The following is a 144,179-nucleotide window of genomic DNA, read 5'->3' as shown; positions in this document are numbered from 1 at the left end:
CCCCGGGGCTGTAGCTAGCATCAGCTTTTTTGCTCCACAAACAGAAACCTCTAAAAATTAGTTTCTGTTTGCAGTGCAAAAAAGCTGATACTAGCTTCAGCCCTGGGGCAGATAGCGTGAAATCAGAAGGAAGCCCTGCTGAGAAGAGGAAAGTGAAAGAGGTGTAAGGTGAGTGGGAGTCCAGTGGGAGGTGTAAGGAGGTGTAAGGTGAGTCCAGGTGCTACTGGACTCCAACTTTGTTCTATTTCTTCAGACCAATATGGCTGCCCATCTGGACTTTTTTCACAGACTGAAACTGATCCCCAGCTTTTGTTAGACCTGGAAGGGGAGAAAGGCAGGCAATGAAAGAGTGCCTTTCTTTTGTTCCCTCTACAGGTAATAGGAAGAAGAAGAAGAAGAAGAAGAAGAAGAAGAAGAAGAAGAAGAAGAAGAAGAAGAAGAAGAAGAAGAAGAAGAAGAAGAAGAAGAAGAAGAAGAAAGTTTGAGTCCAGTGGCATCTGTAACACCAGCTTCAAGTTTAATGCTGTGTATAAGCTTTCATGTGCATGTATACTTCATTAGATATCAGAAGAAGGGTTAGTTTTCATGAAAGGGGAAGAATATGACCACCACCACCCTTGTACTGTGGTCCCAAGTGCAATTGTTGGTTAACTGCCTTTTGAAAATATTGAAGAGACCCATTCATTGATTTCCTAGCTTTGCACTTAGCTTGGTCCACAGTAGGGCTACCAGGTCTTCCGTGGCTGCTGGCAGGTGACTGCAATCCTCTTCCTGAGAGTCTTCAGTGTGTCATTGCACTGGGCATATTGTGCAGAGGATAATCTATTATTTAGTAAAACTCTATGGTAACCATAGAGTTTTACCCAAATATTGGAGCATCCCCCATATGACATGTCTGGCATGAAGACATCATCTCTGGGTGATGTCATTGTGCAGGGCACATCTGGCCAGTTCTGTGGTGGAGGACTGGAGGCTCTGAAAGCAGCAGAACCCTCACCGCAGCAGTCCTCAGTCAAAGAAATATTCAACTTTTTAATTATCACCTCAAATAATTACTGCAATGAGGAATAAAAGAAGGGGAGGAGGTGATTACCCCTGTCTCAACTAGCCATTTCCTCCTCTCAAACACCCTTCCCCAGCTGCTTTTTCATTCCAGAGGAAAAGGTAGAAGTCTCTACTCCTGACTGTAGCTCCAACAGCTGCTTTGGGCTCAAAAACAAATGTTGGGGAAAATAGTCGAAGAACTGAGTGTCATGTGTAGTTGATACCTGCATATTTATTACACAGTGTAAATTAAAGATTAAAAATGAGATAGATACATAGAAATGCTAAAATCCAGTTGCACGTCAACTGAACATGAATCACATAACAGAATATCTCATTAAAAGCCACTAGACCAGACACATTTTGGCTCTGAGAGCCTTCTTCAATGGCCTAAAACCAAACAGCATACATTCAACACAAATAGCACAAAGTCAGGCCTGTATATAATTCTGAGCCAACCCACAAAGAGGACAGTGTCTCTCTCCAGTTATTCTGACTCCAGTTATTCTGTCTCTATCCATCATCTCCATGTATGTTGTGTAAATCAAGAGTGAGGAACTGCTAGCTAAGATCAGAATTATACATAGGGCTGACTTTCATGTGGAACCACCCTCATATAGAAATACTACAAACCTGCCTGACCCTTAATTTTTACAATTTGTTTTAAGTGCTTTCTATCTGGTATTGAATCATGTTACATGATTCATGTTCAGTTGATGTGCAATATCAATAGGTTGGATTTTAGTATTTCTATGTCTCTATCTTGTTTTTAATTGTTAATTGTTACACTTTGTAATAAACACTTTGCTATATTTTTAAGTTTGTTATACTCAACCTTCAGAGTATCCACCCTGTTTCCAGGCTGGGTTTCTTCCCCCTTTGTTTTTTCTTCCTAGTTTGTACCTGCAACATGTGAAAACATGATGAATAAAAATATGGGAAGAGGTTTTTTTCCCTTTGTTGAGCTGAGGTTCAAGACATTTCACACAGTTATTCTTTTGGGCTCTGCTGTCTATTCTGTATGACTTAACTACCAACGAGAAACAAATTGGCCAGGATTTGATGGTTCACTGCACCAGCAACTGTGATACAGTAATTGTCTTTTTTTTTAAAAAAAAAAACCCCAAAAGAAATAGAAACTTTAGACTTTCCAACAGTTTTGAAAAGATAATTGTGTGTTTTAACTTTTGTTGAGCTGTCCCTTAAAATTGTTTGTTTGTTAATCTGTAAAATGCCACCTTGATGTTATACTTGGCTGTTAGTAGCCCATGATTGACACTTGTGTTCTTTAATGCCCCCCTCACACAGTTTCCTAAACCAAATAATGTTACTTTCCCCCTTTTTGAAATCTGCAATAAACAAAACTAATTTGTACCTAATACTCCCTTTGTGGCTTCCTTAATTACTTCGTAGATTTCTCTCTGTGTGTCTCTAAATGAGACACACATGTGGCTGTTTCTAAACCAGCATTATTTCTGTTTTGTGTTACTCAGTATGGCAGGCTGACAATGCACATAGTTATCTTTGTGTGGATCCTATATATGAGAAGGAAGACACAAGTGAGAGAGAACAGGTGAGAGCACAAGAGTTGACAAATATCTTCAGCAGAGCTTCCTGTGTTACTAGTTCGGTTTCAGCTGCTTTAAATGTTCAGCCACAAAACCTGTTAGGACAAAAGAGGCATGGTAACCAATAGAAGTGAACAATACAGTTTGGTGGATCAGTTGGGCACATCATAATATACTGAGAGTCTCAAACATCAGATAGTATAAAACCAGTATTTCAGCAGAGGTGGTATTGCAGCCTAGGGTCAGCCGATAGAATAGAACGCCTGCTGTAGTACCAGGGGCAAGTTTTACAGAGTGGTAAAGCTGCAATACTGCAGTCAAACTCTTTGCTCATGACCTGAGTTCTATCCCGACAGAAGTTCAGCAAGTCATCAGGAGGCACAAACTAAGAGAAAAACTCTCATTTTCTAAGGCACCAGCCTCTAACTGGCCCTCAGGGACTGATACCTTGCAGCTGATAGCTCCACCCTGTGGCTTACAGCAGAAGGGAAGGGATCCTGTGAAACTTAAAAAGAAAAAAAGGTAAAGGTAGTCCCCTGTGCAAGCAGCAGTCGTTTTTGTTGCTTTCACAACGTTTTCACAGAAGACTTTTTTACAGGGATGGTTTGCCATTGCCTTTCCCAGTCATCTACACAGCGAGCTGGGTACTCATTTTACTGATCTGACTTCCTCAGGATGGGGGGTGGGGATGTATATAATCACTGGAGGTGCATTCCTGTCCTCTGTGTCTGGGTTTTGCGAGTCTTGTTCTTTTTGTGCATGAAAGAATATCTTTTGGTGGACTGGGAGGGGGAGGGGGGATTACTGGGGTGGGTGGAGAAACCTGTTGAATCTCCTGGCCTCTATACAAACTGCCAGAGTAAAAGCATCACCTCTCTCTTTTTCCTCCTTTCTTTGCATTCAGAGCTACATTTCTCTCCCCCTCTCCCATCTTTTTCTTTGCTGTGAGGAGTGGGAAACATGTATAGATTTTTTTTTTCATTTAAAACATGTTTTTGATTTGATTTGGGGGTGGACTGTTCACTTTTGTGGGTTCTGAAAACTGCCCTTTTCTCTGCATGCTGGCTGTGGGGTCCCCTTTCTGCTCCTCCAAAAAGCACCCCATTTCTTCCTGCATTGCTTGAGTTTCTGCCTGGGTTGAGTTTCTGCCTCTTTTCTCCCACTCAGGCACCCAAACTGCCTACTGATTTCTGGGGGGCTTGGCTAACTGTCCTCTTCCCTGGCTGTGAGGTCCCCTTTCTGCTCCTCCAAAAAGCACCCCATTTCTTCCTACGTTGCCCGAGTCTTTGCCTGGGGGGTTGCCTCTCTCCTCTCCCACCCAGGCAGCCAAACTACCTACTGATTTCTGGGGGGCTTGGCTAACTGTCCTCTTCCCTGGCTGTGGGGTTTCCTTTCTGCTCCTCCAAAAAGCACCCAATTTCTTCCTATGTTGCCTGAGTCTCTGCCTGGGGGGTTTTCTCTCTCCTCTCCCACTCAGGCACCCAAACTCCCTACAGATTTCTGGGGGGCTTGGCTAACTGCCCTCTTCCTCGGTTGTGGGGTACCCTTTCTGCTCCTCCAAAAAGGCATCCTTTCTCCTCTGCCACATATTCCCACACATTCCCTTAGCTAGTCCACCAGTGCCCCCTCCCACAGCTGTACAGTGAGTCCTGATTACCAGGCTTGGTTGTCCCTGTCACCTTCCCAGGTAGAATGGAAGGCTTGGCCCCAATCAGTCATCATGTTACCAGGGCTGGGTGGCTGGTCCCAGGAAGACACAGCCACCTGCAGCCTTGTGGGGGGTCCCTGAGGAAGTACTCTGGGAGTCTAACGCCTGTAGCTTAACCAGGTCCACACTGTAGTGTCTCAAAATGGTACTGGACAACTCCCCCAAAAACAGTTTCCTGGAGGCACCTTGCTTGGTGGTCTGTTACTTGGATCCCCCCAAATCTGACATGCATGTAACATGTGGGCTATGTGGAGGGTCACTCCAGGGAGGAACTGTGTGTGTTGAAGTCCTCTAGCTCACCCAGGTCAGTTTTTGTCACTCCTGAACCAACAGAGGTGACATCCTATTGAAAAGCATTGCACTGAATGACCTTTTTAGGGGTCTGTAACTCAGCCCTCCAAAGTCCAATGTGGACCAAACTTGGTGGGTGCATTGAGGAGAATGATCTGGAGACAGCCTGCCATTTTGGAGCCTCAAAGCCCAGGCTGTGGTTTGGCTTGTGAACTGGTCTGGGAACTGGTCCAGTTCTGTTCATGAACTGAACCAGCATTTTCTGGTCTGTTCCCATCCCTAGTAAAAGCCATAACCAGCTTTTGGTTAGCTGGAGACAGTTGAGCCCTTAGGGGGAGAATTAGGGTGGATTGGGCCCTGTAAAATAAACCAGTCTGGTCGCAGTAATCTGGGGGAAGATGGAAGTTCTTGGGCTCCCCCCTGTTATTAGATATAAGTGTTCTGGGAGTAAGCCTAGGCTGTCCTTCTCACAAAGAGCTGGGAGGTGGCTAGAGGGACCCCTGGGCACTACACCTGCTGCCTCAACCAAAAGCCTGGTGTAATAGCTCTGTCTTGCAGGCCCTATGAAAAGGTAACAGTTAGTAAGGGCCCGGATCTCTAAGGAGAGCTGATGTCCTGGTCAAGGCTAGTTGGACATCCTTTGGTCCAGGGAAGGTCATCATATTTTGGGTGCCAGATTGTAGTGTTCTCCAGGGCATGTATGGGGAAAGGTGGTCCCGTAGATATGTTGGTCCCAGGCCATGTATGGCTTTAAAAGTTAAGACTAAAACTTTGAAACAGATCCGGTACTCAACTGGTAGCCAGTGCAGTTCATGCAGAGCTGGCTGGATGTGTGCCTGGCTAAGCACTGGTATCAACAGCTGAGCTGCTGCATTCTGCACCAACTGGAGTTTCCAGATCAGTCTAAAAAGTAAGCCTGTGTAGAGCGAGTTACAGTAATCCAACCTGGAAGTGACCATTGCATGGATCACTGTAGCTAGGTCCTGGGGGGGGGGGGGGGATAGGTAGGGTGCTAGCTGCCTGGCCTGTTGAAGATGATAAAAGGCAGACTGAGCAACCACTGTGACCTATGCCTCCATTGAAAGTGAGGCATCCAGTGTCACTCCCAAGCTCTTCACCTTCTGAGCCAGCACTAAAGATGCACTCTCCAGTTCCCAACCTAACCCTCCCTGGCCCAGGTACAGGACCTCCTTCTTAGCTGGATTAAGCTTCAATCGACTTTGCCTCAACCATCCCACCACAGCTTCTAAGGCCAAAGGTCAGATGTCCTGGGGTGGAGTCTGGGTGGCCGTCCATCAACAGATAGAGCTGGTATATAGAACTAAAGTGGAAAGAAAAGATAGGCCCCTCACTGACTTTGCAGACACTAACATCTGCATATCTAGAGTGAAGAGGCCTGAATGTTAAGATACCTTATGGCATATGGGAATTAGATATGCAAATAGAACAGTCTGAGATCTCATAGGCTCCAGACGGATCTCCTTTTGACAGAACATTATTAATTAAATCAAGCGTTTCACTATTAATAGTGCTTTAAATTTTTTGTGTAGGAAGTATCAAATTTATAAAGGGTGGTTTATGTTCCCCTTCCCATTACCTGCTCATCTAGACTCCCCCCCCCCATTATTCCATTTTGTTTAAATCCCAAGGGACTGTCATTCCAAGCAGACTCACCAAACAGGCCGTAAAACTTTTGTTCCATCTGATAACAAGTACTAAGCTTTAAAAGGTCAATAAACTCAAAAATTTGTTAGATTTTTATTTATTTTTATTTCAGATGTTTCTAAACCACCTTTCCCACCCAAATAGGACCCCTGAAGTGGAGAACATTAAACCATTTCAGCATTAAACCAGTGTTAAAGGTAATGTCTATATAACATAATTCAGTAAATATACAAACGCACATAACACCAAAACCAAGAAGGAGGCCCAATAACAGGTTTTGGGAGTATGCCAATATTTTGTCATGATGTGCCCCTGAGTCTGATTCACCAGGATCCTTGAATGGCCCATCAAAGTATGGTTCTGCTTTACTCTGTAACCCTGCATAGAAGACTTTTTAAAATTATTATTTAACAAAAAATTAAAGTTGGCAGCCCTACTTTTGAACTGCAATCCAGTGAATTCTTACCCTAGCATGAAGAGGGCCCTTTATATCTAGTGAAAACAACTGCCATGTTTCCAGAATTCTACTGTCCTATTAACAGGAAGTGTAATAAACAGGGAATCCAACAACTGCATTCTGCTAAGATGGATCCTACTTCCTTCCTTGGACCTTACTTTGAGAAAGAAAGATCAGAACCTTCTCAATGCTGCTCTGCCCAAAGCCACCAATGAACAAAGGACAATGGGGGAAGAAAGTATTTCTTCAATGAAGGGAAAGAATCATCAATGAATGGGAGCCATAAGAGACAACTCACTGACTTCTTCACTATCACCACAATTATTCAGTTTAGTTTTTATTGTCTAGTAGGTGCTGCTATAACTATGACATGGGTGGCCCAGACTAGCCTGATCTCATCAGGTCTTGGAAGGTGATCTTGGAAGCTAAGCAGGGTTGGCCCTGTTTAGTATTTGGATGGCAGGCCACCAAGTAAGTCTGGAGTTGCTAAACAGAGGCTGGCAATTGTAATGGGTTGCCATAGGTCGACTGTGACATGACAGCACGTTCCACCACCACAGATGCCATTATTGATCTGAATCTAAAGAGGAAGTAGCTTGATTTGCTTTGAGTTGTAGTACAGTAGAGTAAGATTGGTACAAAATAGGTAAGGGGTTTTTTGCTATTAACAATCAATACATTAATTCCTATAGGTGAAATGCTTATTTAAGCTTGATCCAAGCATTGGAATTTAATATATTTCTAATGCTATGTTCATTAGCATCTTCCCATCCGTGAATTTTCTTTTCTGGGGTATCAAATATTTTCATGTGGATGAGGTCAAATGCCTTCTAAGGATACTCCATAATGCAGTTCTCTGTCTCGCCCCACCATCCCAAATGATAACTTGTAGAATAGCTGTACAAAGGCCCAGATGCTATACCTTTGTGCAGGGGTGGAATTCTAGCAGGAGCTCCTTTGCATATTAGGCCACATACCCCTGATGTAGCCAATCCTCCAAGAGCTTTCAAGGCTCTTTTTTGTAAGCTCTTGGTGGATTGGCTACATCAGGGATGTGTGGCCTAATATGCAAAGGAGCTCCTGCTAGAATTCCACCCCTGCCTTTGTGTATCATTTTTGTGCTTCCAGAAAGCAGAGAATATGCAGATGAAGGTACTAAATCATCACTAGATCCATCCGTGTGGAACATAAAGGGTGTGATTTAAGGCAACATAAACCATCATTCTCCCCAGAAGAATTGCAAAGGCAATTGTTTGTACAATCATTATGATTCACATGAATACAGCAACATTGCTGATGCCTAACATTGTTGTTTCTTTCTCCATTTTATCCTCACAACAACAGTCCTGTGAGGGAGGTTAGACAGTGACTGGCAGAAGTTATTGAGCAAGCTTTGATGGCACATTGGGGATTTGAACCTGGTTTCTCCAAGCCTGATCCCACACTCTAACCAATATGCTGCATTGACTGTCAACGTTGCAGAACTGGAAAGAGACCTTCCATTTTCAATCCTGATTCCTTGCACTCTCTCAGCACAGAACAAAGTATCTGTGTGGTGGAAATTTTGGCTTTGATTAGAGAATAACCACTTGGAACTTTGCCTCTGAGTAAAGGAACAATAGCCTTAATGTTTTAAAAATCGTTTGAGCAATCATGCCAAGTAGAGTAATACTAATGGTCGAAGCTTATTATTTTATATCAGGTTATAAGACAAATGACTGTTTCTGTGTCAAACAGAGGTCATTCTGACCACTGATGTCTTTTGGGATAATTTTAGGGAAGTGGGTTTTATTGGGGTTTTTTTGTTCCAGTTTCAGTTCAGTGGAATGAAAAATGGTGTGTGCTAAACCCAGAGAAACCACCTAAAGAGCAGAGAATCAAGTTAATGCATTACAGCAGAAACTTAAAAAGCTCATTAGGTTACATGTGTGTCTGATTATGTACTTCTATATGAATACACAGCCAGTTTGGAAGAAGCCAGGTCACTGCTCAGCTTCCACTGAAAGAGACTGTTGAGAGCCTGGAACTCTTGTTAGATTGTGGTCTCTTGTTGGAGAAACTGGTGTCTATGACAGTAAAAAATGTATTTTCCAACTTCATTGAGTTAACAGGCTGGCTCCCTGTTTGCAAATGCCCGCTGTGTCCACACTAATCTGACTAAGCAGAGCCAAGAAGGGCAGAATGTGCTGGGGTGACCAGCCTTGCTGTTTATCAAGCTTTTATGTTTGAAACATGGAGCCCTATCAGTGAATCTTTTTTCTTTTTTGTATTTGTGTGTGCGTGTGTGCATGCATGTGTGTGCACCTGGAAGTCATGGCAACCTCTGGTGACTGACCCCTACTGGGGGTATGAAGGATATTCAGAGAGGTGGCTGAATAAAGTCTGCCCCCACCTCCCAACTCCTGGTATTCCAAGGAGGTCTCCCATCCCAGTACTTGCCAGAATTGACCCTGCTTAACTTCCGAGATTTGATGAGATCAGGCTTGCCTGGGCTATCCAGGTCAAGACTCCTATCTGCTAATCTTAATACAGTGGGGGAAAGTCCTCTGAAGTTGCAGCTGACTTATGGAGACTCCATATGGTTTTCAATGCAGGAGACATTCAGAAGTGGTTTGCCATTGCCTGCCTCCAAGTCACAACTGCATGAATTTCCCTAATTTCATTGTAAGTCCATCTAAATGAGTGACTGTCACCATATCCCATGACAATAAGCTCCACAAGATATTCATGTGTTGCTACAGATGAATGCCTCTTTCATACCCATACTATCAGCCCAGCACAAATAAAAGTTTTAACACAAACCTGCAGTGTAAGGTTATATTGTGGAAAAGTGTCTGTGTGAGAGTGAAAGAGAGGGAGGGAGGGTGTATAAGAGAGTGAATAAGCAGATGTATATATTTTGTATCAGGAACTCTTTTGCATATTAGGCCACAACCCCTGATGTATCAATCCCCCAAGAGTTTAGTAAAGGTAAAAGTAGTCCCCTGTGCAAGCACCAGTTGTTTTTGACTCTGGAGTGACGTTGCTTTCACAACGTTTTTACAGCAGACTTTTTACAGGGTGGTTCGCCATTGCCTTCCCCAGTCAGCTACACTTTCCCCCCAGCAAACTGGGTACTCATTTTACTGACCTCAGAAGGATGGAAGGCTGACCTTGGAAGGAGCCGGCTACCTGAACCAGCTTCCGCTGGGATCGAACTTAAGTTGTGAGCAGAGGGCTCCGACTGCAGTACTGCAGCTTTACCACTTTGAACCATGGGGCTCTTTCCTCCAAGAGCTTACAGGGCTCTTATTACAGGGTGTAATGTAAGCTCTTGGAAGATTGGCTACATCGGGGAGGGGTGGCCTAATATACAAAGGAGTTTCTGCTACAAAAAAACAACAACCATGCTCATGGGGGAGAATGTGCAACACTACAGACTGGCGCTCTTGCACAAGTGGAAATGCAAGAAAAAAGACCACAACAGATGCTTGCAACTGTCAAACTTGTTGCATCCACACTTGCATCTCCACTTGTGGATGATCTTATACAACCAGTTTCTGGGAACTATAATATATAGACCCTGACTTGGATAGCCAAGGCTAGCCCAATCTTAGGTCTCAGAAGCTAAGCAGGGTTGGCCCTGATTAGCATTTGGATAGATGATCAAGTACTATCAGGGATGTCACACATAGGCAGGCACTGACAAACTACCTCTGAACATCTCTAGCCTTGAAAACCCTACTGGGTCGCCATAAGTCAGCTGTGAATAACAACAGCAACAAGAAGAAACAACAACAATAATAGTGCTAGGTGTTGAGCAACATCTTGTGCAAGTGTAGCTGTGCACTAAGTCTGTTTATGTTTCCACTTGTGTGTCTCTGGTTCCAGGGTCTGTAAACCAGGAACAGTTCCATTGCTGACCACAGGTCAAGAGGGCTCTCTAGCTTTATTACACGCATTCATTACACTGCGTCCCAATCTCATCCAGAGCCACTCTACGTGTCTGCCACTATGCAATCGTTATACTAGCATTTCTCTATCTGAGTAAGCAAACTTCTTTGGGGTTGTAAAGTAGATCCACAAATAGAAAAAGGAAAGTAGTCAAAATGACTTACATGTAAGTAGTAGTTAGGAACAGAAATAGACTGCAGATATTATCTTATCTATAATAGCCTTCCCCACCGAAAAAAGAATCCATCTTGAAAGTCTATGTCTTATTGTGCATTCCAAAAATAAGGATCCTCTTTCATAGCCAAACCACTTGAGAGTAATTGCATCTCCTGTTTAATTCCTGCTCAATAATTTTTATCTTTCATTTCCTTCCATTGTATTCCACCTGGCAACTGTCCCATCTGTTACAAGTCCCAGATATCATATAGTATTTTTTAAAAGATTTATGAAGAAGGAAAGAAAATAAGAATCAGGTGGTTTGAGACTAAGGAGGTTTGTAATTGGTAGATATTTGAGAAAAACAGCATAAAATTTGCAAAAATATAATGATCTCTCTGTGAAACAAAGTTTGAGACAAGAGGAAGGGATTGCATTTTTCTCTATTAACTGTATTGATGCCAAGTCTGAGATCTTTCTTGAGTTTCCACAAGTTTGTGAAGAATGGAGATTTATAAAAATTAATAGAGTTTGGATCAGTACTATTCCTATTATTACAGCATCCAGAAATATCAATGAAGATAGTAGTGGTGACAGCCAATCTTTCAACAATAGGGCTTCTGTACTTTAATTAGTTTTAAAAGAGGAAATTTCACCAGGTGAAACTTTTCAGCCCTCCTGAAACCTCGTAACATGACAAATGTCATCCTGCCAATTTGCAGGAGCTGCTGCTATTCTGTTGTAGCTGAAATAACAAAGCGGAAACTTGAAGACTATCAGATCTATTGTTAGATCTGAAAAAGTGGGCTGTGTCTCATGAAAGCTTGGACCATGATAAATTTGTTTGTCATCTGTAAGGTGACACAAGACTCTTGATTTCTTCTCTCCCAGACCAAAAGGAAAACTAAAGTAGAACCGATGGGGTAAAGTGTATTTATCTCTTTCAAGATATAAGGCCTTCTTTTCATGTGAAATATGTGTCACACAGCATGAATCTGGAATCATTCACAAGAGGTACATGTATTGTTGGAAATGGCTAACTCATTAATCTAGATTCCAGTCAGACTAATGATCATTGACCTTCCAAAGAGGTTTGGCTACTATATCATGGATCTGATGGGAAGCAATGTCCAGTAATAAAACGCCAAATTAATATTGGATGACCTCATCGGATACCATGGCTTTCAGTAACACAACTATACCAGTGAAGTACAGCTTTTTTTTTTATCTACTCCTGAACAACCCCACCATTATTGCCATATTTCCAACTGCCATTTCACTTGCAGTCTCATGGCCATCTCAAACACCAGCTAATGCCACTTACAACACTGCAAAAATGAAGACTTTCCTTCTCATTGGAAATTCTGGTTCATGCTCTGTCCATTTCCCATATTGTCTACTATAACTGCACACTTCCTTCATTATACTTGTACTACCCTGTTTTCAAGATCATTCACTTCTGTCATTGCTCTGACCATGTTGCATATCTCCATTTCTACAGTCTTTCTGTTGATTCCCAGACTGAGCACAAACTGTTTATCCATGCCTTCAGAGCTTTCAAAAGTCTTGCCTCATCTTATCTTTGATTCTTATACCCCGCGCAAAGCAGTTTTCAACAGAATGTTATCCTTCTAAGGCCACAGAATTCAATGGAAGTGTGTAACTCTTGCTTAAGACAGCACTTAGTCATCTTCACTTGCTGAAAGTCAGCCTCAGTGTGTGTAAAAGAAATGTACATATGCTCTCCCCCTATTTATCCCTAGATCTACTTTTCTGTCCTATTTTTGCAGATTGGACGTTTCTTGCATTCTGAAGGGTTCCATGCAGTTAACATTGAACTACAGTGATCCGTTCACTTGGAGAAAATGTGGCTTTGAAGGATCAGCCCTGGCGCTACAAGTTCTGCACCCCCCCAGCAGAACCCCATGCTGCCACCCCCCGTGGACTGTAATTCCGTGTGCAAAGCGTGCACAGTGCAATGATGTCACCCGGAGAGTGAAGAAAGAACAATGTGGAGTGTCAGGGTCAGCACGAGCAGGGACAGGGAGGGGGTGGCCTCCCCTCACTCCTGTTGTGGGGTGGCACCCTAGGTAGCTGCCTACCTCACCTACTCCCATGCACCGGCCCTGTGAAGGATGCCCTTTATGGCAGTATACTTCACTGAGGTCCCTCCCCTCTCCCTCTCTTCCCAGGCTCCATCTCCAAATCTCTGGGAATTTCCTGACATGGAACTGGCAATCCTAGCCACTGATGAAGCAGTGTATGTAGTTGTTAGAGCATGATCTGGGCACCTTGGTTCAAATCTCTATTCCCTCAGTTTAACCTATCTCACAGGGTTGTATGGATAAACATTGGGAAGACAGAACTATGTTTGCCACCCTGAGCTCCTTGAAGGATGGGTGGGATCAAAAGATACTAAATGATAGATTAGATAAGATAGGTAGGTGATAGATAGATAGATAGATAGATAGATAGATAGATAGATAGATAGATAGATAGATAGATAGATAGATAATGATGATGATGATGAAGAAGAAGAAGAAGAAGAAGAAGAAGAAGAAGATAGATAGATAGATAGATAGATAGATAGATAGATAGATAGATAGATAGATAGATAGATAGATAGATAGATAGATAGATAGATAGATAGATAGATAGATAGCCCCAGCCATCGCATTCTGATTTTGTAGTGACTTAAAGCAACCCTGGACTTCATTTAGAGCAAGAGGTACTATGTCAGATCTGTCACTGAACTCTAGTTTTGCAGCCTCAGGCTCTCTTCGCCCTCTAAACCACTTCTGTTTAAGTTCAGTGATCTTGAGGTCAGAAGTCAAAATTTTACAGCCCATTGCTGTTCTCAGAATTATGTCCCACTGAGTTTAATGGTACTCACTCCCACTTTAGATATACATCAGCTTTCAACCTTAATCTTTGATTTATGGCCACAGCCACTCATTCTTTTACACACAGAGTAACTTATTCTTCCTGTATATACTGTAGAACAGGCCTCCATGACATTTAAGGATGCTACAGATTTTTGCAAGGTTGCTGGTTTGGTCTAAATATTCCTGTTTCTCCCTTGGGCAAATGTTCTGTTTCCTAATGCTCAACTCTTCCTGCAAAATGTACACATTTCCAAATATTATTTGTGTATCCATAACTCAGCATTATACATACATACTATTCATATCAATGACATTGATTTTATATGTATATACCACAAACTGCAAATAAATTCCTTAATGATAAAAGAAGTAAACCAATACCATCCAAGAAAATGGGCAATTTGACACCATTCACAATGACAACAATTTATGGAATTTATGACATTGTATTGCTTAGTTGTCACAAGTTGTGTGATGGGCTGTTGTGATGTCAGGTGTAGCAATTTTGTGCTGTTGTAGTGAGTGATGCTTGAAGCATTTCTTTTCTGAAAAATGAAGGCTTAGGATAGATGGTTCAGGCAGTGAACTATATCTCCCAAATGTTGGATAAAACCATCACTTTAAATGGCAAAGTGGTTGGATTGGGAGTAAGAGCATAAAAACCTTGGAAAATCTAGTAGTTAACATTCTCAGGGAGCTCCCAGAGCAGCCTGATATGAAGATTAATGCCAACTAATCTGACATCATCCTTATAAATCTCCTGGCAAGCCAAACTTGCTTAATAGATGTCTTGATTCCATCAGAATATAACATCGGTCACAGAGAAGAACATAAATTGCAACATTAGCATCAGCTCTGGAATGGGTCCAAAAGACTCTGGAAAGTATCTGTTGAAGTAATTCCCATAGTCTTCAGGGCCACTGAGGTTACTACTGTAACCATTAAACACAGTATGTTCAAAAGCTGTCCCAACTATTAGTTCCTATATTCATAAGAAACGAACCATGATACTCATGGTATCAGATATCATGAACCTTTAGCAATGTGCTTGTTGGATCCTGATGATAATTGCCATACCCCAGTATTCTACCAGAAAATTACCAACAATCTAAGTTAAAAATCATTAGAATAACAGAGGAAGGAATATGTTTTGGCTGCAACCCAAAGATCTACATGGCTCCAGTGTCCACATGGAACACCATGGATTGGATCCAACCATTTTTTCTACAGTTTTCCTACAGACAAGCACCAAAAAGTCTATAGTGGAGATCATGAAACACAAAAACATGTGGGATGAGAGCTGTAGTAAGAAGAGGAATTGGATGAGGCTGTGTGAAAATCTGACTGTGTCCAACCCCATGGGACTCCCAGTTTTCATTCCTCACTATGATAATATGTGAGAAAATGCAAAGGTGATTTATGTAAAGTAATATACCCTCAATGTATATTTAGACTAAGCACAAAAGCAGAGATGCGAAGGGAGCTGCCTTCAATATTTTTAAAGAGCATAAAAACTTCAGAATCATCTTCTTTGTTGATGCATCATTGAGGTAGCAGCAAGTCATATCTGAAACGGCCATCACAAATTGAACATGACGAATGAAGTTTTCATATGGCCTCATATAATCGCAAGCATTTTTTAAACTGGATGACTATCAGAGAGCAACAGTTCACTAAGTGTTAAGATACTGAATAATGTACATGAAGGTGTGAATACACCTTGAAAAGAATATAGAAATATGTCTCTTAAAGTTAAAACTTAACACACTTGAATCCAATGTTCACGAGTAATTTTTTGTTGGGTATGTGCACATTAAACGAAGTAATTGTTCCAGATGAAATAAGATCACACAAATCTTTTGCTAGAGCCCCTATTCTGAACCTTCCAAAATGTCTTTAGCTTCCAGATGGTTTCCTCAGTTTATAATCTATTGCACAGGTCCAGAATGATATGCAGTCAGTTGCATCTGCACAATCAAAAGCATTTGAACCCACCTTTAAAAGATCTGTCTTTTTAGTTTTCCATTTACATATGGGAAATGATATGGGTTTAGTGGCTTGTGTTACTCTCTTGCATATATATATATATATATATATATATATGAAAAAACTGTATCACATCCTTCATGTTCCTCCATTACACACAAACACTTATTTGATGTTCACAAATGGAGATTCTCTCTCAAATATAGTGATCTGCAAAAACAGTTATGAGCCTGTAATGCATATTCCATTTCAGGGAAAAGCATTATCTTTTATTGTGATTATTTTGGGGGATTGTGAAATTCTCCTGAGACAAATCAGGTGCTTTATTACATAGTACTGGAATATGACTGCACAGCTAAGCTAAATCTTTGGAAGTTTTGGTATTTGCATCATAATTTGTCCCTTTGATGAAGGGAGAATCTTTTCCTTTAACAGGTAAGTGAAATACACAAATAGCATTTGTCTCCTTTTTGTCCCAGTCCTAGACTCTAATGCCAGCTCAGGCAGAACTGTACAAAGACTGTTTTTTAATGCTTGAGGAACTGTATAGTCTCTAAGGTGGCCCCATGCATGCAGTTTGAAGAAGCTCCTCAAGATTTCCTCAAGAAATCTCTCCCACATGACTGAGTGAAGTGCTCAAGCACTGCACTTTTATGTGCTCTCCTAAAGCTCTCCCTTAACCCATGCAGCCGGCAGAACAAATTTTAAATCCAGTGGCACCTTTAAGACCAATGAAGTTTTATTCTGGGTATAAAGGGCAACTAGAATGATTAAAGGGCTGGAACACCTTCCTTATGAAGAAAGGTTGAAACGCTTAGGGCTCTTTAGCTTGGAGAAACGTCGACTGAGGGGTGACATGATAGAGGTTTACAAGATAATGCATGGGATGGAGAAAGTAGAGAAAGAAGTACTTTTCTCCCTTTCTCACAATACGAGAACTCGTGGGCATTCGATGAAATTGCTGAGCAGACAGGTTAAAACGGATAAAAGGAAGTACTTCTTCACCCAAAGGGTGATTAACATGTGGAATTCACTGCCACAAGAGGTGGTGGCGGCCACAAGCATGGCCACCTTCAAGAGGGAGTTAGATAAAAATATGGAGCAGAGGTCCATCAGTGGCTATTAGCCACAGTGTGTATGTGTGTGTATATATATATATATATATATATATATATATATATATATATATATATATATATATATATATATATATATATATATATATATATATATATATATATATATATATTTGGCCGCTGTGTAACACAGAATGTTGGACTGGATGGGCCATTGGCCTGATCTAACATGGCTTCTCTTATGTTCTTATGTTCTTATAAAGCTTTCATGTGCATGCACGCTTCCCTGAGCTTGCTGAGAAAAGCTCTGCCCTGTAGGATAACTCAAAAATAGGATGTGCTTTCTGAATGCACCTTAGGGCTGCCAGGCCCACTGTGGAGGGAGATCTTTCAGTGGCAGCCTTCTTTGCCTGCCACTCCTCTGAGTTGCAGCGGGAGAAAAATTAAAAGCAACAGCAACAACACAGCAAGTTGAGCCACTTGTGGGAAGGGCGGGATACAAATCATAAATAAATAAATAAATAAATAAATAAAGTTATGCTGCTTGTGATTAGGGCAGCCTTTCAGTAAAACCATATGGTTTTCTCATGGTTTCCAATGATTCCTACAGTTACCCCATGTCACTTCTGGGTAAAACCCAGAAGTGACATAGTGATGTTGCTGATGTGCATCCACCATGTCCCCACCAGTGTCACCTCCAAGCTGAGTTAGCGTGAGCCAGCTCACACTCTTTTAGCCTCTGGGTCACACATTTTTGTCTTAGCTCAGGGAAAATGGCCCAAGAGCAAACTAATTTATGCAGTAGCTCACAACTTTAATGCCAGTAGCTCATGGAATAAAATTTTTGCTCACAAGACTCCACAGCTTAGTGGGAATATTGGTCCCCACCCCTCCTCCTAGTTGCCAGCATCCCCAAGGCACAATGAACCCACAACTTGGACCTTCTCTAATATTGCCTCTCTTAATAGGCTGAAGACAGGGCTTTTTTTTTTTTTTAGCAGGAATGCAGTTCCAGCTGGCTTGGCACCAGGGGGTGTGGCCTAATATACAAATGAGTTCCTGATGGACTTGTTCTACAGAAAAGCCCTATGTGAAACAATAATGATGTTGGGGTTTGGCCTAATATGCAAAAGAGTTTCTGCTGGGCTTCTTTTTTTAAAAAAAGTCCTGACTTAATGTCGATGGAAGAAGAAGCCTTTGCCTTGGGTCCATATGCATTGACATTTTTTGTCTTCAGAAATGAATTGCTTATGTAATGTGTCATACATAGGAAAGGGTCACAAGGAGCAGAGTACCAGCAAGATTGCAGAGCACTGTGCTTCAGCCCAGCTTGAGCTTCTGACTTGGTCCTGACTTTATTTCCAACTGGAGATTTGGATTTCTTACCCTTGAAAGGCTTTTAAAAAGCAATATTTCTACATAACTTTTGTAGGGAAGTTAAGCGAGTTGTTTTATACTGCTCAGCTGCTACTGAGATCCTTTTGTTCCCCAGTTCTGTTTGAAGGAGTGCCACATTTTTTTTAAAGCATAGATGGTAAGGATTTGCCTTTGTGTGAGTGAATTCTTTATTCCCACACTCCTCCTGAAACATATAGATTTCCTTTGTAGCTCCCTGTAATGAGCTTGCCATGATGCTACCTTGCTGTGATGCATTATGCATTGTGAATGTGAGAATTTCCAATGATTCCCTGGGAGAAAGTTAGATGGTTTGTGGTTTTTTGAGCGCACAGTTCTGCTTCTCTTGCAACATTCTAAACCCTACAAAGCTTCGACGGGAATCAGAGGCATGTTTTAAAGGATCGAAGGCTCATTCCTACCTTTGTGTTAAGCAGTGGTGAGGCTTATGTGAAGTTCAACACTTTTGAATGTGAATTAAGAGCTAAGGATACTAACCAGATTCACATTGACCTTGGCCTTGGTAAAGCATCAAGGGGCTGTACCTACTGCAGTTAGCTAGTGGGGAGTCCTCCAGAATAAACCCAGAAGGAAAAATCCTGGTGCAATCAGCTAGATGTAGCCATACTGCTCAGCCTAGTCTGAAGCCTTCATCTGGGTTATTAAATTGACCGCCTCATTCTCATCTTCCCCATCATCTTTAAGGTGCCTTTCTGCCCCATCAGGGCCACCAAGGCAGCTAACAATTAAAACAGCATAATAAAATAATCATAAAACCAATTAAAAACAGTGCTAAAATACATTTATAAACCAGAGGACAAGAAATTAAAATACAAGGCTACTAATATTCTCATACCTCATCTGCATCTCTATGGGGAAATATCCCAAATAAGGTTATTCTTGGGCCACAAGGAATATTATTACCTATTCTTTCTTTAATTACCCTGAACACCTTATACTAGAAAGATATGGCAATAGAGTATAGGACTCCACAAAAGGGACAAAGTTCCCCTCTGCTTTCTGCCTTGCCAACATTATCTTTCTCTAATGGGAGAGCCACTTGAGCAGGAGGAAGGCTGCATCCACTCTAGTGTCTCACCAAAAGCTCTAAAAAGGCCAGAGGACTATTAGGAAATTCCATTAATTTCATCGGCAGACCTTTGCTATAAAAGGTCCTCCTTGCTGCAGACATTGACATTTTGTTGTTCAGTTGCACAGTTGAATCTGACTCTTTGCGACCCCATGGGCCAGGTCACGCCAGGCCCTCCTGTCTTCCACCATCCTCCAAAGTCTGCTCAAATTTGTGTTAATTACGTCAGTAATGCTGTCCAGCCATCTTATCTTTTGTCATCCCCTTTTGCTTTTGCTTTCCCAGCATCAGGGTTTTCTCCAGTGAGTGCTCCCTCCTCATTTGGTGGCCAAAGTATTTGAGCTTCAGCTTCAGCACTGACATTATCCTGCTGTTTATCACTTGTTTAGGCCCTGCTGTTTATCACTTGGCAGGACCTTTAAAACCCTATGAAGTAAGCTGTCCCCAGGCTTGTCCCCCAAATCTCCAGGAATTTCTGAATCCAGAGCTGGCACCCCTACTTGGGAAGATTTGAATCATGGTTTCCTCAATCCTAGTCTAAAACCCTAACTATTACTCTGCACCAACTTGTATAATATGGTTTAATTGACATTATTGAGCTGGGGAAACTGAAAGAGCAAACAACTTAAAATGATTTCCTGGTTAATGTTCAGTCTTCTAGTACTTAGGGATCTGTGAATTTTTAAATTTTTGGTGCTTATTAATAGCTCAGTATCGCAATTGATTTGGGGCAGTTATTAGCATTTCCACTGCTTATCCTCACAATGCACCTTGACAAACAGACAAGTGTTGCTTAGCATTACAGCTGTGTAACTGACATCCAGAGCTGCCCAGCTACAGTGTGGTCTGGTGGACAGAGCTGGATCTATAATATTCATCTGAAAAATCTGGATTTCATGGAGGGCTCAGTCACCCCAGCCTCTCTTTCTCATCAGTAAAGTGAGACTCAGATTGACTTATCAAACATGGCTGTCAGGAGGACAAAGCCCAATGAAAATTCTTAAATCCTTTGAAAATTATAAAAAATGATCAATAGTATACTGTCTTAGTACAGTAGTCACATTATAGCTGATCCATATGAATTCATACTTGTATAATAATATTCTTTACACTACAGTGTGTCCAGTTCTTGCAATAACCTTCTCTCACCCTACTTCCACAGATATTTAGTTTTCTACCCATTTTCCTACAAGAAAAGTTCTTTTCAATTATTACATTTTCAATTATTACATTCTGGAACAAGAGGGAGCTGTACAAAAAAGATGGTTTCCACTTGTCCCCAGAAGGAACCAGGCTGCTGGCACTTAAAATCAAAAAGGTGGCAGAGCAGTTTTTAAACTAAATCTTGGGGAAAAGCTGACAGGAGATGAAATGTCTCTGGTTTGGGAGGACTCATCTCAAAGAGATGAAGGGTTAACTGTTACTTTTCTACCGGGTAATGGATCAGAGTTGTCCACTGACATGGTGACAAACAGTATGCACTGTCTGCCAAAGTCTCGAGGCAGCAGGAGGAAGGTTGTGGGCCTAACTTGCCTGAGAAATTATAGATGTTCGTATACAAATGCTAGAAGTGTTCAAAGTAAAATTGGTGAGTTGGAATGTTAAGTGTTGGGGGAAAACATAGACATTGTGGGAATTTCAGAATCTCAGTGGAATGAAAAGAATCAGTGGGACACGGTGATTCCTGGATATAAGTTATATCGGAAGGATAGGGAGGGAAGGGTTGGAGGTGGGGTGGCTCTGTATGTCAGGGAGTGTATACAGTCCAGTAAGACTGAGGTCAGAGAATTAGATTCCCTTTTAGAAATGCTTTGGGTCGAAATAGAGGGCCCAAAAAGAAATTTAACTATGGAAGTTTGTTATCGCCCACCAAATCAAAAGATAGAAGATTATTATAATATGATAGAAGGATTAAAGATAGTGGCTAAACATAAAAACCGTGTCATAATAGGTGATTTTAACTACCCACAGATTGATTGGGTCAATATGTGTTCTGGTCGAGAAAAAGAGACTGAGTTTCTAGATAGTCTCAATGACTGTGCTATGGAGCAGATGGTCACAGAACCTACCAGGGGTGAGGCGATCCTGGATTTTGTCCTAAGTAATGCCCAAGACCTAGTGAGAGATGTAAAAATGATTGCACCGCTTGGGAGCAGTGACCATAACGTTATTGATTTCACCATTTGTATAAATAGGGAGTTGCCCCAAAAGACCAGCACAACCACTTTAAAAGGGGTAAATTCTCTGAGATGAGAAGGCATGTGAAGAGGAAACTGAAAGGAAAGGTAAATACAGTCAAAACCCTTGGGGAAGCCTGGAGGCTATTTAAAACTACAATCCTAGATGCTCAGATAAAATATATACCACAAGTTAGGAAAGTCACAAACAGGTATAAGAAAAGGCCTGCATGGTTAACAAACAAAGTTACAGAAGCTGTAAAAGGTAAGAAGGATTCCTTTAAGCAGTGGAAAGCTAGTCCAAGTGAGATTAATAAAAGGGAACACAGGCTGTGGCAAATCAAATGCAAGACTGTGATCAGGCAGGCAAAAAGGAACCATGAGGAGCATATTGCAAAAAACATAAAGACCAACAATAAAAATTTCTTCAAATATATTAGAAGCAGGAAACCAATCAGGGAGGCAGTGGGGCCCTTGGATGACCAAGGGGTAAAAGGATTACTGAAGGAGGATAGGGAAATGGCTGAGAAGCTGAATGCATTTTTTGCCTCCGTCTTCACTGTGGAAGATGAGAACTGTTTGCCTGCTCCAGAACCGCTAATTTTGGAAGGGGTGTTGAAAGATCTGAGTCAGATTGAGGTGACAAGAGAGGAGGTCCTACAACTGATAGACGAATCCCCATATGAGCCCCAGAGAGCGCTGTCTCTCCCCATATGAGCCCCAGAGAGCGCTGAGGTCAGCTGGAAAAAATCAGCTGAATGTCCCTGGGCCAAGGGAGGCCAGATTGAAGGCCACCCGGGATTGGGCCTTCTCTGTCGCAGCTCCACTGCTGTGGAATCAACTCCCTGAGGAGGTGGCGGGCCCTACGATGCTTAGATCAATTCCGTAGGGCCTGTAAGACCCACCTTTTCAAGATAGCCTTCAATTAATGATAAGCTAGGAAATGCTGCTGAAAATGCTTTTAGTACTGAATTCCACTGAAGATCTAATGTTTATAACGCCACATTGTTAATGTTAATTTTAATAATCTGTAATTTGTTTTAACCATGATTTTATAAGTATAATTTGATGTACAGTGTATTTTATGTTGTGAGCCGCCCTGAGCCTGCCTCGGCAGGGAGGGCAGGATAGAAATAAAAAATTATTATTATTATTATAAAAACTAATAAGTCACCAGGTCAGGATGGCATGCATGCAAGAGTTCTGAAAGAATTAAAAGTTGAACTTGTGGATCTCCTGACAAAAATATGTAATCTTTCATTGAAATCTGACTCTGTTCCCGAGGACTGGAAGGTAGCAAATGTCACCCCCATCTTTAAAAAGGGTTCCAGAGGAGATCCGGGAAATTACAGGCCAGTCAGTCTGACTTCAATACCAGCAAAGTTGGTAGAAAGCATTATCAAGGATAGAATGAGTAGGCACATTGATGAACACGAGTTATTGAGAAAGACTCAGCATGGATTCTGTAAGGGAAGATCTTGCCTCACTAACTGTTACATTTCTTTGAGGGGGTGAACAAACATGTGGACAAAGGGGACCCAATAGATGTTGTTTACCTTGAGTTCCAGAAAGCTTTTGATAAAGTTCCTCACCAAAGGCTCCTTAGTAAGCTCGAGAATCATGGACTAAAAGGACAAGTACTCTTGTGGATCAAAAACCAGCTAATTAATAGGAAACAGAGAGTGTGTATAAATGGGCAATCTTCACAGTGGAAGATGGTAAGCAGTGGGGTGCCGCAAGGCTCAGTATTGGGACCCATGCTCTTTAACTTGTTTATTAATGATTTGGAGTTGAGAGTAAGCAGTGAAGTGGCTAAGTTTGCAGATGACACTAAATTGTTTAGGGTGGTAAGAACCAGAGAGGATTGTGAGGCACTCCAAAGGGATCTGTTGAGGCTGGGTGAGGGGGCGTCAACATGGCAGATGAGGTTCAATGTGGACAAGTGCAAAGTAATGCACATTGGGGCCAAAAATCCCAGCTACAAATACAAATTGATGGGGTGTGAACTGGCAGAGACTGACCAAGAGAGAGATCTTGGGGTCGTGGTAGATAACTCACTGAAAATGTCAAGACAGTGTGCGATTGCAATAAAAAAGGCCAACGCCATGCTGGGAATTATTAGGAAGGGAACTGAAAACAAATCAGTCAATATCATAATGCCCCTGTATAAATTGATGATGCGGTCTCATTTGGAATACTGTGTACAATTCTGGTCACCACACCTCAAAAAAGATAGTATAGCATTGGCAAAAGTCCAGAAAAGGGCAACTAGAATGATTAAAGGTTTGGAACACCTTCCCTATGATGAAAGGTTAAAATGCTTGGGGCTCTTTAGTTTGGAGAAACATCGACTGCAGGGTGACTTGATAGAGGTTTATAAGATTATGCATGGGATGGAGAAAGTAGAGAAAGAAGTACTTTCCTCCCTTTCTGACAATACAAGAACTCGTGGGCATTCAATGAAATGGCTGAGCAGCCGGGTTAGAACGGATAGAAGAAAGTACTTCTTCACCCAAAGGGTGATTAACATGTGGAATTCACTGCCACAGGAGGTGGTGGCGGCTACAAGCATAGCCAGCTTGAAGAGGGGTTTGGATAAAAATATGGAGCAGAGGTCCATCAGTGGATATTAGCCACAGCATATTATTGGAACTGTCTGGGGCAGTGATGCTCTGTATTCTTGGTGCTTGGATGTGGGGGCAAAGTGGAAGGGCTTCTAGCCCCACTTGTGAACCTCCTTTTTTTTTTTGGCCACTGTGTGACACAGAGTGTTTGGCTGGATGGGCCATTGGCCTGATCCAACATGGCTTCTCTTATGGGCACAGCTTACCAGGAAATTGAACTATGCACCGTTCTCCAAATATCTGCAGTTGCCATAAAGCAGTATATGTATTTTCCAGCTCACAACTTAAACCCCAAAGTTTGTTACGAGTAAGCATTGGTGGATACCACAGCTTGAAAATATGCATACTGCTCTGGTAACATAAAATGGCAACAGCATGCTTTTCCAATATATGATATCTAAACATATGGTAACCAAATACTTCCACTAAAATATCCCAAATATAATGGGCAGATACGTATGCACATAAAAATATGCACACTAACACACTATCTTTCTTTTTAGATTGCCTTGTCTGATGTTTCTATCACTTTTATTCTTAAGATTTACTTTTTTAAAACTGGACATGTGACTGTACTCAGCAATTTACTTCTGAAAGTAATAAATGGATTCCAAACCACCTGAATCTTTTTCACTGCTGAGCAGAGTTCATTCTTTATAAAATATCTGTTGATTCTTATTCCACACTGCACAGTGCCTGTCTGTTAGCAATAAAGCAGGAACAAGTAAGGTTGCCAGCTCTGGGTTGGGAAATACCTGGATATTTTGGGAGCGGAGCCTGGAGGAGAGCAGGGTTTGGGGATGAGAGGGAACTCAGCAGAGTACAGTACAATACAGTCCACCATCCAAAGCAACCATTTTCTCCAGAGCAACTGATCTCTGTAGTCTGGATATCAGTTATAATACTGGGAGATCTCCATGTCCCACCTGGAGGTTAGCAACCCTAAAATAATATGTAATTACTTTGTAGCAAGACCAACCAAAAGAGATGTAGAAATGAATTGTCTTAGTCAGAATAAATCATGGCAATCTTGGAAAGCACATCTCGTCATGGTTCTCTCTAGAGACTTTGGTATTGCCGTCTTGCTTGCGTATGCGGGCTGTTACTTTGATACAATGAGCGTCATTTTTAAATCTCTTTATAAACAGCCACTTCCAAAGAGGCATTCATTACAGAAATAGTCTGCACTGCTGTTTTCCCAGCACAGCGATGTTATGAAGTCATGAATGTTAACTGAGTTCTGAAGATCTGTCTGCAGGCAAATGTGTGTCAAGAGAGACGAATGATAGGCCTTGAATTCAGGCTAGCTTAACCTTGCTGGAGAAGTACAAGAGAATGTTAACTCCAACAATGCTATTTGTGGAGCAGGGTTAATCAAAACAAGAACAAATCACACACACAAGATGATGATGATTTTCAGCACTGATGCTGCTGCTTCTCGACTCCACACAGTTATGGGAATGAGAAGGCCCTCTTCTGCCAATATCATGAGGACATTGCACAGGAAAAGTATACCATGTACCTGCCTGTGTTTTGCCAGTAGTATGAATATTGTTCAATTTGACAAAGAGGAAATGCCAAGAGCTGAGCAGATTTGTCCCCTGATTGTTAAACCAGCTGTCTTCAGTTTGAGAGGATCCATGATGGATGCCCAGATAATCCCATTAGAGCTTGTAGAGAGCATAAATTTTCTTGGTTTCTTGAAGGCATTGCCTCAGGACCATTTTTTTTAAATCACTTATTTTTTTCCCTGAGATACACATTAACCTTGCCCTATGGCATTTGGGGCAAAGTAAAATGAAATGCTTCCACATACTTTCATTTTCTCTGGTATGCTATTTTTAAGGCAATACAAAGGGAAAGCAGCAAAACCGGTAAGTGATCACCAACTTCTCCATGTGGTTTCTATGTCCATTTTGATAGTGTTGCCAGCTCTGGGTTAGGAAATACCTGGAGATTTTGGGGGTGGAGTATGAGAAGGGCAGGGTTTGGGGAGGGGAGAGAGTTCAGAAGGGTACAATGCCATAGAAACATACTCCAGAAAACCATTTTCTCCTGGGGAACTGATCTTGGTTATCTGGAGATCAATTGTAATAGCAAGATATCTCCAAGTATCACCTGGAGGTTGGCAAACCTAAACTGTCCTGGAAGGGATCATGATTGGAAGGAATTTTCACCTTCTGTTCACACTTCTTTAGGGAAGTTCATGTGTCTCACATGTCAAGAACTGTGACTTCAGAAGGTTCCAGAGACCATAGCAATGAACAGTTCTGTAAAGAAATTGATCAAAAGACACGGCTAATGATTTGAGCAAAGATGACCGAAACCAGGCATGTATCTGTTTAATAGGTTAATAGCTTGTACTCATTTTAAACTAGCTGTATTTGTTTTACTAGCTATATTTGTTTTACTAGCTGTATTTGTTTTACAGGGAGGCATTTTGAGTTTTGAGTTCAGTGGCACCTTTAAGACCAACAGAGTTTTAAGACCTTTAAGACTTGCACATGACTCACAAGATAGGACTTGTTGAAGCACTGTGTGGCTTCCAGTTCATATTTATGCACCTTGATGGACATCAGATTGTGGTGAAATATCCTCTGGGAAAAGTAATTGAACCAGGCAGTGTCTGCGTGTTGTTCATGGAGAAGAAATGCCACAGTACTGCAATCCCTTTGAAAAAGGGGACCTTTATATAAAGTTTGATGTGCAGTTCCCTGAAAACAACTGGATTAGCCCAGAAAAACTCACAGAACTTGAAGATCTTCTGCCTGCTAGACCAGAAGTCCCAAGTATAATTAGCAATGCAGAGGATGTAAATGTATCAGACAGCTGGCTGCTAGAATGGTGCAGTGGATGCAGTCAGTGTGTTTGGTCTGCAATGGAGAAGGGGAAGTAATGAATGAAAAAGAGACTGTTGTAAAAATGCAAAGTGAAAAAAGTGAAAAAAGAGGGTCTTAAACAATGTGGTTTGAGGATAATTTTATCATAGAGTTTTGCCTCCAAACCAGAGTGTTGCTGTGCAATGTTGCAACATGATGATGTCATGTTGCAGTGCTCTGCCCCTACTCCTGGAAAGTCCATCCCCTTCCCCTGCTGATGGCTAAAACAGATAATGTGAAATTATCACAGAAATTTTGAGGTGAATAGCCTGTGACAATAAGAACATTAACATGATGTGCGCATGCAATTGAGGTATGTTTGGTATCTCCCAAACAATCTGAAAGAACAGGGGACTATCAAGCCATCTGTGGCTATGGTTCTCCTTGAGTGTGGTAGTGCTTCTACAACTTCCTGTTTAAAGTTAGCCATGATTTATGGGATATGGAATGCTTGGAGCCGTGACGAAAGTTTTTTAATGATCCATTACACTGTGGAATGGAGATTAATGTTTTCAGTGATCAAGACTTGTGGCAAGTGTTCTCATCAGACATCATGTACCACCTGGAATGTGGTAAGTATATAGCTTAGATCAGGCCTGAGCTTCATGGAGTACTATGACATGATAATAAAATACAGTAATAAAATGAGTACATTTAAACCTGTTACTTAAAGCCCGCTTTGCATTATGGCTAATATGTAACAGTGAAATGTCACATCTAGCTGAGCTATTTATTCTGAGTAGTTGCCTGGAAACGATATAATTCCATCCTTGGAAATGTGTCATTTCAAGTATAACAAATTTATATTAAGACCTTTCCTTATTTTGGATAACTTTTGCCCACAACTGTTTATCTAGCAGAAGAATCAGATTTGAGATTTGGCTTATAAAACCAGATATGAGCCAGGATTTAAGTGTGTAATATTGAGGCTGTGCCTGAGGAGCTGGGTCAGGGGAGGGGTGGAATAAGACAGGAGAGGGGAGGGGACTGGGTTGAGGGATTAGACTCAGACTCAATCCTCTTTCCATCTTCCACCAACAGGGCCCTGCAGCTTCTGCTTTTGCAACTTCACAGTCCACACGACTGCACCCTGAACTTTTGACTATCCATCATGGGAACTAAGACCTGCTACTGCAGACTTCCAGAAAGTTTTCTTCTGCTTCCCCTGTTAAGTATAAAAGGAGATACTTTATTAGAACAGCCATGCAGTTACTATTTTGTAGTGCCTCCTTGTCCAGCTGCCCGGGTCCTGAGGACAATCTGGGCTTTCAAGGCTCTGTATACTTAATCCCACATTCTTTGTGGCCCTGTGGCCTATTAGAAAGTCAATCTAATTCTAAGGAATGACGAAATGTTAGGGTTGCCAAGTCCAATTAAAGAAAAATCTGGGGACTTTGGGGGTGGAGCCAGGAGACATTGGGGGTGGAGCCAGGAACAAGGATGTGACAAGCATAATTGAACTCCAAGGGAGTTTTGGCCATCACATTTAAAGGGACAGCTCACCTTTTAAAATGCCTTTCTTCCATAGGAAATAATTAAGGATAGGGGCACCATCTTTTGGGGCTCATAGAATTGGACCCTCTGGTCCAATCGTTTTGAAACTTGGGGAGTATTTTGGGGAGAGGCACTAGATGCTATACTAAAAATTTGGTGCCTCTACCTCAAAAAATAGCCCCCCAGAGCCCCCAATACCCATGGATCAATTCCCTATTATTCCCTATGGGAATTGTTCTCCATAGGAATAATAGAGTGCCTAGTAGACATTTCTCTCCCCCCCACACGCTTTCTAAAGGGGGGGAAGGCCTCCATACCAGGGAATCTCCCCTCCCTCTCTCTCACACACAAATACTTACTGGGTCTTCTTCCCTCTGCCTGCTGTGAAAACGAAAGCAAAGAAAGAGAGGGGCCGTTCTCCGAAGCCCTTCCTGTTTCCTCCTTCCTGCCCAGCCTTAAAGGGGCAGACATTTACAAACTGCTCAGGATCTCTTCACCAACATGAACCCTACAGGTATGTTCTCCCCCCCTCCATCCCCCCACCCCCCGCTTCCTTATTTCTGGAGACCGGGGGATGAAGCTGCGAACCCAGAAGTCTCCCGCCAAAGCGGGGGGGGGGGGGGGTTGGGAAGCCTACAAAATGTAATGAACCTATGTCTTCTATGGGGCCACTGATCTATCGAGCTCAGTACTGTCTAGTCCAGGGGTATCAAACTCATTTGTTATGGGGGCTGGATCTGACATAAATGAGACCTTGTTGGGCTGGGCCATGTGTATCATAAAATGTAATGCCAGGTAGTGGATATGTAATCTTTATAAAGAAAAACACAATTAAAAACACAAAGATTTAAAAAAAACTTTAAACATGCTGAAAAGATTAGCACACTTGCAATATTTTATTTAACAGTCTCTGATAACAGACACTTCTTGCTCTGAATTATTGCATCAAAATCTGGAGACAATGTGCTGTAGCAATCTTGAGTAGGTCGTTAGGGTGTGTATCTGTAAGTTGCAAACATACTTTTGAATTATTGACATTCATTACAGAAATCTCATGCTCAATACTTTGAGGCTAAGACATAGGGAAAAACATGAAGTGGCTGGGCATTGTGAGCTTTTGTACATAAGTTGCTTCATGTGCTGGCCAGCCAATGGAGAAAATAGAGGCTCCTGTGCAGTTCAGCAAGCTGTGATGAGAAAGCATTGAGAGAGAGAAGGAAGCAGATGGCAGTGAGTTGCTCAGAGGCCTGATAGGAGCCCTCTGGGCTGCATGTTTGACACTCCTGGTCTAGTCTGGTCACAGCTTTCTAGCATCTGAGGCAGAGAAAGGTCATTTCCAATGTCTGCTTACCCCAAATCCTTTGAACAAGAGATGCCAGGGACTAAGCCAAGGATCTTCTGCATGCAAGCCATGTGGTCTACTTAGGGTTGCCAGGCAGTGCCTATATATTTATTAGAAGTTCTTACCAGAAGTGACAAAGGGTATGTGGTATTTTGCCGTGTAAATATTGTGTCTCTCTCTGGGCTTGATCAGATGTGCAGTTTAATCAGCTGTTGTCACTGTTCCCTAGAGTAAGAACTGACCTGGGTAGCACAGGCTAGCCTGATCTTGTCAGATCTTGAAAGCTACCCAGGGTCACCCTTGCTGATATTTGGAAGGGACATCTTAAAGGAATACCAGGGTCGTGGCATGTAGGCGGGCAACGGTAACCCCATCCAAAGGTTTCTTGACTTGAAAACCCTATGGGGGTCACCATAAGTCAGCTATACCTTGTATGTGTGTGTGTAAGAAGGAGCTAGAATGAGGTGCTGTAGAATATGAGAGAAATCTGTGGTCTGTGTGGAAGGTTAGGAAATCATGCTTTGTCCAAGGTAAAAGCCTAAGTTATTTGCTGAAGTGGCAAGTGAAGACAATAAGTCTATGTACAGGTTATTAGCCTGGGTGGCAAGTTAAGCTTTGTGGAAGTTACTGGTCTAAATGGCAAGTGCAAAAATAAGCCTGTCTGTTTAAGGATCCATTATGCTTATCCAGGGCTTTTTTTTGAGCAGGAACGCAGTTCCGGCTGGCTTGGTGTCAGGGGGCGTGCCCTAATATGTAAATAAATTCTTGCTGGGCTTTTCCCACAAAAAGCCCCATGTGAAACAATGGTGACATCAGGAGTGTGGCATAATATGCAAATGAGTTCCTGCTGGGCTTTTTCTACCAAAAAAGCCCTGTGCTTATCTACCTGTCTGAAACCATTACACTTATTAACCATACAGAAACTGTTACACTGAGGATGAGGAGAATGAACTTAGTGTTGGTTTCCATTCATACTTAAGGAAAACAACCTTTTATTTCACAGTAAAGGATCCTCTTTTATGTCAAAGCTACCTCCATACATTGACTGTTCTATAAATCTATCATGCACAACCATATACAATTAAGTTCTTTGGGTCCAATAAGAATTTTAAAGCGCAGGGCTTTTTTTGATCAGGAACACACAGAAATGCAATTCTGGCTGGCTTGGCTTCAGGGGGTGTGGCCTAATGTGCAAATGAGTTCCTCCTGAGCTTCTTCTACATCCCCCATCCCCCCCCCCGGCTAAAGCATGAACTTTTGGTGGCAGTGAAAATATGGAATGCAAGGAGGTAACACACATCAGAACAATATAGAGAGGACCTTTACAGTAAAGGAGTCATATAGAGAAAGAGAGAAAAGTTACTAGATAACTCTAGGAATCACTGGAAACTCTATGTTATAATAATAGTATTTCCAGTGGTTCCTAGTGCTATTCTTTGTGACTGCTGGTAAGAACGTCCAGTAAATATGCAAGGCTTCATTTTTAAAAGGTATTACTCTACTTGGAGTGGTGGTGAGTCATGGAACTTCAAGGTGAGATCTCTCCTCCCCCCTTGAAGGCTTAGCAGCCCTAGATCTACTGCTAAGCTACAGCCAAATCCCCAGACAATCCTATGCATGCTTCTTCAGAAATGTCTCATTAAGTTCAATGGGACTTAACCACTGTTCAAAGGATTGCAGCATTCATTTCTCAAATAAGAAGAGGTTAGTTCAATGTCCTAGCACTAAACGACCCAATTAGTGGCTCAGGGAACATCACTGGAATATAGGAGATAATAAAAGAAAATACCTTCAAATATGTGTTAACTATTTTATTCTTACTACAGGTAGCAATCACACTAACTTCCCATGTAAGTAGACAGCAGCTTCCTTGACTAAACAGACAGGCCTGAATCCTAGCATCTTGCTGTTTGAATATTGATTAAATCTTCCCCATCTTAAAGGCTTGGAGTGGGTTTTAATATTTACAATAACACACTTTGCAAAAGCATGGAAAGAGAAATTAGATTGTTATTAGCCACCAGACATAGCAGGATTCATATCTATTACAGGTAAATAGAAGGTAAATCTATTCCCTGGAGAGAAGTAAATGTTCTATATATAATTGAATACTGAGACAGAAGATTAAACTCTCCAAGGAACTACTCACACATATCCTTACAGATTTTACCTCTTATCCAAGTGCATCCTCTAACATTGCTTAAGAAGTGAATATATCTCATAAGATACCTCCAAGAACTGGATGCAGGGATTGTATCACCCCAGTGTTGAAAGATCTGCACAGGGTGCTTGTTTGTTTCTGGGCACTATTCACAGCGCTGATTGATATAACAATGCAGTTCAAAGCAGAGTTATACCCTTCTAAGTCCAATGACTTCAAGAGATTTAGGAGGGTGTAATTTGGTTTACGATTGCACTGCAAATGTCTTAGGACCAGGTTACTCAAAGAACCTCTTCCTCCTGTACTAACCAACCTGCCAGTTAAGCTCCTCCTTACAAGCCTTGCTTTCCATTCTCTAATCTTAGCATTTGCCCACTTTCGGCAGGGAGTCTCCTGGTGAATAGGTCTTCCACTCACCCGTGTTTCTTGGCCCTCAGGAGAAAGGGGGGCAGAGACTGTTGGAAGTGAAGGACTTTGCACTGTCCCTTATCCTCGGACTTCAGAGAGGGGACTATAGAGAGTCAGACAGATAGATAGAACAGGACACTGATCATCCTTCCCTTCTGCTGCTCTGATGCTATCCCTCTGATGTGTAGATTTCAACTCTCAGGGAATTGTCCTTCCTTCTGGTCTGACACCTTCTCTTCACACTATGCTACTCTTCTCCATCTTGGCACCATGAGGGCAGGATATGCTTCCTGCATCTGTATCCATCCTAGCTAGTTAGACTAGATTAGAATCCTCCCTCTACTCTCTCCTGTCTTAGAAGGGAGTTCCTTACAATAAAGGACTCATATTAGTTTTGCAAAGCTAAAGAGGCTCATGTGTAACTTTGTTTCTTGACAGCATGCACAAACTCCATAGACAGTCCAGAGCACCACCTGACATGCTGACATCACATTCAGGGTTTCATCTAGAGGTGACAGCAGAACATTCCACAATGATGTTTCTGCACTTCACCCTCTCTTCAAAGCTCAGGGGGATGTCTGGTGTTAGATAGCCTGGCATCCCTACTGTGCTCTAAACTTCAGAAGTGAGGTGGGAAGCAACCAGGGACAGGGCCTTTTTCAATATGACACCTTGCCTTTTTTAGGTGCCAGTATGGTTGTCAGCCCCCCTGCCAATCACCTGGCTGGTGGGGGGCTTCCCAGGAGAAAGAAAAAGAGGGAGGCCCAGGCAACATTGCTGGCCATGTGGTAATGTTTTGAACTGCTTTGAACTCCATACGTCTTGGTAAACTGATAATGAAGAACAGCATATTCCACATACAAATCCAAAAAACTGCTCAGTAAGGAAAGGTTAGACTCCCACAGCTGTGTATCCTATAGCTCTTTGCTAATAGATTACTTTGTGCAAAATCCATGTTAAACAATCAGTATTCATAAAATGTCAAGCCTTCTGGAAATTCTATACTGATCTGAAAGGAAAAGAAAAGAAAGCAGAAAATGCTGGCTGCATTGTGGAAGTTGCTATAATAAAAGAATAAGCCCCACTCTCTCTATTAATACTGATTCAGCTGAAATGGGTCTGCCAAAGAAAGCATCAAAGAGGATGGCTGTTTTATCAGTTTACATATTTTTAAAGCGGTAGTTTATTTCCAGGATAATCCCCTTTCAGGCACATTAGGAACTGAGCAGAACCATTACCAGAAGCGGCAGTTTCCTGGCCTGCAAACGTGATCCTTTTGCACTCTGTTTGTAAAGGTCTCCTTCTGCAAGCCTTCTGAATCTTGACTTCTGCCCAGGGCTGTTGCTGATTGAGGCTTGTACGTAGGAAGCTTCCTCGATTGGGCCTCGGAGGAGCAGGGGGAACAAAGCTGGATGAAAACAGAAGGCCAGATTGGAATGTAGGCATGATAACCCCAGTACTCAGAAGTCAAATGCCGAGTCCCTCTTTCCCTGTCCTTGTTTTAACATCTGAATGACTGTTAAGAAATATTTGTAACTTTTTAAAACAGCTGTGTGTTATTCTTGAATGTTATGGGACAGAGTAACAAGGACGCCATTTCATTTATTTGGATTTTAGTCTTCCCTCGTGAGCTTCCCCCCCCCCCCCAGTTCAACAGTTTTATTGAAAAATAAATAAATAGTTACAGAATTAGCACACATGGAACAGTGTACAGAAAAAGCAATGAGCTTAGGAGGGCTTGCATATAGAGCTGTTCAGTGGTTGAAAAAAACAGATTGATCGCTTGTTTTTACAATAGGGTCGCCAAGTCCAATTCATGAAATATCTGGGGACTTTGGGGGTGGAGCCAGGAGACATTAGGGGTGGAGCCAAGATTAAGGCTGTGACAAGCATAATTAAACTCCAAAGGGAGTTCTGGCCATCACATTTAAAGGGACGGCACACCTTTTCAATTACTTCCTTCCATAGGAAATAATGAAGGATAGGGGCACCTTCCTTTGGGGCTCATAGAATTGGACCCCCTGGTCCAATCTTTTTGAAACTTGGGGGGTATTTTGGGGAGAGGCACTAAATGCTATACTGGAAATTTGGTGCATCTCCCCCCAAAAAACAGCCCCCCCCAGATACCCATGGATCAATTCTCCATGATTTTCTATGGGAATAAATCTCCATAGGGAATAATAGAATTCCCAGAAGACATTTCCCTCCCCTCCCCCTGCTTTCTGACAACCCTGAAGCGGGGGGAGGGCCTACAAACTGGGGGATCCCCTGCCCCAACCTGGGGATTGGCAACCCCATTTTACAACCAATTAATTGTTGAACCATTCATTCTACTTCAGTAAAAGGATATATTCACAACCCCAAGTTATGAATATATTCATTTGGAGATTCTTCAGAGCTCAGGCCATTCTTGTCCAGTTCCATCAGAAAGTTTGTTTGGTTAAATGTGTTCATGAGAGCAGAGGCAGGGAGAGAAAGAGGAGGAATGGCACCACCAACATAGACTTGAAAGAGAAATACTACAGGAAAGAAAGCCAGGGAGTGATGGTAGTAGTGGTGACTGTTGTGGTGGTAGTACTCGCTTTGAGATAGGGAAGGAAGAAGAAGAAGAAATTGGATTTATACCCTGTCCTTCACTCTGAATATCAGTCTCAGAGTGACTTACAATCTCCTTTACCTTCCTCCCCCACAACAGACACCCTGTGAGGTAGGTGGGGCTGAGAGAGCGCTCATAGAAGCTGCTCTTTCAAGAACAGCTCTGTGAAAAGCTATGGCTGACTCAAGGCCATTCCGGCGGCTGCAAGTGGAGGAGAGGGGAATCAAACCCAGTTCTCCCAGATAAGAGTCTGCACACTTAACCACTATAGCAAACTGGCTCTTAAAATTTAGCAACCCAGGCCCCCTCTTAATGAAAATTAAAGTTACTGTTAATGGGTAGTCCCCTTTAATATTATGTCAGCCCTCTCCTTCAGTAACACCAGAACCAAAATTGTTTTTAAAATAATAAAAGAAAACAAGTCTACCCTCAGTCTCACTAATTAAAATTTGCCCTCTCCAATTAATGTTGGTTGCTACTGATTAATAAATGAAGATAACTAATTAAAGCCTGCAGCCTCAGTTGCAACATAATTAAAATCACCCCCTTCCAAATTGTATGAAATGTCAGATCCCTAAAGAATCCAGGCAATGTTCAATATATCAACTCTTGCCCAAGTAGGCAGGCAGTAGGTTTGAAAGCTTAGACTCAGACTCTGTTAATTCACCAACATTTGTGGAACAACCACCAAAAGGAGCCTTATCCATGATGACCATGTGATCTTTTTATGTTAGTACCCATTTACAGCATGACACTTGGTGGTACCATTTTTATGAGAGATGCTACCAACTATTTCCATGAGTGCAGCTGCACTTTTCCATACCTATGTGTTCACAAATATGGCCATTCCTCCACAAATATGGCCCTGTTCCCAGTAGCCTTTCTTCATTTTCATTATCGGGAACTAGCTGTCAGCTAAATGCATGAACTGTCTCAACTGGGGGAAAAAATGTTGTAGCTAAGTTGGTATCAGACGATATGAAAAGTTTTACCACCTGTGATTAATGGGTGTCATGTACCAAGTTGCTGACTTCTATTCACTGGGGAGAGAGTCTGAAGACTCTTACATGGAGGTGGTTGGGGTCCTGGAACCAACCCATGAGGTAGCACTAAGTGCACCCCCAGAAGCTCCCCTGAAAGTCCTGGGAAAACCCTGACAAACCAGGACTGGTTTCGCACTATGCTTGTTCTGGGTGGAGAGCCTTTTGCTACTGGGGCTTCTCTCTGTTTTTGCACATTGCCCTGGAGCTGCGAGTTGGTACGCTGCTATTCCGCAGCAAGCAAAAACCGCTTGTCAGAGAATCTTGCTTGCTGTGGAATAGCGGTGCACCAAATTGCAGCTCTGGGGTAACTTGTGCAAAAACGGAGAGAAGCCCCGGTAGCAAAAGGGGCTCTCACCTGAAACAAGCATAGTGCAAAATCGGTCCAGAACTTCTCTGTCAGTTTGGGATGCACCCCTGCCTTTCTCACTGTGCGCAATTCCAGAAGTCACTGACCCAGAGGCTTCTGCTCATTGGCTGTATTAAAAAACAGAAGCTCTGATAGGGTTGCCAATCCCCAGGTGGAGGCAGGGGATCCCCCTGTTTGGAGGCCTTCCCCCCTCTTCAGGGTCATCAGAAAGTGGAGTGGGGGAAATGTCTGCTGAGCACTCCATTATTCCCTATGGAGATTGATTTCCATAGGGAATAATGGAGAATTGACCCTGTAGGGGACTGTTCTTTGAGACAGAAGCTCCCAATTTTCATAGCATCCAGTGCCTCTCCCCACAATACCCTCCAAGTTTCAAAAGGATTGGACCAGGGTGTCCAATTCTATGAGCCCCCAAAGAAGGTGCCCCAATCCTTCATTATTTCCAATGGAGGGAAGGCATTTAAAAGGTGTGCATCCCCTTTAAATGCGATGGCCAGAATTCCCTTTGGAGTTCAATCATGCTTGTCATAACCTTGCTCCTGGCTCCACCCCCAAAGTCTCCTGGCTCCACCCCAAAGTCCCCAGATATTTCTTGAATTGGACCTGGCAACCCTAAGCTCTGACAAGCTTCCTAGCTGAAGCACTCATCTCCATAACCAGGGCTTTTTTTGTAGCAGAAACTCCTTTGCCAAGCCCCTTTTATGTAGCCAATCATTCAAGAGCTTTCAGGGCTCATTACTGCAAACTCTTGGAGGATTGACTACATCAGGGGAGTGTGGCCTAATAAGCAAAGGAGTTTCTGCTACAAAAAAGCCCTGTCCATAACTGAATATAACAGCATTAATTTCTAACAGTCTCTTCCAAACCGTGGATCTACACACACAGACATCCTGCAAGACAGCTTGAGCCACTTAGCCTTCAGCCTTTGTGGAACAATATCCTAAATTTCCTTTTATGTGAATTCTTCATCCAGCAGGCATTAGGAATGCTGTGGTGGTCAACTTTTGTTACTGTGTGGTGATGAAATTTCATTTCCTTGCCTTATAGGTGTTTTTGTATCTGAGTAGTAGGTGAGGTCAATTCCTCCCAAGGGTCATGGATGGTCGGGTCAAGTATTAAATGATGAGGGGTGGGGAACTATGGCTAGAAAACTATGGAGAAATGTGTGTCCATGAAATAACCATAGTGATTATTTATAATTACTGGATAACTGATTGATTTGTTCGCTATTTATATCATTTATATCAAGCAGTGTGCTGTCAGTGAGGTCTGAGAAGGACAAAGAAACTAGAACTGGTTTGTGAGAGAATGCACATATCTGAAACACTGACATGAAAAATAATCTCATAAACAGGATTAGAATGCTGGTGAACATGCAGATGGTAATCCAGAATCAGCTCCCTGTTTACAGTCAATATGAGCTGAATTAGTGTATATTTTAGAGGTGGGTGTTGACTAAATTACACATATCAGTCATTTTGTGTGTTGCTTTTATCGTGAGGAAAACTATAGTTTAAAATGAATTAGGCTGATGTGTCAGGTAATGGATAGATAATGCTTAGGGCTTTTCTGCATTCTTATTTCCCTTGTTTGTGTGGTCCTGTTGCTTCACCTTTTTTTCTGTTCCATGTCTTTTGCTCCCTCTACTGGTCAATTCAAAATTACATCACTTTGAGTCCAGTTTAAATCTGCAGGAAGAGATGTAACATTAAATCAACCACATGCAGAACAGAAAGAATCCCCCAAAGTAACAGGAACATACAAGCAAGGAAATTAAATAGTTCCCCTACAAAGGAGAAATGGTGTGGAATTTCATCACATCCAGCATTTTAATCCAGTTTGGGGCAAATCCAATTTCACAGTTATCAGGTTCAAGTTAAACAAAATAATACCAGGAGCAAGTCTGTCCATTTAGAGGCTGTGGAAAAACAAATCTTAATATTTGTATTGGAACAGTGGTTGTAGAAGAGTTACCAGTGCAGCTACAGATAACAAACCTATAAATCTAGTTCAAGGAAATTAGACAAACTGTATTCAAATCCAGATGAACTCATGCTCAAAATCTTGAATCTTTCATATATAGGCTTATGAGAGGACCAAGCTATGGTCAAATGGTTGCTATTATACCTTCCAAAAGCAACCATTTGGAATATCATTAATACTAGCTGAACACTGGTAATCATTAGCAACCTTGTTAAAGGTGATACAAATTGAAATGATAGATTAATAATCACCATATTCATCTGTAATCTTACTGGGAACTTCATTATCTGCCTTACTGCTAGAGAAATAATTTATCTCCAACTAACTTGAACAGTTAAAATGTTTCTTCTTTCATTCCATCTTTTGCTTGCTTCTTTGAATTATTTTAAGGCTTGTTTATAAGGTTACCTTGACGCTATCTGATATTCTGCGCATTTTATTTATAGTTCGCAATTTCTTGCAATCACTACATTAAAACACTGAGATATTGTTTGTTTTGATTTATGATTTGGAGGTTTGGGGGAAAGCTGGTCTGGACAAAGAGAACCCAGGGGTGGTTCATGGGGTGCTCATCTGAACATCAAGATCAGTTTTGTCTCCTACATTTAGTCTGCAAAAGCATGCAGTCACTTCCATCAGCAAAGCGTTGCTCCTTCCCAGCCTCCCTCTCTGCCGCATTTGCCCCATTTCTTATCTTCAGCTGAAACTCAACAGTGGCTAATGGTTGCTGGAGGTTCATAAGAACATAAGAACATAAGAGAAGCCATGTTAGATCAGGCCAATGGCCCATCCAGTCCAACATTCTGTGTCACACAGCGGCCAAATATATATATACGCACACATACATACACACTGTGGCTAATAGCCACTGATGGACCTCTGCTCCATATTTTTATCTAACCCCCTCTTGAAGGTGGCCATGCTTGTGGCCGCCACCACCTCCTGTGGCAGTGAATTCCACATGTTAATCACCCTTTGGGGTGATTTCAGAGTGGGGCTTTTTCCAGTAATTCATTTCAGAGTGGGGCTTTTTCCAGTAATTTGTGCCCCCCCCTTTTTTTGGAAAGAAATACACAACACATTTCCACCTTACTAAAATTAAATGTGCTTTTTTGTGACTCAGCTGAATTTATTTTGTGTTTCCTGTCACTGTAAAATATAGGGGTTCCTTAGGAATTGCATAAAGACCTAAAAGCTGCATTTTTTTTTTAAGGACATTTTGTTCCTGAATACAGGAAGCAGTAAAAAAAATCCAACACAAAACCCTGATAACAAATTTCATTAGCTTCTAAGGCAATACTGCAAATGACTGCCTAGTGCCGAGTCAAGGTCTTAATGAAAAAGGGCTGAGAGATTAAGTAGAGCAGTAAAACTGTCAATTTTGACTCTTAAATTATGAAGAGCTTTGAAGTCGAGGGCTTTCCTTTTCACTATTGTACTGGGCACAAGAGATACTCTTCTTCTAAAGTTGAACTTAGATGTTATTTTAATTTCAATTAAAATCTTTTTCCCGCTGTCACTGCTTTCAGATTGCTCCCATTCATAGCTGCCCCATTAATGTTAATATGCATCATCTTAGAATCCTTCCGCAGTTCTGAGCCGACTCCTTCCATCTGATCTGAAGATCAGTTGTGTGTCTAAATTAAGGTAATCATAATGCTTTGTATCAGAGGTTCTCAACTTATTTAGCCTAACACCCCCTTTTCAGAAAAAAAAATTACTCAGCGCCCCCCCTGGAAATCTACCTTCAAGAAGTGGACTAAAAGATGCAGTGACATATTTGCACGCAGGGTAAACAAAGATGTTGTAAAGAAGACACTTTAAAGCTTGAGATTCTAAAATTATTTATAAAATCAACCATAGTAAACATTTACATACACAGAGAATTTTTGAAATTTCTTTATAATTATTATCCCACTCTCCCCGCAAGTGGGCTCAGGGCAGGTAACAGCGATTTAAATATAGTATACAATGCATCACTTCCATCATACAGAACAATGCAACAAAACCAATGAAAGTTAAAATATGCATGTAGCAGTAAACAGGAAAAGCAACAGGCAGTCTGAGTTCAATTCATCAATTAGTTCTGGCTTGCAAAATGTTGTGGTCAGTTAAGTGCTATTTCTCAGTCTTGCGCATCCACTTCTCTTTCAAATAGATTTAGTTCCAACAAACTGGCAGCCCTGCAGTCTCCAACCTGAAAATTTATACATACAGAAAATTAAGATAACAAAGGATAATATTAAAATAAAAATAGGATATAATGGAGAATTGATCCATGGGTATCTGGGGCTCTGGGAGGGCTGTTTTTTTGAGGTAGAGACACCAAATGTTCAGCATAGCATCCAGTGCCACTACTCAAAACTACTCATAGCATCCAGTGCCACTACTCAAAACAGTTGGACTGGGGGTCCATTTCTATGAGGCCCCCCAAAAGGAGCCCCTCTCTTTTATTGCTTCAAATGGAAGGAAGGCATTTAAACAATGTGCAGTCACTTTAAATGTGATTGCCAGAACTTCTTTTAGAGTTCAGTTGTGCTTGTCACAATTTTGCTCCTGGCTCCACCCTAAGGTCTCCTGGCTCTACCCCCAAAATCTCCAGATATTTCTTGAGTCAGGCTTGGGAACCCTACTCCCACATGAATAGTTGGGAAAAAGCCACCTTTGCAATTTCTTTAATTTTGAAATCATTACTTACCATCAGCAGTGCAGAGATTAGAGTAGTATTTGAAGCAGCAGCGGTTTATATCTGTTTATCTCAGTCAGCTCCGTGGGAAGTAAAATCAGAGCATGGGAAACATGAAATAATGAATGAAACAGGCAGCCAGCAGTGGGCTCCTGACTTCAGGTGATTCAGAAAACACTTAACTGCTTCTGGAATGACATGAAAGAATAAGGAAGTTTCTTTGAAGAGGCTTTACTACTATGGAGATAGAGGCTTCTTTGATGTAATGCTAGTTGGTCATTACTTAGTTTTTTATCACTGTGTCATAGTTACAGGACTGAGTTGGGAGGGCAGACTAGTCTGCCCCATCCACAAGTCGCAGAAGCTTCCTGTCAAGAAATTGAGCGTTTCATCAACCATGTGTGTGTTTATCTGCATCATTACCTGGAAAATGACAATACCCAAGTTCTAAGTGTTTGTGTGGGTTGCTATCAGCTTAAGTAAGCCTAGAGACCATGTTCTTAATGGCAAACTGTCAATGTTCTTAATGACCATGTTCTTAATGGCAAACTGTCAATTCCAGCTGATAGGCCATATAGTTTGACAGGTATTTGACAGAAGATCTAGATGGGCCCAGCTAAATTAGTTGTTTTGTACCAATGATTGGTTGCACAATTCTAACACTTTGCTAGTCAGGAATATAAGTGGATTAGTAAAATATCCAAAGAAGAGGAGCAGAAGATCAGTGCTGCCACTAGGGGTTCTACCGCCCTAGGCATGCCCCCCATGTGCTCCTAATAGGGGGATATTTTTCACACACCATCAATGACATCATCGCACCAGCCAGCAGGCAAGCTGAGAGCCCTGGGCGGTGCACGCAAGTGCTGCTGCACTGCCACTTTTCTTCACAGGGCAAACGTCTGTGCTTGTCAGAGGCTTCAAAGGAAGCCTCCAAAGAATGTCCCGTTTTACTGCTGCCCGCTGCTTTCGGGTTGAAAGCAGCTGGGTGGGTAGCACCTTCCCATTGCACTCATCAGCTCTGACTAGTGCAATGGGAAGGTGCTGCCACCCAGCCACTTTCAACCTGAAAGCAGCAGGCAGCGGTAAAAATGGGGCTCTCTTTGGAGGCTTCCTTGGAAGTCCCCGACAACCACAGGCAACATTTGCCCTGCAAAGAAAAGTGGGTGTGCAGTAGCACCGCCTGGGGCTCTCAGCTTGCCTGCTGGCTGGCGAGTTTGTGCTACATGAGAAGAGGGAATAAGGGGGGTGCCCTAGGTGGTCACCTACCCTGCCTATACCCAAGTGCTGCCTCTGCAGAAGACACTCTTGTGTCTGGGGCATTGCAGTTGGCTAAAATCAACAGAAGCAACCATCTGGTAATCAGAGGACTGTAAGAAGCTTGATGCTCTGCAGAAAACCTTGTGAGGAGAAAGCTGCAGGTTGAAACTCTTCAGAGAAGCTTGTGCAATTGCCTCAGTGCTTCCACTGTCCTGACTTGAACTGTATTGCTGAGAGAGAAACTGCAAGCAACCTTGAGAAGCTGCTAGCTGTAGCAAGTATTGGCTAGGACAGCTAGTAAGGTTTTTTGTTTATGTATTCCTTTTTTGTCTGTACACCTCTATTTTTTTATTCAGTCTTGTAAATAAACTGCATCCTTCTTATATTTTAAGTGGAAGGAGTTTTGGTCCTCATTATTAGTCTAATTGGGTGAATTTGCACGCAAGCAACCTTGAGAAGCTGCTAGCTGTAGCAAGTATTGGCTAGGATAGCTAGTAAGGTTTTTTGTTTATGTATTCCTTGTTTGTCTGTACACCTCTATTTTTTTATTCAGTCTTGTAAATAAACTGCATCCTTCTTATATTTTAAGTGGAAGGAGTTCTGGTCCTCATTATTAGTCTAATTGGGTGAATTTGCACAAAGTAGCAGACAAAAAGGAACCCTCTATTTTTGTTAATGGGAATTTTTTTTCTAAATTAGAAATTCTGGATACCTCCCAGAAAACATGATGTTTTGACACCTCATGCCCTTCTCTCTTCTCTTCTCTTCTCTTCTCCTTCTCTTCTCTTCTCTTCTCTTCTCTTCTCTTCTCTTCTCTTCTCTTCTCTTCTCTTCTCTCTCTTTCTCTTCTCTTCTCTTCTCTTCTCTTCTCTTCTCTTCTCTTCTCTTCCCTTCCCTTCCCTTCCCTTCCCTTCCCTTCTTTTCCCTTCCCTTCCCTTCTTCCCTTCCCTCCCCTCCTCTTCTCCCTTTATGCTTCCACTGCCCCCTTATTTTTATTCACCACCCCCCAATTGCACCCTAGGCTACTACCACCCCCCTGGATTGTTCCAGCACCCCCCAGGGGGCAATATCGTCCACTTTGGGAAACACTGCTTTATATGGATTATGGAGAAGTGTATTACCACACTTGAAGAGTTCACCCTTAAACGGATTTTAATCTTTGGCCAATGTACATATTGAGATGGAAAAAGAAGACATTGTTAACAACCAATTGCATAATAAATACACATTCTTACATTTATGGATTTGCCTCATTTTCATTTATATGCAAGGACCAATCCTTTTCCAGTCATGCAATTGGTCCTGTTGGCCTGGTATACTGGTGGCCAGGGCCTTTTTTTTTTAGAAAAAGCCCAGTATTTCATATTAAGCCACACACCCTGACATCATCATTGTTTAGCAGAAGCTCATTTGCATGTTAGGCCACACCCCTTGATGCCACGCCAGCCGAAACTGCATTCCTGCGTGTTCCTGCTCAAAAAAAGCCCTGCTGGTGGCAGCTAGCCTGGGGCACAACTAGACAACACATTTGGGAGCTGTGATCAGGCCTCCTGTGGGTGATCTGGATCAGTTCCATGGAACTGGGTGACAGGAAATCTCACCCTGTCACCTCATTTTCATTTCCTGATGTAAACATTTCACCTGGTATTTTATCTCAAAAATGAAAGAACAGAGCGATTAAGGGGGCAAAGGGGTAAAATTCTAGGTTCCTTCTGGGGAATCATGGAGACAGTCAAGTCACATGTTTTTCTTTCATAAGATGTTTGGTTTAGGAGGTGGTAGGGAGAAGGCCATGGTAGGACTCAGCAGCGCTAAGAAGACATGCAAAACTATAAAAGAACAAGATTTGAGTCCCTTACCACTAGGGTTGCCAGCTCTACTTTGGGAAATACCTTGAGATTTGGAGGGTGGAGCCTGAGGGTGGCAGGGTTTGGGGTGGTGAAGGACTACAATGTGGTATAATGCCATAGAGTCCACCTTCCAAAGCAGCCATTTTCTCCAAGAAAACTGACCTCTGTCACCTGGAGATCTGTTGCAATCCTAGGTGATCTCCAGCCACCACCTGGAAGCTGGCAACTGTAACAACCACCTTAGAGACCCACAAGATTTTGGCAGTATAAGCTTTCAAGAGAGGAAGCTCTTCATCTGCTGAAGGGAGCTTTGACTCTGGAAAGCTTATACCCCCCCCCCCCAAAAAAAAAATCTTGTTGTTCTCTAAGGTGCTGCTGGGCTTGAATCCAGCTCTTCTACTACTGACCAAGATGGCAACCCTCCTGAAATTATGTGAAAATATATTTTCTTTCTGGCAAAATGTATCTTAATGGAAATGATTGTATCCTCCTTTGCTCGGCATTGTGATCCCAGTCCAAAATGGTCATCCATGTTACCTACTCAGAGAGGTTTAAAGGGATGTGAGATCCGTTCTGTAATGTCTCGGCTGCATCCTCAGGGCAAGGCTTTTCTTGGGTCCCCACCTGTGTGACTTTCTAACTAGGACTGGCAGGATCTGTAACCAATGGGAATTAAGCCAAAGACCTAAGCACCATCTGATTTGTAATGTTGGGCTTTGGTTGGAACCCTAAGTAACACTGGAAGTCACCTCTTGCCACAGTCTGTGAATCAATTAATGAGTCTTCATGCTCCAAGAAACACTCACTACAGTAGAAGTTGAAACTGAGAGGTGGAAATGAAGAGGCAAATTTGTTTTTTTTTATAATGAGCTTTCTTGTTTTCTGGATTTTGTGAACATAACAAGGAGGACAGTCCTGGAATTACTCTTGGCATTTGAAATACATTTTTGTTGTTCTCCTCCCTTTAGTCTCCCCAGGTTATTGGAACATCAGATGTTACAGCCACAGCTTCAAAGAATTATGCTTAGACAACATCTGGTAATAATAACACTAACGAAAATGCTATAGAAAAACAAACTAAAGTATGAACAACTTGCTTACTAGGGGGATGCATTGACCTAGAGGTTGTTTGGTTTTTTACTATGGTCTTTTTAAAAAAATGGGAAGAGAAGTGGGTCTTTTAAAAAGTCAATGCTTTTGTAAATCTCCCAATTGTCTTCTAAGCATCCACTTGATAAATGTTCTGAAGAGGGCTAACAAAAGCTCTTAATTAGCATGAGTAAAAAAATTAGGAAAACACTTTTCTGTGTCAGTATTCCAGAAGTTCATAGTGTCACACCATTTTATTTAAGAGAGCCAAGTATTACACTGCAGGGGAAATGTACTAGGGATGCCATCCTGCAGATGGGACCTGATGATCTCACAGAATTACACCTCCTCTTCAGACTACTGAGATCAGTTCCCCTGGAGAAAATGGATGCTTTGGAGTACTATGGCTTTGCACCCCACTCAGTTCCCTGTCCTCCCCAGGCTCCATCTCCAAATCTCCAGGAGCTTCCCAATCCTACCCCTATCCCCCATTAGTGGCCACTCTAATGTTCTTCTAAATTCATTTCGTTTTGCCTGAAACTGGTAACAGTTTCAACATGTTGATAACATGTTGACTTTCCTGAGTAAATCATTGGATAAGAAGGCATGTTCTCTTACAGCAGTGGCCTCCAACCTTTTTGGCACCAGGGACCGGTTTTGTGGAAGAGAATTTTTCCACAGACCGGTAGGGGTGCTAGGGATGCCCCCATGCCCCCCAAGCTGCCCCCATGCCCACCCCTACCCCCACCCCCCATGGGAGTCTTTAAATGAGAAATAGGTGAAGGTCTCTGCCTCACTCTATGGCCCGGTTGCTAACAGCCAACGGACCAGTCCTGGTCCATGGCCTTGGGGTTGGAGATCCGTGTCTTACAGAACAGGAAGCAGATAGTAGGAGTGAACAGGCAGTTTTCACAATGTGAAGAAATATGCAGTGAATTTGCCCATGGATCTATATTGGGACCAGTACTATTACATTTTTTATACATTATCTGGAGTGAAGGGTGAACAGGGAGGTAGCCAAGTTTCTACCTGACATCAAAATTGTTCTTAGTGGTGAGAACCAAAGTGGATTGTGAGGAGCTCTGAGATTAACTCACCAAACTGCTGAATGTCAGTAAAATGGCAAATGTGGTTCAATATAATAAATGTAGAGTGATGCACACCACAGCAAAAACTTCTAATTTTCCATATATGCTGAATGGAACTGAACTGGCAGCAACTGACTGAGAAAAAGGTCCTGGGGTCATGGTGGATAACAATGATTTTTTTTTTCCAATTCAGCAATGAAAAGGACAAGTTCTATGCTAGGGATTATTAGGAGTGGAAAAGAAAATGGCCAGCATGATGCCCTTGCACAGATTTATGGTATAGCTGCATTTGTACAGTGTCAGTTATCCACATGGAAATGATGGATAGATAGATAGACAGGCAGAGAGACAGACAGATGAGAGAGAGAGAGAGAGAGAGAGAGAGAGAGAGAGAGAGAGAGAGAGAGAGAGAGAGAGAGGGTTGAAGAAGTGCAGAAGTGGGTAACCAACTGCTCAAGGGACTGGAACATCTTCTTTAGGTGGAAGGGCTTTGGGATTAGGACCTTTTTATGTTGGAGAAAAGGGTGAACAGCGAAGTAGCCAAGTTTCTACCTGACATCAAAATTGTTCTTAGTGGTGAGAACCAAAGTGGATTGTGTGGACAGAAATTTTTCTCCCTCGCTCAATAACTCTAAGCCAGTCACCTAATGAAAATGACTGGGAATGGATTCAAGGCAAATGAGAGAGACATTAACATACATTCCTGCCAAGGTGAGGTTCCAACAACCTCCTCTCTCCCCCATGCCCTGCCTAGCTCCAGCTCATTAATTCATGGTGTTTACATTGATGTGCTAAATATATCCATGTGTTTCTGCCGCTCTCACACTTTTGTTTCATTTATGAATTCCTTTTGTGCAGAAGAGGATTAGGAAGTGCGAAGTTGGGAATTTATTTAAGATCAAACCAATCTGGGCTCACACATAAGGTTGCCAGCTCTGGGTTGGGAAATACTTGGAAACTTTAGGGGTGGAGCCTGGGGTGGGGCGGGGCCTCAGTGAAGTATAATGAAATAGAGTCCATCCTCCAATGCAATCATTTTCTCCAAGGGAACTGATCTATGTGGTCTGGATATCAAATGCGATAGTGGGAAATCTCCAGGTGCCACCTGGAGGTTAGCAACCCATCAAAATGCTGGCAGTTGTACATTCCTCCTTACCTTTCTCCCAGGTGCAACTTCAGTGACTCCCACGAGTCCTGTTCTGTTCCCTCCAGGATATTCATTTCTACTGCTCATTTCCTTGGTGTCCCAAACTGATCTCAAGACTCAGCATCTATTTCCAATTCTTTCCAGGCACTGCATGGCACACCTCAGACTTCACCTACTTAATCTACGAAGGGAATGAGAACAGCCCCTGCCTGGTTGCTTGGCCATGAGCAGTCCCTACCTTGCCTTGATTTTAGTGGCCTGGATCCTGGAGAATGATATGGGAACCAAATCTGATTAATAGTTTCTTGGAATTTATCCATCTTTTTGTGGGTTTTGGGGCGTACATACAGGAGTGGAATTCTAGCAGGATCTCCTTTGCATATTAGGCCACACACCCCTGATATAGCCAATCCTCCAAGAGCTTACAAGACTCTTTTTTCAGGGGTGTGTGGCCTAATATGCAAAGGAGATCCTGCTAGAATCCCACCCCTGTGTACGTATGTGTTAATATGTCAAGTTACAACTGATTTATGATGACCCAAGCAAGGGGATGTCAAGGCAAGTGAGTAAGCAGGGGTGGTTTGCCATTGCCTTCCTCTGCAGGGTCTTGCTTGGACATCCCCTTGGACATCCAAGTACCAGTCCTGCTTAGCTTCTGAGATTTGATGAGAACAGGATATACCACACCATTCCACATCCCATGTATGTTGATACAGAGTGGGAAATTGCTCTCTGTCTATATTTTGAATAATATTTTTTTAAATTACAGATCTATACATTTATATTTCTATATGTATACATATAGATAAAGGTAAAAAGGTAGGTATAAATTTTAAATCAATATATGTAAAGAGAAGCAAAATAATAATAATAATAATAATAATAATAATAATAATAATAATAATAATAATAATAATAATAATAATAATAATAATAATAATAATAATAATAATAATAATAAAACATTTTATTTATACCCCGCCCTCCCCACCAAGGCAGGCTCAGGGCGGCTTACAGGACATGGCAAAAGCCATATTAAAACAATAAAACAAGATTATACAGTTCAATACAGTTAACAATTAAATATTTAAATAATTTAAAAACAGTCTAAAAATATAATCTAATAGTGCTACTATCTCAGTTATGTTAATGATGGTGTGGTGTTTATTCCAAGCTCCATCTTAGAAGGCTAGCCGGAAGAGGGCAGTTTTGCAGGCCCTACGGAATTTGCCAAGATCCCGCAGTGCCCGCAACTCTTCCGGCAGCTGGTTCCACCATTGGAGTGCTTTTATAGAGAAGGCCTGTTCTCTAGTTGTTTTTAGTTTGGCCTCTTTTGGCCCAGGTACTTCCAGAAGGTTTTGTGAACTGGATCGTAGTGCTCTCTGGGGAACATATGGAGAGAGGCGGTGCCTAAGGTAGGCAGGTCCTCGGCCATATAGGGCTTTAAAGGTAGTAACCAGCACCTTGTAACGAACTCAGTAAACAATTGGCAGCCAATGCAGCTCCCACAGCCTAGGCTGCACATGTTCCCACCGAGGTAGGCCCAACAGCAGTCTGGCTGCTGCATTCTGTTCTAGCTGCAGTTTCTGAGTTCGGCACAGGGGCAGCCCCATGTAGAGGGCATTACAGTAATCTAGCCTCGAGGTGACCGTTGCATGGATCACTGTTGCCAGGTCATTGCATTCCAGGAAGGGAGCCAACTGCCTCACCCACCTAAGATGAAAGAAGGCGGATTTGGCAGTGGCTGCTATCTGGGCCTCCATTGTCAAGGAAGACTCCAGTAGCACTCCCAAGCTCCTGACCCTGCGCACTGGTACCAGTAATGCACCGTCAAAAGCTGGAAGGGAGATCCATCCCTCCTGACCACCGCGCCCTAAGCAAAGGACCTCTGTCTTCGCTGGATTCAATTTCAGCCCACTCGACCTAATCCAATCTGCCACAGCTTGCAACGCCCGGTCCAAGTTTATAGGGACATCGGCAGCCCGGCAGCCCATCAGTAAATAGAGCTGGGTGTCATCCGCATACTGGTGACAACCCAGCCCGTATCTCCGTGCAATCTGGGCAAGGAGGCACATATAGATGTTAAATAACATCGGGGAGAGAACTGCCCCCTGAGGCACCCCACAGTTAAGTAGGTGTCTCCGGGACAGCTCTCCCCCAATTGCCACCCTTTGTCCCCGGCCCTCCAAGAAAGAGGAAAGCCACTGCAAGGCTAGCCCCTGAATCCCAGCGTCAGTGAGGCGGCGGGTCAGCAGCCGGTGGTCGACCATATCGAATGCAGCCGAAAGGTCTAACAACAGCAATACTGCCGCACCGCCTCGGTCCAGATGTCGCCGGAGATCATCCAAGAGGGCGACCAATACTGTCTCTGTCCCATGGCCCGGGCGGAAGCCGTACTGGAATGGATTTAAAGTGGAAGCGTCATCCAGGAAACTCTGTAGCTGCAACGCCACAGCCCTCTCTATGACTTTGCCCAGAAAGGGCAAGTTTGAGACCGGCCGGTAATGAGCCAATTCGGCTGGGTCTGATGTAGCTTTTTTCAGGAGGGGGCGGACCACTGCCTCTTTCAGAGGGCTTGGAAAAGAACCCTCCGAAAGAGATAGGCTTCCCAACCCTCCCGCCCTGGCGGGGGACCCCAGGATTGCCAGCTTCTTCCCCTGCCCCCCCAAAAAAACGGAAGTGGGGGGAGGGGGGAGAAACGGCACCAAGGAGCGGCAGGATGGTCTCCTGGTTGGAAAGCCTCAGCCTTCGTAATGGAGGCTCTTCCTTTTTGCTGCGCCGTACATCGCCCAGCCCTGGGATTCCTGGGAAGTGCAGTGAGAATGCCGTCACCGCCTTCCATCGTTGGCCACACCTTCCTGTGAGAGACCCAGAGAAACGAAACTTTGTAACGGGAGGGCTCTGGTCTTCCAGGGTGGGAGGTGTGACGCCGGCAACCTCTGCATCCCATTGGCTGAGGCTACTGGTTGGGACTTCCCACCTTTCCGCCCTCCGCAAGCTTCCCGGCCCCGGCGACCGCAGAAGCTGCTGCTCAGGGGAAGGTAAGGCGCGTTGTCTGGTAGCGAAGAGACCCAGAGGGTGCATGCCAAGGGGAGGGGATGGAGGGGCGACCTGAGCAGTGGACCAAGCTGTTGAACCCCGCGCCCCACTTTTGATACCTCTAGGGGACTGGGCGTGTATGGGGAGCGGGGATTCTCGGCTGACACTGGCTTGCAAGCTGCGAGAGCTGACGGTATGTCCTCTGCATCTCTTCCTTTCGCTCGTGGGAAGCGCTGTGGGCAGCCGAAGGAAAGGGAGGGCAACAGGGTTGCCAATCCCCAGGTGGGGGCAGGGGATCCCCCCGGTTTGGAGGCCCTCCCCCCCTTCAGGGTCGTAAGAGTTCAATTAGGCTTGTCACAGCCTTGATCTTGGCTCCACCCCTAATGTCTCCTGGCTCCACCCCCAAAGTCTCCTGGCTCCACCCCCAAAGTCCCCAGATATTTTTTAAATTGGACTTGGCAACCCTAGAAAGAGATCTATTTATGATGTCCCGTATAGGACATCTCAGCTCCTCCTGGCAAGCTTTAATTAGCCAGGAGGGGCATGGGTCCAGATCGCAAGTTGTTGGGCATACAGTAGAGAGGATTCTGTCAACTTCCTCTAGGTCGAGCGGGTCGAAACGGTCCAGAGTCAAACCAGAAGACAGGCATGGAGCCTCGGGTTCACATACTGTATCTAATATGGCAGGGCAGTCACGGTGGAGCGACTGGACTTTGTCTGCAAAAAATTTCGCAAATGCCTCACAGCCTATCTCTAATTCCTTAACATTTGGTTTGCCTTGTGGCAATGTAGTAAGGTTACGAATTGTCCTAAACAATTGTGCCGGGCGCGAATTTGCAGACGCAATCTTAGCCGCAAAGTACGTTTTCTTTGAGGCCTTGACTGCCATCTCATAGGACCTCATAAACTCCCTATAAGATGCTCTAGTCGCTTCGTCACGAATACGCCGCCATTGCCTCTCTAGCTGTCTGAGGCCCTGTTTCAGCTGGCGTAATTCCGGGGTATACCATGGCACCAGCCTAGTCTGAGGTCGCAGAAGGGGTTGAGGTGCAATCTCATCAATGGCCCTGGAGAGCCGGCTATGCCAGGTCTCAACCAGGTCATCGAGGGAATCACCAGAGGGCCAGAGATCCCGCAGAGCCACTTGGAACCGTTCCGGATCCATCTGGTTCCGCGGGCGAGCCATAATGCGCTTGTCACCTAGACAGGTTTGGCATGGAGCGTCCACACGAGTCCCAAGGGCGAGGTGGTCTGACCATGGCACTGCTTCTGCGATTATATCGTCCACCATAACCCCGGCCGCAAAGATCAGGTCTAAAACGTGCCCGGCCTGGTGCGTGGGAGATGTAACAAATTGAGAGAGCCCTAGCGTCACCATGGATGACACTAGGTCCGTCGCCGAACTGGAGGCCGGGTCATCCACATGGACGTTGAAGTCACCCAGGATCACCAGCCTTGGGTGCTCCAATGCCCAGCCTGCCACAGCCTCGAGCAGGGATGGTAAGGTGCTGGCTGGTGTGCTAGGCAAATGGTACACCAGCCAAATCGCCACACCCTTTCCAACTTCCCATGCCAGACTGGCACATTCAATGCCTTCAATCTTTGGGGCCAGGAGCGCCCTAAAGGAGTAAGCCTCTCGTATGAACAATGCCACTCCTCCCCCCTGCCCGCTAATCCGCGATTGGTGAAAGACTGAGTAACCCGGGGGAGCTGTTTGTGAGAGGGCCACCGTATCTCCCTCTCGAACCCAGGTCTCAGTCACGCAAGCCAGGTCCATGTCCTGCTCGAGTAAAAACTCTCAAAGGACAGAGGTCTTATTATTAATGGACCTGGCATTACATAACACCAATGACGGAGGCGGGTCATCCAAACTGGCCCTACTACCTGTCACCATCGGGATGGGACACAGACTGGAAGGTGGTCGAGCACTGACTGGTCTCAGCCCCCTTCCCCTATATCATTGCCTGTTCCCACCACCATACCTCCCCCTCCCCAGGAGCACTGGAATCCCTGGGCCAATCATCCCTGCTGGTGGAACTGTTGTCATAGCCACTGCCTCCAATGCCGACTAGCACCACCCCCAAATAACTCCCCCAATCCACTCCACCTGCTAGCTCCCAATTTCAAACCAACCCAATCAAGCCCAACCCAAATCTCCCTTTGTACATTAATTGGTAAAACACATAGATTAAATCAAATGGCAATAATTGACTATGAATCCCTCCCTAATAAACCACCCTCAAATTAATTTGCCAAAAAAATTGTATCATTCAGACCCAATCAGTACCATAAAACAATCACAATGAGTTAATTGACCAAATCCAATTAAACTAATAGTACATGAGCAAATGGAGGTAGAAATTGCAGGAAAGTGCTGTCGTGCTAATCAGTGCAAGTTCTGTGCAAGTTCTTCCCGGCCAGGATAAAGTGCGGAGTAGAGTGGTAAGTAAAGTGCTGAGCAGAGTAAAGTGCAGAGTGCAGGCGTTGAGATAGTGCCTTATTAGATGGTACACAGAGAGTAGCAGTCACACACCAAGACGTAGGGTAACACATGTCCAGCAGCCAAGGGTTGAAATCCGGTATCCCCCACGTAACCTGGCAGGTCCGGGAGGGGTAAACCCCCCCCTTGTGCCCCCCTGTCACGCTACAGGGCTCCACAGTTCCCCTGTGGAATTGACCAGTTCATTAAGGTCTTTACTCCTTGAAGGCCCTTGCTCCATCCACGCGCCCAGCAACTCCTGGGCTCTCTTCTCTGCTAACGGCGCCGCAATCACTACCAATCCCCCCCTCCGCGGCGCTCCTCTTCGGCGGCTGGCCGCGTCAGCAGCCCAGCCCCCCGACAGTTGCACCCGCCGTATGGAAGTATCTGGGCCTGCTCTCCTCGGCATCAGCCGACTCCGCTCAACACCATCCAACTCCGTTCGTCTGTCGGTCGGCCACGCCCCAGCCAAATCGCCGCTTCAGCTACCTCCGGCTGCCTCTGCGTCCGTGCTGGGCCCCACCTTACAGAGTCGGCAGCCAAACTCTGCAGCGCTCCGTGGGCCCTCCGACGACGCCCACCTCACCTCCGAGGTAGAGTAAAGTTATATTTTCTATATATTTTAGAAATAGTATTAAATCACTTTCTAAATCTCTAAACTACATTTAATTATTACACTTCTCATGCAATGTATTAATTTATTACATACCTTTTTTCTGTACAACAGTATGGTGTGAGGTTATAGCTAACTTTTAAATGGATATTTTTATTGCTTTTGATTTAAGGAGCTGCAAGTTTTCGTGCTACTGCCATTAAAAAGTTCAAGGCCCATTTTTTAAAAACAAAATGTGTATGTACAAATACTGATACCTTAACATTCTAAGAATTAAAAAGATGCACCATTTTTAGCATGGAAGAGAGCAACCCCACCCCCACTCTTTCCAGGTGGCAGTATTGCTATCAGGAACCAAAAGCACACAGAGCTGGTGTAGTATAGTGGATAAGAGGGTTGAACTGCCATCTGGGAAATCTAGGTTCATATCCCCACTCTGCCATGGAAGCTTGCTGGTTGACCTTGGGCTAGTTACACAGTCTCAGATTAACCTACCTCACAGGGTTGTTGTGAGGATAAATGGAGGAGATGAGAATGATGTAGGCTGCTCTGGGTCTCCACTGGGGAGAAAAGTTGGGCATACATGAATTAAATAAATGAACATCTTTAAATGTTCCTGTTTTTACAAAATGGGAAAATGTGCAACTGCAGCTTTTTAGGAACTATCATTCACTTTGTCACATACAGAGTTTATAGAATGCATTACAGACTAAAATGCATGTTCCATGTCATTGATGAAAGCTCCTTAATGGGAGGGTTTTGACATTCTCAACGGAATTCTATGACAATTGATTTTGCACTGGGACTCACAGCTTGAGAAATCTCACACTATCTTTACGTAAACTAAAGACAGAATGTCACATCAACATTTCAAGGGCTTTCATGCCCTCCGGCTGCACCTCTTTTAATTTTGCATGAATAAAAAACACAGAAACAGAGGATTCCCCTAGGCCTGAACAGATTTCTGTTTTTCCACTACCACTACATGGGAGTGTGAAAATAGTAGCACTAGGAGCTATTTGAGTATGTAAACATTTCCCATCTCCCCATCCATCCTTCCTCCTTCATTTGATGCAAATTATTTGTGCTCTGGAACGACAGCAAAATGTAGAGACCTTTGTACCGAAGCCGGTATGGCCTGTAATAACACTGAGTTTCTTTTTAAATAAAAACAAGAAACTTCCGTTAGATTTAATTGATTAACAGAGCAATCCTGAGGGAGGGGTAAAACAGCTCTGGGAGCAAACTTACACCTATGTTGGTGTAAGTCTCAGTTGGCATAAGTCCCAGTGCAGCTGGCACTTACGTCAGCACAGGCCCAATGCGGCACCCTGTTGCTTGTGAGTGTTGGGGGTGTGGTGTGGTGTGGTGACCAGCCATTAGTGCAACTGAGGTGTAAGCCCCTGCATCAGTGTGGTTTGTGGGTAGTGTTGGGGGTGTGGCCTGAGTTAGTTGGCTCCCTGAGCCCTTTCAGCCTTGGAATGCCCCCTGTAAGATGTGGAAAGTTATGCCAACAAAAAACATTTCACAGCCCATAGGCACCCATGAATTGTAAAAATAAACACTTCTCCCACTGCTGAATCCCTACCCATTAGCCTCAGAGGCACTCAGAATGCCAACTACATCCTTGGCCAATCTCCTCTTTCTCCGGGGTGGCCAAGCCCTCTCCCCAGCACCCAATCATGGCTTCCACATACTACAAAAACTTCCACCAGGACATCATACAACTCAGTAAGTAGAGCATGAGGCATGGGACTCTATCTCAGAGCTCCCTGTCATGTCGACTTAGAGCAAGGGGCAAGGCACTTTCGCAGTGGGAGTCGCACAAAGAGGGCAAGGGCAAGCACTTTGCACTCACACCCAAGGAGGAGAGCAGATCACGTCCATACTCTGTGGCTGATTGAACTCTAACAAGTACTTGGCCTTTGGGGGCACAACCCACAGAGACACCCTCACACTGACGGGTAAGCAGGGACAATCAACCCAAACCTGCTCCCCCTCTCCCCTCACTTGAGGTCGGGTGCCATGATATCATCTCTTGCACTGAAGACCAGCTTTGAACTCAGGCATGGGGCTGCACAAGCCATGGCTATGTGGCACCATGGCTTCTGACATGCCATGGGAAAGCTTCCCTGGAGTTTCCCATGAAATGGCCTGAAATTTCCCTGGTTCCCATCCTCAGCAAGGCACAGGGCATGTCTGTGAGTGGCTGGTTTGCTAGCAATTCAGGAGCACTTCAGGACAGGACAGGACAGGTAAGTGTGAGTTGGCTGGTTCCATCATATGCCTCAAGGGGGGGGTTGTGGTGAGCTCCCCACCTTTGCAGACCCTGTCAGGACAAGATATCCATGGCTGAGGATGGCATGGCACTTGTGGCCAGTTGCCATGGCTCTGTTTTAAAGTCTTGCAGGTGAAGATTCAACACAGAGGCTTGTGGGTGTGGCAAGTCCTGCCCCCCAGACTCTATTCAGTGAGTTGTTCTAGCCCTGCAATACTCTCCCATTTGGGATCATGCCATGTCAGTGATCCTCAGTCTCCAGAATGGAAGTGGATGGAATTGTCAAGCCTTGCCATGGATTCTAGTGCAATGAAGTCTATGTTGTGCCCCAATTTTGTCTCTGTTGCTTGGGTTTCTGCTACATGACTGAAGAATAATGACACACTCACTCCGTGCAGAAAATAATACTGTATCTTCTTTAAATTATAAACAGTGATACAGACAAAAAACCATCTAATGCGCAACACGCCTACTATCCAAAGAACCATGCATCATTACTGTAGTCCAACAAATAATAAAAGAACCGGTCCAATTTAGTTTTGGGAGAATCCTTCTTTAAGGGACTGTCTTTTACACTTATGGGTTCAGTAGTGTTGAAGTGCCATAATTCATTTTGTTGGACTACAGTAATGATGCATTACAGTAGCCGTGTTGTGCATTAGATGGTTTTTTGTCTGTATCGCTGTTTATAATTTAAAGAAGATACACGTGCATTACACAGTATTATTTTCTACATGGAGTGAGTGTGTCATTATTCTTCAGTTCTCCTTACCTCTGTGGTCCCATTCTTCACTGGTTTCTGCTACATGGCAGGAGCTCCACACACCTCCCTGCCCCACTCCCTCTCCACCTCATCTGCACTCCCCCTGTCAACTTACTGAGGGAATGTGTAAGTGATAGGGCTTGCTCACCTCATAGGCTTCTGCAGGGTCTTTTTTTGTAGAAAAAGCTCAGCATGAACTCATTTGCATACTAGGCCACACCCCTGACACAACCATTGTTTCACACAGGGCTTTGGTGTAGAAAAAGCCCAGCAGGAACTAATTTGCACATTAGGCCACACCCCTGATGCCAAGCCAGCTGGAACTGCGTTCCTGCTCAAAAAAAGCCCTGGACTTCTGTATGAACGGGGGAAGAGCCAGAGGGTGGTCTGGGTGAAGGAGCTGACTTATTGCACTGTTTAGAGCAGGAGGCTGGACGTGGGAGTTCCAGAGTCCATTCTCCACTTGTAACATGGAAGCTATGTGGGTGCCTAGGACCAGATGCACCTCAGCCTGCCCAGCCTCATGAGGTTGTTGTGAGCATGGAATGGAGAAGAAGAGAATGATGCCATCTATGGCGGATGGGGTGGAGGTCTCTAATGAAATGAATGTATGGATGAGGCTCCTGTGTGTCTGCTCCAAAGTGGAGTTCCTCTTCCACCTGGAGGGGAAGGCATCTGGGTAAGTATCACTGGGGAGGGGTGCTGGGTTACAAGGGGGGAGCCACTGCATTGGGCAGACTCAAAGTATTAGGGTTGCCCATGGAACATGCTGGCATGTAGGGAAAACAAATGATGACCTGTGTCTGTCATCAATGGGGGTCTCTTTCAGGGAGTGGGGTAGAAGAGGAGAATGGGGCTTTCTCGAGCCTCCCTTCCCTGCCCCAACTGTCACATGCAATGGCATCTTCCCCTGGGACTGGCCACTCCTGTGAACACAAAGTACCCCTCCCCTTGTGCTGCCCCCACCTCAACAGTATGCCACAAGGCCATGCTACAATGGAATCACCATGGAAATGGTCTTGCAGGCACCCAGCTACACTTTCCCCCCTCAGCTGCAGCATAATGGCCCTTAGGGAGCTGACTAGTGCTGCCAAGATTGTATGAGGGCCAGCTGCTGCAGTGTGGGCATAGCTCAGGATTGCACTGTGAACCTGCTAAAAGCAGTTCTCTAAAATTTAAAAATTCATTTCCTTAACTGAAGTGCACATTTATATGTCTGGTATTTTCTCAGTTGCTTTCTACAAAAGAAAACACAAAGAGGAACACGGCTGACTGATGGGCTATGAAAAATATTGGTGGGATTTTGCCCTTGTTTTTCCCCCCACCCCAATGACTATGGGTCTGGAGAGACATTAAAATGTTCTCCTCCCGATGAAAGGCACTTGTGGGCTAAACTAGACAAGACCTCTGTGATATCTTGGTATTTCCCCAAACTCTCCCCAAACTCGTCCTGGCTTATAAAAGCTGGTCTATTTCTGGATTCCTTCGGCCCACTCAGCCTGGAGGAGGTTGACAGGATCCTTTTGGCTGTACGCCCTACAACCTGTGGGTTAGATCTATGCCCGTCCTGGCTTATAAAAGCTAGCCAGGTGGTCTTACAGGAACCACTACGAGTCATTGCCAACTTAAAGAGGCTGTGGTCCGCCCCCTCTTGAAAAAACCATCTGCAGACCTGGCCATATTGGCAAATTATTGGCCGGTGTCAAACCTGCCCTTTTTGGGCAAGGTCATAGAGCGGGCGGTGGCGACTCAGCTACAGGGATTCCTGGAGAACACATCTGCACTGGATCCATTCCACTCTGGCTTTCAGCTGGGTCACGGAATGGAGACGGTTCTGGTTGCCCTCATGGATGACCTCATGCGACATCTGGATCGGGGCGGTTCAGATCTGTCAGCTGCATTTGATATGGTTGACCATCAGCTATTGTCTAGCCACCTTGCCGACGTGGGGATCCAGGGGTCAGCCTTACAATGGATGGCCTCTTTTCTCCAAGGTCAGGGACAAAGGGTGGTCATAGGGGAAGAATCATCCCAAAGGCACCCACTTATATGTGGTGTGCCACAGGGTGAGGTTCTATCCCCAATGTTATTTAACATCTATATGTGCCCCCTTGCCCAGATTGTCAGGAGGTATGGACTGGGATGTCACCAATATGCAGATGACACCCAGCTCTATCTAATGATGGGTGGCCAGTCCGACTGTACCCCGGATAATCTAGACCTGGCTCTTCAAGCCGTAGCCTCTTGGCTCAGGCAGAGTCAGTTGAAGCTGAAGCTGACAAAGACGGAGGTTCTCTATCTAGGTCGGGATGGCCCAGGAAGGAAGATCCCTTTACCAACTCTTGATGGGGTGCCACTGATACTGGCCCCTAAGGTCAAGAGTTTGGGAGTGCTTCTTGAGTTCTCTTTGACAATGGAGGCCCAAGTTGCAGCCACTGCCAAATCCGCCTTTTTCCATCTCTGGCGGGCTCGGCAGTTGACCCCTTTCCTGGAACAATGGTAAGCCATGCCACGGTCACCTCGAGAATAGATCACTGTAATGCTCTCTGCATGGGGCTACCCTTGACTCTAACTCAGAAACTGCAGCTAGTGCAGAAAGTAGCAGCATGGCTGTTAATGAGGCTCCCTCGACGGGAGCACATTCAGCAGGTGCTGAAAGAACTGCACTGGCTGCCTATTGTGTTTTGAGTCTGTTCAAAGTGTTGGTATTGACCTTTAAAGCCCTGTATCAAGGGTGGCCAATGATAGCTCTTCAGATGTTTTTTTGCCTACAGCTCCCATCAGCCCCAGCCATTGGCCATGCTGGCTGGGGCTGATGGGAGTTGTAGGCAAAAAACATCTGGAGAGCTACCGTTGGCCATCCCTGCCCTATATGATTGGGGGCCTATCTATCTTTGGGACCGCCTTTCTCCACATGTTCCCCAGAGAGCACTGCATTCAGGGATGCAACATCTACTGTCCATCCCCAGACCAAGGGAGGCCAGGCTGTGTTCTACACGATCCAGGGCCTTCTCAGTGGCAGCACCTGAAATATGGAATGCACTCCCAGAAGCCATAAGGGCCTTGTGGGACCTCTCTCAATTCCGCAGGGCCTGTAAAACCAAGTTATTCCAACAGGCTTTTGGCACTTAAACCGGGAGAGGACTGCTACCTACACTACTGAGATGTTGGAACTACTACAGGTTTAACTGTTAGTAAAGGACAATCCTGCCTAGGTAGTTATTTAACAGTACTGTAAAATGGTTTTAAAATGTTTTTAAAATATTTTAATAGTGTTTATTGTTTGAAGTTTGATGGTTTAATTTGTAATTATTGTCTGAAATTTGGAACTGACTGTTAGCTGCCCTGAGTCCGCTTGCGGAGAGGGCGGGGTATAAATTAAAGGTAATAAATAATAGTAATAATAAATAAATATTTCCACATTTTCCTGTTGTAAGTCTCCCCTCCCAGCTGCTAATGGCTCCGGCATAGAAGACAAACAACCTCATATTCACAAAAGTGGAAAGGTGTCTTGCTCTCTATGGACGTTATGTTACATTCTGTTCATATAAATTGGGAGCCATGGAGATGCACATATCACGATTGGTCAAATCCCCACAAAAGTCATACCCTGTAAATTCGGCAGTATGTCAATTTTCCATGCACCTGCAGGCTCCATTCATGCAAAGCAGAACCTTGATTTTCCAGGGTTCTGATTTTCATGAATGAAAACTGTAGGCACTTGGAAAAACTGTGCATTGCCAAATTCACATGGCCAGTGTATGTATCAGGTGCATCATGGGGATCTACACACTCCCAATACACACAATGAAACATTTTCTTCCCTACCTGTCACAGTACCAGAATCAACCACAGTGGAAGAAAAATAAATTTAACTCCCATAATCAATGTGCTCCAGTATAGAAGATGATGATGATATTGGATTTATACTCCACCCTATACTCTGAATCTCAGAGTCTCAGAGTGGTTACAATCTCCTCTACCTTCCCCCCCACCACACAACAGACACCCAGTGAGGTAGGTGGGACTGAGAGAGTTTTTTACAGCAGCTGCCCTTTCAAGGACAACTCCTGTGAAAGCTATGGCTGACCCAAGGCCATTCCAGCAGGTGCAAGTGGAGGTTACACTTGAAGATTACACTTGAAGCTTCTAGGAAAGGAAGAGAACCCTCATACGCCAACATTTTCATGCCTTCTTGTGTCTGCTGTGCAGTTAAAAAATTTCCCTGCTTATAAAATGGGGCACTTTCTCAATTCTGCCTGAAATGAGGCAAGGATGATTGCATAAATAAAGGGTACAGTCTCTGAGTTACCAGTAGATGTACTTTTCTCACTTAAGCCAAGAAAAATGAAAATGAAACATAATAAGGAACCCAGAAAGATATAATATCTGTTATAAAGATAAATATTTTTTAAAAAATTAAAAATTAAACTACCCCAATTAACAAAATCTTTTTGTGCATATTCCTAAAACTTTGAACATTTAACTGCAAACTATTCACACTACATTTCCACAATGCTCCGCAACAGACCAATAATTATAGCATACATTTCAATTGCAGCTATTAAAATTGCCTAATGCATTTCAGCTGTCTGCAATAACCAAAACTTGCTGAAGGTTAAACTCATGGATTAAAGGCTAGCTCTGGTTTCTAATATGGAAAGCAGTATGGGCATTTTGCTTCACTGGACTATGCTTTCCTAAATTCATCTGGTTACTCTTCTGTAAATACATCCCTGGATTTCTATCAATAATTCATAGCCAATCCATTTTCTTCAGTATTTGTCTGTATGTGTTTATCAAATACAATTTAAAAATATATTTATCTTCAGAAGCCCTCAGAGAGATAGAGCAAAATTACTTTTGGAGATGATGTGAAGACTGCCAAGGTCATTTTTGCCCCCCCAAAAGTATGCTCAGAGGAGGAGAGGGGTGTGTTCAGAAATGTGAGCCGTATGCATTTGTGGGTTCATTTCATGTTAATTTTATCTCTTAAAAATCAGAAAGACAAAAGATACTTCTGGGTTTGCTAACAAGATAAATAACTGAACATGAAGCTGCCTTGTATCAAGACTGTCAAAGTCAGTCTGTTCTATTCTAGGGAATGGAATTCCAGCCTCCAGATGGGACCTGAGGATCCCCTGGTATTACAGCTTATCTCCAGATGACCAAGATCATTTCCCCTGGAGAAAATTGATGCTTCCAAGGGTGGGCTCTGTCACATTATACCCCATTGAGGTTCCTATCCTCCACAGGCTCCATCCCCAGATCTCCAGCCGTTTCCCAACCTGGGTATGGCAGCCTTACTCCCCAATCTCCCAGTGAACTATTCAGAGTAGTTCTCCACAGTCCCAGAAAGAAGTCTTTCATATCACCAACTGCCTGATCTTTCAAACAGGACATGCCAACAATAGAACCAGGGACCTTCTATGTACAAAAAGATGCCCTGCCAGCTGCCCCCTTGTACCTTTTAGGATATGCCCAGCTAAAATCTCATTTCACAGAAATGCAATGCAGGTATCCACACTGGTTCTTACAGAATCTTGTAGGATTGGGTATATATATTTTTAATAAGAGGGTTTCATCCATGCTCTCTCCCCAAGGAACAAAATTAAGAAGCTTAGGTCAGAAAGCATAAAATTTGCAGTGTATTTTTTAAGGTACTTTATTTCAATATACAACAAGATTATAAAACCAATGGAATTTTATCCTCAGTATTTAAGACAGAATGGCTTTGGTTTATTTTATATTCACATACCACAACTTTATGCTTTAGCAGGTTTGGAGGAAATAAGTTAAAATATGAAAACATGAGAAGAATGACAAAGAATGTGCAGACTTCTTCATGTCTGTGTCTAGCCAAGAGACGAGAGAAATTAACAGATGGTGAGTTATCGCCTTTTTTTCTCCTGGAAAGGTTCCTGTGCCTTTAACAGCCTGTGACAGGCAAAAATTCAAGAAGGGGATCTTTCTCCACTGCCAAACAACCATACTGAGAAAACCTGGCAAACTCTGTCCTCCATTTGCTTGAAGCACAGGAGCCCTGTCTTTAAAATAGGGATGCCAGCCTCCAAATGGGACTTGAGGATTCTCTGAAATTACAGCTCATCTCCAACCTACAGAGATCAGTTCCCTGGAGAAAAGGGATGCTTTGGAAGGTGGACTCTATGGCATTGTAACCCACTGGCTCTTTCCTCCCCAGGCTCTATACCCAAATCTCCCAGAGTCTCCCAGTTTGGATCTGATAACCTAACCCTCATCATTGGGCAGAAAGGACCTAGCAACCCTACTTTGAACACTTTAACACATGAAGCTGCCTTATACTGAACCAGAGCATCAGTTTCTCAAGGTCAATATTGTCTACTAAGACTTGGAGTGGCTCTCCAAGGTCTCAGGCTGAGGTCTTCCACATCAACGACTGCCTGGTCCTTTTAACTGGAGATACAGGAGGTTGAAACCTTCTGCATACCAAGCAAAGGCTCTATCACTGAACCATACTCCCAAACCAAAATAATGAGATAGACATATGCTGGCAGTTTTATCAAATATTTAAATATAAAGTATGTAAAATATTTGGTGTAAAATATTTAGTGTAATGAAAAAATTAATGTAATGTAAAAATATTTAAAGAGCCCCATGGCACAGAGTGGTAAAGCTGCAGTACTGCAGTCAAAGCCCTCTGCTCATGTCCTGAGTTCGATACCAGTGAAAGCTGGTTCAGGTAGCTGGCTCCAGGTTGACCATCCTTCCATGGTTGGTAAAATGAGTACCCAGCTTGCTGGGGAGAAAGTGTAGATGACTGGGGAAATCAATGGCAAACCACCCTGTAAAAAGTCTGCTGTGAAAACGTTGTGAAAGCAACATCACCCCAGAGTTGAAAACAACTGGTGCTTGCACAGGGGACTACCTTTACCTTTAAAAATATTTAACGTAAATATAAAACATTTAAGTGTACTTCTAATAGTAGATAGGAACTCATGACATGGTTTGTGCTATCCTGTAAGAACAGAACAATGGATTGAAATAAAATAAAAGTTATTAAAACAAAAATAAGACATAGCTGTAAGAATATCTGGTGTAGTCTGTCTTATAAAAAGGAACATTTCTGATACTCCTCATTTAAATTTTTTCCCATACCTGGCTCTGTTTCCATATTAGGAATCCTTTGTTCCCTTTTGTTTTAATTTTCAAATGAAGAAGAGGAGGAGGTGGAGATTGGATTTGTACTCCGCCCTTTGTTAGACAAATTGCCCTCAAGTGAGTTAGGGGAATTAGTTTGGTGGGCAAAATGACTAACTTTAGCAGGACCAAAAACCTGTGTATACAGAAGGCAGTCTTACCCGAATTTCCCTTAAGATCGTAAGAGAAGCCATGTCACACAATGGCCAAAAAACCCCAAGTGCCATCAGGAGGTTCACAAGTGGGACTAGAAGCCCTTCCACTTCCCCCCCTCCCCAAGCACCAAGAATACAGAGCATCACTGCCCTAGACAGTTCCAACAATATGCTGTGGCTAATAGCCACTGATGGACCTTTGCTCCATATTTTTTATCCAAACCCCTCTTGAAGCTGACTATGCTTGTAGCTGCCACCTCCTGTGGCAGTGAATTCCACATGTTAATCACCCTTTGGGTGAAGAAGTACCTCCTTTTATCTGTTCTAACCCGACTGCTCAGCAATTTCATTGAATGCCCACGAGTTCTTGTATTGTGAGAAAGGGAGACAAGTACTTCTTTCTCTACTTTCTCCATCCCATGCATAATCTTGTAAACCTCTATCATGTCATCCTGTAGTCAACGTTTCTCCAAGCTAAAGAGCCCCAAGTGTTTTAACCTTTCTTCATAGGGAAAGTGTTCCAAACCTTTAATCATTCTAGTTGCCCTTTTCTGGACTTTTCCAATGCTATAATATCCTTTTTGAGGTGCGGTGACCAGAATTGTACACAGGAGATTTCTGGTAAACTAAAAGCATATTTTATTAAGAAAATTCATTCAAACACATAAAACAATACATTAATCAATTATACAGCTCCTAAGAAAAATAGAAATGAAATTGATAGAGGTAACACAAGGGTAAAACATAGACAGGGTGATACTTCACCTTCTCATAGTCTTCTGGCAAAAAGTCCAATAGCGACGAAAAAAGCGAAGGGGAGCAAGCCACGGCCAGCTTATCTTACTATATGGACCGTAAACTGATCAGGTTTTGGGGGTGAATCTAAATAGCAAGGTAGGGGTACTGTCAGATGCACACCTGGGGAACCATGGGTCAGACCTTTTAGGGATAGCCATGTACCCCCAGGGGGTGAGGTCAGATGACCTGTGACATGGAGGTCAGGTGGCCTATGACACTAGATCAGGTGGTCTATGACCTCAGAAAAGGGGAGGCTCAGTGGTGACATTAGGAAAGAATTAAGGGTTGATGGATTTAACATACCTAAAAAATGCTATCTAAGGGGATGCTTTTAGGGCCAAATTGTTATCTAAGGTGACACCCAGAACTACACAAAGGTGGCAGGCTCAGTGTTGATCACAGCTTCGGATGATCCATTCAGCTGGTTTGGCACAGTCTTTGTCCTAAGTCTGGTTTTTGATGGCTGGCTGGATCACTCCCAAGATAACATTGATAGTTCATTCAATGCATCTTAGTTACACCCAGCATATGTGGTGCTCTCGCTTCACTTCTATGGTGTCCAGGAACACAGGAAGAAGCCCAAGGACAGTGCCAGAGAACAATGGCTTCCATTGAGGCGAACGGCATTGAAACGGGTTTTTTGGACAGCTTATGGTTGCAGCTGAGTCCACTGTTTTGTCACGTGGGAGAAGCTGCGTGGCTGCTATGGTGGCTGAAAGTCCTTGAATTCGGGGTGTGCTTGGTAATTGAGTGTTTTTGGAGTGTTACAGCCTTGGCCTTTGTACCTTCTCAGTAGGCTTAATAGAGAATGACTCCATTACTGAGGCATGGAGTCTCTTGCCAGCTTACAGAGTCTGACACTCCAGTTGCACTTAGCAATGTCCAGAAAAGATGGGTTTAGGGGGCCTTGGTCTTACACCTTCACTTGGAGTCTCAGAGCAGTTTACAATCTCCTTTCCCTTCCTCTCCTCACAATAGACATAGGTGGGGCTGAGAGATCTCAGAGAAAACTGTGGCTGACCTAAGGTCACACCAGCAGTTGCATGTGGAGGAGGGGTTCTCCCAGATTAGAGTCCATGCTCTTAACCACTACACCAAACTGGCTCTCATTGTACACTGTACACAGTGCTACCAATGTCCAGCTTGCTGAAGTGTCACTTCAGTTCATGTGCAATTCCCCCATCCCCTAATTTATCACTGTTCACTTGTTTGTTTATTAAAGTATTGCAAAATGCACCAAGCATACAGTTTATCAAGGTTCTTCTTGTGAATTGCTTTATTAACATGCATGTATATGTACATCTATAAAACTTCACATGTAGAAAACCTCTATGGGTTCGTATACATATATAATGACTAGTCACTTTGAAAAACAGGATGCTGAACTAGATGGACATTTAGACTGATCAGTAAGCCTGTTCTTCAGCTTGTTTGGGGGTTTTTTGGCAATATTTTATCAATGCACACCACAGCATGGTAACACAAAGGGGCAGAAAAAGATACAAATGAACTGCAAGAGACATCAACCTGAGCATGAACCTGAGCACGATCCAATTCAGAATTAATTTTAGATGTTGTCCTAATTAAACTGTAATTGAGAAAGAGTAGAATGAAAATTGAGAGAAATTCTGGGTCAACAATGGAGTGGAATATGTTTGTCACTATATGTGCAGCTGTGAGATCCTCTTCCTTGTTGGCTTTCAAGAAGAGATTGGACAACTGTCTAAGGTTGGTGTGTGGTGGTGGGGAGTGTGCCTTAGCTATATAAGAATTTCATTCATGATTTGATGATTGACTTGGATTTTATAGTATTTTAGAAACTTGCTCATCAGAAATGGGGCAACTGCACATTCTTTGTGGAAGATATTTCTTTGTGAAAATATTAAAATAAATGCTATCAGAAATGCTAAAGGACAATAGTAATATTCATTCATTTATTCTATTCGTATTCTGCCCTCCCTGCCGAAGCAGGCTCAGGGCAGCTAATTTAGATGATTTCAAGAGCAGCCCAGTTTGAATGTGGGGAAATTCCTAGGATTTTTCTGAGTATGCAATACACTGATGAAATTGCCACAAGTGGAAGACAGATCAGGGATGCTTGATCATCCACAAATTCAGCTCATACCTTACTCAATAGTACACACAATATTTGGTTAGTATTCAGATACATTTGACCAAAATCAGATGCATCTGATTTTCATTATTACAGTCCTTTTGTATATGAATACACTGCTTTTTTGCAGATGCTGCCCCCTGCCATTCATCAGTCACATCTAATTTTTAAAAGCTCCATTCTTAAAAAAATAAAACAAAACAGTCCTGTGAGACCTACTACTTAGGAATTGTGCTGCTTCATTGTCTGCTCATAAACCAGTGGTGCATTTATTTATTGTTTTATTGTTTTTACTGTTAATTTTAATGTGGTGTTTTAACTTTGATCTGTAGGTTTTTTATTGTTATTATATGTTGTGATTCGCCTTGACCCATCGAGCAGGTAAAAATTATAAAATACCTGGGGGTGATTTTTCATTATCAGGGAAAGCGTTTGGCACATAAGAACTATGCTGCACAATTTGCGCAAAGAACAGCTGATGCTATCTACCGTTTTTATATCTCCAAAGGGGCCAAATTCTTGCCTGTAGCACTAAGGTTGCATACTGCAAAGACTAGGGTTCAGTTGCTCTATGGCGCTGAAATTGCCCCCTATTTAACCACCAAGCCGTTGGAGATAGTACAAACTAAAATCCTGCGCAAGTTTCTGTTTGTTCCTAGCTGTGTGCCAAATACCGTCATTAGATTAGAAGCTGGCGTCCCAAGCATCGAGATGTCTATGTGGTTAAACACCTTTTGCTATTTTTTGAAGGTTCTTTCAACGTTAGATGGTCTTCCCCATCTGATTCTTTTAGACCCTTTTGTGGGAACCTGGGAGAAAAGATGTCTAGACCATTTCAGACTCTGTGATCTCTCCCCTGAGTCCTTAGCAATGATGGAGCTGAGGGACACGAAAGAACTGCTGCGTATGAGGTTGGTGGAGCTCGAACTGAGATCTGCCAGAGCTAGTCTTTCTGCGCACATTTTCTTAGGGAAGCAAGCCAAAGTACTATCCCCGGCCAGTTATCTTTTCAATATTACTATCCCAAAATATTGGATAGCTTTTTCAAAAGCACGGCTCAACGCACTTTTTTCATCGGTGCTTTTGGGTCGTTATGCCGGGCGCCCATATCTGGAAAGATTGTGCCCCTGCAATTGCAACGAGGTTGAAAAAACTTCCCACATTGTTTTGTAGTGCCCAAACTACAAGGACTTGAGGGCTAGACTAATCTCTCCAATTCTCAGACCCTTGGCGGGCTGGAAGGAGGATGAGCAACTTGCCTTCCTCCTGTCTGACGCTCATTCTGATGTTTCTTCTAAGATTGCCCGTTTCTGTTACGCTGCTCAGTTGGAAAGGAGGGAAATTGAGAGTGTAAATCTTGGTTATGGGTTTTAACAATATATGTAACAGCAGGAATTAGGAATTTTATGTAAGAGGTGATGGGTCTGTTTCTGTTTTTTCTGTTTTGTTTTGTATTTTTAAGCTGGTCGGATGACCGTGAATAAAGTACTACTACTGATTCGCCTTGAGCCTGTTTATGGGAAAGAGTGGAATATAATCCTACTAAATAAAAAATAAACCCAGCTAACCTGGAGTTTACTTCAAGAATAGATGCCACTGACTGCACAGGTGCAAAGAGCAAGCAATGCATTTTGTCCCATGTCAGTCATTTAAAATACACTTTCAGCTATGTAGGTGCCAAAAGAGGACAAAACTGCAAGTGATTTCATCTTTACAGTACAACTTGGATCCAAATTCATGATTTTACCATGATCTCTCGAAATACTCTTCTTCTTTGATAAATGATACTATTTTGTTATTGGACTGAGTAAAGAGAGCCTCAAACTTGTCTGCCTTGGCCTAATAGAACAAGCAGCTATTAAAGGCAGGGAGCAAAGCTGCTTGGCATGATGTTGTCTCAAGGTAAACATCACCTAGAACCACTGAGGCAGTCCAAGATAGAGTACATCTTGCATATCATCAAACAAGGAAAACTTGCCTGTCTGTTGGAGTTTGTGTCAGAGTCTGCAGCATACCTATGACACTACAGAGACACTACAAGCATATCCTGTATTGTTGTTGTACTGTAAATGTCTGACACATTTGATTAACTTTCCCAGCAGTCAAGAAAAGAAGGCATTGGTGGTACTATTAGCTTTTTTTATTTTTGTATTTTTCATGTATGTGTGTGTGACTGAATTCAGACAGCCAATTTGAGTCAACATAGGCATGGTTCCCAGGTGGATTAAAAAAACAAGGTCAGAGATGCACAGCTGCCTCCTATCCTGCTCCCACACTCACCCCATCCTCTGACATATCTGAGACAGATCAAATAACTACCACTTGGGAAGTGGTAGCAAATTTTTCTGCCGCACTCCATACGTTTTTCCGGGCATCTGACCCTGGGAGCACGCAGGTGAGGCGGATTGGTGGTGTGAACGTGCCAATCTGCTCTAGGCGCTCACTGGTATTCTTAAAAAAAAACAAAACATGCCCAGAGCACATGGGCACATGAACGCATGGTCACTAAAAATGTAAGGAAAAAAAGAAACCCAAACTGTACTAAGGGGGTTGTGCACAACAATCATGTGAACGTGCCAAAGCACCCCTTATACTATATATGGGCACATATTGTCTGATTGTGATTTGGCCACTCTAGTTTGAGGCGGCACAGTTTGGGATGCCTCCAGTGCACTCAAAGCTGCCCGTCTGTACTCAGCCTGTGTGTCTGCACCTGGAAGTCATGTCAGCCTCTGGTGACTGATCCCTACTGGGGGCCTGGCGGATATTCAGGGAAGTGGATGAATAAGCTTGCTCCCACCTCCTGACTGGGTAGTTCAAGAACAGTCTCCCATCCAAATACAAACTACAGTCGACCCTGCTTAGCTTCCGAGATCTGACCAGATTAGGCTTGCCTGGGTTATCCTGCTCAGGGCAGTGGTATTGTTAGATTTAACTGTCTTTCTGCTCCACTTCAGTCAGAGGAACCCACAATACCAAATCTGATCTCTCATGCAAATATTAGAGAACTAATTAAACTATGGAAAGGAACGAAGTGCAATGATATTGTTGCCTGTGCCTGAAGGGTGTTATTTGCTTGGTGCATCTGTTCATGAAGTTGATGCTCAGAAGACCAGAATTAGTGATGTTTTTCAGGGAAGGAGGGAAGGCAATGGGCCAGAAGGGCAAGACATATAAGAGAACATGGTCCTCTGCAAGTCCAAAAGATTAACTTTGAATGGGGTCCTGAGAGGTGGGGAGGGAAAGGTTAGCAAAACGTTATTATAAAGTTAAAAAGTTATAAAGGTTAGCAAAAATGGCATTATTAAGCTGTGCCTTGCCAGAGACGGAGCACATTGCAGAGACCTCTGGAAGAGAGCAGAGAGTGCTTCAAGGGTGAGGCTTGGCAGCTGGGGGAATTGCTGAAAACTTTTGAGTTCGTGTGAAGGGCTGAAGGTGATTGTTGCTGATTGTTTAGAGTGGCTGTGTTGCCCACCCTCTTTGCATTATTAAGCTGTGACTTGCCAGAGGTGCAAGCCTTTGGCGCGAGCCGAAGGGCGAGAGCTAAAGGGCTCTTGGCCTGTGGCTCTTAGCCTGGGGGCTGTGTAAGGAACCCAGATCCCTATTTCCTTGTGTTCCCAATAAGGTAAGTAGACTCTCCAGGTGGGGAGCCACATAAAAAGGGTTTAAAAAAAGACTGCATATTTTAAAAAAAGCTATCATGAAGGTAGAATGTCAGCAGGGGACTGGGGGCTTTCCAGTGTTTTGCATTGAGTGTCACATGTATGACTATCTGCCCACAGGACAGAAGTCTTGGGTGTGTGCTCGATGCAAGGAGCTCCTGGTCCTCAGGGAACAAGTTCGTACCCTTGAGGCTGAGGTGACTGACCTGGAGAAGCAGAGGCAGTCAGTTAGGCACTCACGGAAGACTCTCGGGGACGTGTTAGTTGAGCTCCGATCTGAACGTGGCAGCACCATTGCTGCCAGGGAGCATGAGGGTCAAGAGGGAACAGGGCGCCGGGCTGAGGATAAGGGGAATGTGCCCTCAGGAGGGACCTCTTCTTCAGTTGGTGAACGGGAATCCTTTCGCGCCAAGGAACCATCCCTGGGTGGGGAAAGAGGGAGGGTCTTGGTAGCTATTGATTCGATCCTTAGGCAAGTAGACAGCTGGGTGGCAAAACCGTGTACTGACCATATGGTGACTTGCCTGCCTGGTGCGGAGATAGCGGACATTACGCATGTAGTAGATAGGATGATAGTGCTGGGGAGGAGCTGGTGGTCGTGGTGCATGTTGGCACCAACAATGTGGGGAAATGCAGTTGTGAGGTCCTGGAGGAAAAATTTAGGCTGCTAGGTGGGAGACTTAAGGCCAGGCCCTCCAAGGTAGCCTTCTCGGAAGTGCTACCTGTTCCACGTGCAGGGCTGGAGAGACAGGCACAAATTAGAAGTCTCAATGTGTGGATGAGACGATGGTGCAAGGAGGAAGGGTTTAAGTTTGTTAGGCACTGGGATGCTTTCTGGAACAAGCGGGAGCTGTACAAAAAAGATGGTCTCCACTTGTCCCCGGATGGGACCAAGCTGCTGGCGCTTAAAATCAAACAGGTGGTAGAGCAGTTTTTAAATTAAATCTAGGGGGAAAGCCGACAGGAGATGAAATGTCTCTGGTTCGGGAAGACTCATCTCAAAGAGATGAAGGGTTAGCTGATACTTTTCTACGGGGTAATGGAACAGAGTTGTCCACTGAGATGGTGACAAACAGAATGGACTGCCTGCCAGAGTCTCGAGGCAGCAGAAGGAAGGTGGCGGGCCTAGCTTGCCTAGGAAAATATAGATGTTTGAACGCAAATGCTAGAAGTCTTCGAAGTAAAATTGGTGAGTTGGAATGTTTAGTGTTGAGAGAAAACATAGACATTGTGGGAATTTCAGAAACTTGGTGGAATGAGGAGAATCAGTGGGACACGGTGATTCCTGGATATAAGTTATACCCGAAGGATAGGGAGGGAAGGGTTGGAGGTGGGGTGGCTCCGTATGTCAGAGAGGGCATATGGTCCAGTAAGACTGAGGTCAGAGAATTAGACTCCCTTATAGAAATGCTTCGGGTTGAAATAGAGGGCCCAAAAGGCAATTTAACTATGGGAGTTTGTTATCACCCACCAAATCAAAAGAGAGGACGACTATAATATGATGGAAGGCTTAAAAATGGTGGCTAGATGAAAAAACTTTGTCGTCATAGGTGATTTTAACTACCCGCAGATTGATTGCGTCAATATGTGTTCTGGTTGAGAGAAATAGACTGAGTTTCTAGATAGTCTCAATGACTTTGCTATGGAGCAGATGGTCACAGAACCTACCAGGGGTGGGGCGATCCTGGATTTGGTCCTAAGTAATGCCCAAGACCTGGAGAGAGATGTAAAAGTGATCACACCACTTGGGAGCAGTGACCATAACATTATTGATTTCACTATTTGTATAAATAGGGAGTTGCCCCAAAAGACCAGCACAACCACGGTTAGCTTTAAAAGGGGTAAATTCTCTGAGATGAGAAGGCATGTTAAGAGGAAACTGAAAGGAAAGGTAAATACAGTCAAAACCCTTGGAGAAGCCTGGAGGCTATTTAAAACTACAATCCTAGAAGCATAGGTAATATATATATCACAAGTTAGGAAAGGTACAAACAGGTATAAGAGAAGGCCTGCATGGTTAACAAACAAAGTAATGGAAGCTGTAAAAGGTAAGAAGGACTCCTTTAAGCGGTGGAAAGCTAGTCCAAGTGAAATTAATAAAAGGGAACACAGGTAATGGCAAATCAAATGCAAGACTGTGATCAGGCAGGCAAAAAGGGACTATGATGAGCATATTGCAAAAAACATAAAGAACAACAATAAAAATTTCTTCAAATATATTAGAAGCAGGAAACCAGCCAGGGAGGCAGTGGGGCTCTTGGATGACCAAGGGGTCAAAGGATTACTGAAGGAGGATAGGGAAATGGCTGAGAAGCTAAATGAATTTTTTGCCTCCGTCTTCACTGGGGAAGATGAGAAGTGTTTGCCTGCTCCGGAACCACTTCTATTGGAAGGGGTGTTGAAAGACCTGAGCCAGATTGAGGTGACAAGAGAAGAGGTCCTACAACTGATGGACAAATTAAAAACTAATAAGTCACCAGGTCTGGATAGCATACATCCAAGAGTTCTGAAAGAACTCAAAGTTGAACTTGTGGATCTCTTGACAAAAATATGTAATCTTTCATTGAAATCTGCCTTCGTTCCTGAGGACTGGCAGGTAGCAAATGTCACCCCCATCTTTAAAAAGGGTTCTAGAGGAGATCCGGGTAACTACAGGCCAGCCAGTCTGACTTCAATACCGGGAAAGTTGGTAGAAACCATTATCAAGGAAAGAATGAGTAGGCACATTGATGAAAACGAGTTATTGAGGAAGACTCAGCATGGGTTCTGTAAGGGAAGATCTTGCCTCACTAACCTGTTACATTTCTTTGAGGGGGTGAACAAACATGTGGACAAAGGAGACCTGATAGATATTGTTTACCTTGACTTCCAGAAAGCTTTTGATAAAGTTCCTCATCAAAGACTCCTTAACAAGCTCAAGAGTCATGGAGTAAAAGGTCAGGTTCTCTTGTGGATCAAAAACTAACTAATTAATAGGAAGCAGAGAGTGAGTATAAATGGGCAGTCTTTGCAGTGGAGGACGGTAAGCAGTGGAGTGCCGCAGGGCTCAGTACTGGGTCCCATGTTCTTTAACTTGTTCATAAATGATTTGGAGTTTAGAGTAAGCAGTGAAGTGGCCAAGTTTGCGGATGACACTAAATTGTTCAGGGTGGTGAGAACCAGAGAGGATTGTGAGGCACTCCAAAGGGATCTGTTGAGGCTGGGTGAGTGGGCATCAACGTGGCAGATGAGGTTCAATGTGGCCAAGTGCAAAGTAATGCACATTGGGGCCAAGAATCCCAGCTGCAAATACAAGTTTATGGGGTGTGAACTGGCAGAGGCTGAGCAAGAGAGAGATCTTGGGGTTGTGGTAGATAACTCACTGAAAATGTCAAGACAGTGTGCGATTGCAATAAAAAAGGCCAACGCCATGCTGGATATTATTAGGAAGGGAATTGAAAACAAATCAGCCAGTATCATAATGCCCCTGTATAAATCGATGGTGCAGTCTCATTTGGAATACTGTGTGCAATTCTGGTCACCGCACCTCAAAAAGGATATTATAGCATTGGAAAAAGTGCAGAAAAGGGCAACTAGAATGATTACAGGTTTGGAACACTTTCCCTATGAAGAAAGGTTAAAACGCTTGGGGCTCTTTAGCTTGGAGAAACGTCGACTGCGGGGTGACATGATAGAGGTTTACAAGATTATGTATGGGATGGAGAAGGTAGAGAAATAAGTACTTTTCTCCCTTTCTCACAATTCAAGGACTCGTGGGCATTCAATGAAATTGCTGAGCAGTCGGGTTAGAACAGTTAATAGGAGGTACTTCTTCACCCAAAGCGTGATTAACATGTGGAATTCACTGCCACAGGAGGTGGTGGCAGCTACAAGCATAGCCAGCTTCAAGAGGGGGTTAGATAAAAATATGGAGCAGAGGTCCATCAGTGGCTATTAGCCACAGTGTGTATATAAATGTGTGTGTGTGTATATAAATAAATTTTTGACCACTGTGTGATACAGACTGTTGGACTGGATGGGCCATTGGCCTGATCCAACATGGCTTCTCTTATGTTCTTATGTTCTTAAGTATTTGTTGTAGTCTTGTCTGAAGGAGGAGCTGGCTAAAGGCTGAGTGAAGATCAGCATGTTTCTGTTATGACTTCTCAGGTTAAGCAAGGAATAAGATCTCTTATCTCTCCATCTTCTTTCCCAACATGATCCTCCCTATTCATACTGAACTCCCTTAGCTCATCATTGGTTTGGCGATTATGGGGGAGGGACGGTAGCTCAGTGGTAGAGCATCTGCTTGGGAAGCAGAAGGTCCCAGGTTCAATCCCTGGCATCTCCAAAAAGGGGTCCAGGCAAATAGGTGTGAAAAACCTCAGCTTGAGATCCTGGAGAGCCGCTGCCAGTCTGAGAAGACAATACTGACTTTGATGGACCAAGGGTCTGATTCAGTATGGCAGCTTCATATGTTCATATGTTCATGCTCACAGTGAGCATAATGTTGATGCACATGCATTGATTCTGCTGTGCACATTATTGTGTTGCTACATGGGATCTGAAGTTCCCAGAACTTGCTGCATAATGCATACTCCTCATCAGGGGTCATTTTGTAGAAAAATAGGTGGCGGAGTTCATTAGCATAATACATTAGCATATGCTGCCCCCCTAGAGACCCAACCAGCCCAAGCAGGCCTCACTCACCTGGGGGTCTCCTGGGCTGCCCCACCAGTCAGGGTGGAGTGGGCTTCTCCAGGGGGTAATGAGGGCTGCTGGGGGTGTGGCAAAGCCCCTGGTGGCTCACTGGCTGCCCATTCTTCTAATCCAGGGATTGTTATGCAGATGCATCTACTATTCAATGGACAAGGTAGGTGGGGAGGAAGAGGGGGAACCCTCAGAAAGGTTCAGGAGCTATGCTCCTGTGAGCTCCTGCTGAATTCAAGGCCTGCTCCTCACAAAGCAATTTTTTGGAATTTAGTAGAATTTGGGGATACCATGTAAAATTGAAGTGTGAATTGTTTTCACACTTTTCAGTCCCAGTTTTTGCAATGGCAATTTCTTTTGGCTTCCCTCATCCCACTTTTCAACCCTCTCCCAAAACTCCCAAATGAATGTAAAACATCTTGGGATAGAGGGCTTCGCCCAAAGAATCCTGGTGCCTTACCCCTCCACATGCCATCAATAATGCTTAGCTATGTAACAGTTTATGTAGGGGAAATTATATACCAATCAAGACTCTGTTTATGATGTGCAGCTATGACTAACATTTTTACTAGCCCAGTGAGGATATCTGGTAAATCACCATTTCCAGATGCTATTATGAAATGGTACTCAAGAGGAAATCCATCTGGGGCCTCTGGGGTTCAGGGATTGTTGGCATGTTGTTTATCTATTGTTTTCCATATCTACCCCATCCCAGCAACTGTGCTATATATTCTCCCAGATGCTGAGAGGAGAAAACTATGTAGCAGATTAAGAATGAAAAACCACAAGTGATTCCCATCGTAGTTTTGTTTGTAACCATACATATAAAAATGTATTATTTCCTTCCAACTTTAGTTCAAGTTCCCTGAAGGAGGGGAAAAAAGAGAAATTATGAAGGAACTGGGCACTCTTTTGCCCAATGACAAAGATTAAAAAAGGAAATGGAAGACATGCAATTTACCTCGGGCTTTCAGCAGCAGGCCACACGATGAGAGATGGGTAGAATAAATCATGCAGAACAAGACTGGGAAAAGGGTGGCTGGAAATTTTCTTCACATTGCTGACTCATTTGCATTCAACCAAACTCTCTAGTTAACTATAGCATTCCCATGTTGATCTTAAATATATGCCACTTAAGTTATTTCCCTCTAGTATGTAGTGGAATGGCAGTGGGACAGAACAAAAACCCTCAGCTGAACTTCAAAAGAATAGTTCTAACCTACTCTTATGAACCTATCCAACCACTATGTTCATCTTCCAAGGCCTGGCTTTTCCACCTTCTGAAATTAGGCTGTATGTTTTAACAATCTGTTTTTGTTGGTTTAAATTTTGAGATGTAAATTTATTGTATGTATGTTTTCAATTTGTTATCATTTCAAAGGCCATTGATGAGTGGGAAAGGAACTTACAATTATCCTGGCTGCTCATTAGAAGCAATCTCTGCTTCGTCTCTAACCCACAGAGAACATTTTGCCATAAATATTGTATTGAGGCACTTTCAACCCCTTTCCCTGTCTGAAGAAGAGTTTCAACAGTAGGTTTGCCAAGTTCTTCTGCTGCTGTGGGGAGGGGACTTGTTCCTCGCGCACGTGGCTTGATGACATCATCTGGAAGTGGCATCATCACACTGGGGATATTGCATCGGGGATTCTCTAGGACTCGCGATACAACTCTTTGGTACCATAGAGTTTTACCACAATTCCTACAGCCTCACACCGGAAATGCTCTAGGATTTGTGGTAAAGCACTATGGTACCATAGATGTTTTTAGCTTAAGTCCTAGAGCATCCTCAGTGTGACGCCTCCTGCACAATTATGTCACTTGGGTTATGTCATCATGCCAGGGACTGTGCGCTGCAATGGGGCTCTTTGGGGGGGCAGACATTCCCCGGTGACCTGCTCCCTGTTGGCGCGTTGCAGCCCTCCAGGGCGGGGGATCCCCCGCCCCCGGTGGCAGCTTGGCAGCCCTGTTCAACAGTTGGGCTTGCCTGGAAAGTTTTACAGAACAGCATTGATAACATAAAGACTGCAAGGAAAGGGAGGCATATCTGCTGGTAAAAGCAGACCCTTTGGACTCTCCCTCGCTTTTCCTCTACCTCACCCTATCAGGTCAACTTCCCCATAGATGCTATTCCCCTTGCAAACAACAAAAATACTTTAAAAAGACAATTTAAATGAAGCAGTTTAATGAAGAGCTACCTCTTCCCCTCCATTCACCTTCACTGCGTAATAAAACAAACAGTTCTGTCCTAGAAGAGAAATATATTCCTTTGACTGACAAGATAGAAAAATTTACTTGATGGGAAGGAATACCAGACTAATAAGGCTGCTATTTTCTGCTAAAGCCTTCAATACATGGAGTCATGGAGTAAAAGGACAGGTCCTCTTGTGGATCAAAAACTGGCTGAGTAATAGGAAGCAGAGAGTGAGTATAAATGGGCAGTCTTCGCAGTGGAGGACGGTAAGCAGTGGGGTGCCGCAGGGCTCGGTACTGGGTCCCATCCTCTTTAACTTGTTCATAAATGATTTAGAGTTGGGAGTGAGCAGTGAAGTGGCCACTAAATTGTTCAGGGTGGTGAGAACCAGAGAGGATTGTGAGGAACTCCAAAGGGATCTGTTGAGGCTGGGTGAGTGGGCGTCAACGTGGCAGATGCGGTTCAATGTGGCCAAGTGCAAAGTAATGCACATTGGGGCCAAGAATCCCAGCTACAAATACAAGTTGATGGGGTGTGAACTGGCAGAGACAGACCAAGAGAGAGATCTTGGGGTCATGGTAGATAATTCACTGAAAATGTCAAGACAGTGTGCGTTTGCAATAAAAAAGGCCAACGCCATGCTGGGAATTATTAGGAAGGGAATTGAAAACAAATCAGCCAGTATCATAATGCCTCTGTATAAATCGATGGTGCAGTCTCATTTGGAGTACTGTGTGCAGTTCTGGTCGCCGCACCTCAAAAAGGATATTATAGCATTGGAGAAAGTTCAGAAAAGGGCAACTAAAATGATTAAAGGGCTGGAACACCTTCCCTATGAAGAAAGGTTGAAACGCTTAGGGCTCTTTAGCTTGGAGAAACGTCGACTGAGGGGTGACATGATGGAAGTTTACAAGATAATGCATGGGATGGAGAAAGTAGAGAAAGAGGTACTTTTCTCCCTTTCTCACAATACAGGAACTCGTGGGCATTCGATGAAATTGCTGAGCAGACAGGTTAAAACGGATAAAAGGAAGTACTTCTTCACCCAAAGGGTGATTAACATGTGGAATTCACTGCCACAGGAGGTGGTGGCGTCCACAAGCATAGCCACCTTCAAGAAGGGGTTAGATAAAAATATGGAGCAGAGGTCCATCAGTGGCTATTAGCCACAGTGTGTGTGTGTGTGTGTGTGTGTATATATATATATATATATATATATATATATATATATATATATATATATATATATATATATATTTGGCCGCTGTGTGACACAGAATGTTGGACTGGATGGGCCATTGGCCTGATCTAACATGGCTTCTCTTATGTTCTTATGTTCTTACACATGGATGAGTAGAAAAGGGCAGGGTATACATTTTGTAAATTAATAAAATAAACTGCGAACAGGTACTTAATAGCCTTGATCTTGGGGGTCAGCTCACAAATCACCATAATGTGACCTTTGACAGCCAACACAGTGCAAAGATACTTCTAAAATACTGCCGAACACTGAAAAAAAGAATGCAGTCTGACATGTAAATTGGGCTACCAATAGCTACCATGGACCACCAGACAAACATTCCACCTGGGCCCCACATTTGCCCCTGATCTAAACCAGGTGTCTAATTTTATAATTTTATATTTATACATACATACATATGTGTACCAATATATGTCACATCTGATGAAGTGGACTGTCATCCACAAAAACTTCATATCACCACTAATCATTAGTAGGTAAGTCAGTAAGACATCTATTTCAGTTTACCTTGTACTTTTACCTAGCACAAAAGCTGGGGCAAATTTATTATGTAGTGATATTGGATGAGAAGTACTAGGATCATTGGGATTATGCTGACATTTCTTTCAAAAAGATAGCATTGTTTGTCAACAGTAGCAAAGCAGCATTTGCAAAGGGGTGTTAGACGACCCACTAATACAACAGCAACAACTCTCTGCTTGAACGATTTTTAAAATATAATTAAATCTAATTTGGAGTGAGGGAAGGAGGAGTTCTAACTTCTGTTCCAAACAAGGATCTGGACAAAAGCACACAGAGACATGTAGCTGCCTTATACTAAGTAAAACCTTTGTTTTGTCTAAGTCAATACTCTTTACTCTGAGTGAAAGTTGCTCTTTTTTGGTAAGCTCCAGGAGGACTGGCTACATCAGCGGTGTGTGGCCTAATATGCAAATGAGTTCCTGCTACAAAAACAAAAAAGTTGTGCTCTTGAGAACCTAAGATCACCTGTACCTGATTCTTTTCAACCTGGTATCTGTTGCAAAGTAGATGTGTTACCACTGAACCATGGCCCCTCCTTGAGAAAATGTTAGGCTCTTTGGGCCTCACTGCAGGCAAATTCCCTCTAGGCAGGCTACTGCTGCAAAGGAAGGACCATCTGGCCTCTTGCAGTAACCCAAGATGGAGGAAAGTCATCAGAGTGTGGATAGCTAATAGTGGTATTAGATTGGTGTTTTGATGTCCGTTGACATCTCAGATCAGGAGGTTTATGTGCTGGTAGGTGAGTCTTTTGCCTGGAAATAATTCTAACAAAATAAGAGAGATTTTGGGAGACAAACTAATCATAATAAATGTAATTAAGGCTGTTAACAAAAGTCAGTACAAAGTTTACGATATCACACTAGAATATAATAGAAACTATACATTAGTAGTTCTGCAGTCAATATAACATATAAAATTCAATAGTCAAAAATCTCCCACAGTTTGGTCTAAAGGTGCTTTCTAGTATTTCTCCCGTGTGATCCAGGGAACTCGGCAAAGGAAACTCTGTCTCTTTCCTTCCTTTAGACCACCTTTAGACTTCATAAAGTTTTAGGTACTCACTACAGTCTTTTTACAGTATTTCTTTAAGGTATGCCAGGACTACAATAGAACAGGAGACTTGTATATCCAAAAGGGCCAGAGGAAGGACCATAAGCCCAATGATTGTTTTGATTCAATTTTTTCCCCAAGAGCTCTGGTCCAATATCTGTCTGGAAACGAATACATCTCAGTCTCCTGTATAATAGAAGCAGTGCTTTTTTTGAGCAGGAATGCACAGGAATGCAGTTCCAGCTGGCTTGGCATCAGAGGGTGTGTCCTAATATGCAAATGAATTCCTGCCTGCCTTTTCTTACAAAAAGCCCTGTGTGAAACAATGGTGACACCAGGGTGTGTGGCCTAATATGTAAATGAGTTCCTCCTGGGTTTTTTCTACAAAGAAAACCCTGAATAGAAGAATAACAGGGCAACCTGATTCATACATACAGTCTCTCTGGTAGAAGTATTCACAATGGAACAATAAAGCTTCTCTCAGTGCATATACAGCCATTGCTCATTTCCAAAAGGTTCTGTGTTCTTACTTTGGCTGGCTACAGTTCTCATTATATTACAGCATGTTCAATAGCAATTAACATTCTCTTAAGGTGTAAAGCACCATGTTCCAAATCAGTTCCCAAATTCCACAGACCTGGCAACCCTACCATCCAGTGACTATCAGCCTGGTTCCCATTTGGAGCCCTAGTATGCTTGACAGGGAACTGTTTCCCATATTTTGTGCTACAATAGTTACATACAAAAATGTTAATTGCAACTGCATTTTCCAAAACACACTGTATATGTATTCTGGAGATTGTAGCAAACACCTCCCTGTTTCATGCATGCTCAACTCTTGCCTACTGATCATAGTTTGTATTCGGTGCAGGAAACCATGACAGACCTGAATACCATGTCAAGTGTGAATCTACCCCAAAAGGAGAAATCTAACAGTGGAGTTACTGGTCCATGAGATTTAATGAAGCCATTCAAGCAATAATCCAGAGAGGTATGAGATAGTGTTAATGGCCTGTTCCTCCAGTGGTCTTTTCTCAGATCCCAAGGAACTATAATACTTCTTCCAAAAGGAAGAGATGTGGTAAAGACCAACTCTATACAATGCAACAACAACAAAAGGTTACTTTCTAGTTCAGGGGTGGCTAACGGTAGCTCTCCAGATGTTTTTTGCCTATAACTCCCATCAGCCCCAGCCAGCATGGCCAATGGCTGGGGCTGATGGGAGTTGTAGGCAAAAAACATCTGGAGAGCTACCATTGGCCACCCCTGTATAGTTGATGGGAGGAATTAAAATAGGTGGCTGTGCTTGAAGGACATTATAGGCAAGTGCTGACAGATGCCAAGAGCAACCTTGCTGCTAATTAAATTCCTACTTCAGCACTAACTGCAGTTTTCTTGCCAGTTCTTCTCTTTCAGCTATTAAAAATTACCTATGTGATTTTGCTTTGAATCAGTTTGAAATGAACATCAGCACCAGGGAAGAGGGGAACCCATATTATACTTATGGAGGGATGTACACAAAGAGCAGAACTGACATATACCGATATGAATGTGAATTATGAAATATCCCTTTCAACAGTCTATTGTTGCCAAAGCCTTTAACACCTGAGGCACAGGATAATGGACAAGCATCCTATATACCAATTTGAATGGTTCTTATTGTTCCTTGTTTCATTGGATTGGTTTGACTGTTAATTTTATTGGATTCTATCATTTTATGGATCTATTAAAGTTATTTGATTTTGAGACCCGGTGTGGTATATGGGTTAGAGAAGGGGTGGCCAAACTGTGGCTCAGGAGCAACATGTGGCTCTTTCACACCTTTTGTGTGGCTCTCAAAGCCCCCACTGCCCCATCAGCTGGCGGAGAAGGCATTTCCCTCTTTAAATCACTTCTCTAAGCCAAGCCAGCCAGCAGTTGGAAAATGCTTTTAAAGTTGCTTTCTTTCCACCTCTCTCTCCCTGGTCCCTCTTCCCATCTATTTGCTTTCCTTCCTTCCTTGAGACTCTCAAACATCTGACATTCATGTTTTGGAGCTCTTGTGTTAAGCAAATTTGGCCACTGCTGGGTTATAGGGTCAGACTAGGATCTGGGAGACCCAAGACATCAGGTAAAAGTGATTTTTCTGGGATCTTCCTATGTCTGTTATCTGTACAGCCCAATACAAATGAGAAATTATACAATTATGATGCAATGACAAAAATATGAAAATATGGGCTGCTTCCACACAGGGGATGGGAAAAGCCACCTGCTCCATGGAAGCAGGAGTGATCATCTATATACACTGGCCCTGTACAGCTTGCTGCTGTTAAAATCCCACCCTGCATTTTCCCCCTTTTATCACATCAACGTGATGAGAACCTTGCCACCAAGTTTACCTTCTTCAGCAGGATTTTAATAGTATACATATGTATTAGTGCTAATGGCAGAAATACAATGAAGACTTCCTTAATGATCCATTCTGTGTTCTCAGACCCTTTGACACAAAAGAGGGACTGTGGTTGTGATCACACACTAACTAATGCACTTTCGATGCACTTTCCGATTGGATTTTACTTTGCTAACTGGTAACTGGATTTTACTGTGATCACAGCCCATGTCATTCTTACAGCTGATTTCCATTCAGCTGTGTGGTGTCTCTTGCTGTTATTATCTTGGTTTATTCCAGAATGAGAGAGAAGATGTTGCAGAAGAACATTAACATTTGGTTGGTACTAGAGGCTGTTAACCCTGGAAGAAACATAGAAAGAATTACTCCCAAGGAAGTCTATTGATGAAATGAGCCTATATCCAGGTGCTCATAGACTTTTTTTTTTGTAATATGGGAATGTTAAAATTGGACTTCTGTTACAATATGAAGTATTAAAATATATGAATATTAAATGGTTTTATTAAACTTTGTTAGCTAGCATATCAAGGTAGTTGTTTAACTTTCATTCTTACAGAATACAGCATGCCTGTTATCGACTAGGCTATGGATCTAGTGTGAGTTCACAGAGCTTAGGACAGCTGCTAGAAACTACAGTTTGCTTCTGTGTGACTGTCAGTGCCCCACTGTAACATTCCTCACAGATGGCAGCATGATCTATATTAGAGAAAGTTCACAGTTCAACTTAGCAAAAGTTGACCATCTGATTTGAGCATTGCTGCATTTGGTGTCTTCAGTAGCAGCAGGTTATTCACTTTGTTTAAGTCTGAGAAGCAATGATCAAGAACACCTTGCCTTTTGCCTTGGCTTTGGTAGAAGCTAAATTTCCAGAAAGGAAATACTGAATAATTTTTTTTTCCTGAGAGTGTCATTACATGATAAATAGAGAAAGAATTAAATACATTCCACTGATTTCATTTGGATCCATGCAGATAACTGTAGGACTAGCTAAGATCTCTACAATCTGCTTTCCCCTGTTGAATACAACCACACTACCAAGGTTGATGGGAGTATTTTGTAAGGGGTGGTTTCAGAAATGCTTGGTTTCCCCTATAATTCTCAATGGACGAACAATGGGGAGTGGGAATATATGGCTGCATCTTGCTTAAAATTTCCATGAGTTCAACAATGGGTGATTTTTACTGATCCCCCCCTATGGTAGACCTTCCATCCATGGACATTTTATATGAGGGGTCCACAACTGTTTTTGAGCCTGTAAAAACCTTTAGAATTCTGACACAGGATGGTGGGAGCAACCCAAAATGGCTGCTGTAGGAGTTGGATCCCAGAGGATGTCCAAATGCAGGGGAAAAGAGGGGCAATTTTTAAAATGCTGTGGGAAAGAGGAGTAAGAGACAAAATAGAACCACTGTTGGTGGCAGCTGCTGCTGAAGCAGCATTATTTTTATCTGCATATCCAATCTCCTATAGTTTATGAGAAGCTGTGTTGGGCAAGAGCCCCATATGGTTCCGCCCACTTTCTGAAAACACTTGGTGGGCACCAGGTAAGGTGTTGGCAGGCACCACTGTTTTAGATGGATCCAGCCCAAAGAGAAGTGTCAGTTGTGTGCAACTGACTATACTTATTGTTTCAGGTGTGCAGCTATGCAGGTAGCAGAAAAAAAAAACCTGAGTCCAGTAGTACCTTAGAAATTAATGGTGTTTTCTAGGATATATTAGTTTTTTGAGTCAGAGCTTTAACTCATAGAAGCTATACTTGTGGCGGCCACAAGTATAGCCACCTTCAAGAGGGGTTTAAATAAAAATATGGAGCACAGGTCCATCAGTGGCTATTAGCCACAGTGTGTGTGTATATATAAATTTTTTTGCCACTGTGTGACACAGAGTGTTGGACTGGATGGGCCGTTGGCCTGATCCAACATGGCTTCTCTTATGTTCTTATGTTTTATCCTGAAAAATTGTGTTGGTCTCTAAGGTGCTACTGGACTCCAGACTTATTGTGGATTTTGGAGCATAAACAAGACTTGGTAAAATAGAGTTAGTGTATCTATTCATAATGCAATGTACTGTTACTCACTTTAAAAATAAAGCAGTATGGAATCTATAGCCTTAGGGTATGGATTCACAGAGTAGGCTGAAAGACTCAGTACAAGAAAAATCAAAATACCAAAATCTATAAGGCCAGTGTCTCCAAAGCTGGATGTTATTTGATTCTATTTCCTAATAAAATAGGATATTTTCAGTGCATTCCTGTTTATATTGTCTGTTTACTCAATGTGAATTTTTTATTATTATCATCACCAGAAGAGAGAAAGCTTATTTAAGAGTATCCCTGCTTGTTATAACATGCTTTGGACATAAAAAGGGAAATAGCTGGGAGAAGATTCAAAGTCCTTGAAGGAAGCAGGTAGAAGGAGGTGTCTCTTCTGACCCTGGGAATATAGCATTGACTAAAAACATTCAGGCAAGGATTATGTACAAATAGGTATTGCCCACTTTTTGTGTGGAGTTCAGACATCCATCCATCTATCTATCTATCTATCTATCTATCTATCTATCTATCTATCTATCTATCTATCTATCTATCTATCTATCTATCTATCTATCTATCTATCTCTCTCTCTCTCTCTCTCTCTCTCTCTCTCTCTCTCTCTCTCTCTCTCTCTCTCTCTCTCTCTCTCTCTCTCTCTCTCTGTCTAATGTAAAAATTAGTGTTGGACTAGAACAAGTTGGATTCAAGTCCCCTCTCATCTATGGAACCCCAGGATGAGTCAACCTCCCCTTCCTACCATACAGGGCTGTTGTGAGGAGAAAATGGAGGACAAGGTCCCAATGCAGTCCAGAGCTTCTTGTAGGAAGGATGGAATAAAAATTTAATTGATTAATAATGCTCTCAGCCCCCAAAGTTTAACTCCCTATAAACCCTAATATAGCATTTCATATTGGTTGAATCCAGTCATGGTATCTGTTCACTGCATACCTACAAACCCTATTCCCACCCCTCACCCCCACTCAAGTGCTTTGAAATCTGTCAGGACCTACAGGAAAACTTGGAGTTGCCTTTCACCAGGTTCATGAAGCAGTGCTTGGAAAGCAGTGCCGGCACAACTGAGATCTTTTGGCTATTCAGGATGCATACACTTTAGCTTCTATAACTTAAATTTCCATATGAGGGCTTAGCTCCACTGCTGTCAACAATTGGTATTTCCCAGATCCATTTCCAGGAATTAGGTCAATAAGACAAAACAGTCTTATTTCTTAGGAGTACTTTCAAGTGTCTGTTTGGAAAGGAGATGATATACATTACAGTAGTCTCATCTATTTACATTAGCCTCTTTGCTGTGAGAAATATATGATCTAGTGTTCTCACCCCCCACCCCCACTTTTAGGATGAATTGGCTGTTATGTCAGACATACATTCTGTTCCCCAAAATGACACTGTAAAGACATACTAGTCCCTCTCTCCAGCCTGGTCTCTCGCTCACCTCCTCCTTCCTTCCCTCCTCCTTCTCTTCTATAGTTCAACCGCCCTCTATCTCCCTTTCTTTTAAAAAGATGAGGCTTTTTAACTTCATAGTTCTATAGATCTATGCCTATCCCTTGTTAGGATTAAGAGTAGTGCTTTCCCTTTTGCCTCCAAAGTGAGACATGATCTATGACAGTTTTCACTGTAAATAGCAACACCTGATGTATTCCACCATTTGGCATGCTGAAGTGATTTTCTATACAATCACTTTCAAAGGATGCTGAAAGAGCTAGCTATTAAACAACAAGGTCTCCAAAAAAATCATGGATGGAATTCTAAATGTTGCATCTTTGCATGGAGTTAAGAAAGAGAGAAATTAACTTGGGCCAACTTTCATCACTATACACACTAAATATTTTGCTACCCTTTTGAACTAGCTAGATTTCCTGAAAACCAGTAATGGGGCATTCTTGATAATTAACATTAATTAATTAATTACTTCATGTATAGTATTCCTTTCTCACTTAGGGTTGTCAGCTCCAGTTTGGGAAATTCCTGGAGATTTAAAAGTGAATACTTTGTTCAGGGAGGAGAGGGTATAATGCCTTTGAGTCCACCCTCCAAAGCAGCCATTTTCTCCAGGGGAACTTATCTCTGTTGTCTGGAGATCAGCTGTAATTCCAGGACATCTCCAAGCCCCACTAAATATTGCACTAAAAATAGGTTACAAACTAAGAGAAACTAAGATTAGAGATGGACATGAACTAGGAAAATGCAGTTTGGTTTGGTTTGTGGATTGTGACATGCCTGGTTCATGGACCACAAACCATTATGGATGCCAAAATGAACTGGTTCAGTTCTTGATGTTTATGATGTGGTAAAAGGGCCCCTGTGCAAGCTAGAGGCACCAAACGTTCAGGAGATTTCTGGCTGATGCTTCTCTACCAGCTCTCCAAGTTTGGTGAGAATTGGATTTACCAATCCTCATCAAACAGGTGACCACAGGAAAGTGCCTTCTGGGTAAATGACAAGGACAGGTTTAGGAGTACATAGAATGGCTAGAAACCCCAACATGCAGGAGATCTCCAGCTGTCTCTCCTCTACCTATCCTGCAAGTTTGGTGAGGATTGGATTTATGGGGTCCAATTTATGCCCCCCCCCAAAAAAAGGTGCCACCAGGAAAGTGCTTTTGGGAAAAATGATAAGTGCAAGTTCAAGAGGTCCAGGTGTATATAGAATGGATTCTGTGCAAGCTATAGACACCATGCTCAAAAGTGATCTCTGGTTGACTCTCCTCTACCTGCCCTCCAAGTTTGGTGAGGATCGGAATTTTGGAATCTGAGTTACAGTCCCCCAAAGAAGGTGCCCCCAGGAAAGTGCTTTCTGGGGAAATGCCAGGTGCAGGTTCAGGATGTACAGGAGTATAGAGAACATATCCTGTGCAAACTAGAGACATCAATGTCACAGGTGACCTCCTCCACAGTTGTGACGGAAAGCAATGGGTTAACCATAAACTGAAGACGCACAGGGCCTGCGTCAGGTGACCTGAGGGTGGGGGCAAAGTGCTGAGAGCTCTCAGGGAGGGAAAAGTTGGTTGAGTGAGAGAAACTGCCACCAATTATAGCAGCGCCCGCCTCACGGCCTCACTGGACCTCTATATTTCAGTCTCTTCGGGGTATTTTTACTTGTTTCTTTGATGGGACCACAGCAGCTTTGTTTATTCTTCCCACAAAATATATAGGCTCACGAGAACTTTAACTTAAACCACAGATTTATTGCAACACAAAGTCTTAACTTGGGGATATGGGAGATATTTACACAGGTTAATACGTTGCTCAGTTGTTTCAGGCTTTACAATCACTTTGTCTTTTCTTGAGTCCCTCTCAGTTCTCACAGTTCACAGTTTTCCTATAACTCACTCTCCACCTCTAGCCAAGGTCTGGCCTCTTGGGATTGATGTGTCTAGTCTCACCCCTCGACTGGAGTCTCTCCTCTCAGCCCTTCTTGGTGTCTCAGACCCACATCCACTCCCTCAACCTCCTCACTAGATCTTTAGAGTAGTTTCCTGGTGTCTGTGACCATTCCAGTCTTAACTGACTCACACACACACAGCCCTCTTGGCTGGTTTTGTCCAGCTGGCAGTCTCTGGAAGACTTCCCCATCTCCAGCTTCTTCACAGGATCAGCTGTCCTCTCAGCCTCTACCAGGCCCGAACTGACCCCCTCAGTCTCTGTCAGGTCCCCACTGACAGACTTCTCTGACAGGCCTCCACTCTGTCAGACATCAACTGACTGAACTCCTGCCTCAGCAGTTTCTCTCACTCAACCAACTTTTCCCTCCCTGAGAGCTCTCAGCACTTTGCCCCCACCCTCAGGTCACCTGACGCAGCCCTGTGCGTCTTCAGTTTATGGTTAACCCATTGCTTTCCGTCACACCAGTGCTCCTATATATGCCCTCCAAGTTCTGCCACACCTCCAATTGCTTTGAAGTTGGGTAAACATTTGGATTGAGGGGAGACAGTCTGTATGGAAATGTATTGGTTCATGAACTGCCACAAACAGCTAGAAAGTTCATGGGAAATTAATGCCAGTTGACCTGCCATGAACTTTGCTTCCAAAAGCACAAATAGGCTAAAATTAATCATTAACCTTGAGCTGGTTTGTACCCATCCCTATTTAAGATACTGGACAAATAAAACAATGAAAACTGCCTAACAGTTTCAGACAGTAACTAATGTTGATTTACTTTTTAAACAGTGTTTCAAATAATTTCTGAGTTTCCAAGCTCCATTTAAAATAGATTAATGATAGCCATCAAAGCCTTATTGATTACAAATCAGTACAATCCAAACAGATATAGTGTTTGAAAACAAATTTAGTGCCCTGATTTTTCAGAGTCCATAGGAGAGCAACTCTGGGCACCTCCTATAGAAGTAATAAGATGCTCCTTTATCTTACTTTTGGGGTTTGACTGGGTGAGTAACTAAAGTGTTGACTTGCTATCTCTCAATCAATTTGCCTAGCTCAGATGTGGGCTTCTCTTGCATACTGACTGATTCTCCTGAGATTCAGTAGATGGCCCTTTAACATTAAGAACAAATTCATAATAAAGTTTTTACGTGTTTTGAATTACTGATGCCATAAATTTCACATTGAACAAGTTCAGTGGTTGAAACCACCATGTTTAGATTAAACAATCTGATGTGAGCTAATCACACAGTCTGATTCAGTGGCAGGGGATAATTCAAGACAAACAATTTTATGGAGCGTGTGTCAAAAATAGCACATGTACATAGTACTGCTAACCAAGCAGAATGGTAGCCATTAACTAAGGACTACTTAGATCAATACTGAAAGGTATGATTCTTTTTTAAAAACAGCATTTATTTATGACTGATTTATATATTTTTGGACTATCTATGGCTGGATCCATGCAGTGACAGAAGAGGAAGTAAAGAAAACAGAACCCAAATTACAGATCAGATTGTTTAATTAAAAAATTGAGAACAAACAATTTTATGAGAGTAATTTTCATAAACAAGTCTAAATACTCTTTAATAACAACTCTCTTGAGAAGGTACTATTGAATGTACAGATATTTGTTTATTACTGCTTTGCTTGATCAATGGTTTATGATATATGGGTAGTGTATTGCCTGGAGACCAAGTCCTACAAAGAAAAGCTGAAGGAGCTGGGTATGTTTACACTGGAGAGGAGATGACTGAGAGGTGATATGATAACCATCTTCAAATACCTGAAGTGCTGTCAAATACCTGAAGTGCTGAAGTGGTGTGGAGTTATTTTCTGTTGCCCCAGAAAGGATGGACCAGAACCAATAGGTTGTAATTAAATCAAAAGAGTTATCAGCTAAACAACAGGAAGAACTTCCTGACAGAGCGGTTCCTCAGTGGAACAAGCTTCCTTGGAAGGTGGTGGGCTCTCTTTCTTTGAAAGTTTTATTTTGTAATTCTTTATTTTTTCAAGTTTTTAAGAATAAGAAAAATACAAACTAATAAAAAGGAAACATGTAATGTGGTATCATAGATACATGGGACTGTCAGGCAAGGCACCATGGCAGGCATTCTGTGAGATGTGAGTGGCCACAGACTCAACTCCCAGCTAAAGCCATCCCTCGGCAACCAGTGGCCAGCGGGAACGATAGCTGCCACTCACACCTCCCCAGGCGCTCCCTGGGCTGAGCGGGCGCACCTTCAAGTCCACAGGTTTATCTCATTTGCATATCCAGAAGCTCCCGCGGTGGCAGCCCTCGCCACCCCTTGCTTGTGGCCCCTGCGTGACCCCACCGAGCCTGCTCCGAAGAGGGCCGGGAGGAGCCGATTATGCCAACACTCTCAGCCAGGACCAACCCCGCCCCTGGCATGTAGCAGCTGTAAGCCGCCTCAGAACACAGCAGAGGCGGCTTGGCTTAGCGAGCTACTCCCCTGCCTCATTATGCTGGGTCTGTAGGTTTGATACCACCCTGCAGTAGGACTGCTCACACGCCCAGCTTCCTTCTTTATTGAGCCTGCCATCCAGCCGCCATTATTTTTGGTTGGCTAAATCAACTCCCTGGGCAGGACTGTCCAAGTCAACTCCCTGGGCAGGACTGTCGGCCAAGACAACTCCCTGGGCAGTCAGCTCCCCTTTCCTGTGGGCAGCCACTCTGATCTCAGCCCCCCTGTCAGCTGCATCACAGACCCAGGCAGCGTGGACACATGGTGCAGCCCCGGACAAGTGTCTGCCTCACTGCCTATCAGCCCCCGCCCTTCCCCGCTTTTGCCCACTGCATCTCCCACACAATTGCACTAAGTGGGTGCCCCGAGAGTCCCCCCAGCCACAGAGCCATGCCCCTGGGACGACAATGAGCACAATGCGCGGGGGATACAGGGGGCCGTGGCAAGGTGGGAAAAGTGAAAGACACAGAAGACGAGATGGGTGTGCTGGGCTAAGTTTATTGATCTGCAAGCAGGGAGACCAAGCTCGTATGTGGAGGTTCCTGGTTCCTGCAGTCTGAGATGCCGTTGCCGAAGGACGCACCAACAGCTGCGCGGCTGATGGGACCAGCCGGCTGTGCTTCGGTGGCCACAGAGGCTGGAATGCAGCACACATACCTGAAAGACAGAGAGACGGGAAGTGGTGGGGGAGCCTTGCCAGCTGCAGGCATAGGACTCCACCCCTGGCCGAGCTTGCGGGGAGCAGGGTGAGTGTCCCAGTTGCCTCCAGTGGAGTCATCCCATACAATTCCTGCTGTCCTGCATTACGAGCCAGCTGACTCGCATGCAAGACCGCAATCACGGCAGCTGTGGCGGGGGCTAGCTGGGCTGTGGAAAGCCGGGACACGAGTTGCACCCCCTTCACCCCGGCATGGGGATGATCGAGACACGGCGTGGGGGGCTGCCAGCAGTATGGAGGGCCAAGGCGCACCCCCACATGCACATGTGTGGTGGCCGGAACCCCGGCTGGAGCCGCAACCACGCTGGATGGTCTTGGGGGCTGGGGGTCATGGGAACTCCTAGCTGAACTTACCCGTCCATACAGGGGGCTCTGGAAGCAAGACCTGCTAGGACTGGGAAGCAAAAGTGGTTAAACAGGCAGCCCAAACTTAGCTCATCTCCCCCAAGTCTAGCTGCTCTAACTTAACTAAGTCCGCATGGCATGGCCCTCCGGAGCAGAGTGCCATGCGCCCTGCCCTCCCTGGGGAGTTGTGCGTGGCAGGAGTCAAAACCTTTGTTGGGGGGGCACTGATTGGGTGCGGGAGGGGGGCTGTGCCCAGCCTGGAGCAGGAGGGGATTGGTGGGGCAATAACACAGCTCCCAAACGGGTTTGTGCGCTGCCGCACCGGCACCGCCGGTGTGTGCTTTCTGCTTCCATTAGTGCCTATGGGGTACGGCAGCATTTTGCATGGTGCAGGTTTGCACCTGGCAGGGGGAGGGGCGTTCCTACACCAAAAGCTCTCTGGGAGCCGACCAGCAGCGGCCACGCCCCTGGATCAGCCCCCTCCTACGCCGAAGTGCTGCCCTGTGCCTCTGCTGTGCCCCAAGTGCAGCGCAGCAGCACGCCACCATCTGCCTGTGGCGGCGGCACACTGCAGCAGCCTGAGAGTGGCGCACATCCCATTTCCGCCGGCGCAGAGGAGGATATGCCAGCGTAGGTCTCCCTACCGCCAGTATATTGGTAAGTCCACTTCCAGAGCGCTTTCAGCCCCCCCCCCCTCTGGATTGTGCTGCTAATACGCTAATATTAGGGAATGTGGTCTAATGTGCTAATGAGTTCCTGCTGGGCTTTTTCTACAAAAAAAGCCCTGGACCTAGGCATTTGCCTAGGATGGTGGGGTCGTGTGTGTGTGCCAAATTAGGCTCTCCCCACATGACTTCAAATAGAAAAAACAATTATTTGCATTCATCTTGACAGCCTGAATTGTTCTCCCTCAATTTTTTTAAGCTGATAATTTTGTATGGCCCACAAAGTATTATTATTATTATTATTATTGTTGTTGTTGTTGTTATTATTATTATTATTATTATTATTATTATTATTATTATTATTATTAAATGGCCCTTGGCAGAAAAAAGGTTCCCCACCCCTGCAATACAGGAATATAAACAATTGATTTAGAAGGTAGTTTTGGAGGTTCCTAAGCAGATGCTAGATGGCCAGTTGACAGCAATGCTAATTCAGAGAACTTAGGGGGAGGTATTTGTGAATTTCCTGCATTGTGCCAAGAGTGGACTAGATGACCCTGGAGGACCCTTCCAGCTCTATAATTCTATTCTATGATTCTCACTAAGAAACTGCAATACAGATAGCAATACATCACAAATATGCAAGCAAACACCTATACAGTAAAAAATGACTAAGCGCAAGAAATATCAATAAATCTCAAATATACAAACAAACATCTCACACAATAATAGGAACAAAAAAACCCCAAATGCATTGCAGCACAATTGCCTTTCTCAGTGGTCACTAATCCTGGATATCACAGCCAATCAGAACTGAACATTAAAAGGCAATATTCTGCCCATATATCATCAACCGTTGATCAAGCAAAGCAGTAATAAACATACATCTGTACATTCAACAATACCTTCTCAAGACAATCAGTTTTCTGTATGCTTCAAATGGCCTTGGCTGAAAGAATATCATAAATCTGTTCAAAACAGACAGGGAAACATCTAGTGGCTCCATCAACAATCCCTCCTGTATATGCACCCATATAGCAAGCTATCATTCCTCCTGCATTTTTCTCCTACTTTGCCGCTGGAAGGTTTGGAAGCCTTAAAAAAAATGGTTATTGCTGCTGTTGTCTAGCATTCTAACTGTGCATTGCCATAAAATTGTTGAAGTCCCAGCATTCGTTTTTTTAAAAAGTTAAAACCTGCACCTGCTTTTGTGGGGTACAAGGGGAAATGTGCTGTTGGCACCTTTCTCCCCAAAACAGAAAGGTTCATTTTTTTTTTAAATGAAAACTGGGATTTCAACAATTGTGGCACAACATCTGAGAATGCTAGATAAAAATAGTGCAACAACAACTACCTATTTTTAAAATTCTGTTGACATGGCAGGGAAATTTCAGCTATGGCAGCAACCCCCCCCCCAGGTATACTATACTGCACTGTTATGAAGGAATGCAGTGAAGTAGGTAGTTGAACATGAATGGGTCAATGGTAGGGTTGCCAGGTCCAACTCTAGAAATTCCTGGGGACTTCGGGCGTGGAGCCAGGAGACTTTTCCATTCCCTAAACGAATAAATAAAAAATACAGCAGTGAAATTCTCCTAAATACAGTCTTCATTTCCTTGTCCTCTTTTTTTGCCTTCAAAGGTTCTCCAAAAGACATCAAAGGGTTCCCCAGCAGCTGTACTTCTGCTAAATGAAAGTCAACACACACAGACACAGACACGCACTCATAAAGCAGCCAAAATAAACAATTTGCAAGCCCACATTTTTGTAATTTCCCTGGGGCAATGATATAAATGATTTTTATAGGAGTTGCTGAATGTAACAATCTGCTGTATCTGAAGAACCAACTTCTTCAGACTAACACAGGAAAACAAAAGTATAGGAGAGAGAGGTCTAGGATGTGGAGTTTTCCTCCATTCCATAATCATGTTCTAGTTAACTCTTTACTCTCCATTTTACTATAGAAAGCCTCGTCCATGGACAGTTGAACCTATAATCAAAAAATGGCTCCTTACTTTTGACTGCTAGACAGTTTGTTAGCCAAAATGGTGGGTGTTTGAGCATATTTTCATAAACAAATGCCTTGGGAACATAGCAAATATGCATTCAAACTAATTCTGCCACACTTTAGAACCATTTTGACCCTGCAGCACCTTTGGGTGCACTCAAAAATGCCTGGTCACAAAATGGCTGCTACAATTACTCTAATAGTAACTCTTCATTCCAGGCAGAAGCTCAGTTTAACAGGGTGCCTTTTAAAATGAATATATTTTAAAAGATGTTCTTGCATGCACACAATCAAGCAGTGAAGATCCTTAAGCTGTGGTGGCAACGACTGCTGAAACATTTTTAAAAATCTACACAGCCAATCAGCTCTCCAACAGTCAATTAGAAAAACTTGGCAAAAACTGCACTGATCCCACCTACTTTCTAAAAAAACTTGGTGGGCACCAGAAAAAGTGTCGGTGGGTGCCGTGGTTCCCAAGGGTACCCCATAGGGGTTCCCTACTTTAGAATATCAGCTGGGCTTCACCCTAGGTTTTCCAGGACAATATCCTGTACCTTTAATAGTTTTGCATAAAGAACAATATTACTGTGGGAAGCTGACTTCCACAGTCAGTGGAAAGTTAGTGAAGAGTGTTGAACAACTTAGGTTCAAAACAACAGTCTGCAATGAAACTTGTTGAGAAACCTTCGGCAAGTCTACCCTACCTCATGGGTTTGTTTTGCATGTAAAATGGTGGAAGGGAGAACTATATATGCCACCTTGAGTACCTTGGACAAAGAGTAGGGCCGTTTTCCCACTGACCTTACCCCGGAGCGACGTCCCTCTTCACCGCACAGTGTCTGCGCGGATTTCCCACCAATTGCTGCGCATAACCAGGAAGAGCCGCGGCTTTTGCGTCACAGATATAAACTGGTTTTTAGCGGTTTACATCTGTAACGCAAAAGCTGCGGCACTTCCTGTTTCTGCGCAGCAGTTGGTGGGAAATCCGCACAGACACTGCGCGGTGAAGAGGGACGTCGCTCCGGGGTAAGGTCAGTGGGAAAACGGCCTAGGATAAAATATGATAAATAGTTAAAGGAATTGCCTTGCTCATTTCCCTTCATGTCATATTTAGACATTCTATATACCAAACAGTGTTTATCTCATAATGAACCCCATGCATTTTAAGGAATGATTTTTTAAAAAAAATCTTTTACATCCCATGAGAATACAGTCAGATACAGGACAGTCCTTACTGTTTTTTCTATGTTTCCTTCTCTGTTTATTCTCACTGCACTTTTATTATGAAATTCACAGGAATTTTCTACCTCCTCTGTCTCCTTCCTGATTTCTTCATTGATGCTCAGGTGCTAAGGGGATGGAAAAGATAGGTCTAGGTCAGCAAAAGGCAAGTGACTGGTGTGTGTGGGAAATAGCAGTACAATTCATGGTGATGAGGAAGGAAGCGTTTTTGCAGAAGTATCCGGCTCGCACACAAGTTGTGTTCCCAACAAGCTTTCTTTGAATTTTCCTAGGGGTTTATTTTGGCTTTCAGGGTGGGAGGCTTCCCCAATGTGTTATTTGTCAGTCCCACTAAGTTTATTCCTCTGAAGTCTTAAACCTACCTCCTCATGTTATGCCCTAACTGTTGCCAGATGTCGTTTCAATTGATCTCTTTTATAAGATTGGATAGCATTGAGCAACATCCATCTCTATGATGCTTTACCAAACTTTGCTTGAATCTTTTTTTGTGTGTGTGTCCTTTACTGTGAGCTGGGTTTAATCCCAGAAACTGCCTTTAATGGCAGGACTCAGCTGTGTGACATGTGAAGTAATAATAGGGAGACCAATATGTGCAGCCCTTATCTAATTACACCCAGCTATTCTTAATTGTTCAGAATGTGGTAAGCCTGTCCCTGGATCATGCTTGGGTGGTGGGGGTGGGGTGACAAGTATACATTATACTAGTTGCCATCTCTCTTTCTCTCTCTCTCTGGCACCTCACATTCCAATGCTCTCCCAAGTAGTACATTGAAGCTTCAATGTATATTCTTGACATCAGGATATTTATGTCTACTCCTCCTTGGCAGACAAAGAAGCTCCTAGAGTTTTTCAGCTCAGTGTTTTCCCCCTAGGAAAGTATATTGGCTGGGTTCAGATAGGGGCATGCACTTCAAACTTTATTGCTTTATTTCCATATCAGAAAGTCCTGAAGGGCGTGATTATCAGTTTCACTAAATATTGGGACTATGGTTATTTTTCTGGAACGTTACATCAGGAAGATTTTATATTGTAATAAACAGGGCTTTTTTATGAGCAGGAACGTAGTTCCGGCTGGCTTGGTGTCAGGGGGTGTGACCTAATAGGCAAATGCATCTGTTGGTTTTTTTTCTACAAAAAAGCTCTGTGGGAAACAATGGTGATGTCAGAGAATGTGGTCTAATATGCAAATAAGTTCCTGTTGGGCTTTTTCTACAAAAAAAGCCCTGTTAATAAATAATACTCCCAATTCAGTGGAAATGATAATCATGCCCTTTCTGAACTTACAAAAGGAAACTACAACAATTTTTGAAGTGTCCACCTCCACTGCCTGGAGAATGCAGGAATAAGAGAGACTGGAAGCATGCCTCCACTCTCTCCAAGTCCATTCTCATTGGATTCTGGAGGCTAGGACTACCACCTATTGGATGAAATTGCAAGACACATTCAAATCAGAAATTTCACTTTGTAGAAAGAACAACACAGTCACTTACTGGCATGCTTCTAATTCACACCAAGTGTTCCAACACACTTACTGATGTCTGTCATTTCCTGGGTACATCCTGTGACCAGAGTCCAACATCTCTCTAGGCTGCCTGACTGGTGTTAAGAATGCTGTGAGAATGGTCATATTGCTTCTGCATCATATGTGTCATAACGGCCTACTAGAGAAAATGTCACTATATACAAACAGAATTTAAACAAGGGAGCTATGAAGCTCACTGGCGGCACAACCATAAACCTTTCTAAGTCTGTTGACTTTAATTAATTTAGAAGAGGTGGATTTTGTTTAGGATTGCACTGTAAAAAGGGAAGGGGGTGGGCTCCCTCTGGGTGTCCTGCCCCCCCTGGGAAAGTGCATGCGCAATACATCGCCTCTCCTTTGCCGGTGTAGTGAACGCTGCGTGGTCACTGTCTGGCTATGCCTGGCAGATGGTCACTGCAATGGCCTCTCCTACATTACTGCATCCGTGGCAACACCTTCTTGCTGGTCCCCCCCATTTTCACAGAGTTTGCCACGTCATGGTGCGACCGAATGTCCGGCGGTATAACCGGATGGGCAGGCTGGGCTCACCAACCTCGCCAGCCAAGAGAAGGAAAACTCTAACATCAAGCCCGGGCAGACAGAGCTCGTTAATGTAACATCTACCACCTGGAGGACTCGCTGCCGGCGTCCCGGCTTACTGGGCCATGGCAGATGACCCCATGGTGAAAGGGTGGAGCCAGTACTGTGCACACTGCGCTTCACCTAAAAATTCCTCTGCGCAGGCTTGAAGGGTATCCACATCCACAACCCACAACATACCAAGTCCTGCAGCGATGGGCAAGGGGCGAAACAGCAGGTGGAAGATGCCACTGGAAGCCGCAGTCCCGATCCTGCATGTAGGCGGTGCAGGGTATTGGTCGCCTGATGCTGACCCGGAGACGAAAGCATTTTTGGCAGCATCCTGAATGACCAAGCAGCCTTATTTAGGGACAGCACTGCTTGCTCCGTATGGAGAGGGGCCTAGAAAAGGTGGCCTAAATAAAGCTCGTCTTCTCCCCCCCACCCCGTTGGCTAGCCGCGGTCAACAGGCATCCTTACTTGCGGTCGAAAAATAACAACAAAGAAAAGGCATGCAGCTGCCTCACAAAGTGTGCAAAGACTAAAGCTTGCGTGTTGGAACATCAGAACCATGCTTGACACAGTAGACAGTGGTTGCCCTGAATGACGCTCTGCTCTAGTTGCCCACGAACTTCTCAGGTTGAATATCGACATAGCAGCTCTCAGTGAGGTCCGTTTCCCTGAGGAAGGTAGTCTTCAAGAACATGGTGCTGGCTATACTCTCTACTGGTCGGGTAAGTCAAAGGCTGAGAGCCGCCTTTCTGGCGTTGGCTTCATGGTCAGGAATTCCATTGCCTCTAAACTCGAAAACCTGCCAACAGGTCACTCAGATCGCATCATGTCTATGCGCCTCCCACTTCAAAACAAGCAGCATGCAACACTCTTCAGTGTGTATGCCCCAACCCTTCAAGCAGATTCTGCAGAAAAGAACAAGTTCTATGCTGATCTACGCTACCTCGTACGGAAGACCGCTACAGAGGACAAGGTGATCATCCTTGGCGACTTCAATGCCAGAGTAGGTAAAGACTCGGAAGCCTGGAAAGGAGTACTTGGCAAACACGGCATTGGCAACTGCAGTGATAACGGGCGCCTCCTGCTAGAATTCTGCATGGGGCATCAGCTCACCATTACCAACACTATCTTCCAGCAGAAGAACAGTCTGAAGACAACCTGGATGCACCCACGGTCCAAGCATTGGCACCTTATTGACTACATTCTGGTGCATGAGAGAGACCTTCAAGATGTCTTACACACCCGAGTAATGCCCAGTGCAGAATGTCATACGGATTATCGTCTTGTACGCTGCAATCTCTGTCTTCACTTTAAATCTACACCCAGGAGAGGCGGTATCCCCCGGAGGAAGTTTCAGGTTGGCAGCCTTCAGTAAGCCGAAGTTAAAGCTGCCTTCCAGGCAAAACTCCAGTCAAGAATTGAGGACCCCAGTTGCCCCACAGACCCTTCTCCAGAAGCACTCTGGGAACACCTAAAAACTACCATTCTGTTGACCTCTGAAGAAGTCCTTGGGTTCTCCACAAGGAAGAACAAAGACTGGTTTGACGAGAACAATCAAGAGATCCAAGAATTACTGGCAAAAAAGAGATCTGCCTACCAAGCACATCTTGCTCAGCCCTCCTGTCCCGGGAAAAAAGCAACCTTTCGCGCTGTATGTAGCAATCTCCAGCGCAAACTTTGAGACATTCAGAACAAGTGGTGGACCAAGCTTGCAGAGAGAACCCAGCTGTGTGCAGACACTGGTGATTTAAGAGAGTTCTACGAAGCCCTGAAGGCAGTATATGGTCCATCATATCAGGCTCAGAGTCCCTTGCATAGTGCAGATGGCCAAGTGCTCCTCACAGACAAGGCATCCATACTGAACCGGTGGTCGGAGTATTTTCAGGTTCTCTTCAGTGCCAATCGCGTAGTTCAAGATTCAGCAATCCACCTCACCCCACTTCAACCAGTGAAAACAGAGTTGGATGAGATCCCCACCCTAGAAGAGACTGTTAAAGCCATCAAGCAACTGAAAAGTGGCAAGGCAGTGGGAGTTGATGGAATCCCACCAGAGATCTGGAAGCATGGGGGCATAGTACTACATAGCACACTTCACAAAGTACTTGTCACCTGCTGGGAACAAGGCAAACTACCACAGGACTTTCGCGATGCAATCATCATTACTCTACATAAGAACAAAGGGGAAAAGTCAGATTGCTCCAACTACCGGGGGATAACCCTGCTCTCCATCGCAGGCAAAATCCTTGCTAGAATACTCCTGAACAGACTGGTGCCCACCATTGCAGAAGAACTCCTCCCAGAGAGCCAGTGTGGCTTCAGAGCTAACAGGAGCACCACTGACATAGTATTTGTTCTCAGGCAGCTCCAAGAGAAATGCAGGGAACAGAACAAGGGTCTATATGTGACTTTTGTCGACCTTACCAAAGCTTTTGATACCATTAGCAGGAACGGCCTGTGGCAAATCTTGGAATGTTTAGGATGTCCCCCAAGGTTCCTCAGTATGGTTATCCAGCTACATGAAGACCAGCGAGGCCAAGTTAGACACTGCAACAATCTCTCGGAGCCCTTCCCAATAGGCACAGGTGTAAAGCAAGGCTGTGTTCTCGCGCCAACTCTCTTTACGATCTTCTTTAGCATGATGCTTCAAAGAGCCGCAGTAGATTTAGATGATGACAATGGTGTCTACATCCGCTATCGCACCGATGGCAGCCTGTTCAACCTGAGGCGACTAAAGGCCCTCTCCAAGACAATGGAAAAACTCATCCGAGAGCTACTGTTTGCTGATGATGCTGCACTTGTCTCCCACTCGGTATCTGCTCTGCAGAATATGACGTCCTGCTTTGCAGAGGCTGCCAAGCTATTCGGCCTAGAAGTTAGTCTGAAGAAGACAGAAGTTCTCCACCAGCCTGCACCCCAGGAAGATTAGCACCCTCCTTGCATCACTGTGGGTGAATCAGTTTTGAAGACAGTCCAGCAGTTCAGCTACCTGGGGTGCATCATCTCCTCAGACGCCAAGATCAACAAGGAGATTGACAATAGACTGGCAAAGGCAAACCATGCATTTGGCCGACTGCATAAAAGGGTGTGGAGCAACAAGCATCTGAAAAAAGGCACAAAGATCAATGTTTACAAAGCGGTTGTGATGACAACCCTCATCTACGGCTCCGAATCATGGGTTTTATACTGTCATCACCTGCGACTCCTTGAACGCTTTCATCAGCGCTGCCTTCGCACCATCCTCAACATCCACTGGAGTGACTTTGTGACCAACACTGAAGTCCTCAAGCAGGCGGAGGTTACAAGCATCGAGGCATTGCTGTTGAAGACGCAGCTGCACTGGGCAGGGCATATCTCCAGGATGGAAAACTACCGCCTTCCCAAGATTGCCCTGTATGGCGAACTTTCCACCGGCCATCGAAATAGAGGGGCACCAAAGAAGAGGTACAAGGACTTCTTGAAGAAATCCCTTGGTACCTGTTTCATTAACCATCACCAGTGGTCTGACCTAGCCTCAGATCGCAGAGCAGGGAGGCACACCATCCACCAGGCTGTCTCTTCCTTTGAGAACGCACGCATAGCTGGTCTTGAGGACAAAAGGAGATTGAGGAAGAATCGTACTGCTACAGCACCAACCCCAAATCAGACTTTTCCCTGCAGCCACTGTGGCTGGACCTGCCTGTCCCGCATTGGTCTTGTCAGCCACCAGCGAGCCTGCAGCAGACGTGGACTACTGCACCTTTCTTAAATCTTCGTTCACGAAGTCAAGCCGAGAGGGAGCACTGTAAAAGACTTGGCCAGATTGCCATGTCTTTATTCACAAGACTGTTGGGTGAATCAAATGAAATAATTCTAAGTGACTTGTAGGAAGGCAGGGAATCAATGAAATACATAAATCTGAAATCCCCTTCACTTCTGTTTAGTTCTTTCTTAGGAGGTCCATTTGACTGCTGACAGCAATCTGTATTTTATACTATTACCTCTGATCTGATATGCCCGATAACAATTAGACCTCTTCATTATTATCTTTATCTTCCAGCTCGATAGTATCAGGAAACAGTGATATCTAGTAGTTCTGTTTTGTTATCACAATGATAATAACAGAGCAGTACTTTATCACCCCTCTAATCAGAACTTGTATCAGTCCTTTGTGTCTGCTTCTAAGCCACTTACTATATCACTCATTATTTTTAGGACTGGTTTGTGTCAAGGAAGCAGAAATAGGAAGCCATAAATTGCTGCAGCAGAGCTTCCAACTGTGGTCCTTTATGCACACACAGCTTACTGCAGAGAATCTGAGCAGTCAAGCCTTTAAGCCTGACTTCAGATTTGTGTTCCTGCCATATGCACCATTCTTTTTTTTACCCTTCCCATGTATTTATCCTGTATTATTCTGCATTCTGTGTATTGATTCTGCAGTTACAACCAAAACAGTTTTTCTTAACGGGCAGGAATATCAGTTGTGACATGTGGAAGGTGGTGTCCAGAAGTTTTAAAGTTAAAATAACAAGGTGTCATCTTGATTTCAGGCTTCTGGAGACTGCCAAAATAGTTCACCTCTCCCCGATGAGGCAATATGGGAAGAGTGGCAGGGCCCAGTGGGAGCCCAAGTGGAAGTCCTCCAAGGGCACCCAGGCCAGAGTTGGCATCCCTATGTCTTGCACAATGGACTACCAAACCCACTTTCTCTTCTGCCAGGTTGCCATTCTAAACATACTTAAAATGCAAGAAGTTGCTTTCATGCTCAGCTCATATGTAGGGCTTGCTTCCAAAGTTCTGATGAAGGTGCTGAGGCTTGTATTACATTCAACTCAGATTCTTGGAAGGGGGGGGGTTAAAATACCAGCATGGAAGAAGGCAGTATGACAGGAGGAGTGGCAGGGCTTAGTGGGAGCCAGAGTAGAAGCCCACTGAAGTTCTCTGGGGGCAGGCAAGGGGCCTAGGCAGGAAGTGGAGGCAGTGCTGCAAGCCTCTGCACACACATGAGACCTGCTTCAGTGAGAAATGGGACAATGGCTTCAGGGAAGAGAAGAATAAGCTGCTACCCTATCAGCCTCACTTCCCTGCCTTTCCCACCCTCAGCAGTCCAAATTGAGCTTAAAAATAATAATATGTAACACATCCAGTAGAAGCTGCAGACAGGCGGAACAAACTTTGCCCCCCCAGACAGAAGGAAGAGACGGACACAAGGGTTTGGGTAACTAAAGGGTCACTTTCTTTCTTTATTACATTAACACAGGGGCTATAACATAACAGGCAGCATGGCAGGGCCAGGGGACGAAATACCCCTCATTTGCTGCATGACGGGAGAGCCACCCTGCCCCTAGGTATAGCCAAAATGCATGGCTCGTACCTAGGCAACCTAGCAAAGGTTATGCCCTGGAGTTCCAACCCCCAGCCGCAAGGCTAACGGGCGAATCAATCTATGCAAACCCAAGGCAGCCGCTTCATCACTCAATCATCCCGCACGGTCCAGGAATGATTTAGTGAGACCCTGTGACCCAAAACTGGGGTGCTACAGGTGCTCACCGAGGGGAACTGTGAGCTGCATAACGAAAGAGGTAAGGCCAGATCACCAAAAGGTAAAGCCTTAGCTGGCACAGGAGAGTATGATGGACCTCAAGGATAATAAACACCCCAGCCACCATAGGGTGCCATGGACGCTCCCGGGAACTGGCTGGGCAGGCCTCCCCAAGGACCCCAAGAGTTAGCCAGGTTAAAGTCCCAAGCCCAAGGCTGGGAATTGTTAAAAGCTGCAGGCTGGCTATTGGCAACCGGCCCAAAGGTGGCCGACTGCCCCCACGGCCCCCAGGGCCAAGCTGTGGTAGTGTGTTGTGCAAACTCACCCCTACCCAACTGCAAACTTTGCGAAGCATCCCCATCGGGCACCTCTGCAGGAAGAGGTGACACACCCTCCGTTTTGTCCATAGAAGACCTGCTTTCAAGGGAAGACAAATGATTAAGGATTTCTTCCTGGAAGCGCTTCTTAGCAGGCCGCTTGTCTGCCTTGGAAGTCAGGCCCGTTACACCCAATACGACTGGCTGCCTACTACTCGACCCCTCCAAAGCGGCTATTCTGGCTAACACAGACTGCTCGAAAGTGCCATCCTCCTCATCAGACGATAAAGGCAAAGGTGCTGCCCACTTAGGAACAGGCCACTGTGGTCTTGGTGCAGGGCACTTGCCCTTGGATTTGCCCTGTCCCTTAGTCATGATAATGTGCCCAATAGCAATGACAAGCCCGTCTACTGCCCTCACTGATGTGGCCCCACCCTACCGGAGGTGAGTGATGAACATTAAAGCTATCCTTGAAATGGCCGCCCCAAGCTATCCACAAAATGGCTGCTCTTTTCCCCGGCAACAGGGAGGAAGAATCCCAATAAAAAGGCTTTCCTCAAAATGGCCACCCCAAGCAATCCACACAATGGCCTCTCTTCTCCCCGGCAACAGGGAGGAAGAATAAAAAAGGCTGTCCTGAAATGGCCGCCCCGAGCTATCCACAAAATGGCCACTCTTCTGCCCAGCAACAGGGAGGAAGAATCCAACAGCTCCAATAAAATGGCTATCCAATTAAACCCATGATTAGTTAAGGCCTCCTTCCAAACTACACTGTCTGGAAGAACAGTCCCACACACTGTGAAGTAACCATGCACTCCCCCAGAAGATTATATAAATGGGGCGGGGGGAGTTGGTTCCTCAGCCGCGTAACAGAGGGAAAAAGGGGGGCCAAACAGCACCCTCAAAAAGGGAGAGGCACCACAAGATACCCTAAAATAAAAAGGGGAAGCACAAAAACACTGGCTGCGTGAAAACACCGTGGCCAGCGACAAACCGCCGCGTCAAAGACGCTCCCGAAGATACTCCTGACGCGATGAGACTCCTCCTGAAGACCACCACGGCTTGCTACAAGCAGCTGCGGCAAAGTCCAAAGCGCCAACCACCGTGGCCCAAAAAGTCACAGTGACTGGCAACAGGCCTTGTGCAGGGAAAGAGCACACAAGCTGCACTCTGCCTTCCCTGAGCACGAGACGAAGAAAGAGAGGAGGGAGCGGAGCCTGCCTCTAGGGTGTGCCTGCTCCGCCCCCACCTCTGATGATGCCCTGCCCACTCCTCCTCCTTGCGAGAAGGCAAAACGGCCCCCAGATGCAAGGCTGTGCAGCCTGCCTCTGGATGGGAGCCTCATGATGTGGATGGGGGGAGTGGCTTCTGAGGGGCAGGAAAAGGGAGAAGGAAAAAAATCTGAGTAGGATTTCCTACTACTTCCTTGGTAGTAGGAAGAAAATTTTATGTAAGTGGGAGCCTTTCCTGAATTGGAAATTTGGGCCTTCTTGTGCTTCATTAACCCATGAAGATTATATCTCATTTTAAATGTTGCTTTAAGCTGGTTAAACTACTTCAGATTGTATTAGATTTAGCTGTTTATTTCTGTAACATAATTTGTTAGTGACTATATAGAATTTGTTTGCTCCCTTGATTCTACAATGTAGCTCTTAAAAGCATGCTGTGTAATGACTTTTACTGTGATTTGTAGGGTTCCCAATCCCCCCACTTTAGCGGGAGACTTCTGGGTTCCCAGCTTAATCTCCCGGTCTTCAAAAATTGAGAAGCGGGGGGGGGGGGTGGAGGGGGGAGAACATACCTATAGAGCTCCTGTTGTAGAGCTCCTGAGCAGTTTGTAAAATCCCTGTCCCTTTAAGGCTGGGCAGGAAGGAGGAAACAGGAAGGGCTTCGGAGAACGGCCCCTCCCTTCTTTGCTTTCGTTTTCTCAGCAGGCACAGTTCTCCGGAAGAAGACCAAGTAAGTATTTGTGTGTGTGTGAGAGAGGGAGGGGGATTCCCTGGTATGGAGGCCCTCCCTCCCTTTAGAAAGTGTGTGTTGGGGGGGAGGGAAATGTCTACTGGGCACTCTATTATTCCCTATGGAGAATGATTCCCATAGGGAATAATAGGGAATTGATCCGTGGGTATTGGGGGCCCTGGGGGGGCTATTTTTTGAGGTAGAGGCACCAGATTTTTAGTATAGCATCTAGTGCCTCTCCCCAAAATACCCCCCAAGTTTCAAAACGATTGGACCAGAGGGTCCAATTCTATGAGCCCCAAAAGATGGTGCCCCTATCCTTAATTATTTCCTATGGAAGAAAGGCATTTGAAAAGGTGTGCTGCCCCTTTAAATGTGATGGCCAGAACTCCCTTGGAGTTCAATTATGCTTGTCACACCCTTGTTCCTGGCTCCACCCCCAGTGTCTCCTGGCTCCACCCCCAAAGTCTCCTGGCTCCGCCCCCAAAGTCCCCAGATTTTTCTTTAATTGGACTTGGCAACCCTAGTGATTTGTATAGGTAGTTTCCTGTGTGCAGGGGTGTATTAATACTCTAGTCTATTTCCTGTTTTGTTGTAACTCATTTATTTTTCAATAAACTATGTATGTGTAAAAAAAAAATCTGAGGGAATCTGTCTGCTTTTGGATTTTACCTACGGCTTTGAAGCAAAGTGAGAGGAAAGACCACCACAGAACCACTCTGAGAAATCCGGGGAACTGTGAGCAGAAAGTGCAATCCCCCTGAGTACTGAAGGAGGGGTGAGGGGACAGAGCAAAATGAAAAAGAAAACTGGCTGGACATGCACAGTGACAATTGGGGGACATGCAGAATGACAACCCCTCCCCAACAGTGATGCATAGTGAAAGCGAAGGGAAAGACCAGTGCATAATAGGCCAATATCTGTTTAGAAAGCCTGCGATGTGTTGCAGATAATAATTGCTCCTGTTTATCTGAGAGAATCTGAATTTGTTGGTAGAACATCAACTCCCTGTTTTGCCTTTAAAAGATACCCTTAATGTTCAATGTGTATTGTGAGATTTGCAGTTCTTAAACTCATCTCTGTATCAATCAGATCTCTGAATAGGTACAGATATATTTTTGTTTCTTATGTGTATACTCATGAATGCACATATGCTAAAGGACCATGTAATGGACGGCCAGACAAGTGACAAGATAATTTTCAAACTTCAATCATTACCAGGCAAACTATGTTGCCCCCCTAATTTGTTTATAACTAATCTAATACCCCATTTGCTTTTAAATGAGTACAGGGTCAAATACTGCAGAATAAAGGGGTGAAGCACACATTAGGGAAAAATAAACACCAGCGATGGGAGATAATACTTGGTAATGCTTGGTGTGAGATAAGGGTGTTAAATCTACACAAGTGCATTCCAGTTTTCAGTGATTCCTTCTATGGTTATTTCTTATCTAATGAAGTGAGCTTTAACTCATGAAAGCTTATACAACTGGAAAGAACTGAAGCATAGTATAAGCATTAACATGACATATTAAGTCATACAGAAATTACATAATAGTATCCTACTAAAATAAGGTATGCACAGCAGTATAAACCATAGTCCCAGTCAATTATCCAGGTAAATTTGTGAATGGCTTTGTACAGTGCAACCATATTACCTGTGCAGAAAAGCTCTCTTGAACAGTTCATTTCTGCATAGTTTGTGGAAGGTCAGGAGAGTGGGAGCTTTCCTGACCTCCTTGGGCAAACAGTTTCATAAGGCAGAGACCACAATGGAGACAGCATATGTACAGGCAGCTGTCCACTTTGCCTTTGCAGGTTGCACTTGCAGAAGCCCCTGCTGATTCGAGCAATGATATCATGGCAAAACATAGGTGGTCCCACAAATAAGAGGGGCCAAGGCCATGAAGGGCTTTCAATGTGATAGCCAATACCTGAAACTGAGCTCAGTAGCAAATGGGCAGCCAATGGAACATCTGCAGCATGGGAGTAATATGCATGCTCTGTCAAACCCCCATTAAAAGCCAAGCCATGGCATTCTGGACAGTTGGAGTTTCTGAGTCAATTTTGAGGGGAGACCAATGTACAGTGCATTACAGCAGTCTAGTCACAATGCTACTATGGCATGGATTCAGGTGGTCAGGTCAGCCTTTTCAAGGTAAGGGGCCATTTTATGTGCTAGGCTGAGTTGATAGCCATTTTTTTGCTTGTTTCTCCAGGAATAAAGCTGGATCCAGCATGACCCCAAGGCTTTTAATTGAGTCAGTGAGGGTCAGTTGAACTCCATCAGAAGTGAGAACAATGTCCTTCAAGGCCTCCACCTTCCCAACCAGCATTACCTCTGTCTGTTCAGGGTTTTATTTCAATTTGTTTAGCCAGACACAGATCCTTTCTTTGATATACTTCTGTGATTTTGTTCTTCCTGCCTACCAGCATGTGCCTCCCCCCACCCCTCCCCAAACTCTCCAATTTACCAGCCATTGTTGTATAAGGGTTTCTTCGTTTATGGGGGGGGGGGGCGCGAGATTGTATCTCATATTAAAAGGTTTTCTATCCCTCTCCTCTGCAAGTCTCTAAGGTAACTCAACAATGTCCTCTAGCATAAACATTTGCTCCTAATCGCCCCCTTTAAAGCTTATCACCAAACTGCAGCATTGTGTCTCTACCTCTTTTTCATTGTCTTTTTTCACTTGGTAGACTGTTGCTTAGCTGTTCAGACCTCTTCTCTGAAAATGAATACCTAAAACTATGAAGCGATTTTATTTGGCTTCTTAAACAGACATTGACTAGTTGAAAATAAATTGATTACAACAAAAACTATAATTTTATATTATTTTTAAATAATGCCCCTTCTCAATTATTTTTAAAATATCTTTAGGAATATTGTCTTGCCCTTCCTTTAAGTATTTCCTGGGTGGCCAGCCCCTTTTCCATCTTCTGCAGTCTCAGAGCATGACCATCCTGCTAGATCAGACCAAAGCTTTTATCTAGCCCAACATCCTCTTTCTCACATTGATCCAGGGCTAGCCCTAGACTATCTGGCATCCTAGGCAAGGCTAACATCTGGTGCCTTCCCCACACCCCCACAACTGATAACCAATTTTCAAAAACAGATGAATTGTGGGTGCATCAGATCGGCCCGGCCATTTCCACCCCACATCCTCATATGGTCCAAAGCAGGAGGGAAGTAACCATCCTTCCTCCCCTTGCCAGAGCAGCAAGTGGGGCTTCAGTCCTTGCCCTGCTATGAACAAACAGTCACTCTGGAAGCCCTAGAGGTATAGCTGGGGCAGGGGGTGAGACCAAGGCCACTGGACTAGTGCTTTGGCACTCTTGAAGCAGGAGAGAAGCCTAAGGGAACAGGTGGCAACAGAGTGGGATCCAGCAAGCTCCCATTCTCTTTGCCTCAGTTACTTGTCTGCAAAATGGGAATAAATAATGCTGATCCCCAACAAAAGGCTGCTGCAAGCATTGCTGATAAATCATTTATACATGAAGTATTTTGAACAGGTTCTTAGAGGGACACCACACACAGTATCCATCCCATGCTATGTGAGCTGCACTGGCTTCCAGTAGAGTACTGGATCAGGTTCAAGGTCTTGGTTGTAGTGTATCGGCAGCCACAAGCACCATGCGCAGAGGCGACTGGGCCGTCCCAGGCGCCTCCAGCGCGGGGCGCATAATCCCCGCCAATCAACAGCTGCGGCGGGAAGTTTAACAGGTCAGGATTGGCCCGACCTGTCCAGTAGGTTGTACCGGAGATTGTACATAAGCGGGACCCGGCCCGCGAGTTCCCTCTCTTGCAACATGCTCCTAATAAACTATGTTGCCCTACTCTCGTCTCCGCTTTGAGTACGTTACACTGGCGGCGAAGGTGGGATTCTAGCCTCATCGGCTACATCGGAGACCAAGGGCACCACCAGGCCACAACCGCCACCGCAGCCACCATGGCCAACCAGGGCGGAATCACCGGTCACGTCGAGCCGTTCGACCCCGCGAATCCAGAGGCCTGGGAATCCTACCTGGAACGGGTCGAATGCTACCTGAGGGCCAACAAGGTCACGGAGGACAGCATGAAGAGGGACGTTCTCCTGAGCGTCTACGGGGCGGCCACATTCGAGATCGCCAAGGGTCTCTCGGCCCCCGCCCGCCTCACGGAGAAGTCCTTCGCCGAGGTCAGCAGACTCCTCACCGGCCACTTCTTACCTCAGCCTTCACGGGTGGCCCGCCGGTTCCTGTTCCACAGAAGGGACCAGGCGGCCGGAGAATCGGCCGCCGACTACTTGGCGGCCCTCCGCAGGATTGCCGGGAACTGCAACTTCCCCCAGCTGGAAGACACCCTGGCCGATCGCTTCACATGGGGCCTCTGCGACGAGAGGCTCCAGCAGAAGCTCTTCGCCAAGGAAGAGCTCACCCTCCAGAGCGCTTTCAACGAAGCAGTGGCGTTCTAGAGGACCTCCAGGACCTTTCCGAAGGCCCGGACAGACGCCGTCCACCACGAGGAGCTGGACCACGACCGCCCGGAGGAGGGAGAAGCCTACCAGCTGCGTCGCCCAGCCGGGCCACCCAACAGAGCAGCCCAATGCCCCCGAGCACCCGATCGACCACCAGCGTAGGAGAGGTTCCTGCCACCAAGTGCGCCAGCTGCGGCGACCCCCACGACCGGAGAGACTGCCAGTACCGGACCTGGGGCTGCCGGAGCTGCGGGAAGACCGGCCACATAGCCAGGGCTTGCCGAGCCAAGCCCAACCGCCGGAGGCCGACCACGCATCACGAGTCGGCGGAGTTCCACTCCACAGACTCCACGTCCCTTCAGGTACTGAACTTGCCCCTCGCCACCCCCGACAAAATTAAAATGGCGGTCCTCATCGAAGGGAACCCCTGCCAAATGGAGGTGGACTCAGGTTCCTCCATTTCCATTATAGCGGAGGAGACCCTGAGGAAGCTGTGCCCCCGCCAGCGGCTTCAACTAAGGCCGGCAGACTTCATACTCCGGGACTTTCAGAAGAACCCGGTGCAAATTGCGGGGTGGGCGCGGGTGCAAGTCGAGCGGGGGCCCTTCTACAGCCCGCTGGACATCCTGGTGGTAAAGCGCCAGCTTACCACCCTGCTAGGACTGGCATGGTTCAAACCCTTGGGGATCCGCTTGGAGGGGGTGGGGCAAACCCTAACGCCCAGAGGGTTCGGGGAAATATGCCAAGAGTTCCCGGACGTGTTCGATGGGTCTCTATGGAGCTACAAAGGGCCGGCCATTTCCCTACGACTAGACCCCACGGTCAGGCCGATTAGGCTCAAGGCGAGGAGGGTCCCGTTCGCCTTGAAGCCTAAAATAGAGGCAGAGCTAGACCGCCTCACGGCCCAAGGTGTCCTCGAGCCGGTGGACTACGCCACCTGGGAAACCCCCATCGTAACCCCCATCAAGCCAAACGGGGAGGTGCAGATCTGTGCCGATTATAAATGCACCATTAATAAGGCACTACAGGACAACCCCTACCCAGTGCCGGTGGTGAGCCACGTCCTGGCCGCCCTAGCGGGATCTAAGATATTTGGGAAGCTAGACCTGGCACAGGCCTACCAGCAGCTCCCAGTAGACAACAAGACGGTGGAGGCCCAAACGATCGTGACGCACAGGGGGGCCTTCCGGGTGAAGAGGCTACAGTTTGGGGTTAGCGTCGCTCCGGGGATTTTCCAGAGCATAATGGACGCTCTCCTTAAAGGGATCCCAGGAGTCCAGCCATTCTTCGATGACGTTTTAGTCGCCGCCCCGGACCCCGAAGAATTCGGCAACCGCCTTCGAGAGGTGCTCCGCCGGTTCCAGGCAGCGGGGCTCAAGGTTAAGAGGGAGAAATGCTTGCTGGGGGTCTCACGGGTGGAGTTCCTGAGGTTCGCCGTCGACGCGGCAGGAATCCACCCAACGGAAGAAAAGACCCGAGCCATCGTGCAAGCCCCGGCCCCCACGTGTAAAGCGGAGCTACAAAGCTTCTTGGGGGTGCTCAACTTTTACCATTCATTCCTCCCCCACAAGGCAGCCCTGGCAGAGCCCCTTCACCGGCTGCTGGACAAAAAAGCCCCTTGGGTTTGGGGCAAACGACAGGCCGCCGCACTTCAGGCGGTCAAGGACATCCTGGTGTCCAATGCGGTGCTCCACCATTTTGACGAGGGCCTCCCCGTCATCCTGGCCTGCGATGCGTCGCCTTATGGGGTGGGAGCAGTCCTGGGGCACAAGCTTCCGGACGGGAGGGAGGTACCGGTCGCTTACTACTCCCGCACACTCACTCCAGCCGAGCGCAACTACGCGCAGATAGATAAGGAGGCCCTGGCAATCGTGGCGGGGGTCTGCAAGTTCCATGAGTATCTATACGGGAGAAGGTTCACCATTGCCACGGACCACAAGCCCCTCTTAGGTCTACTGGCCCCAGACCGACAACCCCCCCAAATACTCTCACAGCGCGTGTTGAGGTGGAACCAATTCCTCAACTCATACATGTACACACTGGTCCACCGGGCCGGCAAGGCTATGGGTCACGCGGACGCGCTCAGCCGTTTGCCGCTTCCTGAAACGGGTCCAGACCCCGCCCCCGCACACCAGGTCATGCTGATGGAGAGCCTCCCGGAGCAGCCCCTCCACGCAGCGGAAGTAGCCAAGGCCACACAGAAACACAAGACGCTGGCGTGGGTGCTCGACTGGGTGGTGAGGGGCTGGCCAGAAGGGAACATGGGGGAAGAATTCAAGCCATATAAGACCAGGCGGGAGGAACTAGCAGCTCACAAAGGGTGCCTATTATGGGGAAGCAGGGTGGTGGTCCCTCCCCCGCTGCAGAAGCGGGTCCTGGAATCCCTACACGAGACCCATCCCGGCATAGTCCGAATGAAGGCGTTAGCCAGGAGCTACGTCTGGTGGCCGGGGATGGACAGGAGATTGAGACCTGGGTTTGGAGGTGCCAGACATGCCAGGAAACGCGGCCCGAGCCTCCCAGCGCCCCCGCGACACGGTGGGAGTCTACCAGGAAGCCATGGTCGAGACTCCACCTCGACTTTGCGGGGCCATTCCAGGGGCAGATCTTCATGATAATCGTGGACGCCTACACCAAATGGCTGGAGGTCATTCCCGTAGGGTCCACCTTGTCAGCCGCCGCAATCAAGGCGCTGCGCAGGGTCTTATGTACACACGGTATCCCGGACACCATAGTCTCCGATAACGGGACCGCGTTCACCTCAGCCGACTTCCAGGCATTCCTCCAGCGATATCTGATTAGGCACATAAGGTCGGCCCCCTTCCACCCGGCCACCAACGACCAGGCAGAGCGGATTGTCCGCACAACAAAGGAAGCCCTGAGCCGAATTGTACAGGGCGACTGGGACCACAGGTTGGCCGCGTTCCTCTTCGATAATAGGATCACACCCAACCCGGTCACAGGGGTTAGTCCGGCAGAGCTCCTCATGGGGCGCAAGCTCATAACCCGACTGGACAGATTACATCCCGACTGGGCTTCAGACACCCGCGAGAGTCCAGAGGTCCGGGACGCGGCCAGAGGTTTCTTTGCGGGCGATCACGTATACGCCCGGAACTACGCGAGGGGCCCCGACTGGGTGGCGGGTCGAGTGCTACGAGTAACTGGGTCCCACCACTATGATATATCCACGGAGGGGGGCCAAGTATTACGGCGGCACATAGACCAGTTGCGCCGCCGCACGCTACCAGAGGAACCAGCAGACACTGAGGGGGAGAGAGCAGGGGTGGAACCGACTGGAGACCGATCAGAGGACGCGGCCCCAACACCAGTTATACCCCCGCTAGAAGCGCCGGGGCCAACAGAGCCCGAGGGACCAGCAGAACCAGACCCGCAGCCCCCGTCCGCACCACGATCCACAGACGCACCGACAGCGGCGACCGCACCCCCTCCACAGGACCTCCCCAGACGGTCCACCAGGGAGCGCCGGCCTCCCGCGTATCTTAAAGACTATGTTCATTAACCAGGGGGGGAGGGGTGTAGTGTATCGGCAGCCACAAGCGCCATGCGCAGAGGCGACTGGGCCATCCCAGGCGCCTCCAGCGCGGGGCGCATAATCCCCGCCAATCAACAGCTGCGGCGGGAAGTTTAACAGGTCAGGATTGGCCCGACCTGTCCAGTAGGTTGTACCGGAGATTGTACATAAGCGGGACCCGGCCCGCGAGTTCCCTCTCTTGCAACGTGCTCCTAATAAACTATGTTGCCCTACTCTCGTCTCCGCTTCGAGTACGCTACATTGGTATTGACCTTTAAGGCTCTGAACAGTCAGGGACCTATGTATCTTCAGGACTGCCTCTCCTGGTATGCCCCCAGAAGAGTATTGCACTCTGCAGATCAAAATCTACTGGTGGTCCCTGGCCCAAGAAACATCTGGCTGCCATCAACCAGAGCCAGGGCCTTTTCTGCCCTCGTCCCAACCTGATGGAACTCTCTGCCTTATAACATCTGTGCCCTGTGGGACTTGCTACATTTCTTGCTACATTTCTCAGTTGAGGACAATGATGGTTCCATCTTGGCACCCCTCCCCCTTCTGTAATATAGCAGAACTACTGGCTTTTGTGCCATCTTTTGTTACACTTGTTTGCTACTGGCTTTTAAATTTGTTTTAAAGTGACGTTTTATGCCTATGTTGTACACTGCTCTGAGACCAACTTGCTGGGGGAGGGTGGTTGAAAAATCTAAGTCAATAAAAACAGAATAAATAAAATAAATTTCTGTGTTTGGGAAAGGGGTCTGTTCTGCACATGTTTTGATCCCTCTGGTGTTTGATTCAATATTATATAGGTTTATTTCTGGGGAATTTCCCTGCAGATATAAACTGCTGGTTTTTATGCCAGATATAAACCAGATATAAACCAGTGTAATATCAAATTTACCACTAGAAAGAGCAAAACATGTGCAGAACAGGACCCCCCCCCCCCGCAAAAAAAAGAGAAAGAAACAGAAATTTACAAGTGAGTGTCACGCCCTGGGCACCCCTCCCGGTCTCCCGGCGCTGCCGTCGCCCCTCCCAGGCACTCTGGGGCGTTCCCCGGAGGTCTCAGAAATGGGGGTGGGAGCCGGGTTACTTCACCACAGGCCCCCGTTCCCCTCCTGGCTGTGCTGCGGCTCCTGTCCCTCTCTCGCGCGAGGCAGCCGCAATAAGCACCGGCCAGCTTCCTCCCCGACCTCCTCCTTCCCTTCCTTTATCCCCCCGTCCCAGTCCTCCCCCTTCCTGGGTTCTGCCCCTCTCTGGCTCCTTCCTCCCTTCAAAGCCCCAGATGCCCAGGAGAGGCGAGCCGGGGCTGGGCTGCCTGGGCGTGCCTCGGGCGTCCCGGACCTCTGCAGCGTGCTGGGGTGTGGCGTCTCTCGCTGCCACGGGGCAGGCGGCTCTCCTCCTCTCTGCCCGGCGCTGGGCTCAGCTACTCCCTCCTGCTCCCCGGCGTCTCGCTCTGGCCAGGCTCCTCGGACCCGGAGACGGGCTCGGTGGCTGAGAGGCGTCGTTCGGGCGGCTGTTGGCACCCCCTCAGCCCAGGTGAGGGGCGGGGCCGCCGCGGGGGCTTGGGAAGGTGTGGGAGGCTCTCGGGGCGGAGGCGGGGGCCGGGAGCGGCTGGCAGGCACTGGGGGGTCCCCCTTGCGTAGTCCTCGCCCGGGCTGGGCGGGACAGTGAGGAAAATGAGAATGCAGAAAAGTTCTATGTTTAGGAGAGATACCGGCTAACAGCGGTGAGATCCTTTTCTCAATCCGCAACTGGTTTCCAGCCTTTAGTGATTTCACAGGTGTTGATCTATCACTTTCTTCTTGTCTCTTTGGTATATCATAGGAGAAACAGAATTCCTAGCGTATCCATCCTCTGTAGCTACTCTAGGACTTCCACTTCCCTTAGGCTCCATGGGAGGCCAGAGAGGCCCTCCAGTGCTTCCATTTTTTCCAGGGGAATTGATCTCTGTAGTCTGGAAATCAGTTGTAATTCCAAGAGAACTCCAGGCCCCAACTTGAGGTTCATAGCTCTTAGTAAAGCAGACACCACAGTTCTTGCTGGCAGGATGCTCTAGTTCCTTTTACTGCAGCTCAGACAGGACTACAATCAATGAACAATAAGCTTAAAGCAAAGGCTAACTGCTGTTTGGTTTTTGCCTTTTGGCTTGTGCCTCTGACAAGCTCTCAGTTTTCAAAGTAACTGAAAAGGGTGGACTAACAACTGTGTATAGATCAGAAGAAAAAGAGATTTGATTTATACCCCGCCCTTCACTTGGAATCTCAGAGCAGCTTATGATCTCCTTCCCTTCCTGTCTCCATAACAGACACCCTGTGAGGTAGGTGGGCTGAGAGAACTCTTTGAGAACTGCTCTTGAGTGAGCAGCTCTGAGAGAACTGTAACTGATCCTCACACCAGCAGCTGCATGTGGAGGAGTGGAGAATCAATCCGGGTTCTCCAGATTAGAGTCAGCCACTCTTATCCACTAGTCCAAGTGACTGTAAAAGATAGGACCTTTAAAAATTGTTAGTGTGTACCACCACATCTTGTGGCAACAAATTCAACTAATTTCTTCCTCATTTGTTTACTGTTCACTAATTCATTAGATAACCCTGCGTTTCTAGTATTAGGGATGAGATAGAAAAAGTTATTTCTTTCTTTTTTAAAAATGCAAGTTGTTTATTCCAAAAATATTTCAGCATACATATAAGGACCAAACAGTTTAAAATTAATTACCAGGGTAATACAGAGGTACTAATAGACATGTTATGAATCTCCTATAATAGATATTAGCGGTGTGTGTGTGTGTATAAGGTCTATTTAGAGTTTGTTGGCTGTTTGGAGAAGATGAGAAAGCTGTAAGTATTCAAACCATGGAAGACAGAATGCACGATCGCGTTCCAACCTTTTCTTGTTCTTTATGTGCCCATTAATCAATACATCCACAAATCCTGTCAATTTCAGGAATTGCCATAAAGGATATGAATGCTGGGAATTGCCTGGTTCAAACGAATGTTGATCTAGAAAATTTTGTAGCAGTGATGTTGAAGGAGCAAGATGTTCCCTAAGACCGTCCCAGGTTCTAAAAGTAGCTTATAAGAAAGGATGTATTACACTGATAGACAGATGCCTGGTAGGGTCGACCATAATCTAACAAACCAAAATTTAAATAGCTGTCTTTGATTGTCTTTCAATCCATTAAATAGGAAGAATGACACTGTTTGGTTAAGTTCGCAAGTTGTGCCACTTTATAATATACCTGCAAATCTGGAATTGTTAGTCCCCCTTTGGAGAGAGGCCTGCAAATAGTTTGGAAGGATATTCTATGTTTCCTCAAATTCCAAATAAAATTATTCAAGGTTCGCTGCCAACCATGAACCATAGCTGCAGCTATGTAAATGGGTAGCACTCTGAAGAAAAAAGAGATACTCTCGCAGAATGAATGACTTTATTATATCGATCCTTTCTAGCCACAATAGCAAACTGGTTTTCCACTTTCAAAGGGATTCCAAGGCATTCTTGTTGGCTTCTAGGTGGTTATGCCTTGCCAACTTAGTTAGTTTTAAGGGTATTTTCACCCCAGGTACAACCAGAAATGACGAACCTGTTGAAACAAAGAGTAGATAACCTTTAAGACCAACTAAGTTTTATTCAGAATGTAAGCTTTCATATGCTCTTAAGCAGACTTCATCAGACAAAATGGGAATGGTGAGCAGCAGTTCTTAATATAAGTGGGCAGTGAGTTGGTATGTAGACTCATGGGAATGTTTTTAGCAGATTAAAAGAATCGCAAATAGGGATCTGTGTTTGTTAGTGTTAGAACAAAGCAGGGCTGAAACAACACTGGAGGGTGATAAAAAGCAGACTGCTGTTGTAGGTGTGAAGTGCCATAAATCTAGGTAACATTCTGGCTTTGTTAGTTTAAATAGAGGGCATGGTTTCTCAAGAGGTTATGACATCCATTATAGTTTGCCATTAGAAAAAAAGGAAGACATTACAATACAGTGGAGGATGTGTTAGTACATGCAATAAGACAAACAGCAAATATCTCCTATTTGAGTACATTAATTAAAAAAAAAACCCAGATATTCTGATACACTGTTCTAAAAGAGAAATAATATAAGTTAGCCATTAGAAAAACAGGGTGCATTTAAGTATAGTGGAAGGTGGGTTAATATATGTAATGAGACAAATAGCCCACATCCCTCATTTGAGCATGTCAACACAAAAAAACAACATTATTCTGATACACTGTTCTAAAAGAGCAATACATTGGCACACTGTGAATGCACAGCTATACTCAGTGAGAGTTGGTTTAGCATATGTAATGAGATTTTAAAAAACCCAATATCCCTGTTCACTCCTGGGGAGGTGTTTGTTCCAAGTTTCATGATAATTTGTAATTCAGCAATTTCTCTCTCCATTCTGTTCTTGAAGTTCCTTTGCAGTAAAACAGCTACTTTGAGGTCATCCATTGAATGCTCAGGAAGGAAGGTCTTAAAGGTGCACTTGTCTACTGCTTTGTTCTAGTGCTACAGACCAACATGGCTGCCTGCTGGGATGAACCCATTGAAAGTTATATCAGTGTTTAATACATTGTTTAACATCTTGAGCAAGATTAATAGGATACAACACAGTTTTTGCCTGATTAATCTGTAGACCTGCTATTATCCCAAAGTCCTGTAGCATACTAAATAGTTTAGGAAGTGATTTTAAAGGGTCTGACATATAGAATGCCATGTCATCTGCAAATGATGCAAATTTTGATGTTTGAGTCTTCTATCTGAATTCCCTTGATAGCAGAATCCTGTCTAATTATTTGGGCTAGCGGCTCTATAGCTAGAGCAAAAAGTAAAGATGATAAGAGACACCTTTGAAACGTACCTCTACACAATGATATAAGTGAGGAACACAAGTCATTAATATAGTAGATTGCAGTAGGAGAGGAATAAATTGTACATATAGCTCTTTTAAAGTTACTGCCAAAGCTCATTTTTTTCCAAAAGAGTAATCACATTCTACTGTGTCGAAGGCCTTCTCTACATCCAAAGATAAAATTAATGAAGATTGTACCTGATGGAGCTTGCAATAGTGGATGACATCTATCATTTTTCAGATATTATTGGCCATATCTCAATTAATGATGAAACCAGTCTGATCCCTGTGATTAATGATAGGGCTGACTGCAGCAAAAAAATTGTAATTGCTATTTAGCAATGAAATTGGCTGGTATGAGGTGAGGTTGGATTTGTCTCTGCCCTGGTTTGGTATTACTATTAATTTTGTGAAAACCCAAGAAGAGAGCATAATTCCATCCTGTAATACATTATTTAAAACTTCCTTAAGTAGGCAAGCAAGAACATGATGGTACTTTTTGTAATATTCTGTACAAAATCCATCTGGACCTAGTATTTTGTTATTTTTCGAGTTCTTGGTTATATCCACTATTTCTTGAGTTGTTATGGGGGAGTCCATAAATTGGTGTGACAAAGTAAGGTGTCTGATATAACCAATGGATTCAAGATATGCTGAGATTTGTGGTTTAAAAGGATTTGTGGAATTATACAGTGACATACAGAAGTCTTGAAAAACTTTTAGAATCTCAGCTGATGAATGCTATAAATTACCTTGGACATTTCTGATGCAATTTACATGGCACTCTGATGTCTGCTGTCTGAGTTTCCAGGTTAATAGTCAGAGACACTTTGAACTTCTGTAGTTAAAATGCTACTTTAAGAAAAAGCACTTTTTTTGTATATATGAAATCTTCTAAGACTCAAGTTTCTTTCTCTCTATCAGCAGCTTTTGATAAATTTTCTGTTTACGTTTTCAATGTAAGTTTTCTAAGTCATGGATACGTTGTAGAAGTTGCAACTGTAAACATGTTTTTCCCTTTTACAGTGAGATGTAATGGTGACAAACCCCACCCCATACCATTTCCAAAGATACTCCACAATCTAAGTTTTTGTCAAAGTGTTACTTAATTTCCTGTCCTATTGAGCTTGCAATCTTCTTATCTATTAATAAAGATTTATTCAGCGCCCATTGAAGTTGTAGAGCCTGCTGATTTGATAACCTTACAATACAATCTACAGGTGTGTGAACAGACCACTGCCTAATACCAGTTGAAGATGAAATAACATTGTTTACTAAAACATCTGAGATTAAGATTTAGTCTGTAGTAGTAGTTATACTGTGCTGAATAGAAAGTATAGTCTCTTTCTGAAGGATGTTTAGATCGCCAGATGCTGATTAGCCCGAGGGAAAGAATAAAGTAATATAATTCTGACTATTGAGGAGCTGAGCTTGGAGCAGTCTGTGAAGGGTTAGCTGAGCAAGATCTCACCATGGAGCAATTCATGACAAAGTTGAAATCACCTCCCAGAATTATTTGTCCTGTACTGTAGCTAGCCAGGTTGGTCAGAGTAGATTTAAGAAAGTCCATTCGTCCTTTATTAGGTGCATAAATAGATGCAATGACCATCAGTGTTAATTCTATAAGATTGGTAGGGAAACCTTATTGATTATGATAACAATATGGCTATACCATGTGACTTGGGCATACCTGGTGATGAAAAATATTGCAAGATCCATTGAGGGGTAAAGATGTTCTGGTGATTCCTCTTAAGATGTGTTGCCAACAAAAATATGATGTCCATTTTTTGCCCTTTTAAAGTAGATATTATCCATTTTACTTTTATTACCAAGATCCCTGCAGTTGGGTGTGAGAACTTTCAGTTGATTAGAAGTCATCACAGATTGTATTAAATCAGAAGAGAGAGTAAAAAGAAAAAAACAAGGCCATAAAAAGCAGGGACCTTATATACACAGATGTTGCATCAGTGGTGCCCAGAAAGCCTGGATTTGGTAATAAAATAGACATGCTTAAACCATTTCCAAATGTGATAACGTGCTAAATATTCCCTAAATAAATACGCTTTGCCAATTCTTTCTATCCACTTTAACAGACATCATTGTTTTTATGCCCTCATTTTTCCCCAAGCAAAAAAGTACCAAATGCTTTAGCCTTTAGTTATGGAGAAACTGCCTCAACTTGATTCCCTCTTTCTGCATTTAGTGAACAATATTGTTTTTTGAGATGGGGTGACCAGAGGTGTATTATATACAGTAATTGCATCATCAATTTATGCTAGTTCATTTTATTGTCAGTCCCATTGCTAATAATTCCTATGGTGGACTTTTCCTTTTTCACTACTGTTGTTACAGTAAACTGATATTACTACTAAGCTATCAACCCTGACCCTGAGATTTCTTTCCTAATTTGTCACTGCCAGTAAGTGATAACATAAATGATAATAGGGATGATATATATAATTTACTTCTAGTAAATGATAATATAAATGTGAGGATTTCCCCCCAGAGATTTTTGCTTTCTCACTTTAAACTTAATTTGCCACATTATTGTCCATTCAACAAAGACCTGGCAGCTTTTAAATGTCAAATTACATATATCTAATGTGGAAAATTCCAGAAGTGAAACTATGAAAACCTGATATAGCATAATATAAAGTCCAAATTGGATCATATTCTCATCTGTTAGGCTGTATCCAAGCAGCAAAATTTTAGTAAATCCTATTGTAACCTAAGGCTTAGGGCAAGCCCAGATGCTGTGATAGGAGCTCCACAAACACTGCTTACCATTTTAAAATGGAAATGGCTATGTAGCACTTCAAAAATGATCAGTGCTTCAAGGCAAGGGATTTGAAAGATCCTCATACACAAACACACTATTCCTCTTATCAAAACTGCCTCCCAGGTTATTAGCCCTGGAATGGGAAAATGAAGAAAGTGTTCCTGTCTTTCACTGGCAAATCATTGTAGGGGAAGGGTTATATTCCTTTTCCCTCACATATACCACAATCCTGATGTGAATTGAGGCTCTCCATGACTGCTATTTCAATTTGAGAAGTGATAGGAAGATTGCATCTCAAGTCTTCCGGCATCATCTCTAGTTTGACCCTTGGGAGATACAATTTGGAGCCCACCCTGTACAAATGCATTTACGAGGGTGGTGGTGGGGGGAATGTTTCTATGATATTTATTAGAAGGCTAAAAATACCTTTGCCCCCCGAGATCGGAATAAAAAGTCAGACACAATGCATTGGTATAAACTTGGGCCACTTTATTAAACATCATAATAAATGGCAAGGGCACCCAACCAGCGGCCTGGCCAGGGCTAGGGGCACTGTGACCACTTCCCTGCCATTAGCGGGCGAGAGACCCAGCCCCCCAGCCGGAGCTGTGTGACTCAGCTCCCGCCAGGCAGGCCCAGCAGGGAGGCATGCACCAGAGGGCCCAAACCCAGACCCACGTCTCAACGGAAAGGCACCCTCTAGCCGAGCCTCCAGGACGTTCTGCATTCTCCACACCCCGGGTCACCAAACCCCAAGGTTGATCATGCCAGACCCCTAATTCCCCAAAAGGGGGATGCTTCACAGTCCTCTCCTAGCCGCATAGTGCCCTAAACCCCAAAAACCTGCCACTACTAAGGCCAAGTCTCTACTTAGGGCTTAGTGCCCACTGGGAGGCCCAAAGCCACTCGCAACCCTTGCCGCAAATCTCTCAGAAAAAGCATATTACCCTTTTCTGGGAGATGCACTCCATCCCATCTGTAGAGGTCAGGAAATTTCGACAAAATGTCCAGATGGGGCAGATAGTGGCCCAACCCCCCTTCCAACACCTTCTTAAACTCCTTATTGGCCTTATACCTGGTCCTCTCAATAGCTGCAGGGTCCCAAGCACAGCGCCGCACAAGGCAGGGCAGCATGGCTAACCAAATTATGGTGGTCCCAGGCCATCGCTCCCTAATGTGCTGAAAATCATCGCGGGCCTGCCAAACTCCCCGGAGCAACCACTTTGCATGCAAAGTTGAGGTGCCCCACTAGCTGTTGCAACTCCAGCAAGGTAACCTTTTTAAGAAGAAAGGCAAAAATCCTAGCCCTCAATTCAACTATCTTGTGAAGAGGTACCCTAGACAGCTGCACAACAGTATCAATCTCTATCCCCAAAAAGGTCAATTTTGGGGCCGGACCTTCCATTTTTTCAGGGGCCAAAAGGACCCCAAGCTCTGCTGTCAACTCAATAAAGCCAGACAGCAGCTGCCCACAACGCCCAGTCCCCTCGGGACCCACGAAAAGGTAGTCATCCAAATAATTAACAACATCCTGCAAACCTACTTTCTCCCGCACAGTCCATTCCAAAAATGTGCTGAAGCACTCGAAAGCAGAACATGATACAGAGCAGCCCATTGGCTATCTATCCATGTAAAATTGGCCCTCAAAAGAAAACCCCAAAAGCTCAAAATCATCGGGATGCACTGGTAGAAGGAGAAATGCAGATTTAATATCACATTTTGCCAACTCTGCGCCCACCTCACAGCATTTCACCATGGCAACAGCCTGGTCGAAGCTAGTATACCTAACCGAGCATAAGTGCTCAGGAATCCCATCATTCATAAACTTTCCCCTGGGAAAGGAGAGATGGTGAATCAAACGAAATTCACCAGGTATCTTTTTTGGCACCCCGCCTAAAGGTGAAACCTTAAGAGTACCCACTGGAGGATGTAAAAAAGGACCCAAGATCCTACCCTCCGCCAATTCCTTGGCAATCTTGTCTCTAACAACCTGTTCCAAACCCTTAATTGACTTAAGGTTCCCGGACATAAATGGGACTCGAGGCCCCTGAAAATGGATCTTAAAACCAACTTTAAAACCTTCCAACAAATACAAACGGTCAGCCCTTCGAGGATACCTCAACAGCCAATGCTACAGAGGCCCCACCCTTATCGAGCTGGGCCCCTTTTCTAGCTGGATAGGATCCCCCCCACCAGGCTTCTTCACATTCTTACGTCTCCGAGCTCTGGGGCAGTTGTCAAAGGAGTGAGACCCACCACACATGGGGCATTCGTGCTTGAACTGGCAAGACTTCCTGCTACACACTCCCAAAGAGCCAAATTCCTAGCAGAGCAAGCGGGGCTGAACCGCCTGCCCCGCTGAACTGTGCGGAGAGCCTGATGAAGCCAAAGACAATGCAGCTGACCTGCTCACCAGGTGACCGCTATCAGAGTGATCACCCAAGTTAGGCCTAGCCGGGGACATAACCTGCAGCCACAGCTGCTGATGGATACAGTCCCACTGAAGAGATGGATACAGGGCAGCCCTCATCCAAAACTCCTCATCGTACTGCAGCCAGGCAGGGCTGCTGAAGGCTGTGTAGCCCTTGTAAATGATATCCAAGTATTGGAAAAGGGCCGCTGCCCACCAAGACTGCGCCCAGGCAATCGCCCCGGCATAAATACAACCCCCCGAAAGCCAGTTTGCCCAGGTCCTATCCACCTTACGCTTTTTAAATTTCTCCTTCTCCTTCTCGTCCAACTCTTCCTTATCTTTTTTCTCCAACTCCCTAAGGAGCAGAGAAAAAATATCCACATACTCCCCTTTCAGGATTTTTTCCCTGGTTGCAGGAAGCAAGTGATCCCCTAATGGTAAGGCAACATCCCCAAAGGGCAAAGATGTAAAAGGCACCATCCCATAAGGAGATGGTGCGCCCATGAAGGAACCTGCCATACTCAGGTGCCCCACACCCATGCAACCCCCACAAGGGCCACCATGCCCGCTAGGCCAAGTCCAATTCAACGGGGACCCCGACCCAGAGGAAGCAGGCACCCCCAGACCCACAGCAGGGTAACCCTGCCCAGCCTTCAAGGCAGGACCCCATGGTCCCCATGGCCACGCCTGCCCAACTCCAGCCTGCTAATTGCTCCCCAACTTACCCACAAATCCGGAGGGAACCAAAAGATGACCCAACTCCAGATGTTCCAGCCACCGACACTGCACCCGCATCTGCGCCACTGGAACCAGCATCCCTGTCAGCTACAACTCCACCAGACCTGCCCTCGAGGATAGACAGCCTGGTTAGAATATTAGCTTGCCGCCCCTTCCTAGAGGCCCTATCCCCTTCCAACCCTCCTGGACAGGGAATACCTGATGCCTGCTCCAACACCCGCAACCTACTCAAAATATTGGCCTCAACCACCACATCACCTTCCTCATCAGACGAGGATAACAGGGGTAGGGGGCTTTTTTGCAGGTGCCTTAGATGTCTTAGGCACTGGCTTCTTTCCCTTGGACCTGCCAGACCTCTTACCACCTGACATGATCACAGGCACTAAATAATCCCAAAATGGCCCCTCACAAGTGCTCCTCAAAATGGCTGCTTCTCTTCCCACCCCAGGGAATTAAAATGGCTGACTCCACTCCTCCTAACAGAAGGAAACTTAAAATGGCAGATCACCCCTCCTAGAGAAGGAGACTTAAAATGGCCGCATACACTCCACCACAAGCAAAGCAGCCCCAGCGACCAAAACCAAGCCACACCCTCGTGGGACTCAGGCCAACCACTACACACACCCCTTGGGCCTGAAACCTACCACCTCAATCCCCCTTCCCAAAGAAGGGAGAGGGCAGACCACCGTAGGCTGGACACACAAAATGAACCAGAGTCCCCCGCAGACTCCCCGCAGCCCAAGGAAAAAAACCCTCAGTTGCTTGCCGACGGATTGTCTCACAGCCAAGCCCCAGGGAACCACTCAGTCCCCGTCTGAAAGGTCAGACCACCCCAGGCTGGATCCACAGACAAACCAGTTTCTCCCACAGACTTCCCCCAGCTCAAGGGAAAAAACCCCTCAGTGGTTTGCACAAGGAAGCCCCCCAGGGAACCACTCAGCCTCCGTCCGCTCTCAGAACGCCACCGCAGCCAAGCCTCTGCATGTTCCCCGCCACCTCTGAAGACACCCGATAACGCCGCAACCCCCGCACACCTTGCAAAGGCCGACGCGATGGGGAAGGAGCCAAACACACCCCTGCTGAAGCTGATCTTCCACAGGACTGTCAACCAAGTGTGGGGTCTGGCCGTTAGGGCTGCCAGGCCCCACCCACAGCTTTGCGTGCCCAAACGGTGCACACAGACTCTCCCCTCCCCGGGCGGCAAACAGACTAACGCAGCCTAGCAGCGTTGCTGCTGGCTGCAAGCCTCGGATTGTTTTCATTTGCATTCTCTCTTTTGCCACATCACCATTTTCTCTGCTGGGAAAGACTAGAAAGCACAGTCTTAGTTTTGTGACTGGAGAAAGATTTTCCCCCCCATAATTATAATTCATCAGACAAAAGGCAAGGAGTCATTTAACTCTACTCCTTCTTAAGTATGTTATTGTCATTTGGGAAGCAAAGAGACAAAGAGGAGGTTTTCTCTTACCAAGCATTTTAAAGTAGGCATATTACAGGCACAATTTATTTGTCTGCTTTGCCTATAAAGTCTGCGGGAATGGGTGAATGTCATTCTGCCATGACTCATTCCTTTATAAATAGCCCTTTGTCCAGTTGCAGCTGTGTGCTATAGCATCTCCCCCTCCCTTCCCCCAACAAATCCTAAATAGTCAGGTGACTCCTCTTTTCTCTTAATCTGAAAAATGACCTGGAAAGAAATGCACATTGACTTCTCTTTTGTCCCAGGGTTTAATTTGCACAGAATTCCCCAGTGCAGGTGGCATGTAAGGGGCTAACAAGGAACAGACAAGGATTCAGGAAGACTCGGGGCAGAGCAAGTAATAGTAGCTTGTTCCTGGGACAACCAAAAAGCTGTTGACCAGTCTATCAGTAGTTTCTTCTTGCTTCCTGAGTTAGGGACTGTGAAGAGCCAAAGAAAGCTCGGAAACACAAGCAACTACAGGTCAGTCTGCATTGAGAGGCAGATTGTGTCAAGAGAGGAATGATTCCTCACACCCAGGGCTTTGTTCCAGATAGTATGTGCACACAGAAAACTGCCTTATACTGAATCAGACCTTCAATCAATCAAGGTCACTACTGTGGAGTCAGACTGTCAGTGGTTCTCCAGGTCTCAGGTTCAGGGTCTCTCACATTACTTACTACGTCATCACTTCAACCTGAGATGCAGGCAATTGAAACTGGGGCATTCTGCATGCCAAGCAGGTGTACTACCACTGAGCTATATCTCATCCCCAGCCTTACATATGCAGGAGAATCAGGGCCCAGCAGGAACTCATTTGCATATTAGGCCACACCCCCTGACATCACCATTGTAAGCCCAGCAGGACCTCGTTTGCATGTTAGGCCACATCCCCTGACACCAAGTCAACCAGAACTGCATTCCTGTGCGTTCCTGATCAAAAAAAGCTCTGGGTAGAATATTTATGTGGTCAAATAGATTGCACCATTGCAGAGGATCTGGATGCTCCTTTGCATTAAGAACACACACACCCCTTGGTACAAAGAGAAAACTGGTGTGCAGTGCGGGGGGAAAGCTACTCTTTTCTTGCTGGGCTGATTTCCATTTATAGAGAGTTTTAACATAGGGTAGTCCATTACCTGTAGTCTAACATGGTGCAGGCTGTTTTACTACCTGAGCTTTTTACTACCTCATTCTCACATCATTTTCTTGTGTGTGTAAATTAGGTGCAGCCGTGTGTAAATTATGTGCAGCAGAATGAGGTGGCAGAATTCTGAGGTTGCAAAATGAGCTGTATTACTTCAGGCTGCAGATGGGAGAGTAACATTTTAATAAAACTCCTTGCACATTAAAAGAAAAAGAACTTTTAAGTGGAGAAGTTCTAGCCTAGCCCCTTATATGTTGAATTACCTTTCAATTTACAGGGAATTATTGAAAACAAGGAACTTGGAACCCTGCTCATGTAGTGTGAAGTGGAGCAGTCTGTTCTACCACCTCTGTACAGGGGCTGCCAAGCCTATCTTGGGAAATTCCTGGAGATTTGGGGGTGGTGACTGTGGAGGGAAGGGAGCTCAATTAGGATGTGATGTCACTCTAGGACTTTTATTTATTTAGTTTTGATTTCTATCCCACTCTCGCTGCAAGATAACAACAGATCAAAACATTTTTAAACCAGTCAACATATAGGTATAAAAAATACACAGATTCAGACAGGTAAAAGATGGTGAAGCACAGCAAATCAGTTATCATTATATGACCCCACTAGGGTTGTCAGGCCCAACTCAGAAAATACCCGAGGACTTTGGGGATGGAGCCAGGAGACTTTCCCATTCCCTAAAATAAATAAATGCAAATACAGCTGTGTAGTTGCCCTGAATACAATCTTCATTTCCTCATTCCCCAGCAGCTGACTGCACTTCCACTAAATGAAGGTGAACACACTCACTCACAAAGCAGCCAGAATAAGCACATGTTTGTGATCTCAATGGAAAAATTTACTCATGGGAATTGCTAAATGTAACCATCTAAATGCAACTATCTGCTGTATTTCCATCAACTTCTTCAGTTTACTCTTTACTATGCAAACAGTTTCTGAATTTAATGTACAACAGAGGGACTGTGATGGCTTCTCTTCCTTTCTCACAACTTCACAGACTCACTGGTAACAGCCACATGGCTCTGCTGGTTCGCCCTGCCCCCATTCAGCCTTGCTCCTACTGAGATTTAAAGGCACACACACCTTCCAAGTTTCCAAGCTTCTTCTAAGCCTTTGGAGGTGAAAGGCACATTGTGGCTTTTGGGGCAGGGCTTCCCCAACCGCCCAGATGGCTGGTGGTGGGGAGGAGCCTGCAAAATCAGAGCATCCCCCTTTTGGACCTGGGGACTGGCAAGCTTAGACCTAAAACTGCTGTAGATGAAATGGCACTAGATGGAATCAGACAAGATTTATACAGCATCAATACTCTACATGGGAAGACAGATAGGCAATTGTAGCAGGGAGGCCTGATGACTGAGTGTGCACTGCCTCAACTAAAAGCCTGGTAGAATAGTTCCATTTTACAGGTCCTGCAGAACTGCAACAAGCTCTACAGGGCCCTAATCTCAGACAGAAGCATGTTCCACCAGGTAGGGGGCAGGACAAAAAAGGCCCTGGCCCTGGTCGAGGCTAACTGGACATCCTTTGGTCCAGAGATAACCAGTAGGTGCTGATCAGTGTAGCACAAGGCTCTCTTGGGGGTATTTGGGGACAGATGGTCCCTTAGATATGCCAGTCCCTGACCACTCAGGGCTTTAAAGATTAGCGCCATCACCTTGAAATGGATCTGGTGCTCAATGGTAGCCTGTCAGCTAGTAGAGCACCAGCTGCATATGTGCCCGAATATTGCAGTCAGCAGGCGCATCAGTGCTTTCTGCACCAGCTGGAGTTTCTGGGTTTTTCCCAGACCTTCTAGTTTTTCCTATACCTTATATTGTGCCAACACTGACCTGGATGGCCCATAAAAGCCCAGTCTCATCAGATCTTAGAAGCTAAGCAAGGTTGGCCCTGATTAGTATTTGATAGGCAATCATCAAAGATATCCAGGGTCACCACACAGAGGCAGACAATGGCAAACCACTTCTGTTCATCTCTTGCCTACTTTTCTCTTGCCTATGGGCTTGCCATAAGTCGACAGTAACTTGTCAGCATGCTACACTCACACACATCCTATGCCAGAGTCTGAACTCCATAGCACAGGGGTGGCCAACAGCAGCTCTCCAGATGTTTTTTGCCTACAACTTCCATCAGCCCCAGCCAGCATGGCTAATAGCTGGGGGTGATGGGAGTTGTAGGCAAAAAAAACATCTGGAGAGCTAGCGTTGGCCACCCCTGCCATAACAGACTCTATGGCATAGGATGTGTTTTAGTGTAGTGTGCTCCAGGGGAACTAATTCTATAGTCTGGAGATCAGTTGTTATTTTGGCAGGCCCCAAATAAAGACTGGCAACTCTGCTCAACACTCTGCTTCTTTCTCATTCTGTTCTATGTGTAAAACAGGCCAAATCTAAGGCAAATTGACATAGTTGAAACATTCTAGCCAGTTTGGTGTAGTGGTTAAGTGTGCGGACTCTTATCTGGGAGAACCGGGTTTGATTCCCCACTCCTCCATTGGCACCTGCTAGCATGGCCTTGGGTCAGCCATAGCTCTGGCAGAGGTTGTCCTTGAAAGGGCAGCTGCTGTGAGAGCCCTCTCCAGTCCCACCCACCTCACAGGGTGTCTGTTGTGGGGGAGGAAGGTAAAGGAGATTGTGAGCCATTCTGAGACTCTTCGGAGTGGAGGGCGGGATATAAATCCAATATCTTCTTATTCTATTTCAACGCAGTATAACTTGAGTATGAGTTCCCAGACCTTTGTTCACATGTGGGGAGGGGGAAGAATCAATAAAATATACCAAAAGCACAATTGGGAGATCACAAGTCACATTAAGACCGTCTTAGAATTAAATTTTACTCCAGAATGTTGCCTGAAGCCATTCTATTAGCAATAACACCTAATCAGGATTGTGTATCTCGTAATATTAAATAGCCCTGTAAGAGCTGGTAAAGGCATCTGTGCTATAAATAAATAATTAGATACAGTCTCTAGGGAAGCAAATGAACTAATTAGAATATGAGAATTATTGTTTGTAATTCACAGAAAGTAAATCCAAACTGTTCCCCACTGGAACATACTATAACCTCTGGGTAACCTACCCCTTCTACCCTGGTGGGGGGCATGGAGTATGCAGATGTAAAAATGAAGTGCTGCAATTGCTACTACAGATTCAACATGGCCCAGAATGGACCATTATTGTGCAAAGTCAAAAGTATTTAATCTCCAGCTAATTTTTTTAAATGAAAGAGACCTGCTGCTTCGAATCAAGCATCGATGTAGTTGAACATCTGGTTTCTCTATAGAGGCCTCTGGAAAACCCATAAGCAAAGCATGAAGAAAACACTCATCCCTCCCCTTTTCCCACCTAAGAAGTGATATTGCATATGGGGCTCTGTATAAGGCCACCATGACACTAGTGACTGATTATAATTCCCAGCCATCAATATGTAACACCATGTCTCGTAGGGAAGCCAGCTTCCCAAGAAAGATGTAATTGCTTCCTTACCAACCATCTCAGGACCTCTTCTTACATGCCTGGAGTTTTGTGTTAATATGTCTCCTTAGCTTCTTCACTATTGCAGAAATGTTTATGGGGAATTATGTGATATGTGCCCAGAATTTGGTTAATGTCTACAGTGTCTCTCCCTGGCAGCAGATGGTGTTGTCTGCCCATCTCACAGATGTTGAAGTGCACTGACAGAGTTGGAATTGTGTGCAATGGAGTCACAGGGCAATACAGTTCCCTGGTAATGAAAGGACTATGTCAGGAAGCAGAGTGTCAACTGCTTGGGTTTATTTCCTTTGCTGAGAAACAGTGGAGCAGCCCTGAAAGTCTGGAAATGCATCAGTGAATTTTTCTCATGTAAGCAGTGCACCATGGGTGTGTAGAGCCACATGACAACAGTCTGATGGCTATATTTTTGGAACCTGACATATTTATGATTTCTTCTCATACAATCATAGAGTTGGAAGGGACCTCGGAGATAATCTAGTTCAACCCCCTGTTTGGCAGAGGAATATGCAACTACAACGTTCCCAATACATGGCCATCGAGCCTCTGCTTCCTTTCAATGAAGGATAGTCTGCCGCTTGCCAAAGCAGTCTGTTCCTCTGTTGAACACCTCTTACTAATAAGAACTTTCTTCTAATGCTTAGCCAAAATCTACTTCCTTCTAATTTCAATCCATTTATTCTAGTCCTGCCCTCTGGAGTAGGAGAGAACAAGTCTATTTTATTTTCGGACAGGGACAGCGGCGGATCAGCAGATCAGCAGTTGCTGCTGCCAATTGTGATCGCTCTGCTCAAAGGTAACTACAGGGGCCCTCACCCTTGGGGGGACTGGCATGATCCCTGAGGGGGCAGGGCACATCTGTGAGGGGGCGTTGCACTCATGGGCCCCCATTGCTACAGGCCTGCTTCCGCATGACAGAATTTCATATATTTGAAGTGAGTGTTCATGCTTGTTCTTAGTCTTCTCCTCTCTGTATGAAATGTGAACATCTCCTGCTTCCTAAAAAAGAAAACAATACAAGATATGGACTGAACCACTGCAACACTTTTATATGTTACCCTTATCAGAGCCAGAGGTGGGGCAGCTGCTAGGGCTCAGGGGCATTTAGTAGAGACCAGTGCCCAGGGGTCGTTTTGTAGAAAAATAGGTGGTGGAGCTCATTAGCATAACTCATTAGCATATGCTGTCCCCCCCACCAGCCAAAAGCAACCCGATGCAAGAAATTAGAGCCCCAGGTAAGTGAGGCCTGCTTGGGATGGTTAGAGATCCAACCAGCCCAAGCAGGCCTCGCTCACCTGGGGCTCTCCTTGGCCACCACCCCCCTACAGTCAAAAGGCCAGCAAGTCACCCGCCACCCAAAATCACATAAGAAGTGGAGAAAGGGTGGTGTGGGCTTCTCCAGGGGTTAATGAGGGCTGCTGGGGGTGTGGCAAAGCTCCTGATGGCTGGATGGCTGCCCGCTCTCCTAATCCAGGGTTTGTTATTCAGTTGCACCTACTATTTAATGGACAAGGTTGGTGGGGAGGAAGAGGGGGAACCCTCAGAATGATTCAGGAGCTGTGCTCCTGTGAGGTCCTGCTGAATTCAAGGCCTACCAATGTCACTAACCTCCATCTACATGCCTCTCATGTGGTCCACTCTTCCCAATCTGTTCACAAGTGCTCCACTACCCATGTTCCAAGTTAAACATACTGCTTGTCATTGCTGCGAGAAAGCTTACAGGTTGTGCTCTTGGCAGCCATGGTGGCAGCACCTCCAGCCACATACACTGCCTAGTACCATCTGACAAATGGCATGCAAGTACTGAGGGAAGCTGTGAGTGTCAGTGGTGGGAAGACTCATAACCAGGGGATGGATGCACAGGCAGCTGGGGGCACATGGGTGGGGGTGAAAAGGAAGATGGAAGCTGAAAGGGTGATTAACACATGGAATTCACTGCCACAGGAAGTGGTGGCAGCTACAAGCATAGCCAGCTTCAAGAGGGGATTGGATAAATGAAGAGGGACCCCTGAATAATTAATGAATACCTCAATAATAATAATAATTGAAAATATGGTTGTGCCTTCAAAAGAGAATGTCTGATACAACATTTAGAGTGACTGTTAAGAGGCCCCTCAGAGAAGCTTCTGCTAAACTGTTAAAATCAGACAGGCTAAGGGTGTGAATCCAAGATAACAGGGGCCCCGCAGAGAAGGGCCTTCTTGCTGATAACACAGAGGGACAGAGCAGGGGGAAACTACAAGAAATTACTGGAAGGAAAGCAGGAGGTGGAGCATTTGAATTAGATAAGAGGGGGTTTGTCTGCTTGTTTTGGGGATGAATAAAAATGGTCAGAAGGCTGATGATTTTAACAGTCATTTTGAGCTTATGCTGACAAGTTCTACTTTGATGTCAAAGTAAAATACCTTGCTTCAAACCAAGCAATGTGTGGGGCTTCATTATTTACCTACTACATAAACATATGGAGCAGAGGTCCATCAGTGGCTATTAACCACAGCATATCGTTGGAACTCTGTCTGGAGCAAGTGATGCTCTGTATTCTTGGTGCTTGAGAGGGGCAACAGTGTGAGAACTTCTAGTGTCTTGGCCCCACTGATGGACCTCCTGATGGCACCTGGGGTTTTTTTGCCACCGTGTGACACAGTGTTGGACTGAATGGGCCATTGGCCTGATCCAACACGGCATCTCTTATGTTCTCATGGAAATAGGGAGGCTGAAAGAAATAAGGGGGGGGGGGGGATCAGCTTTAGTTTGTTAAGACTGTTCCATGATTTTTTTTTTAAAAAAAGTTATATCTCTCCAGGTGATCTAGTAAAAGGACAAAAATGTTTAAAAGATTGTATGGAGTGCGAAACAGCCTAAAGAGTGTGTGATCCACAATGTGCAAAAGTTACCCCACCAATTTGGCATAAAAAGTACATACAAAAAGGAGACCTGCAAGGACTTGAGGCAGGTATCTCAGTTTTCTCTCCTCAATTATTTCTGCTTTCCCTTCCTTGAAAGCCTCCATAGTTTCTCCCCCTTTTCTGCTTAATTCTCTCCATCCCACCCACTAGGCCACCTTCTTTTTTATCTGCACCCATTTCTGACTTTCCCTCCTTGCCTTCCCCAGCAGCCTGGGGAAATTATGGCCAAGTTGCACAACATCAGACCAGGCCTGTGTGTTGTTGGCCACTGGGCCCAGATGCACAGAAGGGCACTTACAAGGAATAGAAGAACAGTTCATTTTTATACCCTGCTTTTAATTACCCTAAGGAGTGTCAATGTGGGTTACAATCTCCTTCCCTTCCCCTTCCCACAACAATCACCTTGTGAGGTAGGTGGGGCTGCAAGAGTTCTGAGAGAACTGAATGGCCCAAAGTCACACAGCAGGCTTCATTTGGAGGAGGGGGAAGTAATTTCAAAATCAAAAGATCTTTCGTCTTTTTAAAAACTGGGTTCAGGTTATCAAAAAAAGGTCTAGATGCAATAATTTACCATTTATTATTTGAACAATATAAGAAAAAATTATTTGAAAAATTAGAAAATGGGGAAAGGAACTAGGTACTTATATTTCAGTTGATAAATGGAACTGGATTTGACATGACTTTCCAAAAACTCTTATCTTCACAATTCATTTTTTAAAAATTGCTATACTGGTATTTAACTTTGTACAGGCTGAAAAATATGTAAGACTGTATACTGATATACAGTTGCCAATGGCTCATTTTTACACAATATTTTTGAACTGTGACAAAAGTAAACCATTCTGAAAATTAGTTGAATGGAATATACAAAAAAGTGACAGGTATAAGGATCTCAATGGATGTTTTATTGGGATATCTAAAAAGTATAGTTTATAATGAAATGCAATTAATAATGAAACTTTTAATTGTGGTAAGAAATACTGTCCTTTTATTGGGAAAAGGCGATTCTTTGACCTTCAGCAGAATGATTTTGCAGAGCACTTCAGTGGAATTGTTATATGATGTGTGGCCTGGAGATGTCTCAAAATTACAAATGAGACAAGTTCTCCCAAGAAAATAGATGCTTTGCAGGACAGATCCTAAGGCATTATAACTCAGGTCTTTTCCTGCTCCACAATCTCCTGCCCCAAATCTCCAGGAACTTCCCAACCCAGAGTTGGTAAATACCATTCCTGGGATACAGGGGACTCTTGCTGAGGAATTTGGAGCTGTAGTGGAAAGGGGGAAGTGAGAAAGTCAATGTCAGTGGCTGGAAACACTTCTTCCAATGGTGAACAGCCCTACAGCACACACATGTGGAAAACTCTTCTCAGTCAGATTTCTTATGTGCAAATAGTGTTATCATTTAGGCTCCAGTTTAAGATTTTTTGACCATGTCAAAAAACAGCAAAGGGACAGAAATTTCCTAGTATATCACCAGTGTAATTCTCCCTAGAAAGCTCCACAAGCCTTTAAATACATTCCACAGTCTATTCTTGGATTGTTTTCTTCAAGGAAGCCTCGGCCTTCAGTTTGCAAGACCTGAGCAAGGATATTAATGATAGGATGCTTTGGAGAACATTCGTTCATAGAGTCACCATAAGTTGGAAGAGACTTAACAGCACTTAACACCCAGCAGTGGTTGCAAAATCAAACAATTCAATATTTTGAAACTTAGTTTTGGAGTAATTTCCCTGTTTGTGGTCAGAAATACAGCAAATATGCCAGTGTTGACTTCAATGGGAACAACATACTCAGAGAAATGGCTTGCTGAATAAACTGGCCTCAAAATAAATGAGAGTCACTAACGGTTTTCTGAACTTTGGTTCCATTTAAAACAGGAGCCTTGGCCTGTAAGGAGGGCCTGCACTCACTCTTCCCGCCCCTCGTGGCAAAGCTATGTTTTAGGAAGTTAAAGAGAACAATGGAAGCTCTAATGTGGGAAATGTACAACATGCTGTTTAAATCAAGTATGATTAATTGCCTCTTGAAACCTTTAAAATGAAAAGCTGCTAAAGATATGGAAAGAAAATTGGCTGCCCAGGATTAGTTGTAAGGTTGCATTAAAAAAAAGAGAGAGAGGCCATGTTTCAACATATTTAAATACTTTCTTTTGTATCTGTACAAAGTTATTCCAGAACATAAGAATATGATTATCACATAATGAGTCCATAAATATATTCCTCTGCTTACCCCCACCCCCTTGGATGTCTGCCGCATTTGCTCCCCACCACTGTAGATACGTAATTCTATTATTAACAATGTTTCCTCTGCCAATTTACAGGTGTTCTTTATGACTCTGATACAATTCATAACAGGATCACTACAAACAGCCTTTCTAAAATTCTTCTAATTATATTCCTAGGTGGGTTTCTTTCTTCTAATATTTAAAACTCTGGCTCTTGGATTCACCTTTTCCTCTGCAGCTACTATTTCTATTTCACTGACTTTCAGGTGATATTGTTTTTATCCTCATCACTAAACTGGGCAGGGGATCCCCCAGTTTTGCAGATTCCTCCCTGCTGCCAGTCAGCTGGCTGGTGGCGGAAGCCCCACCCCAACAGACACAATGTGTCTTTCCACCTCCAAAGGCTTAGAAGAAGCTTGGAAACTTGGAAGGTGTGTGTGCCATTAAAACTTAGTAGGAGCAAGACTGAATGAGGGCAGGGTGAACCAGCAGAGCCATGTGGCTGTTTCCAGTGAGTCTGTGAAGCTGTGAGAAAGGAAGAGAAGCCAGCACAGTCCCCCTGTTTGTTTTGCATTCAATTCAGAAGCTGTTTGCATAGAAAAGAGTAAACTAGAACCTTTCATTTCCTGTGTTAGTCTGAAGAAGTTGGTAGAAATACAGCAGATAGTTACATTTAAATGGTTACATTTAGCAACTCCCATGAGTAAATTGCCCCATTGAGATCACAAAAGTGTGTGCTTGCAAACTGCATTTATTGTGGCTGCTTTGTGAGTCTGTGCAGGTGTGTTCACTTTTATTTAGTGGAAGTGCAGCCAGCTGCTGGGGGATGAGGAAATGAAGACTGTAGTCAGGGGAACTGCACGGCTGTATTTTTATTTATTCATTTTAGGAATGGGAAGGTCTTCTGGCTCCATCCCCAAAATCTTCTGGCTCCACCCCCAGAGTCCCCAGATATTTCTTGAATTGGACTTGGCAACCCTAGAATGCATGCTAATAGTAGTGGCCCAGCTACATGTGGTTGCTATGTCTGAACAGGGAAAATTCAAATTTGTATGTGTGCACAGCTTGAATAGAAGGGGAGTTCGCATGGTATAGCCCGATCTCATCAGATGTGGGACGCTAAGCAGGATTGGTACTTGGATGGTGGGCCACAAAGCTAGACTGTGTCAAACCATCTCTGCTCCTTACTTGCCTCACTTGTCTCACAAACCCCTCGCTGGGATCACTGTAAGTCAGGTGACTTGATGGCACTTATGTATGTACAGCTTTCATATGGGCAAAGCAATACCTTCGAAAATGCATTAGTGAGATTTCACAAATGAAAATTTCTACACATGCAAGCAACATGGATCATGCAGATTGCTTAATATTTTATATGATCATATAATGCAATACTCACTTCTCAGGGTTTGATGCATTTTCAGAATCAGATACAAGCACAATGCAAATGGTATAGTTTTTGGAGTATGGAAAACTGATTGTTTCAATAGTTTACTAAGTCAGATTGCAGAGAGAGAGAGAGAGAGAGGAGGTGCCCAAGGAAGGCCTCTTCTGTTCTACAGCAGCAGCAGCAGCCGCAGAAGAAGATGATGAACTGATACCCACAGCTACCAAAAGCTCCAAACCTGAGTAATGATATATGATAGGCAGGCTAAATGATAGACAGGCCTGTGATTCTTTCCTTGCAATCAACAAGTGTTGATTCTGGGCTTCCAGAAGGTGTAAAGGTGCCAACATATTTTGCTTTTTAGTACCAACTCCCTACATTTTAAATCTCGGCATGTCTCACTGTCAATACTGGGAAAGGGTATCTGGTTTTCCCCCCCTTCTGGCTTAGTTGAAAGAGGAGTGGCAGATCTGGGATCTATGCATCAAACAAATAGTAAAAAAAAAAATAGCCTGAAATAAGCAAGGCTGAGGCTTAGTTGAATTTATTGTAGCTTTGTAGGTTCATTGGTTGCCCAGCTGTGGTTCATGTCATGTGGCCAGTTCTGCCTTGGCTTTGCTTTAGAGAACTGAGGTTCTGCATCCTAGGAGGCAGTGCCAGATTAAACCCTGTGGAGGCCCCTAGGCAGTCAAAATCTCAGGGCCCGCTCACAAATTATCTCAGAATCAGAGCGCCCCCATCACCACCCACAGCCCCTGCTGCAGCCTGCAGGCATCTTCTCAAAAGCCCCTTTGACAAAGCTGCAGGGGAGAGGCAGAGAGAGGCAAACTTGCAGACAATGCCAGCAGCAGCTGCACCAGGCAAGTTGGGCAAAGAGCAGCTCAGTTTCTGGCTGTGCATGCAGACTTGGAGGGCTTCAAGCAGGGGGGAAATTGGGGGGGGGGAGATGGCCCGGGCCCCCTAAAGGCCCCCTAAGGGGAGGGACGGTGGCTCAGTGGTAGAGCATCTGCTTGGGAAGCAGAAGGTCCCAGGTTCAATCCCTGGCATCTCCAAAAAAGGGTCCGGGCAAATAGGTGTGAAAAACCTCAGCTTGAGACCCTGGAGAGCCGCTGCCAGTCTGAGAAGACAATACTGACTTTGATGGACCCAGGGTCTGATTCAGTATAAGGCAGCTTCATATGTTCATATGTTCATATAAAGGTGGCCCCCTACTTGGCCTAATAGTTAATCTGACCTTGCTAGAAGGCTGTGATGGACCACCTCCTCTCTGTTTGGATCTAGAAAGTCCACTCCCTGCCCCTTCATTCCTCCTTCTCCTTCCTCAGACTGGAGGAGGGCTTCATCATTGCCTTCTCTCTTCCTGTTTCCTCTACATTCTCATTCTGTGGACTTCCCAGCCAATTCCATGAGCCCTATGTTCTAGCTCTTTCCTCTTTTAAAGGTGGAACTCTGCCCTACTCTACCAGTCTGACTCCTCTATCCTTCTCCAGCTCTTCCATGCCCTTGCTGTATCTCATCAGAGGCCATGTAGAGCTGGAGAGTCAATGGGCAGGGACCGAGCCTCAACCCAGTGTTAAGACTGGCAGATGGATCCCCAGCCACACTTTCTACTACTCAGAGGACAGCCACAGTGGCTTGGCTCAGTCTCCAGAGGCTATGGTCAATCTGCATTTTTTTTTTTTTTTTTGCTGTTCAGGCTTCATCTTGACACTTTTCTGCCACCATCCCAACACACAGTGGCCCTCAAATTTCTTGCAATTAATTGAGAGAGTAATCAATTTTCCCCAATAAATTATGCAAAAACTCCACCAAAACAAATATACTTGGGTTATGTGGTAAAACTCTGTGAATGGATGGCACCACTGTCTGTGGAATGGAACTTCCTCCCTTTCCCCTCCCTGCTGAAGTTTCCCAGAATGCTCCTCCTGGTGGCCAGGGGACCCTTAGGAACAGCAGGAGAAATAGAGGTCTACAGTGGGAGGGGGAATTGACAAAAATCACCTTCTGCATTCCATTAGCAGAAATTTTCCTTGGGAACCAATGGCTAGATTAGATTGTTTGGGGCTAGATTAGATTGGATTTGGGAAAGTTCTGTAGGAGGTGTCAGAGTTTGTTGGTTATAATTGCTTTAATGTAAGCCTTGATTTGTCTTTCTTTTGAAACTAATTATTTTTATGTAATTTTAAAAAAATGAATCTTAGGAAAATCTACCTAATCACTAAAGAAATGCTTGTTATCACCCAGCTTCATAATTAGTCTGTATAAAACAACCCAAAAGTTAGCCAAACTGTTTGCAAATTGTATGCTTTAACTTAGAGTCAAATAATAAATCTTAATCAATGGTAAATAAACTATTGCATTTTGTGTAATAACAAGGGAGCCAACATTGCCTAGTTGCCCGTGACTGCATCTAGTGCTAATGCTATTATTCTCTAACTAGCTCGAGGCACAAACTTTTTTCTGACACTAGCATTTGTGCCACATTTGTGATTAATCAAATATTATTTGATGCCTAATCCTTTAACTTGGGGCATGAACTAAGAAATACCCAAGATAACCTACAGTGAATAATGCTCAACTGGAATATCATGGTTCATGAATGACATTATTAATGGTCCTTTAAAGGGTAACTGCCACTAACAGTGGTACCTCAATCAAGAAGTAAGGAAAATACCTCAGGTAGCAGAGGAAGCTGATAATGTTATTGCTACTTTTGCACACACAAAAATGTTGGCTATTGTACTGTTATTGTGTTATGATGTGCAACTGAATTTTCCTATGTGGACAAGACAATACAGAAGCAAACTAGTACATATCATCCAGTGATGTGTTTATGTAGTCTTGGATTCAAATCCCCACAATGTCAATTGATTTCACTGTGTTGCCCAGCACTTTAAGAATGTCCATGATCTCTATGGTAAAAATTTCTTGGTAGCCATTCAGAAGCGATGTTGTGGTGTTGTGTTTCACCATTCTCTCCTCCCTTTTAATTGCCACTGGCCGTTTGAGTAGCGGTGGGAGGCAGGGTCTGGCAGCAGAAGGTATATTATTGTATGACCTCAGCCCAAGCTGATGAAACATGGTTAATGTATTTTTGTGCTGCTTGCTGAAGTAGTGTCCTGTTATGTAGGAGCGCAATACCCATTTGAGTACCAGAACAGGATATGATTTTTTTTTGCCTAATTACTGTGGGAGATGGTATCTCAAACCAAATTTCTCTCCTCGAAACATTGTGTTCTTTGTACCTCAGTGTCATCTAAAAATGGAAGGCCCAAATTGACTGGTTTTGTAAGAAAGAAGAAACATCAAATCCCTTCCCTGGAGCAGATATTACTTAAAATATAATAATGAGGAGGAAGTTTCTGCTACTTGGTGCTATCAGATCCATTACAGGACCAATTTTATGAGCTGTGAGGAGGATAAGTAATCTCTCTTGGGCAAGGAATGAGGGGAATTCCATTAGTGGCAGGGAAATGGTCCAGGCTTCCTCTGAGTGGAGAGGCGGAATTTTAACAATGGGTTCTTATGTGGCTAATCCATCAATGTGCTGAATCACTTCATTTAAGATTTTATTACAGTTTGAACATATTGGTACTCTGGGAACTATTCCTCCTGAGCAAGTCACCCCCCCCTCCCATAGCTTTTTTGTGGAGTGGAAAGTACTATGAAGCTTCTTCTTTTCCCTTAAGAGACTATTTCCCCTCTAAATTCCCATAATCTATGATGGTTGCCTTAAGCCTAGAGGAAAGGTGGGATACAAACATGTTAATAAATAAATAAATACAAATAATGGGGCACATCCTGAATTGCTCAAGCAGGGCCAGATTCTGAAATGACAGGTCTGGTGCGGATATTTATCAAGATGCCTTCCTTAATGACAAAAAGGAAGCATCATAATGGGTTGTCAAATTTTACAGTTTCCGATAGTTTCAAAGGAAGTCAAAGATCTCTGTATATGTTGTTCAAGTTTAGAGGGCTTGTTCATGCATCATGTTTTGTACTGCCTTTACCTCAAGGAAGTTGTTTCTCTGCAAAAATCACAAATATACTCCCTCCAGTGCAGCTATTTTCATGGGGTTGGCTGTCTTTAAGATCATGATCCTCATTATTAGTTGATATGTGTCTGGACTAATACTCATCACATTTAATTTGACTATTTAAATTCAGGATCAGTTCTTTTTATTCTTAATAAATGCTGAATTTGCACAGTTCTTCATACACGTATTACTGAATTTGATGTATTCAGAAATAAAGAAAGGACTCATGCTACCAAATCAAAAGAAGGTTGAGTAGATAGATCATGTGACATTCTCTGCATAATCTTTGGCTCATCCAGGGCTTTTTTTTTTTTTTTTTGTATAAAAAGCCTAGCAGGAAGTTATTTAGATATTTGGCCATACCCCCTGACATCACCATTGTTTCACACAGGGATTTTTTTTTTTTGTAGAAAAAGCTCAGCAGGAATTTATTTGCACATCAGGCCACACCCCCTTATGCCAAGTCAGCTGGAACTGCATTCTTGCTCAAAAAAAAAAAAAAGCCCTGGGCTCATCCATCAGTTTGTGTATGAGGATACTTCTACATTACTGTCTGGGTCAGCCTGGATTCTGAATGGCATCGACTACAATTTTAATACCTATTGCTTTGGCATCATTGAAGTTTCATGGCTGTAAACGCTAGTGGTGCATTTCAAAACTATTAACTCCAGGAGCAGCTAAACCATAATAAAATGGTAAATAGATCATTCTCTAACTTCCCAATAAATAACATTTTTTTTTTTTTGCTGTCAAGTTAACAGTTGACTTGTGACCCCATGGGGTTTTCAAGGCAAGAGATCAGAGATTGCCTGCCTCTGTGTAGTGACTTCTTTGGTGATCTCCTATCCAAATACTAACCAGGGCTGACCGTGTTTAGTTTCCAAGATCTGATGAGATTCAACTAGCCTGGGCTATCTGAGTTAGGGCTTAAGAACCATTAACGTTTACAGTCTGTGTGGACCTTGTCAATAACTGATAAATTATCATTGTCATCATAGTTAAAACACCAAAGCAGACCCAGATACTGACTTGAAGTATGTAAAGCCAATAAGCAATGACTGACACCTTCAAATATATTAAAGACATCCAGAGCCTACTAAAATCAGGCTTGCAGAAACTAAAAGAGAGTTTTAATTCTACTTTGTATCATTGTGGATGCTCTGCTTATTAGAGAAAATGGTGATCCCAATGACTCTTTTTGACTCACACCTGGGGGAAATGTTCACTTGTTCTTTCTGGAAATACATTTCCAGAGGGGGAGGGGAAAAATTTATCAGATTAATAATGCCACATTTCAACTACAGTATATCAGGGATCCAAAAATATTATGATATATTGCAGTGTGTGATGCTGAGTCTGCAGTTACAAAGTGCTGTAAATGCTAACAGTGCATTTTGGCCAACACAGCAGAAAAAACAAACAAACCACATTTAGTTACAAATTAAATACAACTGTGGTCCTGTAATTTCTGTTTATTGGTTGCAGACCTCTTAAAACTTTTCCCTTATCTACATTTTTCCTGTAAATTAGACAACTCCGATAAACAAATTTGTGGCTGGAAAATGTCTAAAATTTAATGGCCATTGTGGCATTGGCTATGACATGGTCAAATGGGTATAAAGGAAACAGCACTTATTATGCACCCTAGGGAAAGACGGCACTGTGAAGCTTAATTTACTAATGAAATAAATCCATAAAGTGGCAACATTGTTTTGGGGCTGGAGCCTTCCATTAGTCCAAAATGTTCCCTGCAATGTCAGTCCTCCTGATCCTATGAGTGTCCACCTCATTGCAGTGGTTCATGAAATGTAGTCATGTATGGAACCAGGGCTATCTAATTCTGCAGAAAACCAAACTTGGGGTTCCATTAATAGGGAGTGATGCTTCCCGAATTGTGAGAGAAATCACAGAAATCCATATTGTATGAGGAATGCTACACAAGCATTTCAAGAGTGATCTGCTGTTTCAGGACATCATATTTGTGAATCACCAACAGACTCAAGATTACCGCATCCATGTTGCAATGTGGTTATAATCACAATACATAAGGGTGAGAAATTGTTGACATGAAACTGAAACAAATATTGTAGTAAATGTGTTATTTAACTTGGTCATAAGGTGGTCCTGTCATTTAGGTACAGAAAGCTTTATGAAATAAAACATGTATTTCTATGCTGCGACATGTCCAAAGAAAACAAATTCCTCCAGCACATCAGCTACTAATTGGTACTCTTAACTAACACCTCAACAAAAATACCACAGAATGTCTGGTGTAAGTGAACTTTCCCCCCTGCTGGAATGTAGAATTTGTTTTCCCAGACAAATGAGTTATTAATTCTGGGGTTCAGTTTCTGGCACTTGGTTATCACTGATGTTTCAAGGACAGAAAATTAATGGGTCTCTAATGTTGTTGAACTCATTCATGGGTCAGAGATGTTTGTTTTTAGCATGTCTTAGTGGTAGTCATATCATAATGGACCAAGGCATTATAGGAAAATCTGTCTGGAGATGAACCATGCTACTCAAATGTCTAACTATTCCTTCTCTCCAGAAATATACTTATAGCCAGACCTCAGATTCAGCAGGAGCTCACAGGAGCACAGCTCTTGAACCTTTTTGAGGGTTCCCCCTCTTCCTCCCTCCCTCCCTTGTCCATTGAACAGTAGGTGCAGCTGCATAACAATCCTTGGATTAGGAGAGCGGGCAGCCAACCAGCCACCAGGAGCTTTGCCATGCCCCCAGCAGCCCTCATTAACCCCTGGAGAAGCCCACACCACCCTATCTCCATTTCATATGTGATTTTGGGCGGTGGGTAGCTTGCTAGCCTTTTGACTGGTGGGGGAGCAGCCCAGGAGAGCCCCAGGCAAGTGAGGTCTGTTGGATCTCTAGCTAGCCTAAGTAGGCCTCGCTTGCCCAGGGCTCTCCATTCTTGCATCGGGTTGCTTTTGGCTGGGAGTGGTGGCATATGCTAATGAGTTATACTAATGAGCTCCGCCGCCTATTTTTCTACAAAACAACCCCTGCTTATAGCATTTCAATAATCCATTATTGTCCATGACTTTATACAGTTGGAAGAAACCATCAGTCTGTGGGTCTGGAGGGGGAATGGACAAGTATCAGATTTCAGCAATCTGGACAATCTGGGAGAAGATGGGTTAGGATTCAGAAAAGGAAAACTGGGAATAATTACTTTATATTGGAATGAGAAGATGCCTGCAGGCTGAATGAATAGCAGGCATGGAAGGTCATTTGAAGCACAAGTTGATCCCCAACTTATGCTGACTGGGTGGGATACGATTTCTGCTCCATAGTG

Source organism: Heteronotia binoei, chromosome 5 (genome assembly GCF_032191835.1).
Source record: "Heteronotia binoei isolate CCM8104 ecotype False Entrance Well chromosome 5, APGP_CSIRO_Hbin_v1, whole genome shotgun sequence".
Lineage (NCBI taxonomy): Eukaryota > Metazoa > Chordata > Lepidosauria > Squamata > Gekkonidae > Heteronotia > Heteronotia binoei.
The sequence above is the reverse complement of the archived record's forward strand: the minus strand, read 5'-3'. Positions refer to the sequence as shown.